General features: G+C 55.8%; 4 protein-coding genes and 1 long non-coding RNA gene across 11 annotated transcripts; 2 read left to right on the top strand and 3 right to left on the bottom strand.

Annotated features, from left to right (window-relative positions):
• The first annotated feature begins 1,448 nt into the window (after nucleotides 1–1,448).
• ERFE (erythroferrone) lies at nucleotides 1,449–10,697 on the top strand. The gene is made up of 9 exons (XM_055300189.1): nucleotides 1,449–1,637; nucleotides 3,577–3,699; nucleotides 4,762–4,864; nucleotides 5,940–6,004; nucleotides 6,041–6,235; nucleotides 6,559–6,667; nucleotides 6,743–6,833; nucleotides 7,818–7,896; nucleotides 8,928–10,697. The coding sequence occupies exons 1-9, from the start codon at nucleotides 1,449–1,451 to the stop codon at nucleotides 9,024–9,026; spliced, it is 1,053 nt and encodes a 350-aa protein (XP_055156164.1). The 3' UTR covers nucleotides 9,027–10,697.
• Nucleotides 10,698–11,985: 1,288 nt separating this feature from the next.
• ILKAP (ILK associated serine/threonine phosphatase) lies at nucleotides 11,986–34,848 on the bottom strand. Of its 2 annotated transcripts, none has more exons than XM_055346334.1 (12): nucleotides 34,715–34,848; nucleotides 26,950–27,015; nucleotides 26,421–26,477; nucleotides 23,302–23,421; nucleotides 21,917–22,043; nucleotides 19,706–19,812; nucleotides 19,270–19,363; nucleotides 18,898–18,985; nucleotides 17,456–17,577; nucleotides 14,360–14,479; nucleotides 12,479–12,560; nucleotides 11,986–12,277 (listed from the first exon to the last, which is right to left on the bottom strand). In XM_055346334.1, the coding sequence occupies exons 1-12, from the start codon at nucleotides 34,767–34,769 to the stop codon at nucleotides 12,134–12,136; spliced, it is 1,182 nt and encodes a 393-aa protein (XP_055202309.1). In that variant the 5' UTR covers nucleotides 34,770–34,848; the 3' UTR covers nucleotides 11,986–12,133. The 2 variants fall into 2 exon arrangements, with proteins under 2 accessions (XP_055202309.1, XP_055202310.1); XM_055346335.1 differs by having other exon boundaries at nucleotides 26,927–27,015; nucleotides 34,715–34,748.
• Nucleotides 34,849–35,586: 738 nt separating this feature from the next.
• LOC129493615 (uncharacterized) lies at nucleotides 35,587–37,756 on the top strand. The gene is made up of 2 exons (XR_008661173.1): nucleotides 35,587–37,133; nucleotides 37,349–37,756. It is a non-coding gene; the product is annotated as an uncharacterized LOC129493615 (long non-coding RNA).
• Nucleotides 37,757–55,389: 17,633 nt separating this feature from the next.
• On the bottom strand, nucleotides 55,390–57,062 carry HES6 (hes family bHLH transcription factor 6). 2 transcript variants are annotated; one of them, XM_055300083.1, is made up of 4 exons: nucleotides 56,910–57,062; nucleotides 56,752–56,838; nucleotides 56,578–56,659; nucleotides 55,390–56,435 (listed from the first exon to the last, which is right to left on the bottom strand). In XM_055300083.1, the coding sequence occupies exons 1-4, from the start codon at nucleotides 56,988–56,990 to the stop codon at nucleotides 56,011–56,013; spliced, it is 675 nt and encodes a 224-aa protein (XP_055156058.1). In that variant the 5' UTR covers nucleotides 56,991–57,062; the 3' UTR covers nucleotides 55,390–56,010. The 2 variants fall into 2 exon arrangements, with proteins under 2 accessions (XP_055156058.1, XP_055156059.1); XM_055300084.1 differs by having other exon boundaries at nucleotides 56,307–56,435; nucleotides 56,618–56,659.
• Nucleotides 57,063–61,384: 4,322 nt separating this feature from the next.
• On the bottom strand, nucleotides 61,385–102,226 carry PER2 (period circadian regulator 2). Of its 5 annotated transcripts, none has more exons than XM_055346409.1 (23): nucleotides 102,097–102,226; nucleotides 92,556–92,785; nucleotides 91,823–91,885; nucleotides 90,787–90,938; nucleotides 88,273–88,394; nucleotides 87,281–87,482; nucleotides 84,545–84,596; nucleotides 83,503–83,645; nucleotides 81,772–81,850; nucleotides 78,608–78,714; nucleotides 77,924–78,077; nucleotides 77,549–77,657; nucleotides 76,701–76,826; nucleotides 76,349–76,430; nucleotides 74,681–74,840; nucleotides 74,468–74,592; nucleotides 73,499–73,663; nucleotides 72,409–72,648; nucleotides 69,626–70,449; nucleotides 68,171–68,357; nucleotides 66,934–67,126; nucleotides 65,637–65,787; nucleotides 61,385–63,513 (listed from the first exon to the last, which is right to left on the bottom strand). In XM_055346409.1, the coding sequence occupies exons 2-23, from the start codon at nucleotides 92,765–92,767 to the stop codon at nucleotides 63,364–63,366; spliced, it is 3,798 nt and encodes a 1,265-aa protein (XP_055202384.1). In that variant the 5' UTR covers nucleotides 92,768–92,785; nucleotides 102,097–102,226; the 3' UTR covers nucleotides 61,385–63,363. The 5 variants fall into 5 exon arrangements, 4 of the variants coding, with proteins under 4 accessions (XP_055202384.1, XP_055202383.1, XP_055202385.1 ...); XM_055346408.1 differs by having other exon boundaries at nucleotides 102,101–102,182; XM_055346410.1 differs by lacking the exon at nucleotides 102,097–102,226 and adding an exon at nucleotides 101,486–101,573.
• Nucleotides 102,227–102,780: the final 554 nt, after the last annotated feature.

The following is a 102,780-nucleotide window of genomic DNA, read 5'->3' as shown; positions in this document are numbered from 1 at the left end:
TTAGCTGCCCCCCTGAACAAACTATGTGGTGTTCCCCTCTCTTGGTGGGGGAGGCCCCTGTGCTGCCCTCGTGCCTTCCCCCGGGAGACAGGAAGGCAGTGGGCACGCGCTAGGCAAGCAGCCCAGAGGGGCGAGGGGGCTGGCTCCTGTCAGGGTCAGGGCAGGGCCCGCGGTTCAGGCCTGCAGGACCTGGTCCCCCTAGGCCAGCGGGGTCCAGCCCCCACCTGGCCAGGTCACCAGGGCGCTCAGTCCTCCAAGCCTGGGCCCCGCCGGGAGGGCTGTGTCTGCGCGGGGACGGGGAAGGACAGCCGGCTCTGAGCGTGGGGCCCCCCAATCCTCCCTGCGGAGTGGGCAGCCGGGGACAGAGGGGGCCCCGCGGGGGAGAGGCGCCAGGGTGGGGGGTCTTGGAGTGTGTTCCTGCTCCCAGCTACTAGACCTGTGTTGTCGGGGCAGCCCGGGGGGGCCCAGGGCATGACCCCGGGGTCCCAGGATCGAATCCTGCTTCGGGCTCCCTGCGTGGAGCCTGCGTCTCTCTCTGCCTGTGTCTCTGCCTCTCTGTGTCTCTCATGAATAAATAAGTAAAATCTTTTTAAAAACCACATAAACCGGGATCCCTGGGTGGCGCAGCGGTTTGGCGCCTGCCTTTGGCCCAGGGCGCGATCCTGGAGACCCGGGATCGAATCCCACGTCGGGCTCCCGGTGCATGGAGCCTGCTTCTCCCTCTGCCTGTGTCTCTGCCTCTCTCTCTCTCTCTCTCTCTCTCTCTCTCTCTCTGACTATCGTAAACAAAAATAAAAATTAAAAAACCACATAAACCTGTGTTGCCGACACCTGGACCTCACAGGTGCCACCAGGATAAGCCTCATGGTCCCCCCAGGCGGCAGAGCAGACCCCACGGGGGAGAAGGGATGCCCCCGGGCTCAGAGGACGGAGCCACCGGCACCCCCTAGAGGAAGGGGTGTCAAGAGGGCAGAGGGGGGTCCAGGCTCTCCGGGGAAGAGCTGGTCGTGGTGCGCAGGCCGCCTCCGCAGGACGGGGGCTCCGGCCAACGCCACGGGCCCCCAGCCCTTGCCTCCCGCGCCCCAGGTGGCCCCGTGGTCCCTCCTCGAACCCCTACCGCTGCCCCGCGCCTGCCCTGCACCCGCTGCGCAGCCCCGCCTCGCGGCCGCGCCTCCCCCCCCCACCCCCTACCCCCACACCCAGGTGCACACACGCGCGCACGTGCAGAGGCGGACACGTGTGCGCACCCCCCCCGCCCCCCCCGCCCCCCCCCGCGCACCCCCCGCCCAGCCGACCGCGCAGCGCGCACCGGGGCCGCCAGGGGGCGCGGGGCCGAGCGGCGGCGGGCGAGGCGGCGGCTTCGAGCGCGTTATAAGGCGCGGCGGAGCCCAGCGGCTCCCACGCCCGCCCCGCGCCCCGCGCCCCGCGCCCCGCGCCCCGCCGCCCGCATGGCCCGCGCCCGCCGCCCCGCCGGGGCCCGCCTGCTGCTCGCCTGGGCCGCCCTGCTGGCCGCCGCCGCCCCGGGCCTCGGCTCCCCGGAGCCCCGCCGCGCCCGCCGGGAGCCGCGCCCCGGGAACGGGAACCAGCCGCCCGCCGGCCCCGGGCACAGCCTCGCGGGGCCGCCCTCGGGGCCGCCGGTAAGACGCCGCGGCCGCCACCTGGGCCCCGGGGGGGTGACCTCGGCCGACCCTGCGCCTGGGGACGCCGCGGCGCAGCTGCACCTGGCCGGGGCTCCGGGGGGGTCTGCGCCCCGGGAGCAGCCTTCGGGCCCTCTGATGGGCGCACGGGAGGAAAACCCACTTAGCTGCATTCTCAGGAAATGGGGAAGAACGGTTTGTAAAGGGGCGAGCAAATTAGGGACCTATTAGGTGAAGTTCTCCCTGGAAAACAGACGCCGAGAGTGCCTCCCTCTGGGTCTGGGGAGCGCGGGGCCTGTGTTGGGGGGGGCCCAGGGACCTGTGACTTCTGACCTTGGAGGGGAGGGGTGATCTTTAGCTGCGCCCCGTTCTTCCTTTGAGGGCAGGGCAGAGTGGTCAGGTGGGGACGGAGGGGGCTTCAGAGGGGCCCCCGGTGAGGGCAGGCCTTGCAGACCCACAGGGGACAGGGCCCTCGGGGAGACGGTCTGGTTCAGCGTGTCCCCGAGAGCTTGCAGGCAGTGCCAAGTGCAGGCCCCCGCCGGACTTCCGCTGACACCTGGACACCTCCTTTGGTGAGGGTGAGGGGGGCAGGGGCAACCCCCCCCCAGCCTCCCCAAATCGTCCCCCCCACCCCTGGAAGCCAGGGAAGGCAACCCCACCCAGACAATTGGCCACACCTTCTGGAGGAGGGCGGCCAGATGTCAGGACGTGGTCACCAGGAAGCAGGGGGCCCCCCTGTGCTTCTGGGAGGGGTTCTGGCCATGGTCTCTCTCTGGGGGACAACGTGGTGGCAGAGGCTCCCCACCTCCTTTCTGAGAGCCCCTCAAGGCTGGAGACCTCGGCGGGGCGGGGGTGCCGGGGGCAGCTGCCCAACACCCACCCACACTGCCACAGGCCTGCCTCCTGGGGCCCCAGGTTGACAGGGCTCCACCTGTTTCCATGCACCGCCCCCGCCACCCCCACACCAACCTGGGGTCTGAGTCCAGCTGGGATCCACCGGCCCCACTGGCAGGGTCAGCCGGGCACGCCACTCCGGCCTGTGTGGGATGCTCCTGGCGTGTGTTCCCACCGAAGGCAGAGTGGGGCCGGAAGGTGCAATCCAGTCCTGTGTCCTCGGTGAGCGGCGAGCAGGGCCGCACCTGGTGGTGGGGAGGCCCTGGGCACCCTGAGGCCTCTCTCTGTGCAGCCCCAGGCTCCTCCGACAGGGAGGGCCCCGCCTCCCCACCGTGGCACGCTGGTCCCGCAGGGCGGCCGGGAGACCACTGGCTCAGGCGCTGACCGAGGGTCCTGGCCGCCTCCAAAACCCTGGGCTCCTTCCATCGCCACCTGCGCTGCTGCTTGTGGCCTCACCTGAGCCCTCCTTGCCCGGAGCCCAGAACGCCTGAGGCCCACTGCCTCATGGGCCATGGCCTCTCCCTTCAAGGCACGTCCTGGAATCTTCCTCAGAGTCAGGACTGGTCAGAATGCCGCATGCAGGGCAATGGATGTTTCTAGAATCATCACTGCCCTTGTTTAGGAGGGCCTGAGGGAGCCGGGTGGTGTGGCACCCCGTGCAGGGGCCTTGAGCCTCCGGGCCTCTAACCGCCTCGACCTGCAAGCTGCAGCCGCCCCGAGGGCCAAAATGGGCCGCACGGGCCCTCGTGGTCTCACCGCCCCCTCCCCTGCACTCGTGAGTCTGTGGTTCCTGCACCCCACAAAGCGCCAGAAAGTCGTCTTCTCGCACAGCGCCCAGGCTGTTGCGTGGCCTGGTCGTCGTCCTCCGCGTGCCAGGAGGGAGGGAAGCACGGGCCGGGGGGCTGTGCCGGCTTGGAGGGCGCCGCCGTGGACCAGGACAAGGGCCCGAGGCCCGTCCTGCGCCCCGACGGCCTGCAAAGCTCCATCTGCATGGCGGGCACCCAGTGGGGGAGGCGAACCGACCCGAGGGCCGGCTGTGTTCCAGGAGCCTGCCACCGACGGGACGCGCAACTTCGACCCCAGGGACGCCTGGATGCTCTTCATCAGGCAGAGTGACAAAGGCATCAACGGCAAGAAGGGAGGGAGAGGCAAGGCCAGGAAGCTGAAGGTGAGCACAAGAGCCCCAGCAGCGTGTGGGTGTGTGTCTCCAGGGACAAGCGAGGGGCCTCCACCTGCAGGCCCCCCGGCGCCCCCAGCCTGCCACTATCACCCTGAGCACCCTGCACCAGCCCCACCGGCGCACCCTGAGCATAGCCAGCGAGGACAGACCCTCCCCCTTGGCCTGGGGTCAGAGAGCACGGAAAGTGCCAGGCTGGGGGCCCAGACGACCCTGAGTTTGAGGCCTGTTCCTACATTTTCCCCACACCCCTAGAGAGTTAGTCAGCCCCATTAGCTACCCCCTTCTCTTCCCTCTGCATCCTAGCGAGGGGGGCCTGGGCTGGCCTGGGAGGGGAGTCCAGGACCAAGCTGGGGATTACAGCCGGACTAGAGCGACACACGGTCTGGTCCTGGGGAGGTGGGAAGCCTCAGGAGCCCTGGAGGCTGTGGGGTCCCCGCTGTTGTTCAGCTAGCCCGAAACCTGCTGCCAGCTCCTGATGTCTGCCTCTTGCCTTGTCCCCGGGGGTGGGGGGCTCTGGGCCAGGGCCGTGTCGTTCACACTGGGTTTGGGCTTCTCTACCCACCCAGGACTGGCATCGCCCTGTCCCAGGTCTACCCCAGTGCTGGGGTGCTGGGCTCTGGGCCTGAGGTAGGTGGGCTGCCGGGCTGTCACCATGGCCTCGCCTCCCTGTCACCCCTGGGAACCACCTGGCCCCACCCCAAGCTAAGTCAGGGTGCTCTCCCCTGCAGGGGACTCACTTGCTGTTGGCTGACCTGCAGTGTCCCCCTCTCCCTCCACCCAGGAACCCCTCTGTGTCCCCATTTGCGGTTCTTGGGGCCCCACCCCCAGAGGCCCCACAATCCCCGTCTTCACACTCAGGGCCCACGGCTTCCAAAGCGCAGCCTCACTGCCTTCTCAGGGGAGTCGGAGGCCGGGAGGCTGACCTTCACCCCCAGGTCAAAGCAGGATCCCCTCCTGCCTGCTTGAGTGGTGAGAACTTGTGGAGAGGTCCCAGCAGTCCCCCGCCTACCTGCTCAGACGTCCTCTGAGCCTCCTGAGGTTCCTTTTCAGCTTGGCCTGCCGGGGCCCCCAGGCCCCCCCGGGCCCCAGGGCCCCCCTGGCCCCATCATTCCCCGGGAGGTGCTGCTGAAGGAGTTCCAGCTGCTGCTGAAAGGTAGGGGGTGGGCGCACACACCGCCGGCGTGAGTGGGCTGGGACGGTGTCTGGGAGGAGCCGGGGTGGCTAGATAGTCCCACAGCCCGCGCAGGTGAGGCCGAGGGTCAGAGGCGGGGTGGGCAGGAGCGGCGCAAGGAGGAGGCTCTGCAGAGGAAGCTGGACTTGGCCACTCAGTGTTCAGTGGGTGCTCGGGGACCAGCACCCATGCCCCTGGGACTCAGGTGGGCCCGGGCAAGGCCAGGACACCTGGACCCCACCCCCACCAAGTGAGGACCGTCAGGGAGGATCAGAGGTCCTTCACCTCGAAAAGTGCTCCTCTGATCACAAACCATATGGGGATCTGAGGCTCACCCCAGGTGACACGAGTTCCCCTGTGTCCCTGCCTGTTCCCACAGCAGGTGTCAGCCGCTGGCCCAGAGCCCCATGGGAGGCAGGAAGGGTAGAGTCCCAGGCAGCACAGGTGCAGCCCAGGCTGGGCAGCTGAGCTGCAGGCAGCAGAGGGACGGCGAGGGCTGTCGTGGCCCGGAGGTGGCCCTGCAGGCAGCCCGCTGCCGAGTGGTGGTCACTGTACTCACCAGGGCTCACTTCATTATGGGAATTAGAGCCTTTTCCCTCTTCAGTTCAGCGCACCCTTCACTTAAACTTATTCCAGCCCACAGCTGCCTTGCGGGGCGGCCAGGGCTGCCGATGGCGCTGCGGGGACAGTAGTGTGGCAGGAGCAGTGCTGGGGGGAAGCTGGGGAGGCCGGCGGGGTGAGGCGGCCCGGGCTCTGAGCTTCCTGGCAGTCAGAGCGCCAAGGGCAAGAGGAGCGGCTGCGGGCTCCGGAGCTGTTCCCACGGGCCCTGCTGCGCAGGGGGGTGTCCGCGGATCCCCGTGGAGGGGGCTGCCAGCACTAGGCAGGGCGGGTTCCCGGCAGGGGGCAGGTGCGGGGAGGCGGGGAGTGCTGGGGGGCCTGGGGGAGGGCACTGGGGGCGCGAGGGGCTGGGGGGTCGGGGGCCGCAGGAGGGCACGGTGGGGGCGCGGGGCCCTGGGGGGCGCGGGGGGGCGGGCGGGCCACTGCTGCTCTGTGCCAGGAGCCGTGCGGCAGCGGGAGCGCCCGGCCCCCGAGCCCTGCACGCGCGGCCCCGCCGAGGACGCGGCCACGGCCGGGGAGGACGACCAGGCGGAGGCGGAGGCGGCGGAGGCGGCGGGGGCGGCGGGGGCGGCGGGGGCGGCGGGGGCGGGGGCGGCGGGCGTGCTGGCGCTGCTGGCTGCACCCCTGGCCCCGGGCCCGCGGGCGCCGCGCGTCGAGGCCGCCTTCCACGGTCGCCTGCGGCGGGACGCGTCGGTGGAGCGGCGGGCGCTGCACGAGCTGGGCGGCTACTACCTGGTGAGTCGGGGGGCGCGGGGCGGGCGGCCCCCCCGCTGACCTCCCCCCACCTGGGCTGACGCCCCCCCCCCCCGCTGACCTCCCGCCCTGGGCTGACCCCCCCCCCCCTGGCTGATCACCCCGCCCCCCCGCTGACCTCCCCCCACCTGGGCTGACGCCCCCTGGGCTGATCACCAGCCCCCCCATGACGCCCCGGGGCTGACCACCCCCCCTTGAGTTGACCCCCGCCGGGCTGATCCCCCCACCCCCGGGGCTGACCCCCCCCGGGCTGATCACCCCCCCGCCCGGCTGACCCCCACCCCCGACCCCCGTGCGCCCCGCAGCCCGACGCCGAGGGCGCCTTCCGCCGCGGCCCCGGCCTGAACCTGACCAGCGGCCAGTACACGGCGCCCGTCGCCGGCTTCTACGCGCTCGCCGCCACGCTACACGCGGGTGAGGCCCGGGGCGGCGGGGCGGGGGGGGGCGGCACCCCCAGGCGCGGCCCGTGACCGCCCCCCTCCCCCGCAGCGCTCGCCGAGCAGCCCAGGCGGGGGCCGCCGCGCCCCCGGGACCGCCTGCGCCTGCTCATCTGCATCCAGTCCCGGTGCCAGCGCAACGCGTGAGTGGGCGCGGGGGGCGGGGACCCGGCTCCAGACTCGCCCCCACCCTCCATGTCGACCCCTACCGAGCCCCACCCCCGGCTCCAGGAAGGCCTCCCAGTCCGCCAGTGTCCCCAGCAGCGGGAGCTCCCGGCAGGGCACAGGGGCTGCTCCCCCACCACTGTGCAGCCCACCGCCCCCGCCTCTCCTGCCGGTGAACTTTCCTTGCACCTGGGGCCCGAGGGCAGGGGCTGCTCCCCTGAACCCCCAGTACCCCCCCAGAGCCCAGGCACAGGGCAGGTGCCCCAAGGGCTGCTCTCCTGAACCCCCAGCAACCCCCAAGAGCCCAGGCACAGGGCAGGAGCTTGGGGGCTGCTCCCCTGAACCCCCAGCACCCCCTCTAGAGCCCAGGCACCCCAAGGGGTGCTCTCCTGAACCCCCAGCACCCCCCAAGAGCCCAGCCATAGGGCAGGCACCCCAAGGGCTGCTCCACTGAACCCCCCAGCACCCCCTCCAGAGCCCAGGCACAGGGCAGGAGCTTGGGGGCTGTTATCCTGAACCCCCAGCACCCCCCCCCCCCAGAGCCCAGGCACAGGGCAGGCGCCCCACCACAGCAGTAGAAGGGAACAAAGTTCAGAACTTCTTACTCTGCTTTGGAAGCCTTCCACAGATTGGCCTGAGCCCACTTCTTAGCGTCAACTGCTGCCACCCGGCCCCACTCCAGCTGCACCAGCCTGTGTCTGGTTTCCGGCAGATCCAGGACTCTTCAGCCCCTGGCCTGGGCCCAGCCTTGCTTTTCCGGGCACCCCCCGAACCCCTTTGGCCCTGTGGAGGCTGTCCTGACTCCTCTTGGGGAGTTCAGATGCCACCCTCCACCAGAAGACCTGGCCAGGACAGCTGTTACCACTGCACCTAGCTGGGCCGCTGTTGGTTGCTGGGGTGATTTGTGGGTGAGGTTGGTGGGGTCTCGGGGGGTGTGGACTGATGCGCTGTTTTGGCCGCAGCTCCCTGGAGGCTGTCATGGGCCTGGAGAGCAGCAGTGAGCTCTTCACCATCTCGGTAAATGGCGTTCTGTACCTGCAGGTGCGTGGGGCAGGCTTGGCTGTGGGGTGAGCAGGAAGGGAGGATCTCTGGGAGCAGACTCAGACTCCAGGCCTGGGTGAGGTCGCCGGTTTGGGCAGAGCAGGGCCACCTCCAGGTCCCTTCCCCCAAGCCCTGGGCCTGTCTCCTCGCCAGCAGTTGCTCTGCTGCTCAGTCAGTGGTCTTCAGACCTGCCGATCATCCCACAGAGGACAGGGCTCCGTGTTGGGATGGGGGCCGGAGGGAACTGGGGTCGGCTCCGCACCCTCGGGCTGGGGTCCTGACACCCTGGGCCTGCTGAGGCTATGGGAAGTAGGAGGCATCCTCTCTGCACAGAACCCTACCCGACAGTCTCTTTCTGGCATGGGGTGGGGGTGGGGGTGGGGGGCTTCTGGCAAGTGATGGAGAAACTGATGTGAAGGTGGGATTTATTAAAAAAGAAAAACACTCAAGGGCAGCCGTCCTCAATCACAGCTGGCCCTTAAATAACAGTATGCCGGGGCCTGCTCTAAGCTCTTTACGTAAATGATCTGCTTAGTTATCATGCATGGCCTTTGAAGGTCAGTAGTACCGGTTTTCCTCTGTTCACTTCTAAAAAGTTCATCGTTCAAGTACGGTTGGCGTACAGAGCTTCCGAATAAGGGAACGAAGGCGCAGAAAGTTGAGGTAGTTCGCCCGCGGACCTGGAGGCCAGGCTGCCGGGAGGCGTCCAGGGGTCTGGTCCCGGGCACTGCTGGGTGCCACGTGGTCCACCGGAGGCCCCGAGATGCAGAAGGTGGGTGGTCCCCCGATTCTGCATTTCTGGGAGCTCTCGGGGAACGGGACACCGCAGGTGCGTGGACCACGCCGGGAGCAGGCCCGAGGACCGGCCCGCGACGGCTCCGCTCGGCGGCTGGCGCCCAGCTTGCGGGGAAGGGCCGCCCTCAGAGCTTTGGAGAACTGACGGGTCCCACCCCGTGCAGCAGAGCAGCTGTTCGGGCTCTGAACGCGGGCCGCAGCCGCGGGCCCCAGGCCGACCCTGACCCTCTCCACAGACAGGACAGTACACCTCCGTGTTCCTGGACAACGCCAGTGGCTCCCCACTCACGGTGCGCAGTGGCTCCCACTTCAGCGCTGTCCTCCTCGGCGTGTGAGCGGCCAGGCCAGGCCCTTCCTCTCGCGGCCAACAGAAGTGGGGGCCGAACAGTGGGCAGTGCGGAGTGGCGGAGGCCACACGCAGGAGGCGGCCCACTGGAACTGCCCACCGTGGCCACTGCACTTCAGCCGGAGACGGCCAACCACCGCAGCCCAGAGGGGAGACGCGCAAACTGTCCCAGAACAGGAGCAATTGCAGGATGGCGTCTTCCGAAAGGAGAAGAGCCCTGTTGGGCTGTCCCTCGGCACACGTCTCTGGTGGGGCTTGGTGCCAGGAGTACTTGCTCTGTTCCTGGCTGCGGGCCGGCTCCCCTCTGGCCTGCAGGGCGCCTGCCCAGCCAGCCTCTGCCTCTGCCTTGGCCCAGCCCCATGCTCCCCATCGTTTTTAGTGTTGTGGGCGCCAGCACGCCAGCAGGAGGGGAGAGGCTGGTCACCTGCCCGGACGCCCCATGGGGCGGGGGTCCCGGTCCCCACCCACCCTTCCCCCAGGGTGCCTTTGGCCTGGACCTCTTGCAGTGACCACAGGACTGGAGTCTCACGGCCCCTTGGCACAGCAGCCTCAGGCACCAGAGCAACACTAGAAAGGGGCTTATGGGGGGACGGTGAGGATTAACATGCTCAAGATAACTCCTAAGTTCACCTCACAGATGGCCTTTTCAGAGCCCACCCCCTTCCCCAAGCCTGTCCTAGAGTGGTCCCTCTTCCCATCCCCTCTGAGGCTCTGACTCACTGCGGGGATCTACCCACCAAAGGAAAGATCTAGAATATCTTTGCAGATCAGAGACGAGCAGGCCCTGCCCACCCATCTGAACAGATAAAGCAGAGGCTTTCCGGGAGCCAAGAGCTCCCGCTGCCCACCCCAGGCCCTGCAGAGTCCAGCCAGCTCTGCATCTTCCCCACTGGGGGAGACACGAGGCCCTGAGCTCAGGTGGAGAGGGGACAGATGGGAGATGATGCTGAGGAAGCTGGGTCCTGAGTCCACTGTGCTGCTCTTGCAGTGACGGGACCTGGGGGTTAGGGGGCGTCTGTGAGGATACGGGCATCCACCTACAGCAGGTTCCTTCCAAGGTGTAAGGCCCCTCACCCCCTGCAGAGGAAGCTGCCCCCACCCCTTCCCCAAACACAGCAGCCTTGCACACCGTGGCTGCAGGGACCAGGTACCACGGGGTGCCCCGGGGGCCAGGCCGGTCTGACAGGTGTCCAGGCCTGGAGAGAGGGCAATGGCTGCAGTCACCTGGACTGTCCAGCTGGCCTCAGGAGGAACAGGTGACCCAGCCAGGTCTGAGGGACCCCCAGCGCCTGCAGCTTCCCTCCCTGCTGAGAACCCAGCCCTTCCGGCCAGGGGGCCCCGGGCGTCCCACACGTAGAACAGCCACGGGGTGCCCTTGGCAGGCCCGGTGCAATTCTCAGTAGGGCTCGTACCCACCCTACCAGGAAGCGCTGGCCTGTGTCCTGCCTCCCCTTGCACTCTGATAAGGGCTGCGGGGCCACACCCTTCTCTGGATTTTACTCTGCACCCAGCGGGCACAGATACTTCAGAGTTCTCTTTTACCCTTGAAAAAGCCACACATCTTTCCTTTTCTCAACCTAAGCGTGTTACAGCACAATCTGTTCCAGTATTTATCGTAGAATATTGCCGGGTGGAATGTATTTATATATATAACTCAACGAGATGGCTCAAGTACTTTAGAATTCTTGTGCTATGTGACTATACAGAGTTATAAAAGCAAACAGATCTTAAAATAACGGATCTTAATCATTTCGGCCAGGCCCACTGAGGACGGCAAGCAGGTGGAGGGTGGCCTTCAGCCCCAGGGGGGTCCCTGGACCGCCAGGGAAGCCTCTGCACTACGCCGCTCTCAGCTCTGGGAATTAGGGGTGCGTGAGGCACACTGGCATCTGGTTTGCTGGGGGGAGATGCTGACCAAATCAACCGTCCTGTGTCCCGGCTCTGGGATGCTGGGTCCTCTCTTCATGGGGGCCACACCTTACGGCAGCATCAGGGATGGAGCCTGGCCCTCCACACTCTCTGGCGAAGGGTGTGCTCAAAAGGTTCCCGGGGCACTTGTGGCGGGGACACGGGCTCCGTGGAGCTGAAGGGGCGATAAGGCGCGCGCTGGGTGGGGGCCAGGGAGCGTTACCAAACTGCCGCTTCCCAGGCAAGGTTTTAGAAACTTACATCATCCTGAGGCAGACACCGACCCGAGGCCCAAGAGCTGCCTTCCTAACATACGATTACAGTGATCACATGACCTGTTTTATACCAGGTCTTGAGAAATATTATCCTCATCAACAGGCTAGTTATGCATTTTTTGAACATCTTTGCCAGCAGGGTCCTTCTTTCAAGTGTCCTGGCGAAGAGCGACACCAGCCCAGCACAGGGCCAACAGAACGCCCAATCCTAAACGGGGAGCTGGACTTCAGAGGCTGTTCCGAACAGCAGCCTGACTGCTTAGACCGGAGACTGTGTGCTTTGCATACAGGGCATCCGGGTGTGAGTCCCGGGACATCCAGCACTCCAGAGGCCTTGGGTCCCCTTGTTCTGGGAGGCCCTGCCGGAGACACACTACTCTAGAGGACAGTACCTTTGTGCACCCGTCCATTCCCCCAGCTAAGCCTCGCTTTCTGCTGCGTTAACACTGGTGGGCCTTCTTTCACACAGAGAACTGAGAAGAGCCAGAGGGCTCTGACAGCCTGTCTGGGCAGCTTCCTACCTCGGTCTCCTCCCTGCAAAATGCCACTTCCCCTGCCAGGGTCACTTCAAGGGTGAGACAGTACAGGTAAGGTGCTCATGAACTACAAAACGCTGCACACCAGGTGGCCTGTGGATCACTGTTTCAGGCCAATCCAAGATGCCAACGATGGTTTAACACGGAAAGACCCACAGCACATTCAAAAACAAACGCAACCTCTGAAGGCTCAAGAATTGCTCAAATGTGATAAAATAATACACTAGAAAAAAAAAAAAAGAAACCTTTATTTACAACCATGGGAGTCCCACAGGGGTACACGAAACACACAGAATGTGCACACACACGATGAACCTGTGAAGTCAATACCATGCCGCGCTCCCGGCCCTGCTGCGCCCTCGCTGCCCCGCCAGCCCTCACGGGGACCCTATCCGCACCACCATCACGGTGACGTTGTCCGCAGAGCCCCGCTGCACCGCCTTGTTGGCCAGCCTGTTGCAGGCAGCTTCGTAGCGGGCATCCACTGTGGGCTTCCCTTCCCGGCTCTGGATCTTCTCATCCTACCGGGCAGGAAGGGGCACCGGTCAGCGGGAGATCCCTGTCACCCTCTGAGATGCCATCTCCTTGAGGGGCTGCTCCCCGGCTGCCATCAGGGCAGGCAGCACACGTGAGGTTCACACTGGCAAAGTGGCCCGGGGGACACCTTCGTTCAGAACCCGAGCACAGCTCCACAGCTGGCACGCGCTGGTGAGCTCTCTTACCTCCAGGCAGGACAGGATGAAGTTCACGGCTTCTTCTGGGGTGAAGACCTTGAAGAGGCCGTCACAGGCCAGCAGAATGAATCTACAACATGGACAAGAAATATAACTGGGCCGTGGCAGCAAACGTTATAAAATGGTTTGGTGACAGAGATAAATACTTGTCGAGATGCTCAAAGGCTAAGGAACTTTATTCTTTGAGAGAGAGAGCACGAGCTTGCTTGAGTGGGGGCAGGAGGGAGGGAGGGAGGGTCAGACTCCATGCTGAGTGCAGAGCCTGATGCGGAGCTCAATCCTACAACCCTGAGATCACAACCTGAGCTCAAATGAAGCTGGCTGGTGCCCCAGCCAAGATTTTTTTAAAAAACCAATTTAACTCTTATGACAGAGACTGAAAACTACTTAAAAACATTTACAACTATGGAGAAAAAAAAAAACAAAAAACCAAGCGCCTGGGTGCCCAACTCTTGATCTCAGCTCCAGTCTTGAACTCAGGGTCCTGAGTTTAAGCCCCATGTTGGACTCCATGTTGGGTGTGGAGTCTACTTCAAAAAATTTTTTTTTACAGCTGTGGTATTACCCATCAAAACTGAACTCCCTTCTGTTCATCAACATATGATGATGGATTATTAACCCAAGACGTTCTTAGATGAAATCGAGGAAAATCAGGAATAAAAACATGAGGTGTTGTGGCAAATCCACACTGCGTTTCCAACACCACGTGACCGTGTAGACCTGGGGCCCTCACAACCCTCAGGAACACTCTGAGAGAGTCCAAGACCCCAGGGCAGACACTGGCTACCTCCACAGGAGGATTAGGTCCCTTTCCGAGCCTCTCCTCTGGGCTCCCAGGGAAGTCCTGGTGAACCACGGAGGACTGGAGGTGAGCTTCCCCACAGCGCTGAGGCATCATTTTTGCTCCAACACCCAGGTCTTGCTCTTCCTTCTCTGACGGGGTGCTCTGTCCTCACTGATCACACGGTGTGCCTGGAACCCAGTAGGCACAAGGCCGAGGGGGCCTCCTGCCCCCTCCAGTTTGGTGAGGACCCTGAGTGACCCAAGTGACCCATTACACTAACCCACAGCTACAACCCAGAGCAGGGGAATCTGCACAGCACGCACAACAGGGGCCTGGGGCACGGTTCAGAAAACCAGAGGAGGGGCTGGTGGAAGCCTCCCAAGACCCCACGGTGGGCAGGTGAACAGTGTCTGCACAGAGGCAGGAATGGAGACCGGGGAGGGGCGGAGTGGGCAGGGCCGTGCGGAGGCGGCACAGCAGAGAGCAGGACTGGCAGGGGCTCCTCATGAGCCTCCCCACCCCACCCACCCCAACCTTCCACAACTCCTCACTGAGGGCTGCCCTGGCTGTGGCCGGGCATGGCACCATCTCTGCAGGCAGCTTACCGTGGCCACTTCTTTCTCCACTTAAGCCCGGCTCTGCTTCAACGCCACCCCTGGTTCTCCACCAATCATGTGCTAAAAGTCAAACTCCTCAGCATGGAGCTCAGGACCTTCACAACCTGTCCCCAGAGCTGCCTGCCGTCACTCCTCCGTCACTCTCCAGGACTGGCATCCACCTGGCAGTGGGGCATACCGTCCTTCATGGCTTCCCTCTGCCAGAGGCCCAGGGATATGGCCCAAGCCTTCCAGAGCACCTCGTGCTCCCCTGACATATGGTGCTGGAATCACCCACTCACATGTGTGCTCACCCACCTGACTGGGGAGCCCCCTACAGCATAAACCAGTCTGGCCATCCCTGCACCGCCAGGCCCAGAAGTGCCCCTCACGGGGCAGCCCCCACCCCATCCAGAGTCAGAATACAAACCAGAAATCGGGAAGAGACCATGTGTACGCACACCTGTGCCTGTGGTACGGTGATGTTACCTGTCATTGGGGGTCAGCTGGCAGCGTCTGATATCTGGCACGGAAGTGACCCCACAGCGCTTGTACTGCCCATCCCCGATGGAGCGGGACACCTCCAGCACACCCAAGACACGACCGTCCCTAAAATGACGGGAAAAATAAAGACTCCATCGGACAGATCATGGGTTCACAGTCCTTGCAATTTGATCTTAAAAGCACAGCGAAAGATGGAGCCTGTGACATCTGCATTATTAGCCAGCACTGCCCTCTCTCGGCCTCAGAGACGGCTGCGTGTCTTATGCTGAATCTTCACTGCTCTAGATCATGAATATCTGCGCCGTCCTGGACGCCTCAGCCCAGGGCACCCTGACGGAACAGCCCAGCCTCCGGCTGGCACGGGGCAGCACCCAGCCTGACCTGCTCATCTGCCCACAGCCAAGTTGGACTTGACAGGCCTGGGTTGGGACCTGGCTTTGTTTTTACCCGAAAGCTCCTTTTGGTGATTTGAGCATGCAGCCAGGACTACCAACAGCTGGAATAGAAGACAGTTTGTGTTCACACCTAATCAAACTTGGAAAACACCTGAAAGTGACTATTCCCAGATTCCAAAGCAGGTTTTCTTCACCTGGGCTATGGGATAGGATTTACTTTAAACTGTATTAGCTGCAATACTCGTATGTTGAACTTTTACCTCTTCTATGTTTAAATGAGACATCCACAGATGAGAGGCGACCTATAAAGAAGACTGCATGTCACCAGAGTTCTCTGAGCAGGAGAAGGAGCCCTGATGCCGCCAAGAACAATTCAGGTGGGCCTGCATGCTCTGCAACCTCAGGCAGCTGCAAGCTCCCAGGCACTCAGACCGTCACGTCTAAGCCACAGAAGGCACACGAGGGACACGAGAGTGCTCAGCAAACACCAAAGCTGTTCATGGGGGCTCTGTGGAGGTTTCCCAAGGGAACAGGAGCTCTAGAAAGGCTAGATGGATGGATGGGTGTGGCAGGAAATGCCTCACTGGTCGCAGTGACTGCATGGGAGTCAGAATCCAGCCTGGCCGCCAGCACTTCACTGTGGCCCGTCACCCTCCCGGTGGGCACAGCTGAGTCATCAGATGGACCTGCTGGCACCTGTGGACAGCCGAGCAATCTTCTCGAGTACACTCATTGAGGCGAACAGCAAGAGGGGTTCAGAGCACAGAGGAGCAGAGCTGAAGAGTGTGTGTATGTGTGTGTCTCGGCCTCGTGAGGGCCATTCAGGAAGCAGCACAAAGCACAAGCCAACAAAGTGCCTCTTCAGTCTTCAGACACCAAGCGCTGAGGTACTGGGTGTGGACCCCCACCCGAGTCATGAACCTGCCTTGTTTCAAGACTGAGTGGCGGGTCCCAAAGACCCGCTAATGCCAGCAACTCTGTACAGAAAGCACAGGACAACTCCCGAGCGTGAGGAAGGAAAGCTGCTTTCCTCTCTGTTTCCCGGCAGAGTCCCACACCCAGTGGGCCCCGCACCGCTGGAGGGACGGTGGAGAACAGGAGCCCACAGAACCATGGACCCAGGAGAAGCCACATGTAATTCGGAGCTCGATGGGCAAGCTGACCCACGCTGTGCCCGAGTGTTCCAGCCTGGCTTCCGGAGGAGAGGAAACACACGCGAGCAACTTTTCCTGCAGGGAGATGGGACACCGGTGGCCCCGCACCACCACAGGCCTCCACCCCCGGCCGAGCCACGCAGGGCGCAAGGCCAGGTACGTGGATGCAGGCCGGAGGCTGGGTTCAGACAAAGACACCGCAGAGCAGGTGGGGGAGCAGGGATCTAGGCGAGGCCAGGGAGAATCCAACCGCCAGTCATCCTCTCCTGGGGGGCTGCGTCTGCGGGCCCACCTTCACTTCACACAGGCTACCTCACGCACCCACACAAACAGGGCAAACTGTTAACTACTGAACCTAGGCTGTTGGTAGGGTAATGTTTCACTCTTTCAAATTTTTTGTTGAAAAATTTTCAGACGAATGTTTTAATAATCCAAGTGGGAGAGTGTGGAGGCAAAGACCAAGCAGGCCGGCTGCCCTGGCCTCTGGCGAGGGATGGACCAGAGCCCGGCCCTGGGGCTCAGAGCGCCTTGAGGGGCTCATCCAAAGCCAGGCGGTCAAAGCACGTCTCTGAGGCACACCCCCCCCACCCCCGCTTGTGGTTAGTGTGGACTGGCAAACAGTAGCTGCCACACAGCCGACCCTACTGTCGGCCACAGGATGGTCAATGTCAAAATCTTTTCACAGAGCTCAGGCAAAAGCAGAATTGTAAAGCTATGAGAAACTTCTGAACAAACTCCAAGAGTCCTGCCTGCTTTCCAGGGAGCCACCGGCACCACTGGCCAGAACCGCCTGGAGCAGCAACAATGGACCACGGGGGAGAAGCTGTTTCCAAGGACAAGCAAGTGCGGTCTCACATGGCTACCTTACTGCTCGCTCATCCCAACGGAACATGACACCCGAATGGCCAAACTATAAAATGACCCAGAAGACACTGTGGCCACAGTCCTAGCGCAATGTCCTTGAAGTGCAATTCTCCTACGGTACAGAAGACGTTAGCCTGGGTCAGCTACCTTAGAGGCCCGGCACGTCTAAACCAGGGCAGGCACGCGGCCGTCAGAGACGTCCGGAGGTGAGACGGGGCCGCACACAGAGCCGGCTAAGCAGGGCCCTCTGTGCCAGGAAGCCCAGAGACGGTCTGCACGCGCTACAAAGAGCTACTGTCTTCAGCACTTCAGATTTTCTCTCTGGAGAGTTTGCCTAAAACTGTAGCTTATTCAGTTGTGACAAATGAATAGCATCTAAGAAGGTTCCTAGGCACAGAGAAAATGTTGCAAATGGAGAACTTGGATTTGAGGCAGGCCTCCTCTTCTGCGAATGCAGGGAGCCATGTTTCTGGGACCCTCTTCTGCTGCCACTTGGACATAATGTGAAATCCTGCAACATCCATTCACCTGCTTCCCCAGGTTAGACCTCGAATCGTCCCACTTCACTGTAGACTGCGTAACATGGAAGGTTCTACCCTCAGAGGTCCCACAGCCACTCTTACAGGGGCCGGCCCTCCTCCCCTGGGGCACCCGCCAGTCCCCGTCACCTGACGTTTCCTCCAGCCTTCTGTATTCTCATTCGCTCTTCGTACTGTGTGGGATTATGCTCCTTGCTGAGGCTTAAGGCTGCATGCTTCTGACTCTCCTCATTAAATCGGCACAGGATTGCCTGGGAACATGGAGATTACGACAGTCACGAAATTCAAAGTTACCAGGTAAAGACAAAGCTTTAACAATGGAATTTCAGATTTAGTCTCCTGTTGACAAACACCAGTTCGGAGGATCAAGAAATGTCACGGCAAGTGTCACAGGAGTCAAGGAGAGAAGCCCTGGCTGGTCTGCATCTCAAGTCTGGGGACAGCACCACTGGCTGAGCATAGCCAGCGGCTCCCCCACCGTGGGCTGCTGTCTCCTCACCTGGGACACAGAAGGCAGCCACCTGATGAGCATCAGAGCCCCTCCAGGTGGCACTATTCCATGAGTCTAGGGGAGGCAAAGATGGGGGCAGGCGGGTATGCTGACCAAGTGCACCTCTGTGCTCTCCCACCGCCACATCTGTCCTGTGGGCACTTCTGGGAAAACCTCAGTCTTACAGAGGAGGAAGTTGAGGCCCAGACAATAGTCACGGAGCAGAGCCAGGATACAATCATGGATCGAACTCCAAAGTTTTTCTTTCCCCCCTGGTATTACTCATGTTATTTGTTAGTCTAAACACGTGCACCGAGGATCGTCCACCAGAAAATCACCAGAATAAAGACCCACTAGGCACAGGGACTACCTGTGATTTCACTGCTGACATTTATTTATAAGTCACTCTAATAAGATGTGGGTGGGGACAGCAGGTCTGCAGATGGCCCCTGAAAAGTGGGAAGGGTCACTTCGTCACTGTGACTGCTGACAAAGCCCGAGGCTCGCTCAATGTGGCAACGGAAATGAAGGTCAGGTCTGAAGGGGGGTGATGAGGGGAGCCAGGCTGCAGGGTGTCACCCTCCAGCTTTACATCATTCTCCACAACTTGGCTGGAACACGGGGTCACCAGCGGCAAACAGACCTGAGTTTTCCTCTCTTGGCCAAGTGGCCTGGGCTTTGGACAAATGGCACATCACCTAGCACTTCTCCAGCTACTTCTGACTTTCTGAAATCACAATGATTTTCAGGGGCAAGGGTAAATCCTTTATATTATTGTCTGAGGTCGGAAAGACGCAGCTGAAAAATATTTGAGAGATTTGCAGACCGATGGCCCATAGCACGGAGACAGAGTGTACACACACACTTCACAGGGCCTAAGTGTGCCAGAGAACAAACTGCCTTAAGCGTGCGTGGCTGCTGGTCCCCCACCCAGATAGTGGACTCTGCAGAAGGGCCGGTAGTAGCCCCATACACAGACAGACTTCCACCCAGCCAGCACTCCCATCCTGCTGCACCCGTGCTGGCCGAGGGGCCGCCCGGGGAGCGTGCCGCTCTCTCAGGGAGCTCCAGAGTCACGTACCCGACTATCTCCCAGGTTGGCGATATACAGAATGTTGTCTACGGCCAGAACACACGTGGCAGTGGAGCCATCTTTCCAGGCAGGCTTCCTGGAGAGAGACACATCAGAAGTATAGTCACCACCAATAGGCCACCAACGTCGAGACTCACTTCCAGAGCTGACTGCTCAGCGTCTTTTATGCTTCAACGTGGAAGGTTTGATAACCTTAGACTGTTTCAGATCTAGTTAACAGTTATGAGAGCTTACTCAGGCTCGGTACTTTTCAGACAGTGAGCACTGTATTAAACTGTCAGAAGACCTAAGTTGTGTTTAAGGAAAACCACACATAGACACACAGACACCACTCACACGTCTTTATGGGGCCACACTTACTGGCTTGAAGCTTGTTTAAGGAACTCTTCATCAGTATGCTTAAAAGTGTCCAAAAGGCATCTCTTCACGGTTTTCTCTACACTGATTACATCTCCTATCACAGAAGGAACAAGACAACACATTCTTAAGAGGAAATTCTGCTCTTGCTGCCATTTTGTTTTTGTTCCATAACCAAGAACATCTATACGTCCTCACTGGTGAGGCAGGGTCCACCTAGCAGCCTCCTCACACACAGACATTCCACGCAAGGTGCCACCACGAGGATAGAAGTCCTGTGCCAGCACCCTGCACGTCCACCACCTGCTCACCTCGGGGCCCATTCCCTCCGGCCCCACCTTCAGAGACCACTGGGGACTCTCCCACATGGCTCGTCTCCCCGAGTTACACAGATGACAAACACCAAGACAAACACAAACCGATTCTGTTCTCATCACACCTTTAGGAAATTTCCTGATTAAGTTCTGATGCAGATTCTGTGCAGCAAATTTTGAGGCTCGGATTCCTCCATGTCCATCAAAAACAGCAAAATATGAAACCCGAGTACTGGAAGAATGAACCGATGGTTAGAGATTTTCACAAAGATTCCCCCTCTCCACTAAGGCCTCTAAATCTTTTTTTTTTATATATTTTATTTACTTATGAGAGTAAGCAAGTACACGCATGAACCCACACGCAGGGGGAATGACAGAGGGAGAGGGAGAAGCAGGCTGCCTGATGACCAAGGAGCCAGACGTGGGACCTGATCCCAGGACTCGGAGATCATGACCTGAGCCAAAGGCAGACGCTTCACTGACTGAGCCACCCAGGCGCCCCAAGGCCTATAAATCTGATCTCAAACAATGAGCATTAATGAGACAAAAGATATCCTCTGGTAAGACACCACACTGTCACAAATGAAAAAAAAGGACACAGCATTAACAGGGACAAATGTTGAAATAACTTGCATGGTATTCTCATTTTTAAAAATTTATTTACTTGAGTAAACTCTACACCCAAAATGGGGCTTCAACTCACAATCTTGAAATCAAGAGTTACATGCTCCACCGACTGAGTCAGCCAGCAGACCCACATTTTTAACTTTTAATTTAAAAAAATCACAAAAATTGGGATGCCCGGCTGGCTCAGTCAGAAGAACATGCAACTCTTTGATCTCAGGGTTGTAGATTTGAATCCCATGTTGAATATACAGATTACTTAAAAATAAAAATTAAAAAAACTTAAAAATAAAACAAAGTTAAAGACACTTTTTTTGCATAAGTCAAGACCTATGAACTGAACTCTCAGTGAAGATGAGAGCTTTTTTCTATTTAAATCAGATTTAGTTTCAAATGCTAACACATTGATAAACAATTACTGATCCAAGACAAAGAAAAACATCTAGGAGAGCAGAAGGTAATTCCAGAATTGTTAGACTGATTCAACATTTAATTCTTGAGGTCCATTTTACCACTCATCCCTTTTCCCCTTCCAAACTCTGCCAGAAAATGTGCATGTATGGAATAAATGCTATTAATGATTTGAACTGTTCTGAGAAGAATAAAAATGCCTATGAGAAACGACATTTATCCTACAGTTGCGTTTTTAAACATGTTTCAAGTTCCTTTTCAACAGAGACATCATGAGCCATGAGAGAAAAACCTCACCTGGTTCCTAAGCCAGAACAGTTCTCTTACACGCATGGTACTTGCTGGGGGTGGTTTAGGGATCCCATTAGATCCACTCCCCTGGGGCTCTTTACCAGTCCCTTTCCTGGCTTCTAAAGTAACTCCGAAGCACACTCCAGGTGAGCAGTGGCAGCCTAACAGTCACCTCTGCACATGACCAGGTATCCTGCAGGCTCCAGCACACTGTATGCTGATGACCAACTAGTGTCAGTTAATGAACGTAACATATTGATTATGTGATTATGGAGACCTGCTGGGGTATACACTATGTAACTGTGTAGCACGCACGTTACTGTACGTGAATATATAATGCATGCTAACCTACCTGGGTAGGACAGACCTTCATGTCCTACCTTCTGGTTGTCTTCCTCCATGCCTAACACAGCTTATTCAAAGGCTTCACCTGAGTTTGTACAGTTGCAGGAAATTTTTCACTGGTTTTCTTCTCCCTGACGCCATTTCTGCTTTTTGTTCTTTCGGGGCCCTATTATACCAGCAATCCTTGATTCCCACATGCGGCTGTAATTAGCAGCTTCCCACTCTACCTACTGGCTCACAGAGTAAGAATACTCCCTACTGGAGGCTCTTCAGATACTGATGAAGAATACCACACCCCAAAGACCCACAAGGTGGAGGGAGAGTCCTCTCCCATTAACAGGTTTCTCAACTTCAGCAGGAATGACACCTGGGGCTGCACAGTTCTCTTCTGCAGGGCTGTCCTACACACTGTGGGACATTTAGCAGCATCCTGAGCCCCCCCCCCCAGGAGATGTCAGTGGCACACCCCTCCACCTGACACCCAAAAATGCCAAGGAGGGGGAAGTCCTGTGCAAAATCAACCCCTTCTGAGAACTACTGACACCGAACCCAGCGGTCCCAGTGAAATGACATTCTTTCTAATGAATACAAACTGAGCACAGTCCAAACCTCCAGTCAGGACAGAGACTTATGCCAAGCAGGCTTGCTGGAGCATGGACACTCACATGAGGGACGATGGGGGCCTACATTCCTCCGTGATGTCGTTCAGGATGACGTGGGCGTCCTGCATCTCCTCCCGCTCACCCTTCCGCTCCGCCACATAGCCTTTCAAACCAAAGATCACTGAGGAGGCTAAGGAAAACAAAACAAAAAGCCAATACAAAACTGTGCTCTTCCCTCCAGAAGCCCTAGCCCCAGAGCAAATGAGAGGGAACTCTGGCTGTTTCACTCAGTCACGTCCTAATTGCGCACATAAATAAGCTGTACCCCTGGAGCCTGCTACATTCCTAGCTGCATGCCTCTGACTAAAATCAGACCACTGTTGGACAAGGACAGTCTCCAAAGCTCAACAATGAAGAGGAGGCAGCAGAGGGCAGCACACTAGTACAAACAACTCTGGCTAAGGCATTAAGTCAAAGTACCAGAGCAAGGAATGTGCTGTCATCCTGAACCGGGGCAAGGAATTCTGTACCAGCCTAGTTGAGGGAAATGCCAGGAAGTAGAGTTTATCCGACATGCCCTGTTGGACATCTGAAAATATTGATTTCTGTGCCTGAGGCTGGTAAAGAAATTGAGCCAATGATAAGATAGGTACTTCTACTCCGAGGAAAAGAAGAATAAAGGAGTCCATTGGAGGCACAGCAGCCTATTTGTATTTAATGGCTAGGCTAAGCTCATTTTCAGACACCCTAGGGCCATGTAAATACTAAAGTGGACACTTTTCACAGAGCCGTTGCTGGTAGAGCACAGTGCTTTTGATCCTATGGGCAGCAACAAAGTGAAGACCCGCCCTTACACTGAGCTAGTAATAGTAATAACCCTGTCGCACACCTGCCAGGCCAGTGCGCCTATGGCTTTCATCTCAGATCTCTGGGGCACAGGACAAAGTGGCCTGGTACAGTGTGAACATCCACAGCCACCTCTCTTTCACTGATCTTCTCTACTGACAATTACAAAGCTGATGACAAATTTCGACTGCTCTTTCTAACCTCAGGCTCTCTCTTGGGAAGTTGCCTGCTGAGCTAACCACAGAATTCAAAGTGCTTGTCCACATGCTGTGAACAGAGAGGGAGCCTGGGAGAAAGCGGGTGCAAAATAACAGAACAGTTCGTTAGAGATGGTCAAGTCAAACAACCTCAGTGTTTTCACCCTTGAGGAACAAATGCAGGTTTCATGTCTGACCAAAGGTAGGGTAAAGGATGAACAGGCAAAGGAAAGAGAGGAAGCATGAGTAAACTCGGAAATCTGTTTGCAAAGAGAAAGCCCCACTAGCTTCTCAAACAGAGACACAAAAAGGAAGCGCCACAAATCAGAAAGCGGAGCTCAACTTTGCTCTGGGTTGTTTTAAAATATGAAGTCTAATACATTTGTTTTCAAACTGTCTGAAAACCTTTACAAACTTTCTTTTCCACAAGCTCTTCACTGCCATTCTTCTCTTCTTCAGAGGCTTTTCTCTTTGCTCCTTTCCCTTCACTCTTTACCGTCTGGGACATCGACGTGTCAAGAGGACCTAGACACAAAGAAAAGCCAGACAGAGCCACAGCTGTAGATGGGTAGAAACAGTCCCTGGCAGCCCAAACTCCACCCCAACCCAAGAGACAACAGAACGTGGTGCACGAGCGCGGGCAGAGAGGCAGGCATAGTGGTCACTGCTCTGACTTTGAAGGGGGGGGGGTGTGTGTGCTCAGGGCCCCCACATGGGGGGGGGGGGCGCGGCACCACAGGATAAGATCCAGGTCCTGCCCAGACCAACTGTGAGGGGACTTGCAAGGGAGGGCTCTCAGTGGTAAAACACAGAGCCCATGTCATTGGGGCTGCAGCATGCATATGATGTCTCATATCCACAGGCTCTCATTTACAAACAGGGAAGTTTCCAAGATCTGCCAAGTGACACATCCTAAACAAGTCAAAAAGTAGTACATCCCAAAAGGGGGTTAAAATGAGGTCAATGTCAGGCTTTGAGAACTCCTGGTATCATGAAAGGCAAAACACGACTGCTGAACCCGTTCATGCTTGCAGAGGGATGAATGTGTACTCCAAACAACGCTAGGAGCACCTGCAGTGTGCACCCGTTTCGGAAGGAGAAAAGTCTCATTTTATCTCAGCTCTGCTGCTCAGAGAGGTGTGCCCTCAAGGCAAGCTACTCAACCTTCCAGTCTCAGTTTCTTCATCTGTGACACAGGGAGGGTACTGTCATCTCAGAAGGTGGCTTTAAAGCCGACAGCGACAGGTGTGTAAAGCATTTATCACGGTGCCTGGTTCATCATGTATCCAAAAAATGGCAGCCACCATCATGATAAAGGGGTCTAAGTATCCTCTGCATTTCAGTACAAAAGCAGGCAACCGTTATTCAACTATTCTTTGCCAGACATTTCTGAGCACTGAGGAAAAAGGGAAGAAAATGTCCCTGCCCTCAAGAAAAGTCAATTACTTGCAAAAGGACAGGTGTCTGCAACAGTAGGACATAACACACATGTCCTGTCCCACATAATCAGGCACATTAACTGAGAAAAGTTCACAGATGTTCCCATACTTTCCCCCAGAGGCCTCTCTAGTGGCCTCCTGTCACTTACTGTTTGTTCCTGCTTTCCCAGTATGTACGTAAAACAATCTTCCTCTCTTTTAACTTGCAAACAGAGACCTTTTTATAGCTTTGTTGTTGACTCCTGATTGAATTACAACGTAGTCAGAGAATATGGTCTGTATATGAAATCGATTCCTCATGGCACTTACTTTATGGCCTAGAATGTAGTCAATTTTTGTAAATAGTGACTATGTCTTCTCAAGAAATCCAATATATTGGATGCAAGGTTAGATTCTATAGCCAAAAAAATCAAGCTCATTAATAATGGTGCTGAAATCTTCTATGTTGTTACTAGTTGACTGTCTTTTGCCCTGTGAAGAACTAAGACACAGCTACGGTAAAGTTACTGTCTTGTGTTAAATCTGTTAGGAGCCCTGTTTGCACACGTTAACTTTCACATTAACTTTCATTATAAGAATACTGTCCTGGGTGGCTCAGTTGGTGAAGCATCTTCTTGGGCTCAAGTCATGATCTGAGTCCTGGGATTGAGTCCCCATCAGGCGCCCTGCTCAGCAGGGAGTCTGTTTCTCCCTCTGCCCATCTCTTCAACTCATGCTCTCTCTCAAATAAACAATCTTAAAAAAAAAAAAAAAAGGATACTGTCTTTATTGGGAAGGTTTTAGGCTTAACTCTGTGAGAATGCTGTACTGCTTTAGTATGGATACACAGCCCTGAAAACCTGAGAATTCTTATGCAAGATGATTATAATAACCTTTTATAAATACAGGAACTTTTCCTAATTTAATTTAGACAATCTAGACTAATCCTGATGATTTTTATGTAATGAATAAAAAAAAAAATCTACTTGAAAGGTAGCATGTGGGGATCCTTGGGTGGCCCAGTGGCTGAGTGCCTGTCTTCGGCCTGGGGCATGATCCTGGAGTCCCGGGATTGAGTCCCACATCAGGCTCCCTGCATGAAGCTGCTTCTCCCTCTGCCTCTCTGCGCCCCCCCCCCCGCGTCTCTCATGAATAAATAAAATCTTAAAAAAAAAAAAAAAGAAAAGAAAAGAAAGAAAGAAAGAAAGAAAAAAAGAAAGGCAGCATGTATTCCACTTAATGACATAAAGAAGGTTCTTACACCGGAAGAGAACTGCATATGAAAATAGCCTGCATTCCCCCTGTCTCCCCCTTACACTCCCATCCTGCACCTCCTGCCCTGCCCCTACCTGGGGAATTCCCTGTGAGGAGCTCCCAGTGTGTCCACATGGATGAACAGATCCATCACTGTGACAACAGACAGGAACCTCTTGTTTTCCCCTCTACCTACCTGGAACTTCCCTCTACCTAACTGGGATGTTACGGAAACAGGTGGAACCAATGTTTATAGGCTTCACAAAAAAAAAATCCAATCAATAAAGAGAAGTATAAGGACTGACTGGAAATAATCAACTAAAGTCTTGACTTTCAAGAAAATTCCTGCACAGGGTCTGTGCCAGTCACTAAACCAGTGTCATTCAGATTTCATTTTCTAAAGATCAGAATTTTTTTTTAATCTAAGTGCCATGAAAGACAATACCATCCATATATACAGATTCAGGGATATTAAATATATTTTAACTATTTCATATATTTAGATACTTCTGCTGAATATATTTAAGTCTGTCAGGAACAGACAGTGGAAGAGGCAGACTCCTTTTTTTTTTTAACATCAATAACAAAGTTCAAATGACTAAATTCTTAATTTTTAAAGTTATTTGCGAGAGGTTGAGCCCCAAGTAAAAAATAATTACCAAAAACTGATGCAGGTATTCTTTTTGCTTCCACCTGATGGTATCTATGTATTTATTTTAATAAATCTCATGCTATACTTACTGTCATACTAAACCCTATTAAAAATCTATTAATAAATACATTTTACATAAGAATAAATTTTTTATGCACTATTTCCATCAGCACCCTGATTTTTTTTTCCCTACCACTTACCTGAATCGCCACTGCTGGCTGGTGGGAGATCATCAAAAAGCAAAGGTCCCCCTGACCCTGAAACACAGCAGAACATTGAGTGAGCCCACAAAACCTGGGTGAGGCTTAAGTTTCAGAATCCATCCCACCAGGACACCTATGCAGGTCATTGAAATAAACTCAAAAGTTCTCGTGTCAATCCAATGGCAACTCATACCTCGGTAAATAAGATCTTGAACCTATTTTTTTTAAAGGTCCTCTCAATTCAAAGGAAACAAAAATCTGCCTGAAAGAGTTAAGTCTTATTTCAGCTAGTAAAATAAACACTCAAATGAACCAGAGAAAACTGCTCAACACTTTTATGCAGTTTCTCAGGGCTAGCGACTAGCAGATTTTTCTGCCTTACCTGATGCCATGGATTCAAAACTTAAGACAGTCCAACACCTAAAACATCTGTGTGTTGAAAATGGGGGAAAGGGAGAAAGATTCAGACAACTACAACCCCAGGATGACACGTTGACACACACCTGGGAGAGCCTGAAGACTGTACCTGAGTCAGTACTGCTGGCCGGAGGGAGGTCATCAAAAAGCAGAGGTCCCTTCTGAGCTTCTTTGCCTAGAACACAGAGCGCCTGCTTAAAAAGCATTTGGTCACCAGCCAGGGCAGGTGTTCAAAGGGGGAGGTCTTTTAAGATGTTTGCTATTAAATTCAAATTTTCTCCTCCTCCTTGGACAAAATTCTAAAAAGTATTTTCTTGGCAGCTACTTAGTATGAACATTTGCTTCCAACAGTTAGAGTTAACATAAATGTAATGAAAGATGACCCAAAGGCATCTGAAGGGTCACTGGGTATTTTGAGAAAAACAAGTATTTTTCTCCATAATTTCGTTCCTGCAAGTAACAAACATCGAAAAATTTTTTCAAAAAAATGAATCCGGGGGGGGGGGGGGGGAATACTGATTCTAGAACAAGAAAACAATTATTTGGCCCCTCAAGACAAAAAGTCAGAGACAGAGGTCTCTCTGCCTGACCAAAGATCTATGGTATTAAAAGTTGGATTTTAATAGCATTCTGAACAAACCACCCACGAGGATCTCAAACAAATGAGCACAGAGAAGGTGAGAGGCTGATGGAAGCAAATCTGTGTGGATGCAGCATCCCCGGCACAGTGCCCACTTCAATTACTACCTATGGAGAAAATGAGGAATTTCAGATACTCCAAGATAAACTCAGAAGAAAGCGGGGAATTTTTAAATCTAAAAACCTGAAGAGCAGGGCTCCTGGGTGGCTCAGTCGGTGAAGTGTCTGCCTTCGGCTCAAGTCATGATCTCAGGGTCTTGGGATGGAGCCCCCCATCGTCCAGCTCCCTGCTCAGAGGGGAGCCTGCTTCTCCCTCTCCCTCTGCCGCACCCCCTGCTCATGCTCTCTCTCCCTCCCAAATAAGTAAAATCTTAAAAATAAATAAATAAAAACCTCAAGGTTTACATCCTCTTTTGGTGTGTATAAACATAAATATATATAATATAAACATACACAAAAATATAAAACAAAGTTTTATACTCAATTATCCCTTTCCACGTAAAATCTAACCAGCATTCCTTATTCTCCAAGCTTTCCCCAAAATTTCTATTTCAGCTATTAAATATATGAATTGGTACACAGGAACATGGGGGGAAACAAAGGGCTGAAGATGCAGGCATGCGCAGGCCCATCCTATGAAGTTGCCCCACTTCTTGTTCCTTAGAGCTCAAATATAGAAATGGACTCATTTAAAAACCAGTTCAACTGTATGCTCCAAAAGGCTCATTTACAGTGACATTTTGCCTCTATGTAGAAATGAGCTGGGTATCAATTCTTCAGTTCTTAAAAAAAAAAAAAAAAGGTTTTATTTATTTCAACATATTAGAGAGAGCACATGCCCACAGTGGGAGGAACAGAGGGAAAGGTACAAGCAGACTCTGCGCTGAGCCCTACAAAGGGCGATCCCACAACCCTTAGACCATGACCTGAGGCGAAATCAAGAGTTGGGTGCTTAAGCAACTGAGCCATCCAGGTGCCCTCAATTCTACTCTTTTAAAAACAAAAAAGGAGGGAAGCCTGGATGGTTCAGTCAGTTAGGTGTCTGACTCTTAATCTCAGCTCAGGTCTTGATCTCAGGGTCATAAGTTCAAGTCTGTCACTGGGCTCCATACTAGGCATGGAGCATACTTAAAAAATAAAAAAATAATAATTAAAAAAAAACAAAAATCTAAATTAAAATTTAGAAACTCCAAGGAAAAACTTCTTCCAGAGTTTTTAAGTCAAGTCTCTTAAATATCTGATAAATTCCTAATTGAACAAAAAAGTAACTCTTCTGCTGTATACCCTAATTCAAATGGGAAATTTCTACTCCATGAAATTATACTGTCATCCCTTAGGATTTCCCAAACTAAATAACTACAAATACTTTCATTTTTCTCACAAGTGATATAAACACTCTACAGGAGGCATTCAAACAGCAGCATCACAAGAACACTGAATGGCATTTAGAATGACCACTTACTCTGTAATCCTCCTACAAGAATCCCTAATATTCTAGCAGGGCACTTTCAAGAGGAACCCAAACCAAAGTAGGTGTAAACATCAAATGCCCATTCTCCTACAGACTCACAACTGTATGGGAGGGGCGCCTGGGTGGCTCAGTTGGTTAAGAGTCTGCCTGTCGCTCAGGTCATGATCCAGGCGTCCTGAGATGAGTCCTGCGTTGGGAAGGCTCCAACTCCAGACTCAGTTGGGAGTCTGCTTGTCCCTCCTGCTGCACACTCTCAAATGAATAAAGTCTTTTTTTTTTTCCTCGAATGAATAAATTCTTAAACAAACAACAACCCCATACGGGATGATGCAGAGCAAGCACCTCAGTGGGGCCAGAGAGTAAGGCATTTGGGAAGAGAGAACATCACAGGAAGGAGTCCAACCTGAATAGCAATCAACCTTTCCACCACTTGGGCCAGGGCAGAGTTTAATTTTCGAATTAAACTATCCATCTAAATCGTCTTTCCACTGCCAATATCCAAGGGGGAAGTCCTCCTTCCCAGGTAATACATTTTCAGTTCTTGCAAGCATTCCTCACCCAGAGCTTCCAGCTTAGCACCAGCCTGGCTTCTGTCCTTTGGCTATAACTCTGAATTAGTGCCCCGATCTGAGCACCATCCCCAGACAGTGGCCCATCTCCTCATACTGAGTCGAATGAGCCTCCCCACTCCTTCTCACTCACTCTGAGTGCTATTTCAATTAAACACTAGATCATCTCATTTTTTTGATCACATCTAAGAACGGCTCTTAAAAATAGGCCCTATTCCAGTGCTCTACACATTTCTAATGCACTGAATCCTTGAGTACTATTATTACTGTTCCTTTCTGAGGAGGTGACTGAGGCACTCAGTGAAACTGAGGGAGAGCCAGTGAGGATTGGGCAGTCAAATCCAGGCATCCTGGTCTCCATCCATGCTCTTGCGAGGGGCCACACTGCTTCCACATACCATCTCACTCAACTGCTCCAACAATCCTACAAAGATAATCCCAAGGCTGTTGATCTCTGAAATACTTTTTGCATTATTGAAAAGATCACTTAGAATAGCTTATATTTGGATTCTTAAAAAAAACAAAAACAAAAACGGCGGGGCACCTGGCTGGCTCCATCAGTAGAGCACATAACTCTTGATCTTGGGGTTGTGAGTTCTAGCCCTACATTGTGTGTAGTGATTACCTAAAAATGAAATCTTAAAATATAAATCTGTAGGTGATAGATGTTATAATGGAAACTTCTGATTAGCCAGAACCTTACATTCCATTTTGGATAAATAGCAATCCAAAGTATTTGGGTCTGCAAAAATTAGACACAGTGGGACTAGGACCCAAAACTCTGGAAGAAGGCGCCTCAAATTCTAAATACAAGACCCAAATAAAGAATGAAACAAGACTGAAGACAATTTTTCATTACAGTTAACCTCATCTCAGTTTTGTTTTGACCTATCCATGTTCTGATGCTAAGTCTACTGAAAGCCATACACCACGCTGAGAAAAATACTCTTGGGTTGATCATATTCATGTCAGCTTTACTAATACAGATACCATGTATTGGTAGGTACAATAAGTATTTTGCCTTAACTGTCCTTTATACCTGTATTTTTTTCAACTACAAAAGCAATACATCTTTTCCAAACACTATAGAGGCCTTATAAAAAGAGCCCACTTCCCCACTAAAGTAACAGGTGTTTCTTCTGAGCCGATGCACTTGTGTATGTGCATTTTAATTTTTAAAAGGCAGATGCGTACTACACAACACTCTCCATATAACTCTGTTCATGTAAGCCCTCAGGGCATGTTCCAGGCCAGTTCGTCTGGGCCCAACAGCTCTGTGACTGTTCTGTGTGGGAGGCACTGCCGCTCATTGTCCAATTCCCTTAGGGATGGACACGTAGGCTAATGCCAGGTTCTCACATGACAATGATGCCACAGTAAACAACCTTAGACATATATCCTTAATCTGCTAGACTACTGGGTCAAAGGGTATGAGTGGTTTAAATGTGATAGATGCCAAAATGTGTTTCCAAAAAGGGTGGTAGTGTCCACTCCCAACACACTTGGTAAGAACGGCCATTTCTCTCCATCCTCACCAGCATGCTGCCAATTTTTAATCTGACTGGTGAAAACATGGTGCATTAGTGATTGGCTATTCCTTTCCTCTGTGACTGAGGAAACTAAGGACTTGTCCTGGCTGCTGCTCATTTGCATTTCTTTTTCCATAAACTGTCAGGATACAGCCTTTGCCAATTTCAAATGGGTTAGGTGTCTTTTTATTAATGTGTATGAGCCTTTCCTTTATTAGGGATCATTCATAATGCGTACAAGATTATTTTTTTAAGGATTTTATTTGAGAGAAACAGACTCCCCACCGAGCAGGGAGCCCAACCGGGAGCTCTTTCCAGGACCCTGGGATTATGACTTAAGTCGAGGCATCGGAGCCACCCTGGCACCCCTACAAAGTTATTTCATTGCCTTTGTGGCATTTTGTCCTGCAGAAATTTTTATTTTCACATGATCCGTTTTAATTTCTCATGAGTTTTTTTTAATTTTTTTTAATTTTTATTTATTTATGATAGTCACAGAGAGAGAGAGAGAGAGAGAGAGAGAGAGAGAGAGAGAGAGAGAGGCAGAGACACAGGCAGAGGGAGAAGCAGGCTCCATGCACCGGGAGCCCAACGTGGGATTCGATCCCGGGTCTCCAGGATTGCGCCCTGGGCCAAAGGCAGGCGCCAAACCACTGCGCCACCCAGGGATCCCTCTCATGAGTGTTTTTTTCTTCCTTATCTCTGAAGTTTTACAGTTAGTGTGTGTTTTTTTTTTTTTTTTTTGTAACATCTTAACCTTTATTTTATATTTAGATCTCCAGGGGTTTTTTTTGGAAGGAAGTATTTTGAAGATGACCTACCATGCAATATTTACTTATTCCTGACGGCTGACTACTTACTGCCAAAGCAACTTTAAACGAGGACACCTTAACTTGTTTGGGGATTACCAATTATTAGCTGTTGATCTTAAAGACATCAAGGTAGCACTTTTAGTTAGGGGTAGGGTATAGCAGAAAAGTTTCGTTCCTGTCTGATAGGGGTGTACTTCCTCTTTTAAGTGACTCATTACACACAAAAACTTGATTCAGTCAACAATCAAATCTGTAAGTGCTGGCATGAAAACCACTCATTTAGCACAAAATCTGAAAACATTTATTAATGCGTTCCTTCTACATTTTTCTTCAGACCATAAAAATTAAGAGGTTTGGAGGCAAGAACATTAGATGGGATGTTTAAAACAAAAATTAAAGAACTAAATACACTTGATGTGATCTGAACACGTGAAAGTTCCTCCCTCTGGACACTCACAAAATCCAGTTAAGAGTGTATTTTGTTCCCTTTTAAATAGCTGTTAAAGTTAACAGCTCATATACTAACATCTAAGCACTAGCACCCACTAAGCACTGGCCATGTGCAGCACCTGTGCTAAGCACCCAGCATGCAGTGCTCTCTCTAATGCTTGCGTTAACAGTAGGAGGCGGCAATCCTATTTTACAGAATGGTCACAGAAGGTGGGACTTAGTAGATTTGAAACCCGTTTGATTACATGTCCAAAACCACTCTTCTCTGGGGCTGTGAAAAGGAGTAGGTCTTTTATCGTTCCCTGCATCAGCTCAGAAATTTGTGGCACCTGCACGTCAAGCGTGAGGGTCATGATGGTGCAGTTTTTGCCTCATCTTCCCATCCACTTTATGAAATCAACCTTATTTTCTTTTCATTTTACTCCACTTTTATCAATCGATATCGATTTTCTGAAACAAAGTATAGCATTTAAATTAGCTCTTCAAAAATCACGTTTTTGGGATCCCTGGGTGGCGCAGCGGTTTGGCGCCTGCCTTTGGCCCAGGGCGTGATCCTGGAGACCCGGGATCGAATCCCACGTCGGGCTCCCGGTGCATGGAGCCTGCTTCTCCCTCTGCCTGTGTCTCTGCCTCTCTGTGTGTGTGTGTGTGTGTGACTATCATAAATAAATTAAAAAAATAAAATAAAAAAAAAATCACGTTTTTGCTTTTTTTTTTTCCCCACAAGGTAGTGAAATCAGATGCTGTTCTTGTCCAAATGATTTTTTTTTTTTAACCCCTAACAGGTTAAATCACATCTTGTCCGTTTTACTAACTGCCTGTCAGGATAACTGTGGACCCCAACTCTATCACACTCACGTTAGTATTTATCCCGCTCAGCTTCCTGTCACTTGCAAATTCAGAAAGCATGCCTTCTTTGTTTTTAAAGCTACTTTTAAAAATACACTCAGCCCTGCAGGGCCTGTGACGGCATCATCGGTGCTCTTCCCACAAGCCGGGAGCGGTTGGTTCACTAATCCACTTTCCAGGGAATGGGGGTTTGAACACTATGGAGCCACTCTGCTGCCCTGGCATCTCAGGCAGGGTTGGCTGTGCCCTATGCTCCCCACTGCTTTTGGGGGCAAGCTGCCAAGTACCAACTTGTAAGCCTCGGTTGTCCTCAGATTTTGTATCCTCTAAGGGTGCCTTTCTCCTGTGCAAATTAATTCCAGGTAAAAAAGTCAGGGAGTTTTTTTTTTTTTTTCCCCTTCTTTTCTTTAAATGCTAGGTTTACAGGCACATCTGCAAACCCAAATTCTATCCCAAACATATTCAGAGAGAAGGTATACTCCATCAACAGGATAAAGGGGGAGGAAAAGAAAAGAAAAAAAAAATATATATATATATACAAAGCCAGAGTTTTTGCCTACAACTAGAACAATCTAGAAAGTGGATGGCTCAAAGACAGTTATTCGGCTGTTCCTGTACCGTCACAGTGGAAAGTGGGGAAAGAGCAACGGTACCATTATTGGGAATAATGGCCCCATAAGGGCCCAGCACACCGGACAAGCGGAGTCCAAGCCCGGAGGAGCAAGGGGGGGACCAAATTGCAAATTCAAAGAAGCAGTTTAAGCTCACTCCCTCCTCCACGCTGGTGCGCGCGGGGCAGCCAGAGGACTGAGCATCCCCCACCCCAACCCCGCACCCCCCAGAAGGTTCCCTTACCTAGAATCTCTGCAAATCACAAGTCTCCCAGCGTCAGAGGCCCAATTCCAGCACCGCCTCCTTCCCCACTCTTCCTGGGCGCACGACAAACCTCACTCCTCCGGGCACCCCGCATTTCCTGCAGCCCCTAACTCTGGCCAGTTTTGATTATAATCGCTTGCTTTCAGATTTGGCTCTGCAGGCGAAGGCTCCATCTACTGCCCCCCCCTCCCCCGGCCCCCCGCTTCCTGCTGGGCGGGCGGGTCGGAATCCCCCGGGGACCTTGACCACGCAGCCTCCGGGGCCCAGCCTGGAGGCCCTCCCCGGCCCGGTGGGAGGGGGAGCCTGGAAGTCGGAACTCGTCCTTAAAGTTTCCCGGGCCGGGCTCGGGAAGGAGACCCCGGGGCGGCGCGTCCCCGCAGGTGCGCACGCGGCCGACGGCGGCACCGGCCCCGGGCTCGCGGAGGCCCAGGCGCGCAGGCCCGGCGGCGCGGGCAGGACGGCGGAGCACCCCGCAGGCCCGGCGCCGGCCCCGCAGCCCGGCCCCGCAGCCCGGCCCCGCGCGCGCGGGCCCCGCACACAAAGGACGCGGCGGCCGAGCCCCCCCCCCCCCCCCCGAGCGCCCGACAGGCCGGGCAGGCCGCGCGGCCCCCGCTGCGCCGCCGCCCTCCCCTCCCCTCCCTCCCTCCCCTCGCCGGCCGGCCGGGCGGACCCCGCTTACCGACAGCCGGGCGCGGCGAGCGCTCGGGCTCCGGCAGGTCCCCGAACAGGTCCATGGCCGAGGCTGGGCGGCGGCGGTCGCGGTCGCGCAGCCCGCGGGCGGCGGCAGCGGCGGCGGCAGTGGCGGCGACGGCGGCGGCGGGGCGGTGGCGGCCCAGGCGCCGTCAATCACGCGGAGGCGGGCCCGGCCCTCCACCAATCGGCGCGCGGCGTGGCCCGGCCGCCCCAGAATCCTGCGCGCGGAGGGGCGGGGCGGAGCGGCGCGCGTGCGCGCAGGCTGCGTTCGCGGGGTGGGCGGGGCCGACGCCGCGTTCGCCACGTTCCCCGCAGGCGGCGGGGCGGGCTCTTCCTGCGGTTGCCCCGCCCGCGTGCGGTGCGCAGGAGGCGGCGGCCGCGGCGCGGCGGTGCTGGTGTCCGGAGCCGCGCGGCCCCTTGGTCCTCACACTGCCCCGCGGGGCCTGCTTCCCGGCCCGTCGTGGAGACCGAGCAGCGGAGGTGGCCCCGGGCGCCAGCACGCACGGCGCGGAGAACGAGGGGCGTAGGGCGCCTCCCTCCACCTGTCCTCGCGCGTGCAGCCCGGCGGGGGCGGGACGGGGGATGCTCCCCCCTGACTGTCCTCGTAGGTGCAGCCCGGGAGGGGCGGGACAGGGGATGCTTCCCCCTGACCTGTCCTCGCAGGTGCAGCCCGGCGGGGGAGGGACGGGGGATGCTTCCCCCGACCTGTCCTCGCAGGTGCAGCCCGGTGGGGGCGGGACAGGGGATGCTCTCCCCTGACCTGTCCTCGCAGGTTCAGCCCGGCGGGGGCGGGACAGGGGATGCTTCCCCCTGACCTGTCCTCGCAGGTGCAGCCCGGGGGAGGTGGGACAGGGGATGCTTCCCCCTGACCTGTCCTCGTAGGTGCAGCCCGGCGGGGGCGGGGCAGGAGATGCGTACCCCACCTGTCCTCGCAGGTGCAGCCCAGCGGGGGCGGGTCGGGGGATGCTTCCCCCTGACCTGCCCTCGTAGGTGCAGGCGCGAAAGGGGCGGGGAAAAGGGATGCTTCTGCGAGGTGCCCCGAAGAAGTAGCCGGTCACCTCGCCGGCAGGCTGGGCGTGCAGCGAGGCCCCGGCATCCTCCTGCTGAATCAACACAGTCTGAGCCACGGGGGACGTCAGCCTCCAACAGAGGAAGAACTCTTACAAGGCCACAGTCGTCGTGTCTGAACACACGAACGTGAGCGTAGCACAAGCCACAGAAATGACCAGACCTCGCTCCGCCCTGCCCAATACAAGTGACTGCTGCTTCTGGACCTGTTACAGAGTGAGCTTTGTCTGGGCCCCCTCCTGCCTTTTAGAGAAGATTGAGTGAGGCATTCCCGCTGGGCATTACCCCCTCGTCCTGACACCCAATCCACATCAAAGCCCCCCTTCCTTACCTGCCCCCCAAAACTACTTGCCACAAACCCCTGTCTCCTAAGTGCTTTCCAACATCCCCCTACCTCGGTGTCCGGGGGCAATGGTCTCCCTCGCTGCCGTCGTAAGAAACCCAGCTTGTTTCCACTGCAGACCTGTTTCTGGTGGGGTCTGGCTTTGGGACTGTGTAGGGCCCAGCAAGCCCCGCACCTCTCTTCCCCTCTGTGACCCCTCACTCACGGTGTTTGAGACGTCGGTGCTCTCTCTGCCTCCTCCTCCCTCACAGCAGAAATACTCTGACAGTGCTCACAGGCTCTCCTGTCCTTGCCTTTGGTGCACAGAGCAGCCCACCCCAACCCAGCGTGACCTGACGACTTCTCCAGAGGAGCTCTCCCTAAGGCCTCCAGTGACTTCCCACTAATGCCAAATGGAGCTGACCTTTCTAGTCATCATCTTCTGTGAATCCCACCAGTGGACGCCGGTGGCCTCTTTCTCTTCGGCTTGTGAGACATCCCTCTCCTGGTTTTCTTCCTGTTCTCTGGCTGCGCCATCTCTGCCTCCTCCGTGGGCCCAAAGTCCTCTGCCTGGCTACTCGTGAATGGAATTCCTTCACACTAGATCCTGAGTCCTCTCCTCACGCTGTACTCCCTCCCTGGGCAATCTCCTCCACACTTGGCTTGAATTACGGTTCACCTGAACATGGTTCGTTAATCTATACTTCCTACCAGCTCAAGATCATGAGTCAGATAAGTACCCACGTGACATCTCTTGGACGTCCCAAAAGTGCCTCAGATTCAACGTGTCCCCCTTGGAACCATTCTCTCCATGCACCACCCCTACCCCTTTCAATCTGATCTGCTTCTTGGGTTGACACAGCCCTGGGCTCCTAACCCTACAACACCTCTATAGGAGACAGCGTCTGAGTGGCCTCATGATCTCCATCTCCTAGGGTTCAACCGTTGTGTGGTCCCCTTCCCTTGAGTGTGACCAAAGCCCATGACTTGCTCAGGCCAACAGAGGCCAGCAAAGGTATCGGGGTGGATGTGATTCATTCATTCTTTTTTCAAAGATTTTATTTATTTATTCGTAAGAGACACAGAGAGAGGCAGAGACATAGGCAGAGGGAGAAGCAGGCTCTGGTGCAGGACTCTATCCCAGGACCCTGGGGATCACGCCCTGAGTCAAAGGCTGACGCTGAACCACTGAGCCACCCAGGTGCCCCTGGATGTGATTCTTTCACACAGGATTGTGACACCCATTCTGCTCGGGGACCCTCCTTCCCTTGCTGGCTCTGAAGAAGCAAGCTGCCATGCTGTGCACTGCAGTATGGAGAGGAACGCGGTAACTGAAAGAACTGAATGTGGCTTCCAGGTGACAACCAGCCAGAAACTGAGGCCTTCAATCCAAGAGCCCTCAAGGAAATGAATGTCGCTAACAGCTGTCTGAGCTTGGAAGCAGATCCTTCCTAGTTGAGCCTCAGATGAGAGCCCAGCCCTGGCCAGCACCTGACTGCAGTCTCGCAGAGGACCCCATTGTGCCCAGACTCCTGACCCACAGAAACTGGGATACTAGATGGATGTGGCTCTAAGCTGCTAAGTTTGTAGTAATTTGTTAGAGAGCACTAGATGCCTAATACAATCTCCATCACCAAGTCCTATCAGTTTTGTCTTCTGAATGCATTTTGGTTCCAATTCCTGACTCCCTCTCACCAAGTCTGTCACTAAATAACAGCGTCTGGGCAGGATTCTCTCTCAGAACTTCCCTCGGTCTTTTGTCCTGTCTCTGTCTTGTGTTAGGACATTTTCGTGGCTCGGTATATTCCCCTTGACCTCTCCTCCTGGGTAAATTCCATTCATTCCTCAGGAAAATCTTTCTTGAGTGCCCTAAGCCTCATCTCCCTTTATATCTTTGCTTTAGAGCTTTTGTTCACCACAGTTTTACAGGTATTTATGTAATTATTTCCTTCATGAGCTGTATCTCCCATCAGTATGTAAGCCGGTGGAGGTCGGGAACCATGTTTGGTTTTACACATAACTGTACCCCCAGTACATGGCACATAATAGGTGCTCACGTAGATTGGTTGGATGAGTGAATGAAAGAATATGTCCATTTTTGAAGCTCAAAGTGAAGAACACAAGCCTTCCCATCTCAGAAATACCAGGAAGGTGGGAACCAAGAGCGGTGCTTCCTGTGTTATTGCTCAGGATTGCCCAAATGAAGTTCATTATTTTGCTCTTAGGAGAAAAAAAAAAGCATAATTTCAGATTTTAAGAACGTAAACTGTCTAGAGACAAGGAACATACCTCATGTCTGAAGATATCAGCTGCCTGTGTGGCAAATGGTATTTTCCAAAATTTGCTGCAATGATCTCTCCCATCCCTCGTGCTTTTCTAAAATGTGTCCCCGCCACCTTCCATCAAGAGGTAGGCTGTGAGTCTCCCCTTGAACCGGGGTGAACTGTGACTGCCTTGGCCGTTAGAGAATGAAAGATGTGCCATCATATAATCTCCAAGACTAGCTCATAAGGGATCCCTGGGTGGCGCAGCGGTTTGGCGCCTGCCTTTGGCCCAGGGCGCGATCCTGGAGACCCAGGATCGAATCCCATATCGGGCTCCTGGTGCATGGAGCCTGCTTCTCCCTCTGCCTATGTCTCTGCGCCTCTTTCTCTCTCTCTGTGACTATCATAAATAAGTAAAAATTAAAAAAAATTTTTAAAATTTCCATTTAAGACTAGGTCATAAAAAGCTATGCAGCTTCTCTGAGACACTTGCTGAGGAGTCAGTCACCAACTAAGGAGAAGCCCCGTGTAGGCACAGCGTTCAGCAACTCCGGCTGAGCTCCCAGCCAGTAACAGTGCTGGCTGCCAGCCTTGAAGGTGAGTCATCGAGGACATCTGTCCAGTGGAACCCTCAGATGACTCCAGCCCCAGCCAACATCTGACTGCAGCCTCATGAGAGACCCCAAGCAATGACTGCCCAGCTGAGCCCTTCAAAAATTTCTGACCCACAGAATGACAAGCAAAACAAATGTTTCTAAAGGTGCTAAGTTTGGGGGTAATTTGCTACAGAACAGTAGTAAGTGGAACAGAAATTTGTTGTCCAGAGTGGAGCACTGATGCCTCAAAAACCATCTGTGGGCCTAGGCGGCAGGCAGCTAGAAGGGTCTGGAGGGCTGCTGGAGGAACCCTGACCACCGGGCCTCAAGGCCGTAAATGAGTGCTTCATGAGAAGTCAGCAAAATGTTAGCAGAACGTGTGGGAAAGCACACTGTGAAGAGTTTAGCACAACTAGTGCCCGCAGTGATAAGGGAAATGGAAAATGTACCCAGTGAACTGACGAATCTGGCAAAGGAGATTTCCTGGAAAGATGGTGGAATTGCCAACTGCAGCTGTGGGAAGATCTCAAACCAGAGGTGCCACGCCAAGCCCTGCTGAATATGAGCAAAAGGAAGTGGTGGTTGTAAACTGCTCAATTTGGGAGGGCCTTACGACGCAGCAGCGCTAACCGAACAACCTGATAGACTTGTGCACTGTCAGAGCCAGCTGGAGGATGAAGAAAATGACGCCGGGCTGTCTTCCAGGGTGGTGGGAAGGATTTTATAGCGGCTGCACATGGGGAAGTTTGAATAAGTGTCAGAAAAGGTCTCTTGCACTGTGCAAAAGGAATTCACTTTGCTATTTTCATTGTGAAGAAGGGACAGAAAACTGAGAACTGTTTGGGGCCTGGCGCTAGTTTGGTGCTTTGCATTTGATAATTTGATACCATCTCTTAAGAGCCTTCTGAGGAAAGTAGTAGAGCCTGTTCTGTAGGTCTTCAGGTGAGAACCCATGAGCACTTGAGTAAGATAACCACCAAGGCTGGGGGAAGAACAGTCAGGAAGGAACAGGGATAGTAACTCTCGAAGTTCCTACAGGGCCAGGAATAGTTCCTGCATCCATTAGCCAGAGTGGAAAATCCTCAAAATACGGGAGACGTGTGTGCGTGGGCACCCAAGTGGATGTGTGGGGTGCACAGCATGGTGAAAGTGCTGTGAGGGAGCCTGGACTGGACATCTCTCGGGGTCTTTAAAGTCAGGTGTGGTCTTTAGATTCATTTTGGATAAAGGGCAGAGCATGATGGCATGGATTTGGGGCCACATCTCTGTAACTGATGGAGAGGAGTTGGGTAGGTAGATAGGACTCGAAGTCCCAAGTTGAGTTGGGGTCATATCACAAGGAGTCCTAAATACCAAAAGGATGGGTTTAATTCTGGAAGAGCCATAGACCTTTTCACAGTTAGAAAAACGTCAGTGTCCTAAAAAGGCAACGAATGGGCCCTCGGTCTCCTACTCCTACTCATACCCTCTGTCTGCAATCAAGGGCCATTTCATGGAATGATAAACCCAGCTATTGTCCAGGCAGGAAGAAACCCTCTGGGCGTTGTAATCCTAAAGCCCTGAAATCCCACCTGCTTTGAGTTAGAAGGGAAATGTGCCCCACTCAGCTCCCTTTCCAGGTTCAATTTATTGGCTTCTCTTTATCTAAACATTGACACACCCCAGAGCATAGTACCAGATCCTCTTTTGTCCTCAGTTTACTCCCAAAATCATCTTTTTTAGTTCCTTGGCTTTAAAAATACCTGTATTCGGATGATACACCTGCATATATCTGGCCTTGATCTCCTCTCAGAACTCTACATACATATATATCCCCACCTACCCACTCAGCATCCCCCCATTGGATATCTAATAGGCGTCTCAAATTCTACCTTTTAGCACATATGCAAAATACAACTCCTGCCCTCTCCCCAAAACCTGTTCACTCTAGTGTTTCTTAAATCACCATTTACCCAGTGGTTCCTACCAAAATTTCGGCATCAGCCTTGATTCGTACCTTCCCCTCATCCCATACATAAAATTTGGTAGTAGATCGTGCCTGTTCTACCTGCAAAATTTTCACATCCCATTTCTGCCACTGTGATCCCAGACCAAGCCCCATTCATACCTCTTTTTATTGCGCTTTGCTTGGTTGTGCTTCACAGATACCGCAATTTTTACAAATAGAAGGTTTGTGGCAATCCTGTGTCGAGCAAGTCCATTGGCACCATTTTCCCAACATTTGCTCACTTTGTGTCTCTGTGTCACATTCTGGTGATTCTTGCAATATTTCAAACTTGTTCCTTATAATATTTATAATGGTGGCCCGTGATCAGTGATCTTTGATATTTCTACTGTAATTGGGGGCGCTACGAACGTCACCCATGTAAGATGGCAAACTTAACCAATACGCTGTGTGTCCTGACTGCTCCACTCACCAGCCATCCCGTCTCTCTCCCTGTCCCCAGGTCTCCCTGTTCCCTGAGACACAACGATATTGAAATTAGGCCAACCAGTTAATAACCCTACAATGGCCTCTAAGTGCTCAAGTGAAAGGAAGAGTTGCATGTCTCTCACTTTCAATCGAAAGCTAGAAATGACGAAGCCTAGTGAGGAAGGCACGTGGAAAGCTGAGACGGGTCAAAGGTAGGCCTCTTGCACCAAACAGTTATCCCAGTTGTGAGTGCAAAAGCTAAGTTCTTGGGGAAATGAAAAGGGCCACTCCAGTGAACACACCGATGACAAGAAGGCAGAAGAGCCTCACTGCTGATGTGGAGAAAGTTTTCGTGGCCTGGAGAGATCATTCCCTTAAGCCAAAGCCTAATCCAGAGCAAGGCCCTGACTCTCTTTAACTCTGGGAAGGCTGAGGGAGGAGGAGCAGCTGCAGGAGCAAAGTCGGAAGCTGGCAGAGGTTGGTCCGGGAGGTTTAAGGAAAGAAGCCAGTCGTCTCCGTAACATAGAGGTGTAAGGTGAAGCAGCAGGTGCTGATGGAGAAGCTGCAGCAAGGTGTCCAGATCTAGTAAGAGAACTAGTGACCGTGGCTACACTAAACAACAGATTTCCCCTGTAGACGAAGCAGCCTTATGTTGGAGGAAGAGGTCATCTAGGGTTTCCACAGCTAGAGAGAGGTCAGTGCCCGGCTTCAGGGCTTCAAAGGACAGGCCGCCTCTCTCGCTTGATGCAGCTGGTGACTTTACGTTGAAGCCGGTGCTCATCGAGCATTCTGGAAATCCGGGGGCCCTTCAGAATTATGGGAAACCTACTCGGCCTGTGCTCTATAAGGCTGACAGCACATCTGTGCCCAGCACGGTTTACTGAATATCTTAAGCCCACCGTTGAGACCTACTGCTCACAAGAAAAGACTCCTTTCAAATGACGGCTCACTGACAACGTACTGGGTCACCCAGGAGCTGTGACGGAGAGACCAGGAACTTCATGTTGTTCTCCGTCCTGCAGCCCACGGGTTAAGGAGTAATTTTGACTTTCGAGTCTCATTATTTGAGAAATGCATGTGATGAGGCCATAGCTGTCACAGTGGTTCCTCTGATGGGTCTGGGCAAAGTAAGCTGAAAACCTGGAAAGGATCCACCCTCCGAGATACCAGTAAAGACATGTGTGATTAATGAGAAGAGGTCAGAAGGTCAACATTAATAAGAGTTTGGAAGAAGTCGATGCTGGCCCTCATGGGTGACGTGGGGAAGTCACTGCAGACGAGCCGGAAGCGGCAGGGGAACCGGGTTCCAAGTGGAGCCTGAAGGTGGGGCCGAGTTGCTGCAATCTCAGGAGGAAACTTGAATAGATAAGGACTTGCTTTTTTTTTTTTTAAGATTTTATTTATTTCTTCAAGAAAGAGTGCACAAGAGAGCACAAAGCAGGGGGGAGGGAGAAACAGGCCCCTTACCGAGCAGAGATTTCCTCCCCCATAATGCAGGGCTTGATCCCAAGACCCCAGGATCATAACCTGAGCTGAAGGCAGCCCCTTTCCCGACTGAGCCACCCAGGCACCCCTCGAGGAGTTGCCTCTTCTGGATGAACAAAGAAAGTGTTTTCCTGAGATGGAATCTAGTCCTGGTGATGATGCTGTGAAGATTGTTGGAGAGACAACAAAAGATTTGGAAGATACACACACTTAGTTGAAAGCAGCAGGAAGTTCTACTGTGGGTGAAATGCTATCAACCAGCATCACATGCTATGGAGAAATCATCCATGAAGGGAAGGGTCTACTGATACACCAAACTAACGTCATTGTCGTCTTAGTTTAGGAGGCCACCACAGACGCCCTGGCCTTCAGCTGCCGCCACCGTGATCTGTCAGCAGTTGTGACACAGAGGCAGGAACCTCCTCCAGCGATAGGACTACAGCTCAGTGAGAGCTCAGATGATAGTCAGCATTTTTTTTAGCAATAAAACATTTTAAAGTATGTATATTTTTCATCATCATACTGTTTCACACCTGACAGACAACCGTGTAATGTAAACGTAACTTCCATATGTGCCGAGAAACCAGTAAGTTCAGTTGACCCACTTTACTGCAATATTTGCTTTATTGTGGTGTTCTGGGACCGAACCCCCAATATCTCTGACATCTGTATGCATTTCTTTCTGAGACAAATGAGACCGCCTCCCCCTGTTAGACTCTTGCCCTCCTACAGTTGATTTCCAGAAAGGGAGAGACATCATTTAAGAACGTAACTTGGCCTACTGCCCTCCCCTACTTTAAGTCTTTTTTTTTTTTATTTATTTACGATAGTCATACAGAGAGAGAGAGAGAGAGAGAGAGAGAGAGAGAGAGCGCCAGAGACACAGGCAGAGGGAGAAGCAGGCTCCATGCACTGGGAGCCTGACGTGGGATTCGATCCTGGGTCTCCAGGATCGCGCCCTGGGCCAAAGGCAGGCGCCAAACCGCTGCGCCACCCAGGGATCCCCTACTTTAAGTCTTTCAGTTGCGTCCCATTTGCTTAAGATAAAATCCAAACTCCCTGCTATGCTTGCAAGGCCCTCCATTACCCCCCCTACCCCTAGTACGCTCTATTCTGCTTTGTCTCTGTAAATTTGCATATTCTATACATCCCAAGTAAGTGGAATCATACGCTATTTGTTTTGTGTTTGGCTTATTTCACCTGGCAAAATGTTTTCTAGATTCATCCATGCTGTAGCTTGTATCAGAACTTTTTTTTTTTTTTACTAAATGTGACTGGCTCATCTATTTCAAGTAACTGTCTTTATTTTTCATGCATACTTTTCTGCAGTAATACAACAATTGAATTTTTGTAACTCCAAAAAAAGGTTCCAAAGATTAGGAAAAAAAGATTAGAAAAGTTTGAACAGAACTTGTGACCTTGAAAAACTGATGTTTCAGTTGTGATGGTCTCTAAAATGGAACCTTTTTTTCTTTTTAATATTCAAACTGATGAGTTTTTTATTTTGTTTTATTTATTTATTTGAGAGAGAGAGACAGAGACAGAGCACAAGCAGGGGAACACCAGGCAGAGGGAGAATGAGAAGCAGACTCGCTGCTGAGCAGGGAGCCTGATGCAGGACTCGATCCCAGGACCCAGGATCATGACCTGAGAAGAAGCCAGATGGTGCACTGACTGAGCCCCCCAGGTGCCCCCTAAAGTGATGATTTAATAGATGATGCTTTGCAGAAGATAATGATATCAGAGGAACAAAACATGGAATATTTTCAGTGATTTTAGATATAACACTTTGAGCAAAAAATAACTTCCCTCCTAGAGAATCCCAAGAAACTGCTGGAAGCCCGTATGTCTCATCTAATAAAATACAGAACAAATGTGTAATGCTACAAGCAGATCACTTTGGATCTACTATCAAGAATAAGGGAAGCAGGGATCCCTGGGTGGCGCAGCGGTTTGGCGCCTGTCTTTGGCCCAGGGCGCGATCCTGGAGACCCGGGATCGAATCCCACATCGGGCTCCCGGTGCATGGAGCCTGCTTCTCCCTCTGCCTGTGTCTCTGCCTCTCTCTCTCTCTCAGTGTGCCTATCATAAATAAATAAAAATTAAAAAAAATATTAAAAAAAATAAAGGAAGCAAATACCTTTCCTTACTCTGATTGTGTTCCACGTGAGGCCCACTGTGCACAAGTGTGAGACCATGAGGGTTGCCTGCATTGAGTAATGTAATAATAAAATAACACAAAACGACTTCATTGAAATGAAAGAAAAAGCTTCCTAAGTCTAGTGTATGAAAGTAGAGGTTGGAACAAGAGATTGATACAAAAAAATACTAGCAGCCAGAGATGTAATAATGGAGCAAATATGGCAGGTTACACAAGATGGTATGATAGATTTTCCTTGAAATATAACGGTGTCAAATTTGTCTTTCTTGGCTCATAATCTTACTTTTTAAAAAGAGATTTTATTTATTTATTCATGAGAGACAGAAAGAGAGAGAGAGAGAGAGAGAGGCACAGGCAGAGGGAGAAGCAGGCTCTGTGCAGGGAGCCCGATGCGGGACTCAATCCCAGGACCCCGGGATCACACCCTGGGCTGAAGGCAGACGCTCAACCACTGAGCCACCCAGGCGTCCCGTTGGCTCATAATCTTAATATGCAAGAATACCCCTTGTGTGAAATCAAATTTGATAAGCTTCTTTAGCACCGTGTAAAGGAGACACACATTTTTTTGTGATTTCAAAAAAAAAAAAAAAAACCTGAATGAGTAGATGGGATATTCTTATGTCTGTTCTAAAATCCACACTAAGAACACATCCAGATACCCCATGGGGATGGAGATTAACTGCAATGAAGGCAGTTTACCCACAAAGATATTTATAAATATTGAAATAGATATAAAGTGAAAACTCCGATATGCTGACATTGAAGGCATCTTGGTATAAACAGGCGGCACACATCTCGCATCTGTGTGGGACGATACTCCGAACACTGGCAACGTAACAAGGCTGTAACAATAAAACATGACTGTGAATACAGCCGCATGCTTAACACTGTCCCTTTGCTTACAACACAAAAGCAACTTCCAAAAGTATGTGGTTGAATGTAAGATTTTAGCAAAAGATATATGGCCTGAACTTCAAAATAAAATTGTGGAGGGGCGCTTGGGTGGCTCAGTGGTTGAGCGTCTGCCTTCGGCTCAGGTTGTCATCCTGGGGTCCTGGGATCGAGTCCCACATCGGGCTCCCCGCAGGGAGCGTGCTTCTTCCTCTGCCTGTGTCTCTGTCTCTTAAGGATAAATAAATAAAATCTTAAAAAAATAAAAATAGAAATATGGAAATTGAAAAGGAATCGCTGGACCGCAGTGCCGATCATGAGAAATCCGCACATCCGATGGAGATTAAGGAGCTCACGGACGCTCTCCTGCCACGCTGGAAATGAAGACACGAAAAATTAACACGTCTCCAATTTCTAATGCTGTGCGAAGCTGTCGGCCTTGATGGAACGGAAGGGGATTGAGGGGAGGTGCGACGGAGGGAGGAGGTGGGTGGACTCCTGGCCCAGCCCCGCCGAGTTTGGGGAGCACACTGCATCTCCTCTTGCCCGGTGCCAAATTCTGTTTTCTCCTCCTTTCCTGTGAGGCTTGATCCAGCGCCCTCGAGGTTTTCCCACTTCTCCCTCTGGATCCTGGGCCCGGATCTGCCCCAGTAGTTCCACCTGAGTAGGCTGGAAGGGGCTCTCGGATGGACCAGCAAAGTACAGAGCACTAGAGCCGCCTTCTCTCTCTCCCAACACCTTATTCTGGAAATTTGCAGTTGTGCCGTTCACATTTTCCTAGACTTCCTCACATCTGGGCAACCATCCATTAATCCACTTTATTCTTGATGCATTCACAGTGAGTGAGACACGTCAGCATGCTCTCTCCCCTGCTTGCTTCGGCACGCACACAGTAATGAGTATTCACTGTTCAGTCTTTTCCTTGTGATCCAAAACTTACAATGAAGTGCCCTGCTTGTAAGGGAATGTTTGCTGAATTGTGACAAATCTCTACACTGAGCATCCCTGTCACCCTAGAAAGTTCCCCCATGCTCATCAGTCCCCACTCCCTCTGAGGCAACCACTCACTACTCTGCCTGGCAGTAGTGGAGCACAGAGCAAAAGGAAAAAAATGTTAAGGTTAATTTTTCTCCAGAGCCTGGTCAGTTTTTTCCATGAGCCCTTTCTAGATTCAGTTTACTACTGACACACACAAGAAGAAGAGTAGCCAAGGCTGCTGGTTCCCCAGGGCCCTTGTGCAGGGTGACAAGAGTGGAGACGGGGCCCTCCTGTGGACCTCCCCCGCCCCTCCCCGGCCCAGGTGAGCTCCTGTACTGCGTCAGGCCTCAGCAGAGCCTGCAGGTGACAAACCCTGTGTCAAGACAGCTGGGGGTGGGGGGCACCCAGCTCCTCCCATGCCTCTAAGTTCCGAGAACATTACAAGGAGGCCTTCTGTGGAGACCTGAATCCATCCATGGGTCAAGCCTGGTCTGTGAGGCCTCTGCAGATACCTGCGGGGGTGGGGGGAGGGGGGAAGGCAGGGCCCCCGCACTTCCTTCTCGGATTTTCCTTCCTGTTCTTCCAGTCCCAAGACTGGAGCATCAGGGGCTCTGGAAGTATAGAGATGAGAGACTCACCGTGGCTCCCAGGAAAACACAGCTGGTAAGCTTAAGAAAGGATGCCCCACGTCCCTCGGGCAATGGGAATGATCACTAGTCCGATGCCTTGGAAAGGCGGACGCTGGGAATGACGTGGACAGAACACTTTTGGAAGGAGTGCACGTCTTGCCACCGCACAGAACTCTGGGTACATCTGCCTCATGATGTAACAATTCAGGCTACAGTTTGCAAAGAACAGTAAAATACCAGAATGACAATATACCAAACGCAGTATTACCACCTTGGGAGGCCCTGGGGGCCGTTGGAGGAGCAAAGCCAGAGCGGTAGGCGGTGGCTTGTGGCAGGTGGCCGCTCCCGGGGCCCTGGATAAGTCCACTCACCGGGTACCTATGCCCCATGAGAGCCCCTCACCAGAGTGCAGGCTGCACCTGCGGACAAACGCCACTCCTGCAATGAGGCTGCGAAAAAGGCCACCTTCAGGGCCTCTGAGTGGTTCCAAGGTCGAGTGTCTGCCTTCGGCTCCGGGCATGATCCCAGAGTCCTCGGATTGAGTCCCACATCAAGTCCCCCCCCCCCCCCCTGCCCAGGGAGCCTGCTTCTCCCTCTCCCTGTGTCTCTGCCTCTCTCTCTGTGTCTCTCATGAATAAATAAATAAAATCTTAAAAAAAAAAAAGACTGGTGATTCACTGGCCTCTACTTCTGAAACTAATAATATATGTTCATTAATTGAATGTAAATTAAAAAAAAGTTTTTAAGTTGCAGAATGGTACACACAGAATGATCCCATTTACAGAAAGACATTCATTCTAGATATATATGCTTGCAAATGCATGGAAAACATCAAATAGGTCACCCAAGAAATTAACTGTGGAGACTCCTGGAGAGGGGAACGAAGGTATGGATGAGAAGACAGAAGGAAGACCCAGGTTTTCCATGGCGGGCCTTACATAATGCTCAACTTTTCCTGGGAGTGTGGATGGCTTTTAAAATAAACATCTAGGGCAGCCCAAGTGGCTCAGCGGTTTAGCACTGGCTTCAGCCCAGGGCGAGATCCTGGAGACCCGGGATTGAGTCCCACGTCGGGCTCCCTGCATGGAGCCTACTTCTTCCTCTGCTTGTGACTCTGCCTCTCTCTCTCTCTCTCTCTCTCTCTCTCTGTCCCTCATGAAAAAATAAATAAAATCAAATAAATAAATAAACATCTAGTTTAAGAAAAGTTCCTTAACCTATCTGAGCCTCAGCTCCTCCTCTGTAAAACGGAGAATAGTAATACCTCCCTCAGAGGGTCACTGTGACATTTAAGGAACGGAGAAGATGATGCACATCAAAGGGCTGACACTGTTTCAATGAATGGATGACATTATTGTTGTTACTGAAAGGAATACAAAGGAGGAACATTTGTGAAGACTACGGCCCCACACAGCCCCGCCTCCAGGTCTCCGCACTCACCATTTCTTCTCCCTAGAACATTCCTTCTGGGGAGAGCTGCCTGCTTGCCCCTCCACAACACCAGTTCTCTGCTCGAACAAAACCCACCAGACAGGCCGTTTTTTTTTATTATTTAAATTCAGTTATTTTAATTTAAATTCAACCAACCTACCTACACCTGTACCCTGCTTCCACATCAGGACTCCCTGCCCTTTTGACCTACTTTATCTTCTCCTTGGCACAGAAACACTGCCTGCCATGTCATGTATTTTGTGTCCGTTTCCCTGCTAAACAGTATAAGCTTGAGAAGAAACTATCTCCAGCAACTGGAGTAACGCCTGACAAAGAATAGGAACCCAGTAAATATTGTAAGAGAACAAACACTGTCTGAAATACACCATCAGGGAAATGAAAGAGAGAAACTTGAAAATTGCCTAAAACCTGGGTGACCAGGAAAACCTTCTCAACCTTGAAGGTAACTGCAGAGCAGAGCAGTGGGACGGGACAGGGGGTGCAGCAAGCCACATGCTGGGCAAGGGGACAGGGGAGAGGAGCTTGGAGGTGTAGCTCTGAAGTTCTGGGTGGACCCTGGGAGTCTCGGGCCTCCTGCACTTTGCTTGTCTGCACAGTGCTGGGCTTTTGAAAGATTGAAGTTCAGGAGGTAATACTAGGTGCAGTTTTCCTAAGGACCACTGCCATCCTCCAGCTGGGAGGTAAGAACCTGACCTAAGAATGTGGCAGCAGGGACAGAGGGACAGGGACGAGGAGAGAGATGCAAACCCATTCATTCCTTGCAGCTACTAAAGAGGTGGAACTCTCTGGATGCTGCTCCCAAGGTGTGGCTGAAGAAAGTGGAGGCGTCTCCTTGACTGCCAGGCGTCTCCCCTGGGTGGCTGGGGATGGCCATGTTGCTCTCAGGGATCCAGAACATGGTAGGAGGTGCAGGTTTTGCAGAAGAGCTGGGTTCAGGTTGAATCTACTGAGTTCAAAGAACCTGCAGGAGATGTGAGAGCCAACCACCTGGGGCAGTTGGGTAAATGCCATTAGAGCCCCCCAGAGCCCAGCTGGGCTGGAAGTCATCTTTGGAGTGACACAGGATGGAAAGCCATGACGAGTACACAGACTGTCATCTAGAAATAGGAGGATTGAGGAAGGAAACAGGGACAGGGCTGAGAGGAGCCCTTCTGGAACCTCAGAAGGAATCTGAGGAGCAGGAAAACCAGGCGGAGAACAGCGTTTTAAGAAGCGTGAAGTTAGAGACCGTGCCAACTGCTGCAATAGTTACATAAGAAGAAAACTGAAGGGTCGGCTTGGCCATAAGGACTTCATCAGAGACTTCCAGAAGTTCTCAGCAGGGGGAACAGAAATGTGGGCCAGAGTGAAATGTTATAAGCAAACAGGTGAACAAATGCAGGAAATGGGAACAGAAATGATTTTCAAGAAACCTGACTGTGAAGGAAGTGCCAGGACAGGACTAGGAGGTCTCGGTGAGGTCTAACAGCCTCTGGGGAGAGACTGGACCAGAGGGAAGGTCGGAGGCTAAGGCCTGGGAGCCGGCTCAGCCGGGAGGGGGGAGGGGTGACGGGGCCCAGGCGTGGCTCCAGACTGCCAGGGGGAGGGGGCGGGGCCCGGAGGGGAGGGGTGCAGTACCCCAGGGCCACCCCGACAGGCCGGCGAGAAGCCGGTGGGCCCCAGGGTCCCCGGTTTACAACCTGATCCCTTCTCCCAGGTCCACCTGCACGCAAGGGCCGCCGTGCATCATCGGGTCAGCGCTGGGCGCCCCGGCCGCTCTCAAGCGCGCTGCCCGGGTCTACCTGCCGGCAGGTGCCGGGCCTGGGCTCCCCGCGGCTCTCGGCCGTGCGAAGGGAACGCACGTCCCGCGACAGCAGGGGCCCGGCCGGCGCGTCCCGGGGGCCGCGGCACGCAGGTGTGGGCGCCGCGCAGGTGTGGGCCGCGCAGGTGGGCGCGCAGGTGTGGGCGCCGCGCAGGTGGGGGAGCCTCCCGGGAATTGTAGTTCTCCTCCTTCCACTTCCCCTCCGCGGGGCCCCGCTTCGCCGCTCAGCCTGAAACGGGCCGTCCCCGCTCCGCACCTGCCGCCGGCGGCTGCACTCGCAGCACCTCGCGACCTCCCGAGGCCCGCGGCCGGGCGCCCGGGGCCGTCCTCCCGCGGACGCGCGTCTCCAGCTGCGGGCCCGTCCCCTCCTCCTCTCCGGGGCGCCGGGCGGCAGGAGACCCGGCAGCGCAGCCTCCGCGCCCACACGGCCCCTCCTCGACCGCGCGGGGCTCCCGGCCGCTGCGGGCTCGGTGCGGCTGAGGCCCCGGGTCCCGGCGCTTGCGGGCAGGGGGCGTGGCCTCCGGCAGGGGGCGTGGCCTCCGGCCCCCGGGAGGCCTCTGGGAGTCGCAGTCCACGCTCGGCCGGCGGCGGCCTCGCGGGAGGGGAAGTGGAAGGAGGAGAACTACAATTCCCAGGAGGCTCCGCGGTTCGCCTCCGAGAGCGGGGCGCCGCGGGGAGTCCCGCCCCAGGGACCCCGAGGCTCTGCTCCCCTCTTCCAAAATCCGTCGGGTTTTCCCAGGGGCGGCTCCCAGTGCGCTGAGCGACACTGGCCGGATCAGCCGGTCAGCGCTGGTGGCTCGCCAAGGCGGGAGCCCGGAGCAGAGCTACGGAGGGAGGGACCCCGGGGGCGGCCGGGACCTGAAGAAGGCCGGAGCCTTGAAGGCCGCTGCCAGGCGCCCCACGTGGAAGTAGGGGGGAGGTAGCCCTGCTGCCGAAGTCCAAGTCAGAGAGATGAGGACGCCAGCACCCGTCGGTGGAAGGAAGCCAATCGGAGACTGCGTTAGAAGTCGAGCCCATGGGGCAGGCGCGGTGGTTGGGCGCTGACTCTTGGTTTGGGCTCAGGTCGTGGGTCGGGTCCCTGCGCGGCGCTGTGCTCAGTCCCCTCGCGACTTCCCCTCTCCTCCTGCCCCTCCTGCTGGTGCTCCCTCTCTCTGTCTCTCGAATAAGTACATAATCTTAAAAAATCCCAAGTAGAGCTCGTGCACGTGGGTGGCTGGAGGTGAGATGACAGGCAAGGAAAGAGTGTGGCTTCTACAGATTTTTGTTTTGCCTCATCGGAGTGCCATGAACAGGCAGCGAGTGGGGCAGTGACAGTGCAGGGGTGGGGGGTGAAAGTCAGTGGTTCCTGAGCTGTGGTTTGTCAGGCCCAACAGACGTCTGAGTGGAGATGCCGAGCAGACAGGACACAGGGGCCCTGAGGATGGAGCCGGGCTTTGGATCAAGGGCACACAATGGAATAAATAAAATGGACCAGGTGGGGTTACTGGGCAGGGGTGCTAGGGAAGGACACAGAGCCTCGAATGTGCATCTAGGAGAGGAGCATCCAGCAAAGGAGACGGGATGGCCAGGGACAACCCAGGACAACCCAGGGACTGAGTATTTTTGAGGCCGAGAGGAGAGAGAGTTTCAGGAGGGAGGGAGTGATAACCCAAGAGGAGTGTTTCCCTGGAAGAAGGCCGAGCACGAGATTTAAAAGCCAGGACTGCTGGATTTGGAACCATGGTGGTGGCTGGAGATCTTGACCCCAGCAGGTTCAGTGGAGGGAGGAACCAATGGCCTGACTGGAGAGGTGTGAAGGGGAGTGAGCAGTGTGGAAGTCGAGACAGCTCGTGTAAACAGTGTTTTAAAGGAATGTTGCTTTAGAGCAGAGAAATGAGGCAGCGGCCAACAGGGTATGAGAAGTCCAGGGAGGTTTTATCTCCTCTTTCTCCAGATGGAAATATTTCAGCTTCTTTTTTATTTTTTATTTTAAGATTTTATTTATTCACGAGAGACACAGAAAGGCAGAGACATAGGCAGAGGGAGAAGCAGACTCCCTGCGGGGAGCCCGATGTGGGACTCGATCCCAGGATTCCGTGATTACGCTCTGAGTGGAAGGCAGATGCTCAACCGCTGAGCCCCCCCAGGAGCCCCATATTTCAGCTTCTTTGCAGAACAATGCAGAAGGAGAGATTAGTGATGCCGCAGCAGAGATTAATGATGCAGCACAGTCACTGAGAGGTCCATGGGGACTGAATCCAATGCTGTGTGGAAGTCGGGCATCATTCTGCATCGTGATGGAAGGCAGGATGCCTGGGCAGAGGCCCTGGTGGGTATGGTTGGCACAGTAATGGTCCCCTAAATTTGTCCACATCGTGTTTCCCAGAGCTTGAGTGTGTTACCTTACAGGGTAAGAGAGGTTTTGCAAATCTAATGAGGATTAAGGACCTGGAGATAGGGAGATTACCCTGGATTGTCCAGGTGGGCCCACCATCATCATGAGGGTCCTTAAAAGTAGAAGGAAGAGGAAGGCACAAGGGTCAGAAGAAAACATAGCTGTGGAAGGAGGGCACGGCAGGTGCATTGTTGCTGGTTTTGGAGGGGGAGGAAGGGGGCCACCAGCCAAAGAATGCCAGTGGCCTCTGAAGCAGGAAAAGGAAAGGAAATGGATTCACTCTTAAGCGTCCAGGAGGGAATGTAGCTGTTCTGAAAGCTCTAGGCTCTTCTTTAGCCTAGTAAATCCCATGTCCGATTCCTAACTTACGGAAATGCAGGATAACACATTAATGTTACTGTAAGCCACCAAGTTTGCGGCGATCTGCAGCGGCCACAAGAAGACTGTAATGCGATGGACGGGGGCTTGGAGGAGGAGGGAGGCACGTCTCCGGGAATGACGAAGTGAGGTTACCAAAGTCAAGAACAAGGCCTGCGACGCAGCCTGGGGGGGTTTCAGAGAGAGGAGGTGGGATGAAATAGGGGTCTGGCGGAGCGGGAAATTTGCAGGCAGGAAGCTGGTGGTCCAGGCTGCTACGAGGCGAGAGCAGCTCTCACCCCACAGAGGCTGACAGTTGTTGCCACTCTGGAAAGCACTCGCCCATCTGAGACAGACTGCTCTTGAGGCACACAGTGGACGCTGACCCGTACGTAGGTGGGAGGAGTGCAGGAGCAGAGCGCTGGGTTAGTGGCTTCTGACCTGGGGAGGGTCCTGGCCCCAGCGACACCAGGTCAGCCTCCTGCACCCTGCATCTTGAGTCCTGGGTCCCCTTGGCCCTCTTCCAGGGCCTCTGGGGGAATGTGATACATGTGGGTATGAGAGGAAGGAGTTGGTGCTCCCCAGATGGCATCAGAACTCATCACAGTGGCCTTTGGGTGCTGTTGGAAGCCACAGGCTAGCAGAGGTCTCGCGTGGGCACCTGCTCTCCATCTGTGTCCCTGTGGACACATCCTACATCAGTCTGTCTGGGGCAGCTAAAATAATCCCAGGAATAATATTTTCAGGGCCTTTGAGCCCTCCCTTATGGAGCTGCTTCACCCCACCCCATCCCACCAACCTATCCCATCCCTAAAAGTAAGTTGCATCTGGTTATAGCCTAGTGGCTGAGCTCTAACACTGAACCACAGGGGAGCCAATGTGAACGGCCCCTGGGGGCCAGCACTTGCGGAGGGGGAGGGGCTTTTGTAAAAGGGCTGTTGGGAAAGGTGTTCTTGAAGCAAAGGGCACGACCAGAGAGGAGGCCCAGGTGTCCGTCTGGAGTCATCGCACACAGTCTGGGCACTGGCCTAGTGGCAGTGACTGCTTTCAACTGACCACATATCATCCACAGGCCCTGTCCTAGCCCAGGAGGGGAAGCTCCCTCCACCCTGGCTGCCCATCCCATCACCCTCCTTCCAAGGTTTCTGACCTCGTGGGCTCATTTTGACCTCTAGTCCAAGCTGGGTAGAGCCATGGCACATTCACTTCAAGCCATGAACTGGGAGGGTCTGTGTCCCTGAACTCACTGGTATTGGGTATGGTTCCTCTTCTGTCAGGAAAAGTGACCACCTGCCATCGCATCATGCTCATAGATCCTAAAACAGGTCTTTGATTGGAGATCCCAGTGGAGAGTCCGCAGTTTAGTGCCTGCCTTTGGCCCAGGGTGTAATCCTGGAGTCCTGGGATCGAGTCCCACATCGGGCTCCGTGCATGGAGCCTGCTTCTCCTTCTGCCTCTCTCTCTCTCTCTCTCTCTCATGAATAAATAAAATCTTAAAAAAGATTTGAAAGAAACTTCAAAGCACATGGCTAGGAAGTAGCCATTCATTTTATTCCTAGAAGCTCGTGAATCCGAGAATGGTCCCGGGACACACTATTTCCCTGTTGCTTGGTTACTCTGGAGACAAACCCCATCTCCAGGGCGCACAGCATTCCCAGGGAGGTGGAGGCACTACCCACGGTGAGACAGGCCACAGGGGGCCTCCTCGCCACCACCATTACGCTACTAACTTTGCTAACAGAGGGGAACAGGTTTTAGAAACAGTCCCTGGCATTAGATACAGGAAGAACGCCCTTAGTTTAGTATTTACGCATTAGACACATTAATGACACATTAATGACATCATTCAGCCCCACTCCAGAAGGGTAACTAACTCTCCAAAAACCTTTATTTAACAAAACCAGAACATCTGATGGTAAACTAATAACACAGACTCAAATGTGCTAGATGCAAGACGTTCAGGGGGCTTTGCTTCTCTCTGGCACACATGGGCAACATGTGTGCAGAAAGCACCTGTCTCCCCCGAGTCCCGACTGAAGGGGCAAGTTCAAGCTGCTGCTCAGGCCAGGGCCGTCGGGGTCTGAGGTCTCCCTCCGTCCCGGTCCCGAGTGCCCCGCGCCGAGAAGGGCTTCAGCGCCACTCTGGTCACGTCTGCCCCCAGATCCACACAGTCCCCGAGGAGGCCGGGACAGTGAGACCCTGGAGAACCCTGGTAGTTCTGTAAGATTCCTCCTCCTGCCTGTAGCTCCCACCCTGCACCCACCCAGGGGGAGCTGTGGGGTCCATAAGAGATGGACTTCCTTAAGAAACACGGCTAGGGGCCTGCCTGGGCTGCTCATCCCCGCTGCCCTGCCACCCAAGCACCCGGGGAAGAGAGCCGGCCGACCTGGGAGGCACCCAGGTCCCTGCCCACCACATTTGGACCGCAGGGAGGCGGGAGCGGAGCAAGGGAAGGCCACGGCCACCCTTGCACACCTCGGGCTGGAGCTGGTCACCAAGGCCTCCAGACGCTCTGGGCTACGCGGGTAGCGGTCAGGCTGCCCAGGGCTGCTGGCACCAAGTCTGGCCCTTCGGCAGGCGCTCGGGTCAGTTCAGCCTCGGGGGCCTCCTCCAGGTCGGAGCACGGGTCGTCCCCGGGGCCTGGGGGGCTGGGCAGAGGGGACCCCAGGACCCCTCCCGTGAGCCAGCCGCTTCGCCCGGGGGCTCCCGGGGGCCCGGCCAGGGCGTCCCCCAGCAGATCCCGGAAGCTGCTGCCCTCGCGCAGGGGCATGGACTCGAGCAGGTGGTTCAGGAGTTCTGCGGCGACGGTGGCATCGATGGCCTGGCACGTGGACACGAACGTGTGCACCTCGTGCATGCACTGGATGTAGCCGGCCGCGAAGCGCTCGCTCGCCTCCGCCTGCAGCTGCTCGCGCTCTGCGCCCGGGGGCGGGAGGGAGAGAGCGGCGGCCCGGCCGGCCGGTGAGCGGCGACTGCGGCGGCCGGGCTCCCCCAGGGGGCCTGAGGTCGCCGGGCGGGGGGTGCCCAGCCCCGGCCCGCCCGCGCCCCCGCCACTCACCGCGCGCGCGGCCCCGCAGCGTGCCCTGCACACGCCGCACCGTCAGCTCCAGCACCTCGGCGTTCTCCAGCTTGGCCTGCACCTGTGGCGGCGGGGCGGGGGCGGTGAGGCCGGGCCGGGCCCCCGCCGCGCCCCCGCGCCCCCGCGCCCCGCCGCGCCCCCGCCCGGCCTCACCTCGGCGCCCGCCAGCAGCAGCCGCAGCTCCTGGAGGCTCTCGTTGATCCGCGCGCGCCGCTTCTTCTCCACCAGGGGCTTCCGGGCCTGCGGGAAGCGGCCGACTGAGCCCCGGCCCGGGCCCCCCGCCCCCGCCCGCCCGCGCCCGCGCCCCGCACCTTGCGGTCCCCCCGCGCCTCCCAGCCGTCCTCGTGCTCCCGGCCCGCGCGGTCGCGTCCCGGCGCCAGGGGCGGAGCCATGCCCGCCCGGCTCGGAGCCCGGGAGCCCGGGAGCCCTGGAGCTCGGGAGCTCGGGAACCGAGAGCCCGGAGCCCGCCGCGCCCTCGCCGCCCCGCCGCGCCCCGCCCCTCTTATAGCCCCTCATTTGCATCTCAATGCGCGGATTGGCCGGCCGGGCTCGGGGCCGCGGGCTCGGGGCGCGCGGCGGCCAATGGGAGCGGCGCGCATTGTCCGGCCCCGCCGCCCGCCGCCAGCCGCCCGCCGCCCGGCAGCTGGTGGGGCGGGGCCGGCGGGGCCCCCCGCGCGGCCTCCGCGCCCCCGCCGCGGCCTGGGGCGCCCGAGGGGGCGGTGACCCGGGGCGCGGCCGCGGGGGCGCCTCTGTTGCCCCTACCTGAGCCGGGCCCCCGGGTCCGCGTGCGCCGGAGCCGCATCGCTCGGTCCCCCTCGTCCTAGTCCGCGCCAGGGGCCTCCCGAGGGGCATCGGGGGGCCGGGGGACCGGGGGGCCGGGCACCGTCAAGGGGGCTCCCGCGGTGGCGAGCGGCTCCCTGGCTCCCTGGAGACCCCTGCGTGCTGGTGGGTCCCTCCCGCACGGGACTCGACCCTGCACCGCGTCCTGCGCCCGCGCGGGGCCGCCCTGCCCTCCTCGGGTCACCCTTCTCCCGGGCACCCCCCCCCCACCAGCCGCCCTTTCTTTTCCAACCATCATCGCTGCCCCCGAGCCCCGCAGGTCCCCTAATCCCCTTCACTCCCCCGCCCCCCGCCCTCCCCGCACGGACATCCCTGACCTCGTCCCCGCCCTTCCCTGCCCACCCCCCCGCCCCGCTCCCGCCCGTCCTTCTCCCCACTCCTGTTCATTCTCCGGGGCCAGGCTCCTCCGCCCCCCCCCGCCCTCCCCGCACGGACATCCTGACCTCGTCCCCGCCCTTCCCTGCCCACCCCCCCCCCTGCTCCCGCCCGTCCTTCTCCCCACTCCTGTTCATTCTCCGGGCCAGGCTCCTCCGCCCCCCCCGCCCTCCTCGCCTCCCTCCCCCCCCCCACCCCCCCCGCCACTGGCCGAGGCCGCCGTCTGGTCTCCGTAACTTGATGCCCATGACAGTTGGCAGCTGCAGCGGCTCCGCCGGAGAAAAGCGAGGGCCGCGCCAAGAGCGACAGGTGTTGGCCGCGCCTTTGTCTGGGCGCGCTTTGTCCAGCGGCGGATGGCGGGTGAGCCTGTGTCCGCCAGACGACCGCCCCGCCCCCCGCCCCCGCCCCCCGCCCCCCGCGGCCGCCCATCTGCCAGGCCCGCCTCCCTGCGGGTGGGGTGTGTGGGCGGGGGGCCGCGCCCTGGGCAGCGCCCTGGGGACCCCGGCTGTTCCCGGCTCCACTGGCTCAGGTACACTTCGGGGCACAGCGAGGCTGGACGGGCAAGATGGGCTCTGGGCAGCACGCCTTGGCACAGGCTGAGCCTTCCACCTGGAACAGCCTTCAACACCCTCCAAGTATCTATTTACTCACTGTTTAGGTCTCCGCCTCCCTATTCCTCTTCCTCCTCCTGGTGGGAGCGCACCTGCCCCACAGTAGCGCTGCACCCCTACCCAGCCCCACACTACTCACCAGGGACTGGGATCCTCAGGGTCTGGTCCCCACCCCTCCAGGCTATAAGCATCCCTTGTCAAGGGTACCTAGGACCTCCTGTCTACCTCCAGCGCAGAGCCTGGCCTCGGCAGAAGCCTGGGTGGGTAGAGAAGGTGAGGGGATGTCCCAAGCCCTGCTGGAAAGCGGTAGGGGAAGGAAGCATCCAGGGGCTGCAGTGCAGTGGGTTGTAGGACTAGGCCACAGATATGCCTCACCCTAGCCACCTGACGTTGGATCTTGCAGCCCTCCCTGTGACTCCTTTGACTCTGGGCTCCCCACCAGAAGGACCTTTACAGACAGGGTGAGTTTGGTAAGAGGTTGATGTCTCTCAAAGTCACCTCACTGACCTCTATCTGTAACTACCTGAGAGTTTCTCCTGTTGACTTTCACCTCTCTGTACTCAGCCTCTTGTTTGCTTCCCGTAAGCAGGCTTCTAAGACCTCCCAGCCCAGCGTTGCTCACCCAGGTAGAAAGCTACTCCTTTACCTCGATCATCCACTGTGGTTCTCAGTCTCCCCTGCATGCCAGGAAGCTCAGCTCTCTTCCTTCCCCCTCACCTGGCAGCTCAGAGCCCCACCTGCTTTTCTTCGCTTACTTCTAGTGATGGTGCTGACAGGGAAGAGGGTTCAGTGTGGACCCCATGAGAGCCCATAACTGGCCTGTGACTTTACTCTTCTTCATCACTTAGACATCACTCCAGGGAAGGAGATCCCTCAAATAAGTACAATTAGGTTTCCACTACTTTGAGAATATGAAATATGAAAAAAATTCATTGATATTTCTTCTAGTCTGATGCGTATGCCTCCCGTCACCCATAATATTGTTTTAATAAAGCCAAATAGCGATTTTAGAATGCTCTCCATGAAGGACAGTTACTATTGGAATAGGATGGGCAGTGCCCTAGGGGACACCTCTGGGAAAAGATCAATAGAACATTTGATTTGATGGGGGCATGGGTATGGGGAGGAAGGCATGATAAAGGCAAATAGCACAAGCAAAAATGAGAGGCAACTAAGAACTCCAGGAAAAATGGAAAACAGAAAGCTCCCCACAAAGAGAAATATAATCTCAGCACATTGACTGACCTAGAAGCTAACAGTTCTCTCACAGTCACAACAGTATAACACTGTTCATGAGGTTTCAACATCTAGAATCAATCTATAGAGAAGGCAAGGAAGACATTATGGTTATGAAACATGATATAAAGTTGACTTTGTAAAACCCAAAGGATACGTGACAGTTGTCAGGAGGAGGGAGGAGGCTGAAGAGAGTGAGTAGGGACCCCAAAAGGTTTGTCTCACATGGGAAGGTGGGGTTTGAAGAATGCTGTCTATAGAGTTGAAGGAAGGAGAAATGAAGTGCTGGGATATGCCTCATTGTGACCAAGTACCCTGAGGAAAAAAAAAAAAGCACAAGGATGGAGCAGGGTATTAGAAGTCAACAAAATCCTTGGTTGGACCAGAAGTTGCTCGAGGCCCCATCTTTGAAGTTCACCTCATTTTCCCTTAGTGGGCCTGTTGGCAGGCTGGCTTGGCCTTTTTCTCCCAGAAGCCTGGTTGTTCCACCCCAGGGCCACCGAGCCCTCTCTCCTTCCTTTGCACAACCTCCCCTAGTGGACCCATTTCCTGCCATTTGTCCCTTGGACTGATCCTACCTTCAAAGGTTGCTTGAGCACAGACTTCCTGAGCATTTGGGCCCTTTGATCCCTCCAGATCCAGGAACAGAGGGCAGCAGAAGCTGGGCAGGGCTGTGGTGGCCACAGGGGGACCAGTTAGCAGCAGGAGTGGCAGGCCATAAATCCCCAGGGAACAAAGGCAGCGGCCAGCCTATGGATGTCCAGACCCCTTGTAGGCAATCAGCCCAGAAAGCTCGGAGAAGCTCCTTTTGGTCTGGAAATAAAGGGGAGGTGTCTTTGGGGTTAAATGGTAAATAAAAACACCATTAAGAGTCCACAACGGCACTCGGTTCAGCCAAACAGCCATATCTGGTCATTTAAGGCCAGTCTGCCGAGGCTTCCATACTCACCCTTGCTCCCCACCCCCACCCCGTTCCCCCATCACCACCAGGCCAGGAGGCAGGGAGTCGAGCCCGCCCTGCTGTTCAGGGAGCTCCTGGGAGGCTGGGCACTGGGTCCAGGATCCATTCATCTCCTTGCTCTGATGGCCATGGTACTGGCATGAACAGTGGGGGGCAGTTGGAAGCAGCCCCCCACCCCATTTTGACCAGGGCCCGCTAGGCTGCTTCACTGTGGAAGGGACTGGGCATGTGGGGTGAGGGGATTGTGCAGTGCTGCCTCTATCGTCTCTGATGGAGACACGAGGCCTTTCTGGCTGGCATCCTCTGACATCTGCCTTCAGCCCCGTGGCCAGCACACTGCCAGCCAGCCCAGGAGGGACGGACAACCTAGGGCAGGGTACAAAGGAACAGAGTGGGTGCCGGGGGCCACACCTCAGAGTGGACAGGCCTGGGGGCTGAGCCAAGCAACCCAACCCTGCATCTGCAAGTGAAAAGCCCATGGGAGCACTGGATTACACGATTGGATTTACATTTTATAAAGTTCACATCCTAAGAGTTCACTGGGCTGCGCTGGCAGCAGGCGGTGAGGGTGCGCGTGAGAGAGATGCCCACGCGCATGTGCAGGAAGGGGCCAGCTGTGCAAGGGAAGAGATGAGGGAGGCCTTTGTGACAGAAGTGGCCCTAACACAGCATTTCTAGAGTTCCTTTTTTTTTTTTTTTAAATCTTCTGGTACTCTTTGATCTCTATTGTTTTTGCTCTGTGCTACATTAAAAACACATACAATGAACAATAAAAATATACTTGCTTTATTTACCAATTTTCTAAAAAGCAAAACAGTCATAAAAAGACACAAGCAGTAAACAAACATATTGCACTGGGTGAAGAAGGTTTTGGTTTGTGCGTGAACAAACCACTTGTCCGGCAAGGCTTACCAAGTCATTACACAGACTCCGAGAGCTTATGTACATGTCTTTTTTAGGAATAGATTAAAAAGAAGGCTCAGTTTAAAATCAAGAAAAGGGTTTCATGACCCCTGTGTAAGCACACATACTAAAAGGAAACACGTCTCGATGCGTGGCACCGTGTAAACAATTTCACAAAATGCTCCTATTGTCAACTTTCCAGCACGCGTTAAAGCTACGCAGTTAACAATCAATGAGCACAAATCATGTACTTAAACAATGCTGATGGTAGACATTCAGAACAGTGGAGAATGTTTTGACAGTTGTATGTTCAGGTAACATACATGTGACCTTACTAGCGTCTAACTCCCTAGTGATCTGATGTCAGAGGCAGGAGGCGGGTTGGGAGGCATCTATTCTCCACACAACGCACAGGCTACCACCCTCATTTTGGGCATCTGAAGGTGATGTTACTTTATAAATAATAAAAAAAAGACCCACCAGTACTCTTACATTTGAGTTTATGAAAGGTAGGATTAACACCCAAATATAAGATTGAAAAGCGAGCGGATTACAAGGAGGCTTCATTTATTCTAGTAGCCGCTTCTCCACCAGAGAGCAAGGGGAAGCCTTTCTTTTCCGTTTCTACAAACTCAACCTGATTTTAAGTCAATTGTTTCACCCGTGGTAACTTTCCATTCACTCCAGGGACCCATATAGCGCTTCCCCCAGACGAGCTTTGGGATACATGATGCAACATGAGGTTTTGTAAGCGGATGGGCAGACGGGCCTCACTCCCTCCCCGGTGTCCCAGTGACCAGAAAGTGCTGGCGACACTAGGACCGTCACTGCAGGGGCCCAGGACCGGAAGCTGCCCCCAGGGAGGCCAGGCTCCTGTAAAGACAGGAGGCCGGTGTCCCAGCCCAGGGTGCGGTGGGAGAGGCGAGCTAACGGCGCCCAGGAAAACACAGACGCGGCCACCAGCTCACAGTGTCAGCGGCGACTCTCTGCCAGAGCTCATGTCTGGGACAAGCACCAACAGGTCCCAAAAGTGGCGATGAGAGCCTGGTCTGCAAAGGGCAGTCACCCTAGAGATGACCAACGATGTATTTCATCTACATACTTGTCATGGTCTGAAAAGGACACAAGAATGATGTCGAAATACACAGAAGGTTCTGGCGTGGGCTAGTCTGATGGCCTTGGCCACACAACCACGGGGCCTCTTGTGGCCATCTCTGCCTTGCTGACCGCAAACCCAAGCTACCTCAGATCGAAATGTTTGCCGCTGTCGTACCTGAAGCTGAAGCTGCTGGTTTGCCAAAGTACGCTTCACACCGTTTCACGCGCAGTTGGGACAGGCTGTAATCTCCATTTGGTATGTTTTAGAAACATCTAGTTTGACTAGACGATGATTTAGATAAAGAGCAGCCCCCAGAGGAAAGAATCTGACCTGAGCCACACACCCCCTGGGGCAGCTCGGGAAGGGCCTGTTTGCCATCAGCCTGGAAGATGCTCAGGACACCCCCGGGGCCGTGGGAGGCCTCCTCAAGTCCACCGACCTCCCGGCCTCATGCAAAGAGGGGATTCAGTCTTTCTCAAGTTAAGTAATAATAACATCTGTCCCCCTGGCTCCCAAACTCTGTGTTTATGTTTTAAATAGAAAAATGTACTTCGGCCCAAACCTTTCTCACCCTCCACAGTTTTAAATCATTCCTTCGGAAAACTATGGGTTTTTTTGTTCTAAAACAAAAAAAGCGACACAAGAGTATCCGTCCATTGGATCACAAACACGTGGAAATCTTTCATGGCTTCCGAGCACCGTCTAACGTAGGTCATGGGCTGCCGGCGTGGGGCGGGGAGTTAGGTCTGCTCTTCCCTGCTGCGACCTGAGGGGGCTCCACGTTCCTCCTCCTGGGTGTCCGTGGCTTCGCTGGGACCCAGGGTAGGACTATCTTCCTCGTACGGTACACAAATACTGTCCTGTCCCTGGTTCTCACAGTAAACACATTCCTTAAAAGAGAAAATGTAAAGTCAATAGCAAAAATGACACCTTCATTACCGACAAGTGGTTGGACCTGAGGGAAGCACAGGGGACCACGGTCAGCCACGGGGCTGCTGGAGGAGCGCGGGAGGGTGGGGAGCCTCTGAGGGGCCGCTGGGACCTGCCTGCTCTTGAGGGAGGCCACGCTGCTCCCCAGGGGCCCCACTCTCCACTTCCCTAAGCCCAGGGGGGCATCCGGGCGCTTGTCCCCTCATCAGAGAGGCCGCTTTACATGGCGAGGAGATGGCGAAGCAGGTAGGCTTGGGCTCTGTCCCAGCTGCTCCCCTTCCTGCCTTCTCTAACCTCAGTTTTCTAATCTGGAAAATGGGGCATCAACAATGTTCTGTCTCATTCCCTGAGTATCTGCCAAGCACCTGTCACGCACCAGGCAGGTCCTAAGTGCTGGGATTCACCAGTGAACAGAGACAAAATCCCTGCCCCAGTGGGGGTGACATCCTGGTCGGGGAGAGGGACAGTGACCTGAGAGGGAGGTGCCACCAGAGTATTAAGGATGGAAGTCTAGGTGGACGAGGAACGAGGCACACGGAGGAGGCCTGTAATCTCACACTGGACCTTCAGAAGAGGCCACAGAAGGTGCCTGATGGAGGGGGTCCTGTGACACCCCGCCCTCACAGGGTGGAGCCTCACTCCCCTTCCCCAAGGTGTGTGCTGCACTCAGTGATGCCTCCAGCAAAAAGGAGGTGAAGATGGGATGGAGGGCAGTGTGGGACCCCCCCAGGCTGGGTCCTACCTGCCCTCCCTGGGGAGCAGGCCACCATGCCACCCGGACACCCAAGCAGTCCCGCAGACAGACGCCCACATGGCCAGCACCCACTTGATGGGTGCGTGAGGGAGCCCCCTGGGGTGTGTCTTCCAGCCCGCACATGATGACAAGCCCCAGCCAACATCATGCCTTCACCTTCAGGGGAGACCCTGAGCTGGAACTGCCGGCAAGCGGCAACCAGAAGGAACACTGGGAGAGCCTCAGTGTTTATGGCTTTAGGCCACTGAGGTTTGGGGATTTTTGCTATGAGGCAATAGACAACCAGTCAGGTGGTGTGTGACCAAAACGCCAGAAGGAAGCCAGAAGGTGTCACTTGTCTCTGAGAGAAGGGCTTCTGGGCAGAGGCAAGGGCAGGTGCAAAGGCCGGGCAGCAGGAGCCTGCCTGCCACGTCCAGGGACAGGCGAGAGGCCCGTGTGGCTGTGGACAGTGAGGGAGGGGAAACGGCAGAAGGCTGATGGTGGGGGGGTGTCAGATTTTTATGGCTCTGCAGCACTTGGTTCTGACTAGGCGGGGGCACCACTGAGAGGGACAGGACTGTAGGGATGAGGGGGGACGTCATACAACAGGAGGCTGCTGTGAAGATCCAGCTGAAGGAGCATTGTGTCTTGGACGTGATGGGGGGAACGGGGCCTGTCCTGCAGGTGCAGGAGGTGATGGGGGGCTGGGGCCTGTCCTGCAGGTGCAGGAGGTGATGGGGGACTGGGGCCTGTCCTGCAGGTGCAGGAGGTGATGGGGGGCTGAGGCCTATCCTATAGGTGCAGGAGGTGATGGGGGGCCAGGGCCTGTCCTGTACGTGCAGGACAGAGATGCAGCGCTCAGCGGCTGAAGGACATGGAGACCCTGAAGTGAGCGGCTTCCAGGGCGTGAGGCTCAGAGGGAGCGCGGATGGGCACAGACTCATCCCGGGAAGTCCGGGGCAGGAGAAGGTGCAGCTGCAGGGGCCTGGGGCCTGGTGGGAGTGGGGTTCCCACCTCACCTAATGGTCTACGAGAGCACTGAGGGTTTACGATAGGAGACCCACTTCCCGTTTTCTGTGTGTTTTGTTTAATTGAAGAAAGAATTGAAACAAAGAAACGACGTTCAAACGTCAGTAAGCCCTGAGATCAGACTTTCAGAAGACCTTTTTGAGAACAACGTTGCAAAGTTCTTTAAAGTAGACCCAATAATACCACGGTATCATTTGTTTTCATTAACTAACTATAGTTTTAGAAGTTCGAGTTGTACAGAAGAGCGGCAGGGCCCCCACGGCGCGGTGCCATCCCAGCGCCGTCTACCTCCACGGCCCCAGACGAGGCCGCCGAGCTTACCGTGAGGTCCAGGGCGGCGGGCAGGCCACCGGCCCGCAGCCACGGGTGGACCTCCTGCAGCTCCTGCCTCTGGCCCTCCGTGAAGCGGGGCTGGGACTTCTGCATCGCTTTCAGCTTCTCCCGGTCTTCCTTCAACACGGTCTCCAGGTTCCTTCACAAAACATTTAGAAATAGGTAAGCTTTAGGTCTTATGGGTTTTTTGCGTTTTAAAAAAATATACTATGCTCATATTTCATAAACTCAGTATCAATTAATCTTAGGTGATTTTGTTTCATGCAAATTTCCTTTTTCTTTAAAATAAATTATCCTAGAGCACCTGGATGCCTCAGACTGTGAAGCATCTGCCTTCAGCTCAGGTCATGATCTTGGGGTCCTGGGATCGAGCCTTGCATCGGGCTCCCTGCTTAGCAGGGAGTCTGCTTCTCCCTCTGCCTCCGCCCAACCACACTTGTGCTCTCTTGCTCTCTCTCTCTCTCAAATAAATAAATTAAAAAGAAATAAAATAAATTACGCTACTTAAGGCAACTTAATCACCCTAGTCAATAATCTGTAGTTTTTCTACTAAATTGGTAATCCAAGTAATGATTTCGGTTCCATTTTAAATTAGTCAAGGGAGCTGGGTACCTGCAGATGCTTGGTTCTACACAGGCTGGTTAACTGGACACTCTCGCTGTCAAGGCAGTGGGTGCAACAGCCGTCCCTGGCCTCCTACACACACTGGGCTGGCTTGAAGCTGCCCTGGAACTGGAGCCCCAGTAACACCCTCCCTCCCCCAGGCCTGGCTGTCCTGAGCCTCAGCATTAACCCCTCCTTCTTTCTCCAGCTCCCCCCACAGGGGCCGCCGCAAAGGCACAGCGACCATGGCAGTCACCCGCACAGCCTGACACAGTCACAGCGGTGGTGGCCCAGACCCGGTCACTACGGAGCAGCCGGTGGCTTAGGTTGCTCACATCCCTTGACCCCTGGCTCCTGCATCTTGAGGACAGACACACCCCATTTACCCCACAGGTGAACGGGCAACAGAGCAAAAGGGAGATGTTGACACAAAGGCTTTGCGAGCATGGAGCACGATGCTCCGGGGGGTGACGGGGAGCCTGTGTTCCTCACAGCCCACGGCAGGTCACTCCATCCACACAGCAAGGCTCTGCGGGACCAGGGAGTCATCCTGGGTGACCCTGCTTCTCTGTCTACTGTGCTCAACCAATCTGAGATGAGGCTTTTGGAGAGCTGTCCCCCCCGCTGGGTGGGCCTGATTCTTGGGGTGTCCCACGTCCCTAGGAGAAGGCTGGGCGGTTACCGGGAAGGCATCTGGTACGTCATCATGACGCTGTCGTCCGTGTCGGCCATCAGCAGCCAGACGGGGTCCTGGAGGACGTATTTGATAAAGTGTTCACTTTCTTCCATGTCTGCCTTCATTTTTGCTTGGTGATTATTCTCCGAGGAGTCAATGCTTCCAAAATATTTGCTGGTATGACTTGTGTCACTGCTGCCTTTAAAAAACACAAAACACGTGGCAAGTGAGAACCTTTTACATGAAGTTAAACCTTGTATAATGGCAGTTTTAGGGAGCTGAAGAGTTTTACTTGGTAATGATTGCCCAGGTTGGTAGGTTTTCCCTTCTCTTTCCAGTTCTCAAATGATCTAGATGACACCAGGATTCTCTCCTGGGTCGGCCCTGAGAAGTCCAGACAGGGCTGTGGCTTAGGAATCGTGCTCCCTGGGGTGCCTGAGCGGCTCGGTGGGTTACGCGTCCAACTCTTGATTTCAGCTGGGGTTGTGATCTCAGGGTGGTGGGAACGAGCCCCGAGTTGGGCTCTGTGCTCAGTGCGGAGTCAGCTTAAGATTCTTTCCCTCTCACTGTGCCTACCCCACCCACCCCACCTCACCCCCCAGCAGAAATCACGCACCCTGCTCCTCGACTAGGCCAGGCCACAGAGAAGCTGGTTTTGGGATCTGGTTTTGCATGCGGGAGGCAGCTGTCCTGGCACATTTTCCAGCGAGCCTTCCGTGTGCAGCGCAGCCAGAGAACAGGTGCAGGAAAAGCTCCCTTCGGGGAGGCGGGGCTCTCAACGTATGGAGAGTGTGGGTGTTCCCCATTGTGGCTTCCGGATCACACCTGAGTGATCCTCATTGGCGGAGCATGCAGCCCACACCCTAGGTTCACATGAGGGGAGCTAACTGGCCCTCCTGGCAGGCCCAGAGAGCCTGGGGGGTGGTCCAAGATGGTCCAGAAGGGCCAAGGGGTGAGGACTGCAATGACAGCAACGTCAAAAGCAAACAGGTGGAGGGAATGCTGACTAGCAGCACGGGGGCAGGAGGAAGGAGCCACTTGGAGTGCCAACCGGACACCTGCCGGGACCTGGTCTGCACTGGGTACTGGACCCTGAGCACACACGGGCCTGTGGCCTGGGGTTCGGGAGAAGCTGGGCAAGCCCAGGGACACTAGGTGACCATCGTCCACAGAAACCTGAAGTGGAGCGACTGAAACAAGGCTGCTCCTGCAGGATTCTGTGCTCCCAGCGCCACCAACGTACCGGTCCCACTTCTGGACGTGTCGCAGCCCAGAGAGCCGGAGCCCAGGGAATCGGAGGTGGCGGAGGCCCCGCTCCTGGACAGGGCCGACCCTGTGGCCGAGCACAGGTCCTCGTGCAGCAAGAGGTCAAGCAGGCCGCTGGACGTGGAGAGGGCATCGCTGTTCTGGGCGTCGGCGGGCTCCACACGCTTCAGGAACAGGGAGAAGATGGAAGAGTCAGGGCTCGGCACACAGAGTGGGGCTCGGGGGGGCGGTGCTGAGGGCATTGTCTGCACAGGGCCGCTCAGGGACAGAGCCCGCTGTGGCCCTGCTCACGTGGCCGGCCCTCCCTTCACGGCCTGCGACGGAGGCCCCATGAACACATCCTGCGGTTCCATGACAGCGACAACCTCGCCAGTGGCCTGTGAGCGCCACCTGATAACCCTCATTTTGGGACAATCACGCCAAGGACAGTGGTTGCCGGGGAAGCAGGGCAATCCCTCAGCAGCACCCCGGTGCTGCCGCTCACGGTCGGCGGGGAGGGGGCGAGGGCTCTGGTTCCCAGCAGGGACGGCCGTGGCGGCCTGGCTGCATCCTCACCCTCGGACCCTCGGACCCAGAACCGCAGGCCCAGAGCCCCAGAACCAGAGTCGGGGGGCCCGGGCACACTGGGGACGGTCACCTGCGGCTACCAGGTTGCGTTCCCTGTCCGGGGAGCAGGGGCAGGGCGCCCAGGCAGCTCCTCCTGAGCCCGGGGGGGGTTGCTCTGCCTCACGAGTGCTACTGCGCACCGCAGCGCGGCACCACACGCAGGGGCTCGGCGGAAGCACAACCTCAACCTCATTACCCGAGCGAGGACAGCACGCCAGGGGCCCGTGAGACGTGGAGGGAGGCGGCGGATGGCCTGGTCCGGAGCTCCGTCCTCTGCCTCTCCTCCCCCGGGCCCGAGCTCTGAGCGAGGCTTCATCCTCGGAGTTCCATTTAAAATTTTGAGGCTTGGGATCCCTGGGTGGCGCAGCGGTTTGGCGCCTGCCTTTGGCCCAGGGCGCGATCCTGGAGACCCGGGATCGAATCCCACATCGGGCTCCCGGTGCATGGAGCCTGCTTCTCCCTCTGCCTATGTCTCTGCCTCTCTCTCTTTCTCTGTGACTATCATAAATAAATAAAAATTTAAAAAAAAATAAAATAAAAAATAAAATAAAAATTTGAGGCTCATAATGAGTCAGGGGGTGTGTGGTCCTTCGGACCCCTGCCTTCACCGCCAGGCCGTCCAGGCAGCTTCCTTCGGGGACCCCGAGCAAGGGAAAGCTCCCACTTCCTACTGTGACAGGCCGTGTAATGGGAGGGCGCCAGCGTCCAGCACCCGCCCAAGCGGCCCGCGATCGAGCGCCGCGTCTGCCAGCAGCACCTGCCTCCGCCCGCCCCGTCGTGCCGCCCCAGCCGCGTCTCTAGAGAACGAACGTCGGGAAACCCTTACGATTGGCGCTGCCTTTGGCTGCCGGTCCCAGGAGGTGCCGGGTTTGCAGTCGGGCCCCGCCGTCCCCGAGGACCCCGCTGTGGCTGCGGCCGCGGAGCTGCCCTCAGGGGCCTCCTCCAGCTGCAGCAGGTTGAGCTGCAGGGGGGAGCTGCCTCGGGACTGGAAGAGCGGAGGGGACGCCCTGCCCGTGGGCCCCGAGGCCGGCGCCGGGGAGGCCGGGGTGGCCGCGCGAGATGCCGCGGGCCCGCGCTCCGCCTGGGGACAGGCACACGGCTGTTTGGGGGGTGACGTCCGACCGGTGAGCTCAGGCTGCGAGGCAGGGATCACGTGCGACAGAAAGTCAGGCTGGCCGGGGAAGAAGGCCTGGGGCAGGCTGGGGGGCACGGCGGGGAGGGGATAGTTGGGTAACACCAGTGCCATGACCGGGGCCAGGGGGACGGCGAACGGCGAGGGCTGGAGGCCAAACTCGTGCCGGGCGTCCACGGGCAGGGGGGGCACCGCGAAGCCGGCGTGGGGGACCACGGGTGCCGCCGCCACCGCCCCGGGTGCAGGCAGGATTCCTGGGGCTGGGAACATGGGCAGGGGGTACGCTGGCACCGAGGCAGGGAAGGGCGTCGTGGGGCAGCTGGACTGGGACGTGTCCGACGGTGACCAGGCCGTAGCGTTCAGGCCCAGCAGCGGGGGCCGGAGGGGTGCGGGCCCCCCAGACCCGGTGCTCTCGGATGAATCTCGAGGCTTGGCCCGTTTGGACTTCAGTTTTCTGTTCTTCCCGGGTTTTTTCCAAGATGAATCTATTCCAGAGGCATTTCTTAGTCCCGGAGTGGCTAAAATAATGGGAAAACAGCAGAGTTAAAATGTCAACATTTACGTGACTCCTGCTGAGTCCGTTTTTGGAGACTTTAGGCCCCCAGAAACGTGAGGGCGCCTCCTAGTTCAGCAGCTGTCCTGTGTTTGCAGATGTCACCCTAAGAGTTCCCTGGCCATCACTTCCCTGGTGAAGTGAGAACAATAGGGGCAAAATGTTCACAAAACCAGACTCCAGGGATGCCTGGGTGGCTTTGGCCCAGGGCACGATCCCGGAGTCCCAAGATCCAGTCCCATGTCGGGCTCCTGCATGGAGCCTGCTTCTCCCTCTGCCTGTATCTCTGCCTCTCTCTCTCCCTCTCTCTCTGTGTCTCTCATGAATAAATAAAATCTTAAAAAAAATTAAAAACAAAAACAAAAACAAAACAGACTCCACCAATTTCCAGGACTGCCATTAATGGCAAGAGCACATGCACCGTTTTCTTCTGGTGTTAAAATGTCCTTTCTTTTACAAAATAATGGTGATGAAAAAACGGCATTTAAAAGATTTCATTTGTCCAAAAAAGTTAAAAGGCTGGTAAGTCTCTGCTGTTCCCCAACATTGGTTTGTGAAATCTGAAAGGTAGGACCGCTGATCTCATTTAACCTTATTTTTTAATTTTGCAAGTGTTGTCACTACTGTTCCTTAAAACGAGATGTTTCCCGCTTTACCTGTCAGGTGAGGGGCAGTCAGAGGGTAGAAGGGAGCCGGAGCTCCTGGAGCCACCTGCCTCCTCTCTGGTGACCAGTGCTGCTTTAGAAGGCTGGAGGTCTCCACAGGCAACAGGAGGGACTCTGGGCTTGTCCCTACACCCCCCCTGGCCTGGATCCTGCGAGCAGTACTATGGGCTGGGGTGTCCTGTCATGCCTGGGAAGGGTCCCAGGAACCTCAGTTTCTCCTCCCGTGTCACACAGGGTAACTTGGGGCTTTGGCAGCAGGTGTGCGGAGACACCTCCTGTCAGCTGTGCCAACCGCTGCTCCTTACCTTCGTTCCATGCTGAAGACAAATGGGCCAGTCCAAGGCAAAGTGCTAAGTGGGTAGAGGCTTTATCATTCAGGCCATGTCTGGGGTTCTTTCTATAGGAAATCTGTCCCTTGCTGGGACTGGGGGCTGAAGCACTGGGCTCCTGGGATAACACATCAGGGGCTAGACGGGCTGCTGTGGACAGCTGCACAGTCTGTGCACTGCAAAAACTGATGGGCCAAGGGGGCAGGGGGAGCTAGAACTCTGCACTAAGCCAGGCCCACAGGGTAGGTCTGCCCAGGGTGGGGATGACATCTTTTCCTAATTTCCAAAGAGATTCCCTGTGGCCTGGAAGTCACCCTAATTCTGGGGAAGAAGGAGAAAAGGAAAAGAATGGAAAAGACATAATCCTTGGGAGCATCAGTCTCCTTCACTTCTTACATGTTCACTTTGTGGGGCGTCTGCCTAGAGTCAGGGGTAGCGGGTGCCTGTGGCGCATGTGTCTCCCGGGCTCACTGGCTCTGATCGCGGGGTTAGAGGTGGCTCTCTGATCGGTCCAGCCCTGTCTATTCCTCTTCCCTCCAGGCCCTCCGACCACCTGCTGGCTCCCACCCTGAAAGGCAGGGTCTGTCCTCCAGCCCCGAGGCCGGCCTCGCCAGGAGGGCGCATCGCCTGGGGAGAAGGGAGCCACTCCCTCCTACCGTGTCCACAGGGGTCTGACGCCAAATGCCCGTCAGTCCTGAGGGCAGGTAGGTCCCCTGCCCCGCACGGTCACCCAGCAGCTGCGCTGCCACTGCCTCGTCCTGCGCTCTGCGGGGGGCAGGCTGGGACCGTCACCGCTCTCCATAGCACTGCTCCCCGTTTCTGCATTGCCGGTAAGTTCCAGCCCGTATCTAACGGGGGACATTTCACACTTTGAAAGCAGCGCTGGACTCTATTCCACCAACAAACTTAGAATCAGGTTTTGCCACTTACTTCTCTCACTCAACTGCCCCTTGGACTTTTCTTGCAAGTAATGATGGCAGCGAGACTGGAAGATACTGAGTTTCCGCATCTCCTTGAACCTGAGCAGGAAGCTCTGCTCCTCCTTCTGGGTGTGGGCGGCCAGCACTTCTTTGGTAAGGCCCAGCGTCCTGAGCGGCTCCTTCTCCGGGCCCAGGCCGCAGGGCCGGCCGTCCGGAGACTCGGGGCCGCTCACAGCATCTTCCACAAGCTCTGGAAGAGAAGACGGGACCCCTCATCTGCAAGGGCCCCGGGCCTTAACACGACTGAAAAACCCACAGTGCGTCTCTGCAGAAGGAAGTCCTTCCCAGGAGAGATTGCCTCCTGCTGCCGCAGCACGGAAACCCGGGGTCTGTTCGGTTAGCCTTCCGAGAGAGTTAACAGTCAAAGGCAAAGACGAGGACGGAGAGCCCTATGACCTGGGCGGCTCTGGGATCCGTCCTCCAACCAACTGAAATCTGGGGTCTCTGGGGTTTCAGCCCAACATTGAAGATGAAGCTCCTGGGCTGTTCCTAGTTTTTAGAGCATGATATGCTAGGCTGGCGCACGACCCCCGTCCTGGTTCGGGTGTGACAACCGTGACCCGGGCAGCTGCAGGTGCAGACTGGACAAGGGCAGGGGGGACCCACTGCCTCTCCTATGTGTACGCTTCCCTCACTGTCTCTCTCTTCCTAGCAAAGGACAAATCTGGATTTCATTTCACTCCTGGGTGTTTGTGAAGAACAAGGTAAGTCAGTGACTGTGTCCTTGCTGTCCTGCGGGCACAACCTGTACTAGCTCCTGTCCTCAAACAGGAGATGGGGTGGGGACCCTCAGCCTCAACTAAGGGTTATGCCTGCGACCCCTGCTCCCTCTGTCCCATCCCCAACCCCCCCACCCTTGGGCTCAGCACCACCATGGCTCCTGCCCTATTTATGCCTGAGCAGATGACTGCCACCAGGTGGTGCCAGAGCGCAGCGGGGCTGGCCACAAGGTATGGCTGCACCCTGCCCTGCTTCTTTCTGCACCTGGATTCCTAATTTTTATTGTTAAAATCAGATCATCCAAGAACCAGCAAGCATACCTAGCTCAGGTTGTGGCTTCTTGTCGCCCACGTGAACGATGGTGCTGCTGTAGCTACACTGGCTGGTGAGGGACACCACGCTCTCCGCCTTGCAGGGCAGCGTCAGTGGGGGCAGGTGTGCACTAACCTCGGCGTGGCTATTCACCTTGGTGGGCAACGTGGTCTCTTTATAAGAGAAAATGAACACAGACACAAAAATGCAATAAAAGCAAATGGCTGGGATAAGAACCACCACTGTCTACACGGTGCGCCAATACCCAACTGACCCACTCAGCCTGCACACACCCCGGCATGTGACGGTTTGTCCCCAGGTGTTTATTCACAGGGTAAGGATGGAGAAGAGGAAAGTCTGAAACAGACAGTTATAGTCTTGCAGCCTGAGTCCTCTGAGAGGAGGTGGTTGGTTGGGCAGCTGCAGGTGGTCAGCAGCCTCCGGCCAGGGCCTGTGTACAGAGGCCATGCAGGCAGCAGGAGCCCACCCTCTGCTGGGTGCTCTCCCCACCGAGGGCTAGGACACAGGCTGAGCATCACAGCGTGACTGACCAACACTTATGCTCCGTCAGCAATGGGACACCTGGTTTCTGGTCCTGGTAAGGACCACCAGCAACACTCACAACGTGTGAGTGGCCTGGGATGTAATCTGACTGGTGGGGTGCACTAACATTCAGAGGCCAGAGCTCCTCCGAGAGACATGGAAACAAGACCTGCCCAAGAATGACAATGTGAGATGCCTCCCAGGCCTCCAGCAGCCCCACAGGATCCTGTCCTCAAGGTCCCAGATCACCTTTACCTCTAGCTGGTAAGAAGGTTGCTAACTTTTGAGCTACTTTGGTCACTTAAATACTGTGTCCTCGAAGCCACTCAAACTTCCTGTGGGAGGGAAGGGGGCTTCTGACCTTCAGTGACACCTGATCCCACAGCAAAGGACCCGAGTCACCACACACGGAACAGTGCAAACCAACAAGACACCTGTGGAATGCAGCCGGGGGCTGGCCACTGCCTTTCGCTTGTCGCTGGCCTTCTGCGTCGCCATGTTTCCCGGGAACTCACACTTCCTCTTGAGAGTGGCCGCCTCGCTGCAGCTCTCCAGGTACCTGTGTGGAGGGCCAGAAAGGGCGTCAGGCAACACGGGAGCCCCAAGAGTGCATGAACAACCGAGGCCAGGGACACAAGTGCCCACACCTGATGACGCTGTCCAGGCAGCTGATCTGCTGGTAGGAGCCAGCAGGCGGGTTCTTGCAGCCCAGCTCCTCAGGAGAGCTGCCCGCAGGCAGGCTGGCGCCTGAACTGTCCTTTTCCACGGGGACAGCTTTCATCTGAGCAGGAGAACTACTGTGCATTTCTGAAAAAAGGACAAAATATTTTTGAGTTCACACTTGTTTCCCCCAAAAGAAGATTCTCTATTTAAAAAGCATTTTAGGGATCCCTGGGTGGCACAGCGGTTTGGCGCCTGCCTTTGGCCCAGGGCTCGATCCTGGAGACCCTGGATCGAATCCCACGTCGGGCTCCCGATGCATGGAGCCTGCTTCTCCCTCTGCCTGTGTCTCTGCCTCTCTCTCTCTCTCTCTCTCTCTCTCTCTCTGTGACTATCATAAATAAATAAAAAAATAAAAAATTTAAAAAGCATTTTAATTCTACCTAAAAATAAGGCTGGGGGCTCAGAATAGGATTCACAGACACAGAAACAGAGCGACAGCCAGCTGTTTGGGCAGCCCTGCTGGGGCATGTGCTCCTGTGCCATCCCCAGAGGGAACCTGGAGAGAGCTGTCACTAGGGCCAGGGCCTGCTTCCTTCTGGGGCTTGGTGACACTTGGTCCAGGCAAGTGGGTCTGGGACTCAGCAGTGGAAAAGGCCAGTTTGAACTCCTTTGAACTCCTTTGAACTCATTTGAACTCCTGAAACTTTCAGGGGCAGTAAGATTGCAGATTCTCTGTGGTGGATGGGTATTCTCTGTCTCTGGGAGAATCAGTCCTTTCAAATAGGGCCCGGTGGTACAATAATTACGTCTCCAGTGGAGCTGGCTGAGGATGCTTCTCTTGCCCTCTCTGCAGGCACCACATGCTAGTCCCTGAGGGACCCTCAAGGCCAGAGCCATGTCCTGATCACTGGTGTGTCCCCAACACCCACACAGGTTGGAGCATGCAGCATGCCCACTGGGGGCAAAGTGCACACACACCCACACACCCACATGTCCCAAAGGCCAAAAATCCTGGTGAAGAAGAGGTGCAGGTCAGCCCCAAGTGCAAGGGATGAGTCAGAGCCTACCAGGGGGAGAGGCCTACAGCGCACCTATGTGCATACATGCAGAGGAGCTGCGTGAGGCCAGGCAGGAGGCTGCAAAATCACAAGGTGGTGAATTGGGCTCAGGTGGTGGGGAGTGGCTGACAGCCCCCTGTGCCATTGGCTCCCCATGAGTGGGAGGCCCATGAGCAAAGCTGGTGCCGTCCACTTCAGATGCCTCATTCATACACATGAATGCTAGTGGGTTGGCTGGGCAGTTCCCTGGGGTGAGCGCGTGCATGTGCTCACGTGAGTGTAAGCACTGACCCTCTGGCCACGACGTAGAGCAAGGAGGACAGAGGCCGTGGGGGCAGGGATGGACGCCTAGGCAACACCTCGACAGGTGTACAAGGTGCCAGGTACATGCCTGGCGACCAGGGTCAGCAAACTGATGGAGTGAAGGCCCACACTGCCCTGCGTCGGCACAGGGGCGGGCTGCTGCACAATGGAGGGGACACAGCATGCTCAAAAGTTCAATATCCTGCCATCCGGAGCTAGAGTCAAACCAGGTTCCCCTTGCCACCTTGCCACACTGAAGTTTTATTAAGGAAATGGAGAGACTGTTTTTACCTGCAACAGATTTTTCCTTTTGTTCTCCAGATTCACCAGGATGACTTTTGTTTTTGACGCTGCTGCCATTTTTACAAATTTCCTTGAAGAGAAACAAAGGAACATGTTATTCCCCGTGAAAGAGCGAGTTCTGAAGGAGAAATCTGGGCGAGGCAGGGCTACAGAAGACATGCTTGGCCATCTGAAGACCACAGAGCCAAGTGGCAGGTTATGTTTTTGTGACATCTTCACTCTTGCTTGATTTTTGGCAGCTTCCCCCCTTAGAGTGTAGAGTAAGGCCCGAGTGAGCAGGTTCAGAGAGCAAGAGGCACCATCCCCCCGGGACAGGGACAGACGGGCAGGAGGGACTTACGGTCCTCCGTCGGCGGGAGTCCTCGTGACCATTGCTGTCGCTGGAGGAGGTCTGGCTCATGAGGTGTTCATGGGACCCGTTGCTGCCCAGGCTCCCGTAGCCGCTGGAGCCGCTGTGGGGCACAGGCTGGGGAGACAGCAGATGGGAAGGCCTCAGACGCAGCTAGGGGTGCAGATGGCACTGCGGGGTTAGCGACCCCTGACCCCCCCAACATGCCTGGGTCGCAGAGGGGTTGCAACCTGCCCAGCGAGCTGGGTGATGACAAGGTGGGGCCGGGCTGGCACTCAGGGTCAGGCTGCAGGGAGCACCCCGGTCCCAGTCACCGAAGACTCCCTGGGAGAGGATTCCTTCAACCCTTTCCCTCAGCTCACCCGGGCCAGTCTGGGTTCTATCCCAGGATTTTAGAAATAAAAAGAGGCACACTGCGGTTTGGCCGTGGTCTAAGGAGAGGGAGGAGCAGAGCTGCCCAGCTGGGGCCTGGTGCTCATGTTAAGTCTTCTTGGGTGCTGTGTCCACAGGAACAGGGGAAAGGTGTGCTCATGGCCCCCAGGTCCCAGCACGGTGACCCTGTGGGGGACCACGGGTGGGCAGGCAGCATGGCTGTGGGGGATCTCAGGTGAGTCCTTCAGCCTCTTGCCCAGGGCTGCAGTGCAGACACAACACCCCAACTATGCAAGGGGGGACACTGCCCCCAACTATACAAGCCGTAGGTGTGCAGGGCCCAGACCATGGGTGGAGCAGGATGGAATGAGAGGAGCCTGAGAAGGAGGGATGGGCACCCCGGGTCTCTGGGCAGCTCCTGGCCACTTGCACAGGGGGACAGGAGGGCGTGCAGGGAGCGTACTCACCTGTAGGAGCAGCCGGTGGATCTGCTCTGTGAGCTCCTGAATGCTGGGGTGCTGGTCCTTCTCCTCCACGAGTGACGGAGCTGAGAACACGTCCTCATTCAATGGGCCCCTGTCGGTGTTCATTTGTCTTAGTTGGGCTCCATGTTGCACACCTGGGCCGGGCTTGCCCCCTCCCTGCAGACCCCTGGGCTGCTCCCTGCCCACCACTATCTCCTCCCTCTCGCTCCTGGCTCCGCCTGCATGAGGTCTCTCCCACCTGGGGGTACAGGTATGTGGCAGGAGATGGCTTGGGTTCTGGTCACCCAGTCCTGCCCCATGCCACCTGCTGGTGGGGAGGGGGGCCTCCGAGCTGCGCTGGGGACTGGGAGCACTCACACCCTGACTCTGTGTCTGCCGATGATGAAGGAGATTTTTCTGCTCCACGGGTTGATGAAGCTGGACCAGCTGGTGTCCAGGGTGACGTACTCGCCATTCTGGGCTCGGAACCGAATGGGAGAATAGTCGAAGGGCTGCCCACCGGACTGCACGACTGGGAGAGTTAGAGCAGCGTGGGCGTGAGGACAAGCGCCGGGTGCTCTCGGGAGGGGGAGAGCCTTGGGCTGGTCCACTCTGGAATTGGCTCTGAGCTTCCAGAGATGCCAACCCCCCCACCCCACTTTCAATTGTCCATGATGGACTATTTCCAGAAGGACCACCACATGCTTCAGGATACATATCTCTGCTGGCCTTGACGGGTCCCCTCCAGGGGGTGCTCAGTGTCCCCTTCTGTGGGGCTGGGCTCAGCAGGGACGTGTGTTATCCAGTCTCCTGGCCTGGTCAGCACCTCTGCTGCCACAGCTGAGCCTGCCCGCCACCCCCCCCCACCTGCCAGGGAAGCCAACAGTCACAGCTGGATTCCAAAGATTGAGGCCCCACAAGGGACCCACAGACATGACTACAGTCGACTGTCAGAGCTAGGGCTCGGGCAGGGCCAGGGCACCCACCCCCACATGCTGCTAACCGATTTGACCCGTCTCAACTGGGTGCTGATCTCAGGATGACCATGAAAGTGGGACCTACTCTTTTTGTGGACGGTGACCATCAAAGGCCTGTCACCAGGGTGAAGTCGCACGAGCACGGGGGTCTCGATGAGGTCCTGAGGTAGGTAGCCCAGGAGGGGGACCGCCCTGCAAGGCAAGCATGCACCCTTCATTGAGCAAGCAGGAGTTCGGCTGCAGCTCCCACCCAGGCAGGGCAGCAGACCACCTCCAAGAACCCTCTTGCTCACTAGGAAAAAGAGATAGACTCCAAATTCCCCCAAGATCGAGGTTTGGGGATGAGGCTAACAGAGAACCAGGCTTGCAGTTACTCAGCAAACGAAAGCTCGCAGCCTCCCGAGGGGCTGATAGGAAACAAGGCCCTACAAGGCCCAGCCCCGGGCAGGCTGAGGGCCTTAGCATCGGCTTAGCTCCCAAGAGAATAAAACAGATAGTTTTTGCCGTTCCTCTCTTAAGATCTTTCCTTTCTTTGTGTCATTTGTAAGTTCCGCCAGAAGCGGCTGGCATGGCGTTTTCTAACTAGTTTTGCCTGGACTCTGGACAACCCTGTGTGTGCACCTCTTTTCCAACACCCGAGGGTTCTCTTCTTCTATTACTTTGGCCACCACGTCTAGTCCTGAGGAGCCACCCACAGGCTGGGCGCCTTGGCTCTGTCCTGTTGGGTCTGCTGCAGCTCTTACTCTACCCTCTGGGAGGACGTCTGGGGGTGAACTCCCCGGGGGCCCTTCTCCCTCTGCATCCAGCTCCCTCCACAGCTCAGCCCTGCCCCCTCTTCCAAGTGCAGCCTCTCAGCCTCCCCTTGGAGGCCAGTCTACTTGCACATGAACTGGTTCCTCAAACTCTTCTGCTCAAGCAGAAGGACGCTCTCCAAGTCTTTAGAGTGAAGCTTGCTTGCTCCCAGAAGGGAACTTGCTTGTGGCCCAGGGTCATTATTTTGTTTTCTCCTCCTGCTCCAAAATACACTCTTGCCAGGCCTTGTGATTTCCTTGATGGGACAGTAGGTACAGAATGTTCCTGGTGCCCTTCCAGGTCAAGGTTTGGCAGGGGGAGGGGGGAAGGAGAGGGGAGGGAGGGGAAAGAGGAGAGAAAGAAGAGGAAGAGGCAAGGGAGGAGGAAGAGGGAAGGGAGGAGGAAGAGGAGGGGGAATGGGAGGAGGGGGAAGGAAGAGGGGAGTAGCAGGAGGAAGAGGAGGGGAAAGGGAGGAGAAAGGAGAAGGGGGAGGTGGAAGGGAGAAGGAAGGTGGGGAGGAGGAACAGCAGTAAAAGAAGGAAGAGGAGGAGGAGCAGGAGGAAGAGGAGGAGGAGGAAGGAGGAAGAGCAGGAGGAAGAGGGGAAGAGAGGAGGGAGGAGGGGAAGGGAGGAGGGTGAGCAGGAGGAAGAGGAGGGGGAAGGGAGGGGGGAGGAGGAAGAGGGGGAGCAGGAGGAAGGAAGAGGAGGGGAAGGGAGGAGGAAGGTGGGGAGGAGGATCAGCAGTAAGAGGAAGAAGAGGAGGGGAAGGGAGGAGGGGGAGCAGGAGGAAGAGGAGGGGGAGGGAGGAGGGGAGCAGGAGGAAGAGGAGGGGGAAGCAGGAGGGGAGCAGGAGGAAGAGGAGGGGGAAGCAGGAGGAAGAGGGGAAGGGAGGAGGGAGGAGGGGAAGGGAGGAGGGTGAGCAGGAGGAAGAGAAGGGGGAATGAGAGGAGGGTGGAGGAGGAGGAGAGCAGCAGGAGGAAGAGAACAGGATAGGGAGGAGGAAGGAGAAGGGGGAGGGGGAAGGGAGGAGGGGAAGGGAGGAAGGGAAGAGGAAGGAGGGGGGAGGGGGAAGGGAGGAGGGAGGAAGGAGAGGGAGGAGGGGGAGCAGGAGGAAGAGGAGGAGGAGGAGGGGAGGGAGGAGGGCAAGCAGGAAAAAGAAGAGGGGAAGGGAGGAAGGAGGAGGAAGAAGGGGAGCAGGAGAAAGGAAGAGGAGGGGAAGGGAGGAGGGAGGTGGGGAGGAGTCCTGGGCTCTGCGGCTGGGCCCCCCGCAGGGCTTTGCTAAGGCCACTCCTGGCTCCTCCAGAGACCCTCGGCCCTCCACCCCCTCCACCCTCCCCAGCCGCTCACTCCTGCACGCGAGTGCCCCCTGCGGTGGTGTGTGGGCCGCGTTCTCAGGCTTCTGGAGGAATAAATCATGGTCCTGGGTTTGCTTTATGAATGGGGCCCCCAGGGCCCACCCTCCGAGACCCTGCTGGGCAGGGCCGGGTGCGGCCCGGGAACCTGCACCGTGAAACCCTGATGCTCCGGTGGTTCTGCCGCGGCCGGAGCAGGAGGCCGATGGTTCCCCGGCTGCCTGCGAGCAGCTCTTCCCCAGGAGGCTCTGTGGCCTGTGTCCAGGGTGGTACCTGGTGGCCGCAGGCCAGGCGCGGGCAGTGGGGTAGACTGGATTCCCGACAGCACCTGTGGAGGCCACCCTGGCACTTCTAGGCCCTCCTCCCGTGGGTCTTCCAAGGAAAGCTCCTCCCCATGACCCCCGGCAGCCAGCAGTATTTTCTGTTTCGCGCAGGAGCAGCTGGGGGAAGGCGCTCCTGGCCTCGGCCCACAGCCGGCAGCCCGGATCCCTCTCAGGACGCAGTGCTCCCGACTCCAAGAAACGCCATCGGCACCAGCTATGGCCCGTAGGTGGGAGACGGAGCAAAGCTCTGGGTGGGAAGGGAGGTGATCCCCGGGGCCGGTCGGTGGCACCCAGGCCAGCAGACGCCTATCTGCTGGGATCCTGCGACGGCGTCTCCAGCTTCCACCCCAACACCGTCCCAGGCACACCTTCCCTGGCTGTAACCTCCTTTACTCACGTGAGATTATGAAATGAGTTCAAACAGGATAATAAAGACAGACTCAATTAGAATGATTACCAGGTGCTCCCCGGAATGCCCCATTTCCACAATGCTCATCTCCCAGGAGGGTTTTAGGGCAATTCCAGGATGATTTCATTGCCAATGGTTCAACATTCTGGTGAATTATCACGTAAGTAAAACCAAGATGCAGCCTTCGCTTTAGCTACGCAGCTTCAACGTCCACAACATGGAAATTCATTGAGCTTTACTGAATTGCCATTAAGCAACCACCGAGATCATGATGAAACGCTAAATATCACGTGATCGCGTCTGCTGCCTCCAAGACAAGCCAAGTGCAAGAGGCGCGTGCTGGCCGAGAGGCCGGCGTCACCGTACTTACTTACCTTTCATCCACGTCCTGGAACAAACAATTTGGTGTATGTGTGGTCGTAAAAATTCTCTTTTCAGGAGGAATTCTAGGGGCTGAAAGAAGAGAGTTTTACACAAGTTTCTGATTCTAAGAAATAACACGCCTGATGCAGTCATGATACAGACACTAGAAAATACCACATAGATTCAGAGCGACGGGCAGCTAAGGAAGGAAATTCAGACATGGACCTGAAGCACAGAGCCCGCCGCATCGGGAACAGGCCCGACCCTATGCTAGGTGACCGCCAGCCGGCCTTCCCAACTTTTTGTGGACAGGTTTAGTCTAGGAAGCTAAGAATTGGCACGTTAACAGAACCCTGTGCTGATGCATAGGCTTCTCTCAGCAAAATCATGCTGGGAGGCCAAATTCATGATTTTTAAGATCCGACGAGAGTGAGCTGAACAAATTGTTTTTATTCAGATTCAAAATTCTCAGCAAATATCATTGTGCTGGGGACTTCACAGATTCTAGGGTGGGTGAAGTTGATAGAGTAATTTGCAGAAAGGAAATCATACATCCAGGATCTTTCCTTCAACCACCAAATTCATGCACAGAACATTCAGAATTCCAGAGCCTCATTCCTGAAGGAGACTCAGGTCGTTTCGAGGAGTGACATGTTGAAATCTCAGTAACCTAAGTCTTTATTGAATATTTGGAAGAGAACTTTCTATAATCTTTATGGAAGAACCCACCAAACCTCTGAAAGAGAGCCACGTCCCTAAGACACTTCCCCTAGTTTTAAGAAATACCTTCTTACAGCGTGAGCTCATTAACCCCTGAGACAAGGTGAGGAGCACAGTGGGACGTGGCCTAAAGCGGATCCCTGTGGATCAGTAGCTACACATGGCGACTGCTCTCTGAGAATTCTGCAGCCCCGTGGCTGGCTGAGTGGCCAGGGTGAGGACCCTGGGCTCCTGGCCAGGTACTGCGGCTGGTTCGGCACAAGAACCATGTCATGAGGCAGTTCAGGAGGAGGGCGGCACCAGAAGGACAGAATCGGGGCGGCAACGTGCCTTGGGGCCCTCTGGGCTTCAAGGGAAAACCCAGTTTTGGGGAGTTTTCGGGGAAGGGGTGCCCTGAGAAGCTAGCAGGACCAGGGATGGACAGCCGGTGGGGTCAGTGTGCTGTGGTGATGGCCTTCTAGGGCGAGGAAGGGCAGAAAGCAGGAGCAAAGCCGGGGTGTTGGGCAGCCAACCAGCCTGCAGAAGCCAGTGCCCATGGGGGTAGAAATGCAGTGGGAGGTAGGATGCACCCAGGTGGGGAAGGAGGAAGGTCAGCACTTTATCTCTTGGGAGGGGAATGGCTTGGTTCTGAGCAGGCAGTGGTGTGTCTGCACCTTCCAGGCGTGGGGGTGCATGGGGGAGGCAGGGGCTGGGGGACCTGGACCATCGGGGCCATTCTCACTACTCAGATGGAAGGCAGCGGCTGGGAAAGGGGAAGGCACTCTCGGCCACAGCAGTGGCCTGGTCACTGTGGGAGGTGCAGGCACCCAGACCCTTTCAGGAGGTGGTACGGCAGGGGCTACTGGGAGGCCCAGGTGACAAAGGTGGGTGTGCCCTAGAGGGAGACAGACGCCCTGCCCAAGGCTGGCGAAGAGGCCAGCCTTTCTGGCGTTAGGTCTGAACCAGGGGAGTCACTGGGGAGCCAGACAGGGAGCCAGACGGAGACCGTGCCCCACGCGGCCCACCCCGGGCTGGGCGGTTACCTTCGTAGCCTGAGTGCACTCTCTCTGCCAGCAGCACGCAGCACAGCTGGCTCCCGGCGCCCTGCTGCTCCCGCACCTTGACCAGGTAAGGGGTCATGCGGAACGGGTGGTAGCGAATCTCGTTCTCGTGGTTTTTCCCAACACTGTGTGGAGGAAGGCCCGGTCAGAGGTTTGGACTTAGGACAGAGGACCCGTCGTTTATTGCCGGTCACCTCTCCCCCCGCAGCGGCTGTTACGATAGCGGTCCTTCTACTTGCTGTACAGCAGCCTGAGAAACGGAGCCAGACTCCTCGCCTGGGGCCCCGGGCCAAGCTGGATATGCTGCCCCGGGTCTGCGGGCTGTGCTTCCGCCCCACTCGCCCAATTTCCACATTAAGGGTCGATCAAAGAGTGAGCAGCCCCGGGGCAGTGAGAGGTCTTCCAAGAGCCCTCCTCTGGAGCAATGTGCAGTTCAATTGAGGAAAAAGACATCGCTTCAACAGTGAGGTCCCAGCCCCAGCTTCTCTGAGTGCCAGTCGTGGCGGGGGGGTCACTCCTGACACTGCAGCCGGACGCTCAAAACAAGTCACCTTGTTTTGGGCCAAAAGCCTGCTGGGAGAGCTGTGGACTCTCCCTGGAACAATGCACATTTGAACTAAAGGCTGCACGTGCTTTTGGGGTCCCCAGACCCTGGGGCACACGCCTTCTCAGTAAAGGGCCCTCGGGCGGTTTCCCAGGTGAAGGACACAGAGTCCAGGCTGCTCAGGCTCTCCATGTGGCGCCCTGAGGTCATCCCAGTGCTGACCGTGCTCCTCAACGCCCTGGGCACAGTTAAAATTCAGCTTGTCGAACTGGTGTTTTCACACAGACTTTTGAGAAATGTGAGCCCTGTGTGGCAGGGGCAGAGAGCTTATACCCTGAAGAACAGGGGTGCAGAAGGGCACAGGGGGTCACGGCACACCAACAACTGGGGGGGAGCACTCCCACATCTCCTCAACCTCGCAAGAAGTGCTCAGGAGAAAACGTGCCCTCACCAACTCTGGAACACCCATCGCGGGCTTACCTGACACGGCAGAAGAAAGATTTCTCCTCCATACATTCTTGGGTAAATGAATCTAAGAGAGAGAGTCCAGAGTCACCCATCCCACTGCACGACACAGCACAGACAGCGCTCTGTCTCCCCCAGGCCACAGACGAGCAGGGAATCAAGAGTCAGGGCGTGAACGCCTATTTACGGGAGCACAGAGCGAAGCCCTTAGAGATCACTCATTACAGTTCTGACTACAAGCAAACATATTTCATGAGTATAGCACATACCAAATTATGAAATGCTAAAAGCTCACCACCAGAAGTTTACCAGTTTTTTTTTTTAAGATTTTATTTATTTATTTATTCATGAGAGAGACAGAGAGAAGCAGGCTCCCTGCAGGGAGCCCAACGTGGGACTCGATCCTGGGACCCCGGGGTCACGCCCTGAGCCAAAGGCAGATGTTCAACCACTGAGCCCCCCCAGGTGCCCCAGAACTTTACCAGTTTTGAAATGGTTCATAACTGCCACAAACACACCAACTAATTAAGAACTGAACTCTGGGAGACATACTTACAGGCAGAATTTTTGCAAGTAAAGCCCTAAGCATTTCAACCTATGACTCTGGGGGGGGGTATTCAGTTCTGACAGAAGCAACTTAGGTCATTTCAAAGCTTGTATCAAAATCTGCTAAAATATTAACCTACTTTGAAATCTGAAACACTTAGCAAAAACATGACGTCACATGGTGGCATCATCAGAGATGAGGGAATGGCGTTTTCCCCACATTTATTTCTTATAAAAGAAATCTTTGATGTTCATCTTTTATATAAAGTTTCCTCTATTCAAAAGAAAGAGGAAAAGCAGGAAATCACTAGTTAGAGAAAGTGGTATAAAGTTACCAGCCAGGAAAGGCCTTGGAGGAGTCACCTGGTTCTTCTTTTTTATTCAGATAAAAATTCAGTGGAAACCATGCCAGGGAGATGGTGCCAGTCTGTTCATGCTGTAAACTCGCGTGTGGAGTGAGGTCCGTCCCACTCAGTGACCTATGGGTCCTCATGACACACACTGCAAGCTTCAGGGACCTCACTGGACAGTTCTTGGGTGGGAATTCTGGGAGAAGGCAGGTGGCTCTCTGTTTAAAACCAAGAGCAAGGAATATCTCCTCTTTTCGTGAGTCAGCCATAAGCAAACTCCCAGCTTTGTCAAGAAAGTACAGCCAGGGATACTACGGTGCTGAGTGAATAGTCATGAGAGGTGGAGGTGGATGTTGCATCAGGTGGGGATTGAGATAGTGAAGGTGGATAAGGAAGGGAGAGAATGTGTGGAGATCGAGTGGACAGAGTAAAGTTGGAACTGTGGAAAGGAAGGAGGTGGTGGAGGGGTGGAGGGGGTGGAGGTGGTGGTGGGTAGAGGGAGGAGGTGGAGGCTGACGGGAGGAGGTGGTGTGAGGTTGGAATGAAGAGAAGAAGTGAAGATAAAAAGAAGTCAGCAGGAACTACGGTGTGGTGCTGGTAGAGGAGGAGGTGGAGGTAGTGGTGGAGGTGGAGTTGAGGTGGAGGTGGAGGTGGTGGTGGTATTGGTGGTGGTGGTGGAGGTGGAGGAGGAGGAAGAGGTGGAGGTGGTGGAGGAGGAAGAGGTGGAAGAGGAAGAGGAGGAGGTGGAGGTAGAGGAGGAGGAGGAGGCGGTGGTGGCCCAGCAGCTGACTGGGAGCAGGAGGAGATGAGCAGGAGGAGAGGGGCCCACACTCCAGTGGGGAGCAGAGCTGAGGAGCATTTGATGTGAGCAGAGATGCTGACCCCCGAGCCAAAGGGAACCGGGAACCAGTTCCGGGTGACGTGGCCCGGGCAGCCTCCTGCTGCATCACGACCCAGGTCCCGGCCGTCTGGGGTGCCTCCCGGTCCCCCTGTCTCCCATCATCTCTCTGACTGCTCTGCATTTCAGCTTCAGCTCCGAGCCACCAGAGGCCCGAGGGCGGGCGGGCAGACGCTGCAGGAGTCCCCATCAAGGGGCTTCTGGGGGCCGCAGGGGGTTGCAGGATGCACCTGCGCTGCTGGGGCCTCCCAGGGCCTGGCTCCTGCTGAGACTGGTCTGGTCACCCACCCCGCCCTGCCCCCGCTACGTGCAAGGCGCTGGCCCCTGAGAGCTCCCAAGCCTTCCAGACCCCAAGACTTTCCGGTCAAATTCCAGAACGCGGCACGGTTAACCGCCCGAGCCGGGACAGCGGGGCCAAAAGCCTGCTGCGGCCACACTGCCAGCCTGTGGCCCCGGGGCGGCGGCCACCGTGCAGAGGGTTCCTGCCGGGTCTGGGGAGCTCGCGGTCAGAGCATGGGAGGACATGGCTGCGCGGCTGGCCACGCTGAGGAGCGCTCTCTGCAGCCCGTGGGCGTCCCTGCAGCTGACAGCCAGGGCGCCCTCCACCCCACGGCCTTGCCACACTCCGCCGGCTCGTGCCAGGACTTCAGCTTCTCAGAACTTCATTTCTAAGATGCGTAACATCCCTCCCAGTCTCCCGAAACAGCTCTGCCTCTCTGAAATTTATGCACAGACTACTCTCCAGAGCTTATCCTGACCTAGCAGCTTTCCGTCTTTGGCCTGGGACAGCTGCCGGGCAGGTGCGCCGGGCTGTCTCTGGCAGGGGGGAGGTAGGGAGCATGCCCCCCACCTGGGGTGGGTCAGCCTGCCCCCTCGTCCCACTGCCCTGGGAAGGCAGCAGCCCCCCACGGTCCCCACGCCACGGGCACATGAGACCAGGCAGCCCCAGGCCCTCACCTGCTCCACGGCCCACACTCCAGGGCGGAAGCTTGTAAGGCGTGGTCGAGGCGTGGAACACGCTGACGTCGTGGGGCGCCAGGAACTCCACGAACCTGGCGCCGTAGAAGGCATCCCTTTTACAGTGAAAGATGGAGGCAACTTGGTCAGAGATGTACAGGATTTTCCCGGTGGCCAGGGACACGGCCGCAGCAAACATACCCTGCAAGGAAGAAGGAGCTGTGTGAGGACAGGCTGCCCCTCCCTGAGGGGCACAGATTTGGAGGGGTCAGGGGAGGCCTCTGGGCTCCCTCCCTCTCACCTGGGCTGGCAGCCCCAAACCTCTGCCAGCCCATCTCCTCCCCAGGCTGCAGTGGGGTGGGGTGGGGGGGCGATGCTGCCTGGGCAGCTAGAGGCTCCCACCCCGGCTCCCTCCCTGCTGGCTGGTGACCTGGCCCAGAGCTCCCAGGGGGTTCAGCCCCAGTGAGGGCACTGGAGGAAGGAGATGGGGAGGATCAGGGAACCCACTCTCTCCAGACCAGGTCAGTGTGTCTGAGTGCCCACCTGCCCCAATGTCTGCTCTCTGACGGAGAAGTAGGGGCACAGACCCCCAAGAGTGCCCGACCCCTATGGGTTGCTTAAAAATGCATGAGCTTTGGAGTCTCATGAGCTGAGTTCAAATCCCAGGGCGCCCTCTCCTCCCCCCTCCTCTGAATGAGCCTAAGGTCACCTGGTCACCCCTGGGTCAGGGTGGGGCTCACTCTTACACACGCAAGATTTGGGGGTGGAGTCGGCCACGGGAGAAGGGCAGTCGCACAGAAAACAGGGCGAGTCTGCACAACAGCTGCTACGTCTGAATCACTGACTTTACACTGTTTTTTCAGGGTATGAGCTCACTTCCTGAAATCCCGAACTCCGTTTCTACAAAGCCACTGGCTGCAGAGGCTCAGCGAGCTCAGCGGACGAGGGTCTCAGCTTCCTGGGGGAAGACGTCGCTCGAGTCGGACACTTACCGCGTTCTTCACGATGAACTCGGAGGTGACACTCTCAATTTCTTCCACGGTGTAGGAGGGCACGTAGGCACTGCAGGGGTGGTTCTCGCTGGACATGAGCAGCTGGTAATACTCCTCGTTGGCTGCAGGAGAGACGGGGAGGCCTGAGAAGGGGCCCTCCCTCCCTGCGTCGGGGGCTCTACTGTTCTCATGGAAAAGCGCGCTACGCACACTGTCTTCCCGGGCCGCCAAGAGAAGGAAGAGAGAAATGTGAAGGCAAAGCAAACAGAAATCTTATTTTTCCTGAAAAATCCGGAAACCTTTGATTAGGGAACTTTTTAATGGTGTAAGTACACACTACTCTCAGTAACACGGGCACAGTTCCACCCGACGCTCCCTCTGCCTGCAGGGTCCCAGATCAGGACACAAGGCTGACGTTTCCCCTTGGGGACGCCTGGGCAGCCCCCACACCTGCTCCTCGGGAGCCCCGGCAGGCACGTCCATCCAGACAGAAGCCGCCGCTCAGACACGGGGCACGAGAAGCAGCACCGCCACGGACTGTTCCCGACGCAACCTGCGGCTTCGGAGAGCAGAGTATCCCGGGGCCTCTCACCCGGCACCTGAGGGTGGGGGAGCCCCCGGCGAGGGGTGGCGGCAGCTCCGCCCGTCAGAGAACCTCCTCCCCCTGCAGCGTGGGAGCTTCCTCGGGTGCGCTGGCCGGGCACAGTGTCTGTCGCTGCTGCACTAACCGTCACCAAACAGATGCAGCCTTAGCTGGTGGCCTGCAGAGCAACGTGGCCCTCCAGGCCCTGCGCGAGCTCTCCCCACCACCCATGGGACAGGCAATGCCGCCCTCCTGACAAAAGCCGTCCGAGCACCCGAAGATACGAACACTATGTGAAATATGTCTTTGTATCCACGCTGCTGGTGACGAGCCTTGCCCTGCCTGTAAGCCCTGCCCTGGGACAGTAACAGCTGATCCCAGAAAAAAGCCAGCGTTAGACCTTTATCTCAGCCGTCGCCGCTTCTCTGCTCTCGTGCATGTTTCCAGCGTGCCGAGTCCACTGGAACCTCAGCGTGCGAGTAATGTGTACACGGGGGCAAAGCAGGTAGAGCAGGGGTGGGGCTCCCACCTCTGCGGGGAGGGGGCACCTCCCTCATCTGCCCCCAGGCGGTGCTGGCCTGGCTTCTGTCTCTGCTTGCTGGTCTTAAGGGACCAAAACAGCTAAGAGATTCCTCAAAGTGCAGGAGTGGGTGGTTTCCAGTGTAACGAGAAAGGGTTCACCTGTGCGCTCGCTGCTATAAGATCGGGAACGCACACGTGTGCACTTCCTCCAAGCTTTCTGCTGTTTTCTCTGCAACGCTGGAGGAAACTTTAAAAACTCTCAAAACTCACGTCCCCATTCCCAGCTACAGACCAAAAAACAAGGCTGTTTGGACCTTTCTGACCACCTAGAGCTAAAGCACCCTGCAATGACCCCGAACGCAGGGGTCACGGCCCAAACCCCCAGGGATGGGTGTCTCCACAAGAGGTGGCCGGGCAGTCGAGTTCTTGGCTCGCTAGAAATGCTGGTGCCTCCTCCACGGCAATGTGCTCCTTACGTGTCCTGGATGCAGAGGCACCTGCAGGTACCTGAGAGCCAGGGGATGGGGTGCGGAGGAGGGAATACCTGCTCAGGGGAAGTCCAGCTGCAGCAGCAAGTGAAGGAAGACTCAGGGCTGTTAGAAGTTATTTAAGGGGCTTGGAGTTTACCGAAACGTCAAGCATCTGAGCTTGATGATGCAACTATTTTGGAAACTGCAGTGTTTGCTCATAGATTCCAGCACCGCATCTATGAAGACTTCTGCACCCGGGTTCTCAGGTGAAAGCCTCAGTCTAGACCGCGGACGAGTCCTAAAGCTCCCACATATCCTGCCACCTAATAGTAAGACCCAAGCATGCCCACAAATGGGAGCGGAATGCGGACTGTGGAGGTCACTACTGAGCACCAGTGATGGCTTCCTGCTTGAAAAGACAACCTTGATGGAAATTCACGCATTTCTAGACAAACAGGAGAACAGATTGCCCAAGGTCTTACATGCAGGAGCTCTCAAGTATTGTCCTGTAAGGGTAAGATCTGGCAATAGCCTCCTGGTATCTCCTGTTATTTTTCAAAGGAGCGACCAGCCCTCAGCTCCACACCTTGGGTTGTTCTACTCAAATTCTGCTCCGAGCTGCTCACACATTTCAGTCAACTCCAGCTCAGCTCCAGCCTGAGCCTGGAGGATGCGGGCTACCCTGAATATGACCTGACCCCAGCCCAGAGCACAAAAGCTTTATGCTGTAAATACCTTTTTATCAGCTGGTTTTCTACTTTTTTTTTTCTCTGAATGTCAAGTACAGTAGAAAACTTGCAAAGAATAAGGGTTTCTGATCTTTGTGATTTCATCGGACTTCTAGAATTTCCTTTTGCAACTTCAGGGTTGGACTTTAGAAAGTCGACACAATCCAACTTATTTCTACAAGTTTGGGACAAGTACACGAACCAGACGTACCTTTCACCTGCTTCACGCTCCTGAGCGCGTACTTTAAGGTTGCCAACGTGCTGGCTTTCCCTTTGGCCTTCTTGTCCACAGGCAGGTGGACTTTCAGCTCCTTCAGGGTTTTTATCAGTTCCTTGTGAGCATCCGCTTTGGCAGACTGTTCGCTGTTAAAGAGGCAATCACACGTTAGCTTCCCGACTCCTCCTTCCCATGCCTTTAGTCCCGTCCCTCAATCAGGCCACTAGGATCTTTTGGTCCACGTGGTTCTCTGTGGAGCCCTGCAGGATGCGCAGCATCCCTGGCCTTCCCTGCCACAGGCCAGAAGCACCCTCGCCAAATGTGACAGTCAAAGATGTCTCCTGATGCTGCTGCCCATCTTCTGCAGGGAGACAGAGTGCCCCAGCTGAGAACCACTAAGGGCTGCAGACCTCCCCCCCGACACCTGGGCGCTCTGTCCCCAAGGATGGAGTGGGCTCCGTGCCTCAGAGCTGTGCCTTCCTGCCCTGTCAGACAGAAAAGGAGGGAGTGACGGAGATTACAGAAAACAGCAGACTTTGGAGAGGAAAGACTCATAAGTAGAGCCTCTAAACTTAAGGATACAGAGATGGGAGGAAGATGAAACTCCTTCCTGTTTAGAGCAGGGGGTGCAGAAAGAATGCTGGAGGTCCGGTCTCAGGTGCCCACACACTCAGGCCCGAGAGCCGGACTTTGCTCCAGGGGTGACATAAAAATGTCTGTGGATGCGAAATTAAGGACACCTTCGTTACAAACACCTAAGAAAGGGGAAGAATGTTCCAGATGGACGTGTCTAGGATGCAGACAAGGCCTGTGCGGTGGAGCCGGAGGGGATCCAGATCTGGAACATTCTAGGGGCCCTGAACAGCCAGGGTCCGAGAGGGTGCAGCTGGCTCATAACAGAGACAGCGGAGCAGACCAACAGGGTCTAGCGGAAGGCTGAAAAATGTCCCATTACCCCAAAACTAACCTCCAATAACAAATCTCCATTTCTGTAAGGATCCTAAATTGAGGGACTTCTAACTGGCCTTACCTGCAGCCACTTGCAGACGTGCTGTGTTCGGACTTTGCCATCATGAGGCCAAAGGCACCTGGACTATAATGGAAGCACAAGAACTAAGGCCAGACTCAGAGGACTGTGTGCTCTACCCGCTTCTCCCCATCCAACCGTGACCACGATCCCACACGTGTAGTCACGTGTAGTAAGACAATCACAAAATAATACAAGGTTAAGGGAAAGCTGGAGCATAAGGCCTCCAAGTTTTATGTACTGGGAGAAGGACTAATTGAGCAAGTTCATGTTCTAGACTCCCGGCTGCTAGCAGGGCTGCGGACTCCTCTGCTCCCAAGATCCTACTAGACTCACTGGGCATCTATCTATTGGCAATCAGATATTCAACTTCAACCGTGGCATCGTTATAGTAAATTTTAGTTATTCTGAGTCAATGAGATTTTCTTAAATGTTGAAAAACGTGGTAATCATTATTTAAAGACCTCAAAGGCGGGCAGCCCCAGTGGCACAGCAGTTTAGCGCCGCCTGCAGCCCGGGGTGTGATCCTGGAGACCCAGGGTCGAGTCCCATGTCAGGCTCCCTGCATAGAGCCTGCTTCTCCCTCTGCCTATGACTCTCTCTCTCTCTCTCTGTATAAATAAATAAAAAATAAAAATCTTTAAAAAAAAAGACCTCAAAGGCAATCAAACAACGGGAGGAGATGCTGAGAAAACAGCCAGGTGGCCGGCCTTGGTGGCCTGAGGGCCCCACCTACCTTGGGTGGACGACGGGCGGCCCCACCAGCATCCCCAGCTCCTCGCTGCCCTGCGAGTCCTGCCCTGGGGAGTGGTTTTCGTTGGCTTCATTTCCGCTAGAGCCACTGCTCATGTGAACGTCTTCCTGGAGCGGAGCTCCACTGGGCTCAGCCTCCACGGGCTCCTGGGCGGGGTGACTGGGGCTGGGTGGGTATTCGGTGTATCTGTTCATGTTGGTCCCACAACGAAGCTGGGAAAAGAGAGAACTGCCGTGAGGCCTTGGAGAGTGCAGGGAGTCACTGCAGCCATCGCATGGAGTGCTCCCCCAAAACCTGGAACCTGGTACCACACTTCGCTGAACACGCTGGTAGCAGTCAGGGTCAATCACAGGGATTCTTTGTTCTTACTCACTGAGCTCCTATCGCCTACCTGCCTGAATTAGGAAGGCAGAGGAATCCTACAGTCACAGCCCCCAGACATCAAATCGCTGATGGCCTAGTTGGGAGGCGACAAGAGGTCGACCACTGCCCAGCACATGGGGAGCCTTGGGAAAAATCAGGTTCTCACCGAATGGCTGGCAGGGCCTAGGAACCTGCATTTTACAAATCTCCCCAGGTGATGTTGGGGAGCAGCAAGTTCAGAAGTCTTGGCCATCCCAAGCTACAGGAGACCCCGGGCCCCGCTGGCGGGCAAGGGAGACTTCAGGGAGACAGGAGGCTATGAAGAAGGTGTTGCCCTGTGAAGAGGGCCCAGTGGGTGGGAGCCCCCTGACAGCAGCACAGGGGGCGTGTGCAAGTGGGGGCGCAGAGGGGAGGGAGACCAGCGCCAGGCCACTGAAGGGTTCGAGGTACCAGATGAACGAACTTTGTTGCATTTGGGCAGGTCTTCACCACTGTGCTACACAGAAACTTTAACTTTGGTGTTTACGGGTAAGAAGGTGGAGCGGGGCTGAGGTTAGAGCCAGACCAGCCCCAAGGCATCTGTGATAATTCTAGAAGAGAATCACGGGGATGAGCAGACCGGGAGCATGCAATGAAAGAGGGGTTCTACTGGAAGCCTAAGAGTGGAGAGAGAGATGTCCCCGGGAGAGGAGGACCCAGGACGGTGTCTCCTCAGGGTGCTGGCAGGAAGCAGAAGACATCTGGCCCCGGAAGGTAGGCAGGTATGGGGAGGGGGAAGCTGTTATTACCCTGGGCCTATAGGGCAGGGAGAGGGATTGTTACTGAAACCAGAGGAACCCAGACAACCTGCAGTTTGGGAGACCAGAGCTGGGGGCATAAACCCTTGGCTTTTCTCTCCTCCTGACCTAGGTGGGCAGGAAGCCAGGAAGCAAGAGGACCCACTAGCAGTCCCAGAAGGCCAGCCTTGGGCACTGAGCGGGGGAGGGACAATCCGGAAGGCCCCGCAGCACTGCCCTGAGTGGAGTCTTGGGGTGGGGGTGGGGGGCAGGATGTGCCCACAGGTCCATGTGCTCCGAGAAACAGCCCAGACACCTGGTTGATGGGGGCAACTACAGATACACACCGTTTCACGTAATGCTCCTGATCTCTGGCCATCGGACAGCGCAGAGCATACCATTCTGGGTTCTAGTCTACAACGAGGAAACAAGTCAGTGACTTGCTCGAGGCCCCATAAGGGGGTGACAGCGCTGGATGCCGTGCCCGCCTGCTCCTAAAGATGGGGACCCATGGAGAATCCAACCACATTAGGTCTCATTAGACCTTGTCTTGTTCATGAATCAACAAACAGGGAAAAGCCATAGTGAGTCTTCTGAAAAGATGTGCAGCCAAGACCAGATGAACACAACCTGCAGGGCACGGAGGAGCGCAGCAGACGCAGGCTAGCACTTGCTCCGTAGCATAAATAAACATCGAGAAATGGTGGATTGAAGGAAACAAGTAAGAAGGATGAACTGAAGCCACAGAGGGAGATGAAAATACCACTTTAGAACAGAAAATCAGAAAGACCAAGCCCAGAATCCGTAATGAAGAAGGTGGCCTCAGAGATGTCGAGGGTGAGCACGAGGAGCCCTGAAAAGCACTAAGGGAAAAACAAGGCGTCAGAGCCGTGTTTTCACCCACGGGTAATAGCTCCTTTGGAAAGAGACACCACGACAGTGACGCAGAGACTCTAACGAAAGATACGCAGCAAGGAAACCATCCTGGCTGAAGACAGATTTGCATCTGGCGGTGAAAGGATTCCTTGAATATCAGGCAAAAAATTACGTGAAGAGTCCAAGCCTAGCGATGTCCTGACGTAAAATGATGTTTTCAAGGGAAAAAAAAAAATCCTACCCACATCCAAACAGGGAAACCACACAGGTCACCTACAGAGGGTGGAACGTCCTGTGAGTCTTGGGCAGAAGACACGGTCTACACGGTTGATACCGGGAAGATACGGTCTCCACGGTCGTGGTCAAGGGGAGGAAATCGCAGGGAACGCACCTGCTCATCGCGGCTTTACACAGCAGCACGTCATCAGGACGCTGAGTCACGGAGAACCCAAAACACCAAAACACCTGACCACAGTGTTTTCAGGGACCTTCTAGCCGATTGGATGAGAGCATGGAAGGTGCTCGCTTTTGGGAAGAGGGAGACCAAGGACTAAGAATGGGCTACTCCCACGAAGGAAACCGCGGAAGATCCAGAACCCGGAGACACGCTCCACCTCATCGGTCGTGAGGAAAACACAAAGGATGAGGTCACCAGAAATGAGCAGGACCGAGGGCAACCGGCGTCCACAGGGTGGGGACCTTGTGCGCTGCTGTGGTCACGGAACGGTCTTTCTGGAGGGGCCTCTGGGCATGTCCAGCAAGAGTTACGATCCTGCCCTCCCCGTGCTAGGGGGCCCCTCTGCCCCCCAGGCATGGCCGCACGTGCGCACAAAGACCCACGAGCGTGGTGTCCAGAGTGACTAAACTACCGAAGGACCGTCCGCCTTGTCCATCGTGGGCACCCTGGCCAGTGCCAGCCTCGACTTCCACACGGAGCCTGTGCCTCTCCTGGCCCCCGCCCAGCCCTGCTCCCCCTGGCCCCGAGCACGGCCCCAGCGTGCACAAGGGTCTACAGCCCTGCGAGGCCTCCCTGGCTGCCTCCTGAGCATCTCCGCTGCAGCCCGCCTCCCCGGCCCTGATGCTGAGCTCCGACCTCAGGGACTTGGCACTTGCTGCTCCCTGGTGCCCACAGGACTCATCCCGCTGACAGCCTGTCCGTCCTGCACAAACAGCAGACCTCTCCCCCCGCTGCCCCACACCCCCTGTGGGGCGTCCCGTCCTCCACCCCGATGTGCTGGGGCCATGAGCTGTCCCCTGCTGTGTCCCTGGAGCCCCGCACATATGGTTAAAGACACGCAGCCTGGGACATCTGTGCTGGGGACACATGGACAGAGGAGAGTGTGGGACACAAAGGAACAAGAACACCGTTAGGACAGCACGTCGGCAGGGCTGGGCGCCGCCCTCCGTCCATTAACTGGCTCCTCCAGCTCACGGCGCTGCGGGCGGGTGTAGGTCAGAGAATGGGACGGACGTCCTTCCTGCCCTTATGGAGCTTACGTTCCAGTGGGGAAGACAGACCACCCACGAGGGAAGGGCCCAGACAGCCGATGAAGGCCAAGTGCTACAGAGAAAGCAACAGAGCAGACGAGGACGGGCTGCGTGGGCGAGGCCGGGAGTGCGGCCAGAGGCGGCGCGTGGACGGCAACGTTTGGCCTTGTACCTGCGCCCGCACGCGTGGTGCTGAGCCACAGCCCCTCGGCCTCGCTCCTGCCAGCCACCGCGGGGTTTCCACTCCCCGGGCCTCATGGCTTCACACCGGGGGCAGCCTGGAGTCTCTGGCCGTGCTGGCCGCGCATGGCCTCAGAAGAAGGCCGCACTCTGGGGGTGGCCCCTCGCCTCCCCAGCTGCTGCCAGAGGCTGCTGAAGCAACTGGCCGGAGGGACAGCACACTCCCCGGGCAGCTTTACTTTCTGTCCTTTCTTCTTCGTCCTCTTCTTTTGCATCGCCTTTCTGACGAGGCCCCCACGGCCGAGAGACCAGCCTGCGTCCCAGCCTTCTACCTCCCCGCTCCCTCACTCTTGCTGCCCTGGGATTGCACCTCCCAGTGAAATGCTAGCACTGTGTTGGCCCAGATTCTACTTTTAAAAGAAACCAAACTAAAACAGGCTGAAGAGAGTGAGAGAATGGGCCAGGAAGGTGCTGGAGGAAGAATATTCTAGGCTGAGCAGTGGGGGCAAGTACGAATGTCCTGAGCCAGGGGCCTTTGAGGAAGATGGACCAGCCTGGAGCAGAGTGGGCAACGCAGAGGATAGGAGGGTACTGCAAGGTCGGAGCTGGATCACATGGCACCTTGCAGGGGCAGAGCCAGGATGCTGGCTCTATTCTGAGTGAGATGGGAAACTGAGTTCTGCACAACAAGCTCTGACTTAAACTCTAACAGGGTCACAGGGTGGAGGCAAGGTGGAAGCAGGACCTCTTAGGGGGCTCTTACTATGGTTTGGTAGAGTTGCCAAGGGGCTGCCGAGGGGGGGGCATTCTCCTCCTCCTGCCCTCCCCACCCCCTCAGCACCCCTGCACATCATCCATCTCATCCCACAGCCCCTCCCAGGACAAGCAGCTGGTCCTCTCCGTGAGTGAGCTGTGAAGGCTGAGGGTTACGTGAGCTGCCCTGGATGGCAAAGGCTGCAGCGGGTTCCACCGCTTCCTGACCCTGTGATCTTGGGCAAGTTCCCGAGCCTTCTGTGCCTTGTTTCCTCATCTGTAAGGGGGTGGAAGGAGCACCTCACTGGTTGCTGGGAGGGTTAAATGGCCCAGCCTGTGCCAAGTGTCTGGAAGGCAGTTGTGTCCAACAAAGGCCGGCTTTTATCATCACTGCCAATCACTGCAGGAAAACAGATGGGGTAACAAAATAATTTTTTTTAAAGCAGATATTTTGCTGCCTGCGAGAGCTGACCCTGGCTTCTATGTAAAGGACAAGGAGCTCAGCTGGCCACTCCCAACTCAGGCAATCAGACACGCTCTGGAAGGAGGCAACACACACTTCGCTTCCATGCACGCCCAGGGGCTTGTCTCTTAGCTCCTCAGAGAGCTCCTGGCTTTGCCACCCTCCCAGACCCCGGGAGCCCGTCTAAGTAGGACTCATTGAGTAGGAGTCACAGGATTACCTCAGGGGGAAGATAAATCTTCGCAAAGGGGGTCAGACCAGCATGGCAGCGATGTGAAACAACAAACCGACCAAACCACCTGAAACTTCATCATTCCAGAAAATGCATCGCTCAGCACCACTGGCTCTAACGGCCCAATCTCATTTTGCCACGTTGGCAAAACCGACGAGCTCGACAAAGCAGACTTTGCCTCCTGCCTTCCACAAACGTTTACGGAGCACCTGCTCGTGCCAGCACTGCCAGGCCCCTGGGGAGCCCTGGGCAAACCTGTTTTCACCCCTGGGGAGAAGTGCTCTTGGTCTGGGGCCCCTGGGACCCCAGAAAGGAAAGGACAGCCAGGCTGAAAAGGGGGTGCCAGGGTAGTTGAGATGCAGCTGTCCCGGGAGTCCCCCTTGCTGCCCCCCTTGCAGACTTCTGCTCAGTGGCTCTGTCCCCGGAGAACGGGCAGACCAGAGGAGCTAAACCTAGACCCTGACGCTAGTCACGTGACCACAACTTACTAGCGAGGGTTGCCTTGACTGGACACAGGAACATTTAGAAAGTACCGTCTGCAATGAGGTCATAGTCTGGGATGGGCTCACACTAACACGGGAGGGGGAGGAAGGAGGTGGGGGCATGGAAGGAGAGGGACCAAGCGCCAGCTCGTCAGAGCTGGCTGATGAGTTCAGGAGGGTTCATTACGCCATCCTCTCTACTTTCACATGTATTCATAGTTTCCATGAAAAATAGTGAAAAAGAACCGGGAACGAAAGCACAGCCTGGTCCTCAGCCCCATCCTCCGCGGCCACCGCCAGGGCTCCAGGGCAGGTGAAGGCCTCTCGCCCTCAGTGCCTCGAGCCTAAGGGGGGGGCGTGCTGCATTTCTTTGTGGAAATCCGAAGTCAGTGTACGTGTGCTTCAATCGCTTGAGGCGATCCGCGCGTTGAGACAGAAATGTAAGATATGTACGGAAAAGTCTTCATTCGATGTATGGCCCCGGACCGAGTACACCCGTGTCCCTAGCACCCAGCTCGGAGGCGGCACACGACCAGTCCCCCGGAGGCCCCTGGTGGCCCTCCCAGCCATCCCCCCCCCCCCAGCCCCCAGGGTCACCGCCAGCCTCACTTCTTGCGGCCTGGTTAGTTACGTCTGTCCTCACACTTTATGTAACAGGGATCTCACAGTCTGGACTCTGTCTGGGCCCCATGGTATTTTACAACCTCAAATATTGTAACATGTTTGCTACTTCCTGGTAGGAGCCAATTCCCTGAGGCCAGCCTGCCGTAATCTGGAGAAAATGTTTGTCCTGCTAAATAAACACCCGCGCTCTCCATGGCAACAGCTGGGTAACCGAGGAAAACGCTGTCCAAATATGGAAGGGAAGCCGGCAGGGGAGACGCTCCTCTCGGGCTCACTAAGACTCCTTTGGATTCTCTCAACTCTGTCTCCAAAGCCTCAAATATGCATTAAGCGTGACATTTAACACAGCGATAACGAAAAACGCCAGCATCCTGGCCTCGGCGTCCAGGGAAGGAGCTCCTCCGGGTGCCTGTGGACACCTGAGCTGCTCCCACCCTTGCCGGGCACCCGGCAGGAGCACAGGAGCCTGCGGGGCCGCTGGGGCAGGGCCCCCTCCCCCGCTGCTTCCCGCCTGCTCTAGCCCAGGAAACGCAGTAACAAGCTTCTTACAGACCTGGGGCTTAGAGACTTGGAACCAGGGCCTAACAGAGCAGCACAGGGGAAGGACGCATCAGAGGCCCCTGTGCAGACACCCCCCCCTCGGCTCCCCGCTGGGTCTGCAGGTCTGCAGGTGGGGGCGCGGAGCAGAAGCAGGTGGTGGAGCGGTGATGGGCCTCGGCTTAGTTTTCAGTGTCATTCTCCTCTTTTGACTGAATGCTGAGAGGTCCTGCCAGCCACTCAGTGGCCAGACAGAGCCTGTGGTTGCTGAGGCCCCGGGAGGTGACATCGCCATTTAAAAACAGAGGCGTGCCCGCCAGTATTTTTCTGCAAGTTGAGCGTGTGCACGAGAAACAGTGCAAATGAGGGGAGCTTTTCCTACTTCCTTCGAAGCGTGGCAGATGCGCCTCAAAGGGGAATGTGCCGTGAGCTGAAGCCGAGCACATCAGACATCTCGGACTCCGGCACAGGTGCCTGAGGAAATCGCCCGTAGAGTAACCAGAACCCAAAAACCTAGGCGTGCACACAGGCCTGGGAGACTTCCTAATCGGAGGCCTCCGTGCAGACGAGGAAACTGAGGCCCAGAGTGGTGGCTGAGTCACCCCAGCCTCCAGAGAGCCAGGCTGCGTTAGTTCTTACCAGTGAATCACACCAAGATGCCAGTGACAGATAACTGTGAACACCCACGGTGCCATCCCTGCATTGGCATATCACGTAGCTCCCATTTAAAAAAAAAAAAAAAGAGGAGCCCCTTTCCTCATTTTACACATACAACTTACAAAAAGTGATTTACCTTGTATATAAAAACTCGATAAAAACTCAATTTCCAATTAAAGCCTTCGGAGAGAGCCCTGTTCATTCTCAGCCAAACCCAGCCCGGGGCAAGAAACCCCAGGTGGGGCTATGGGGGTGGGGTGTCTTCCCTTTGCAGCCAGGGAGAAGGCAGTGGCCGCCAGTGTCAGACCCGGGAGCTCAGCAGTATCCATCGAGGAGCTTCCGCCATGGTGCTGTGGTTCTTAGCATTTGGGGGACCTGGGGCTCCTCCCCTCAAATTCCAGCCCACTCAGCATTCAGCACCCGATGTCAGGCTTTTGTAGAACCTCTGAAGCTCATCCTGACCCAGATCGAGACCCTCAGGATGATGGGAAGGCCCTGCAGACAACGGGGCTGGGGCCTGGCCCTGCCACAGTGTGGGCCCAGAAGGTGTCAGGGCCTCGGTGTCCTAATCTGTCAAGCCAAGGTGCTGCCCTGGATGATGTCCAGGGTACCTTCTGGCTCTGCTGTATGAATCAGCTTTCCAAACTGCCTTCTTGTGTGTAGGTTACAGAAACCCTGGCAACCGGGTTCCCATCCCTTACCTGGCCTTCCTGGAGCACGGAAGCAGGCCACTGCCGGCCCCCTGGTCCATGTCTGGGCCCCGGCATGCAAGGTACACCCTCCAAAGATGGTGTGATTGCTGCATCGGGGTGGGACCCCCTTCTACTCAGTCTGGGGAGGGGGAATAATTACCGGGAGGTCCAGGGGAGCCACAGCGGGCAGACCTTGGGTGGCGCCTCCCTGTGCACAGGGCTCAAGACCACGGGCTGTCCAGGTACCGCTCCCAGACCTGTGCCCATCAGCGGCCTTCCCCAGCCTGAGCCTTGGCTCTCTGTCCTCAGGGCGGGAAACCAGCTCCCTTGTGGGGCCCTGCATGTTTCCCGGGGGCAGCTGCGCCCACCCTGGGTTGCCTCAAGGGGCACGGGGAGGAGAGGGAAGATCCACAAAACAAAAATAATCTAGAGAAGGGCAGTTCCAGGTGGTAGTCGCTCAGTGGCGCCCCGGCCTCGGACAAGCAGCCTAACCTCTCCGGACCTCGGTTTTTCCATCTGCAAAATGGGGACAGCAGTACTCACCCCCCGGCCCCCCCGCCCCGCGCCGGTTTTAAGCGGAGAAGGAGTCCAATGCCCCCGAGGGCTGCAGGAGCCGCCGCCGCCGCCGCCGCCGCCGCCGCCGCCGCCGCCCGGAGCGGGTCGCCCGGACCCCAGCCCGCGGCCCCGAGGCCCAGCCCGCCGGTTACGTAACCAGCCGGCCGGCCAGGCTGCCCCGACCGCGGCCCGCGCCCAGCCGCCCGCCCGCCCGCCGCGCCCGCCCGCCCTCACCGAGCCGCGTCCCCGCCGCTCCGCGCGTCCGTCCGCCGCCCCCGCCGCCGACCCCGCCGCCGCCGCCGGGAGCCGCGCGCAGCCCGCAGCCGCCGCCGCTGTCACATAGTGGAAAACGTGACTGCGCGCGCTGCGCCCGCCCCCGGCTGCAGCCATTGGCTGGAGCGCAGCCTCATCTGCATACCGGGGGGGCCGGGCCTGCGAGCGCCGCGTGCCCATTGGCTGCAGCGCCCGTCGCTCTCTTTACATAAGACGCACATGGAACTCCATGTTCACCGCGTCGGTTCCTCAATGAAGACGCGACGCGCTCGGCCCCCCCCCGCTCGTCCTCCCGAGTGGTCCCTTCCACTTCCGGTCTCGGCTCCTTCCATTCAGGACGGCCGGCGGGCGTGGGCGGGGCGAGCGCGGAGTGGCGCGTACCATCGCGGCCCGGGGGAGCTGGGCGCGGGGCGGCGGGGGCGGGGGGGGGTGGTCTGCGGGGCGCCGGGCCCCGTGAAGCCGCGGCCTCGCTGGAAGGCTGCAGCCGTGGGCGACCGGTCGGAGGCGCGCCCCGCCGGAGGCCCCCTGCGGGCAGCTTCCATTCATTCCCTCGGTCCCGTTCATTCACTTACTCACGCCCATTCATCTCCGCCCGCGGTGCCGAGCCCAGGCCGCGGGCCCGAGCGGCAGGTGCACGCCCACCGGGCCTCCCAGGGCCGCCCTCGCTCCGCGTCCGCAGGACCGGCAGCTGCCCGAGTGGCCTTTCTTCTTTCTGAGCTCGCGTGTCGCAATGTTGGATTCAGCAAATGAGGGTCCTTTCCACCAGGAGGAGGTACAAGAGAAACAAATGACGCTGCCAACCACGTCACTAGGGAACACGGGCCGGCTCATTCCTGCAGCGGGAATGTAAATAGTCGGTTCACCAAGGCCAGAGGTACCCGCAGCGGCCCTTGCAGAGCGACAAGGAAAGGCGTCTGCAAAAGGAAGGTTTTCCGAAGGTGCACGCCCGAGAGACCCAGGGGCGGGGGGCCTAGGGCTCCGGGCGGGCGGGAGACGGTGCTGCACCTGGAGCACGCTGGCTGCGCACCTGGAGCACGGAGGCTGCGCACCTGGAGCACCCAGGCTGCACACCTGGAGCACCCACGCTGCGCACCTGGAGCATGCAGGCTGCGCACCTGGAGCACCCAGGCTGTGCACCTGGAGCATGCAGGCTGCGCACCTGTAGCACCCAGGCTGCTGCCGGTTTTCTTTCACTGAGCATTGCCTGGGGCACGTGAAGCCTGGGGTTTCTGTTTAAAGCCCCCCGGGGAACATCC

This window comes from Nyctereutes procyonoides, unplaced genomic scaffold (assembly GCF_905146905.1).
Source record: "Nyctereutes procyonoides isolate TBG_1078 unplaced genomic scaffold, NYPRO_anot_genome, whole genome shotgun sequence".
Lineage (NCBI taxonomy): Eukaryota > Metazoa > Chordata > Mammalia > Carnivora > Canidae > Nyctereutes > Nyctereutes procyonoides.
The sequence above is the reverse complement of the archived record's forward strand: the minus strand, read 5'-3'. Positions and strand labels throughout refer to the sequence as shown.

Bases quoted from the DNA above. Each gene is read 5' to 3' on its own strand.
- PER2 (XM_055346408.1), bottom strand. The intron at 88,395-90,786 runs GTACGTCTGGTT...TCTCTCCTGCAG, and splicing joins GAGCGTGAAGCAGGTGAAAG to CCAACGAGGAGTATTACCAG. The intron at 74,593-74,680 runs GTGTGGGCACTT...CCCTCCACACAG, and splicing joins TGCCTGGACAGCGTCATCAG to GTACCTGGAGAGCTGCAGCG.
- HES6 (XM_055300083.1), bottom strand. From the start codon at position 56,990: ATGGCTCCGCCCCTGGCGCCGGGACGCGACCGCGCGGGCCGGGAGCAC. The intron at 56,839-56,909 runs GTGCGGGGCGCG...CGCTTCCCGCAG, and splicing joins AGGCGCGGGGGGACCGCAAG to GCCCGGAAGCCCCTGGTGGA. The intron at 56,436-56,577 runs GTGAGTGGCGGG...CCCCGGGCGCAG, and splicing joins GCTGCGGGGCCGCGCGCGCG to AGCGCGAGCAGCTGCAGGCG.
- ERFE (XM_055300189.1), top strand. From the start codon at position 1,449: ATGGCCCGCGCCCGCCGCCCCGCCGGGGCCCGCCTGCTGCTCGCCTGG. The intron at 4,865-5,939 runs GTAGGGGGTGGG...GCTCTGTGCCAG, and splicing joins GTTCCAGCTGCTGCTGAAAG to GAGCCGTGCGGCAGCGGGAG. The intron at 6,236-6,558 runs GTGAGTCGGGGG...TGCGCCCCGCAG, and splicing joins AGCTGGGCGGCTACTACCTG to CCCGACGCCGAGGGCGCCTT.
- ILKAP (XM_055346334.1), bottom strand. From the start codon at position 34,769: ATGGACCTGTTCGGGGACCTGCCGGAGCCCGAGCGCTCGCCGCGCCCG. The intron at 26,478-26,949 runs GTACAGTCTTCA...GCTGTGTTTCAG, and splicing joins GGCCAGCAGTACTGACTCAG to GGTCAGGGGGACCTTTGCTT. The intron at 19,813-21,916 runs GTGAGTGTCCAT...TCATTCTTCCAG, and splicing joins AGGCCCCCATCGTCCCTCAT to TACTCGGGTTTCATATTTTG.